Genomic DNA, 134,015 nt, shown 5'->3' on the forward strand with positions numbered 1-134,015 from the left:
CTTTTGTACCTCTGCATGCAGCTGGTCTATTTTAACTCACTGGCTTACCACATTTCGTTTTCCTTTAAAAGAGAAATAATTTGGAAAACACTTTGCTGTGCATTTTTGTTCCAGCCAGAAATGGCAGATCAACCTTTTCATGTAAATAAGAAAAGAATAAGTATGTTATTGACCAAATTTGGAGTAGGCTCCATAGAAATATGTTTACCACTAAGCTGCTGGGCTCAAGCAAGAATTTCTAGTCAAAACAAGAGGCATGAGAAAGAGAGAAAATGATAGAGCAGTTCCAGAACAGGCAGTATCCTTGTGATTACCTTATTCACCTGGAAAGATGTAGTTTAGGATCCTAATTTGGAACTAGAACTAGGTTGGGGCTAGAGATATTTATATGATTTCTGTAATTGATTATATACTTATCTATATTTTTGAATGGAGCCATTAGTTTTGCATACATATGTCAATATACATTGAGTCAAAGACTGCAAATTACTCAGTTATTTTCACAAAAAAAAAAAAAAAAGAAATCTGTGATTCTCGTAGTTGATTTCAATCCGCACTGCAACAAAAGCAAGCATTTAAAGGGGTAGGGGCAAATTACAAAAAGGCAATGGATGGTAGAAAAGCCTTAGAAAATACACTAGCCCCGTGACTGGTGAGCTGACCTCAGATGTGGCACACGTGGGTTTGACTCCCTGCTTTGTACCCTAAATCCTAGGGAGCTTCCTAGCCACAGTATTCCTGGACGTTCTGGAGTCTCTCTCATTCTGGTTTACCATTAAAAATTGTAACCATCTTGGTTTCATCTTGATGTAAATTAAATTAAGTGCCAAACCTTGGTTGGTTGGTTTTATTTAAATTAAATACCAATTTTTCTGACCAAGCCTGCTCCTTCGCATCAGAGTCTTGCCGGGAGTGCCAGAGACGGGGTCTGGTTTTTCTAGTTTTTCCTCTTCTAGAAAATCCCTTACACTTGAAGCACCACAAACCTTTTAATCCTTCTCTTGATGTTTGAAATGTCTTATGTAATCTTTAATAAAAGTATGGTTATAGAAATCTGCATAATACTGACCAGACTTGTGGGTGGTAGCTTGGACTAGGACTTCTTGTGTTTCTCAGCTACCAGTACATTTTATAAGTGAGGAGGAGTATCTCAGACTTTGTGCTCTGGTAGGGTGTTCTTTGCAGTTCTCTAAGCAGAAGGGTTTTGTCCCAGTTGTTTTGGGAACAAGAGGACACAAGAGAAAGTCTATCACTGAGTACTCTGGAGCTGATTCAGGCTCCACACTGCCTTACTGCATGCCAGAGCGTTGGTAAATCCAGCCACTGATGGACACTTACTCCTCTCAGATTTATTCATCATTCACCCCATAACAAACTTGTGTTGTTAATGCATATGAATACTCTTTCACCCTGAAGACATCATAGAATAACATACGGTAACCTGTTTAGAAGGATGATTTTGAGGATTGTTATGTCTGCAGAGATGGGACATTTCACCATGTGTTAGACCATTCTGTAAGTTTTAACGTACAGTGAGTTTTAATGATAAAAGTATGTGCTCACTTTAAAAAGTGTCTATGAGAACAAAGATAAAACAATAAATCTCACCATTATGATTATGCTTAATATTAAAATTTCTTTCCTCTTCCAGCTAACTCACCTTTTCCTTTTTTTAAGCTACAATTTCGGTAGCATCAAGACATCAAAGCCATAATACAAAGCACAATGCTAGTGAACATTATTGAAATCTTTTTAATTAAACTTCTGCTTCTGAGAAGTTCTCCTCAGGAGGAGAAATGCTTTTGAGAGAGGTGTCTCTGGGCACTGCAAGCAACCTGCAGAAAAGGAAGACTTCTCACACCCACTCCACTGGAGTCCCTGTGAGCTTCCTAAGCACTCTCTGACAAGTGTAACATAAATAGGAAGCAAGATTATGTCTTTATGAGATTCCCACCTGGAAAACAGAGGAAAACTCAATGGATAAATAAAATGTGTCTGAATTCAAATATTCTTGCCAATTTGGCAAGATGGTTCATTGATCAGGTTGTGACTAGATTGCATTATAAAACAGGAAAAACTGAATGAGTCTAGATATATATTGTCTCCAGCTGAATGCTGTCATTTAGAAAACCCTTGTGCTCTAAAATCTATGCTGTCCTTTAATAGCATGCATTATCTTTAATGATCCAGGCCTTTAGCTGTGGGGGAATACTACCAGCAATTGGGCAGGCTTAGCTGGCCTCGGATTTTAGTGCTCTGTTTTCCTTGTGTGGCTCAGTGCAAGATCCTTTTTTATTTCTTGCTAAACAGAAATGGCAGGGTGTGAAGAAGAGGTGGTGTGTTTGCACTCCAGAGGACAGGAGCTGGCTGTACTCCTTTTGAACCACCATAAATTACTAGGAGCACAGGAAAGAGATGAAAGCTACTTATAGTCCTCCCTGAATAGTTGAGAGATGGTTTTGTTGTCGTTGGGTTTATTTTATTTTATTTTATTTTATTTTATTTTATTTTATTTTATTTTATTTTATTTTATTTTTGTATTAGGGGTCCCAGATTTTTCATCATAAAACTCATAGCATCTGCATAGAGGGGATAAAGCCTGGATTTCATTAGGATTTCAATATGTAAATTCAGGGTTTCTATATGTCTGTTTGCTAACACAATCTTAGGGATGTTTTCAGGTCCGAGATCCATTCAGGGTTCCAGATCAGTTTATTTGCTGATTTTTTCTCATTTTTATTTTCCTTTGTGTTTTTAAATGAAAGAATTTTACTTGCCTCCTGACTTTCAAGTGTATTTACTCAGTATACAAAGACTATTTAGATATTTTCATAAAGTTTATTTTCTAACCATGTTAGCCAAAAACACACAACATGACAAGTTTGAAAGATAAATCCACATAGATCTTTCTGAAGAATAGAAAACATTAATTTTAATGTACTCTTATATTTCAAGATCATTTTAAAAAGAGATGGAAAACTTTTTTTAAAAGGGTATTTATATCATATTGGTTTATACTGATGAGACTACACAGAGAAATAAGAATTGTCAGATCGTTTAAATAGTCATATAATTTGCCATAGATGGTTACATTGTACTCTGTAGAGTGTTACAGCTAGGATTAGATAAATGTACAACAAGCAGAGCATAAATTCTTCCCTATCTGATGAAAAGGTAAAACTAATTCCCTTGCAGATATCTTTGCCTCGATGGGTATTTTCGTTCCTGTTATGCCCTATTTTTTAATGTAATAAAGCTGAACTACTTGAAGATGAAGGTAATTCTTGGTTGTTGGAAAGCTGCTAGAACAGCTTCTCAGAGGAAGTGATGGAAACTGGCTTGAGGACACTGGGACTGAATGTTGTCATGGCAGCATAAAAGGCTCTAAAATCATAAAAAGTAGAGTTAAAATGCAGACACCAGTCCTGAGGATCTGCCTGTCGGAGGCTTATGTAGCTTAAAAAGCAGGTGTGTTCAATTGGAAATAAACAGTACAAGGCGGAACATGGACTTAGGTCTTCTGAGGAGAACAACTATTTTACCTACTGTCCTGCAAGGAGAAAGGGAACTATGAGTAAAAGTAAGGCTGGTGTTTATGAGCCTTGGAAATACTAGCTCCGGGTAAGACGCCAAAGGTATACCTTGCAACAAGCTTTGTTTTGGAAGTTCGATGGGGCTAAAGAAAGTGCTTACACTGAACTGCAAGCACACCCCTGCTTTATGGTGGGCGAGGTTTGTCTCCTGAGTCACATCTAGCAGCGGGGGGAGATGGGCACAAAATAATTTGTCCTACAGAAAAATGGATAGTATGGGAAGTTGAATTTGGTTTGCTGGAATTGAGCTTACAATGAAGGAAGGAAAGCATGTGATTTGGCATTACTGATGCTTTCTGCTTGCTAGTGACAGTGACATTGGGACCGCTGCTTTGGAGAGCCCAGCTGTCCTACTGTGCTACATGCAGGGGCTAAAAAGAGACAAAAAAAGTGATGCAGAACTCAGCTGCCTTAAAAAGGCACAGTGGTCTCGCACCTGGGGCAGGAAATCCAGTCTCTTGGTATTTCAGAACCATGTCATAACCCCTTTCAGAAATGAACTATCTTCCTTCCAATGGCATGTTTTGGGTTTTTTTGTCTGTTTCAGCTGCAAAGCTTCTTCAGAATCAGATTTCATTAATGGCAGGCAGCTTGCTGATAGTTGCTATTGGATAACTACTGGCTAACCTATATGTACTTGTTGTCCTTCCTCAATCCCCATCATATATTCCCCAGTATATTCAAAGAAAGTAATCCTCTCCTCACCCTTCCTTGTAAGTTAGGCTCTCCCTTCACCTAATCATCTGAGCAGTTTTTCTTCCCATCTGTTACAAATCACTGGTTTTAACATCTTTGATGGGAGCAAGAGACAGGAGAGGTCTTTCTTTTACTAAGGCTGGAGGAATCTATTTTCCTTGCTGTTACATGAACTTGTGTCTCAACTTCTGGTATTAGAATCTGGTTTTGAAGGATTTTCATGCTAGGAATCTTCAAATGGGTGTACCTCAGCAGGCCAGGAATGTCATGCAGAAATATTTTCACTGTATTGCAAGGCTTAAACCTATGGGGCATGCATCACTGAAACCACAGAACAAGTAGGACCTAGGGAACACAATCCCAGTCTGTAAACACCAATGCACCACTCTGATTAAAGTATTTATGTTCAGAGGTGCATAAACTCATATTAAAATGTTTCAGAAGTGCCTAAGATCTCACTGTCTTGCAGTTGGACGTAGGTTCTTCTATCATTTATTTGCTTTTGGTATTACCTGAAGTTCTAAATTTCATGAATTTACAAGCTGCCATGGAAATTCACTTTGTCATAGGCTGAAAATAAGTAGCAGTTCCATGTACTCATAAACCCCTTTTACTGCCTTCCTACACTAATTTAATTTCAGTCCTTCGGCTGAAATGTAAAACACAAGGAAGCACACTAAGAAAAGTAAAATCCCATGTTTCTAAAATGTGCAAATGCAAACACATGAATGTGTTTCAAATTTCATTCTGTACTGATCACTAAAATATAGCTTGACGAATCATATTATGAATTGAATTGCTTCTTTCATTTTTTAGTCAAAAAAATAATTTAAAATGCCAAATCAATTGCAATCCTTTATTCTTTGAGCACAGAGAACACTTTTATCACCAAATTACCAAATATTTTCTCATGTGCAACATGCTCCCCATGTGTAACTACAAAACAGATCAGAAGGAAATAGGAAAAGACAAAATCAGACAAATAAGACGTATTTCTCCATTCAAAATATAATCCTAAATGCAGAATCTAGAATAATTAGCAGCCTTTTACACTCAGAAACAATTTAAATATAAATGATATTGTAACCTGGGGCCCAAGCCTGCAAACATTAAAGAATATGAGGTTATTTTATGCATGTGAGTAATTCCTCTTGAGAATATTTGCAAGATTAGAAACCAGAGTAATGTGATAAAATAGTATGGAAGGAGATTGTATTACATCTGAACAGGCTGTACCAGTTAGATACCACTAATGTAGTCTACTTAATAGTAGTCAACTCACAGGATCATAAAGATGACAAGATCAGATATTTTAATAAAAAAATTAATCTATCCCTAGCACTATCAGGTTGGCACCTTTGATTAGGAGAGGAAAGTCTAGCTAAAGACTCCATTTTGGGAATCGCTATATATTCTTAAATATATAGAAAGTAAGCTCTGAAAATCCTTATTGATGTGAAGAAAATATACCAATGGTATATACTGCACCATACACACAATGAGGCAGCATACCTACTTGTTACCTGATTAGAGTGGTCCAGCCCTACTGCTATTGCAATGAACAGCAAAACTCCTGGGACCATAGGAACCCAGCCCTGCCTATATTGTCATTGCAGCTATAAGATGCCAGTGAGCCAGAGACATAAAGACAGCAGAGTTGCATGCATCTGCATCAGCAAGAGATCTGGCCCTACGCAAGTCTACGGGAAGATAATGTTAATTTTTTATTATTTAAATATATTAAAAGGAAATTTTACGAATACACTTTAAATGCTTTTCCCCGAGTTTTAAATGTGCAGTGACGTGCAACAGAACATTTCCAGACCTCATTAAACTTCAGGGATATTACTAAAAGCACAGTCAATGTCTTTGAAACTTACATTCCTTTCTGTATGAGAGGACCTCGTTATGTGGAGATGGAGAATCTGTTGGGGACCCTAAATGGTGGATGCATTTTTGTAAGCGTAAACCGTTCAACAGTAATTTCACTTTAATGTTACGTTAGCAGTTTGTATCTGTTTTGTTACAATCAGACCTTTGAGAAATGGTATTTACAAATCATTTTTGGCCAAAAACACTAGAGAAGAAAAAGTCTTTTTACAAAGCCAGAAATGTGTTACCCATCATACAGCCAAGTCCATCTGCTCTTCAGTCCTAAATTCTAAATATGTATCTTAATTGTATTTAAATTTTCTCACTTGCACCAGAGGAGAGCAAGAACCACCTCCCTGAACTTGAATGATCTTCTGGGGTTTAGTCCAACTCCTACTTAGGTCAATGGCATACCTTTAATGACTTAAGCAGAGCTTAAACAGAACAATCTTAGGAGTCAAACCAGTGTTTTCTAGAGACTTCTGATCCCAGTGAGCTTTCTTCTGAGATAGGTCATCTAAAGGTACACAGAGAAATGCTTCATTGCAGGAGTAGCCAAGAAACACCAGAGTCAGTGAAAGGCTCAAATGCAGCCTGAGACAGAGGAGAAATTACCACAATGCAGGGAAAAAAGCCAAAAGGTGAAATTAAATTCCAGTGCACTCACAAGATCCTGAACAGCACAGATGCTTATTCTGTACTGTGAGCCTTAGCTGATCATAACAGTTCATATGCTCAGGATAGTTATTCTCAAAAGATGTGAAATAGCAGACTTTGTATTGCCTGATGAAGACATACAATGTAAGATTTTATATAATTCTGATGAGTTTTGGTTCCTGCTCAGTTGTTTTCTTCTGTAAAGAGGAAAACCTCTCATACGTACTGTAGAAAGAATATATTAAGTCTGGCTAACATAAAATATACTCTGTTTTATAAAACACTGAAATCATTACACATAGCCAGTGGTTCTCTAATATGTAGTAAAAGTATTTTCTTATGATTATTTTTGTGTGACTTTTTGTGTGTATTGTGATCAAGATCTGGAAAGATTTCCCTGACTCTATGAAAGGCTTTGTGCATATCTCTATTATATTTTAGGGGGAAACATTCTCTCCTTACAAACTACTCCCTCATAGTACAGTCTAAATTCAATAAAAGCTGATCTTTGAAATTCACTGCTAACTCACGCCTGCATTTGTGCAGGATGCGCTGAATTTGCAACTTTCACCCCTTTCCTACTCAGAAAGCCCTGCCAAGCTAAAGTGGGAAGAAGAGCATACTGCAGAGGCAGAGTTTCTTCTTCTGACCACCCTTCCCCCAGGCTGAGGCCACACATTGCTTCCAGTGATGAAAGCAGAGGAAGACCCAGCGTGTTTATATTCTTCTATCAGAAGGCTGTTCTACCAATTCTATTTTGGGCAGCTTTAGTTCAACACTAGTTCTTTTTTAAAGTAAACTCAAACCTTTAAAGGTTCAAATAACTTTTCATAAAGTAAAATGAGAAATTTTTTTTTAATGTTGCCATCTGTTTACCCAGCTTTGTCTTGTAAGCTACTTTAACAGGACATGAAGCAAAGCACTTGAAAGGCAGGCAAATGTTGCTAATGCAATCTTAACTTTTCTCTATGACTGTATGGAAAGACACAATTTAATAGCAGTCTTTTCAAAAACATTCCTGTCCCATTCAAGGTGAAATTAAACATCCTGTGTTTCTTCTGAAATTCACCAAATAACAAAATTTCATTCCCTAAATGATTTCAGTTGCATACCACAGAAAATGTGCTTATAGGTGAGAACTGTGCCAGATTATTATACTATGACCGCCTGCAGAAGAGAAATGGTAAATTCTGTCAAATTAGTGTTGGAAAGGAGGGTTTGGTTCTGTATAGAGTATTACACTATATAATAATACTATTAATATATAATCACATATTAATATATGATTATATATAATGATACTATTCTGTTTTGTAAACAGAAGTTTCCTGTCCTTCCGAACTTAATGGTGAAGGGGTTCCTGCGGAGCTGTAGTACAGAGTGTATGCTTACTACATCATACAGTAAGTAAGTCATTCTTATCTGCAGGAGGCCTTTCATAGATATTGTACATTTTATTAAAAGGGACCATTTGCAAGATCAAGTATTTTCCTCTGAAAAAACAGCAGATACATTTATTTCTGAGTATTAATTGTAGTTAGCATTTAGATGCATCACTGTCTTTCCAGTTTGACTTTGCTTCCTCTGTCAGCCTCGTCATCAGTAAACAGCATTTTCATCTATAGAAAAGGCCGGGGGGGTTGTGTGGGGTGTGTGATAATGACAAGATTTCAAAAAAAAAAGAGTAACAGGCAGGACTTCCTATACGTCTGCTACATGCTCCCACATTTGCCAAGAGTGACTAGAAAAATTCAGACACAACTCACATCGTAAATTTTTATGTGGAAAAAATAATTGGCATGGAGATTAGGGGACATATATCAAAACACTGGACTCTTTGTACATGTTAATCAACCAGTGTGTGAAAGATTGATTAAAATGCATATTCTGTAACATGTAACAAAGCAAAAATCTCTTCTGTCATATGAAGACAAAAAAAAATGCCAGTATATGCATGACCAAAAAGGTACCAAGTTCTTCAATACGTATGAAAGCCTGAACTTTGACAGAGACAATAGCAATCAATCACAGTGTGTGGCAGACCACGAAACTCACTCTGGGCTAGACCAATGAATCAAAGTATTGCTGAAATTGCAACTACTAATGCAACTGTCAAAGATTTAAAGTGATTAAATTCAGCAGTATTAAAGCAATAAAATTCTACCAACATGGTAGTCCTGAGGCAAAGGGATGTCTTAATAACCTAAAAATTGAATTTGCACTCTCTTCTCTGCCCTGAATCGTAAATAAAAGTCCTATCATGGTTAATTTGGCCTTTCAGGTTTCCCAGGCAGACATTGTTCTTTGTGGACAGCAGAGATTCCTCTGCAATTTTTATAAGCATATATTGTGTCCTGATACCCATTACTAGCCACATTTTTTTTTCTCCACACTGGTGTACTCTGTTACACGATTGCCATTTCCTCCTTAAAGGTAATGGACGCATACATACCTTCTACAGCAATTAGCTAGGTAATTATTTAAGTAAAATTCCTTTCAGTTTGGACTTAACATTTGCCTAATAATGTTAAAAGCACTTCGAGATCATTCTTGACCAGATGCATGTGAAAAGACGTACATAAATAAATGTTGTGGGTGTGTGATTTGTACTATTTGTGCATTAAAATAGTGCACTAATTAGCACTGTTACACTTCTGAAGATGTTATTGGGACGATGAAATTCTAGAAAACTGTTATAATGTTTTCTATAGCATCTAAAGAATCTTATAGTCCCTCCTTGTGACTAAATTTATGTCAGCTGGATGTAAAAGAAAATACTACCTAGCTACAAGACCGCTATGGACTGGTCCTGTTAACACAAGAACACCTATACACACGTACACAGGGAAAGTAATTTTGCAATAGAACTAAGATGTAAGTTTACACATTGATAAACTGTACAGAGACAAAGGTAGCCACACTCCATGTGCATGTTCTTAATCTTCTGATGGCTTTTTGGGTTTTGCACATCCAGTAACAAAGTATTTAAGCTAAACCAAATCAAACTATTCTTCTGGAGACAAAAAGTCCACGTGAGAGAGGTTCATGAGAATGACTGCTTGCACAGTCATAAACAATGTCTCCTTCTCATGAGAAGCTTGAGCCCGAAGCTTGCAACCGAGCAGAAGCCCAAAGGAACGTGAACAAAGTTTCTTGAACCACTATTCTTCCTGCACTTTGTCTAACTGATCATAGAGTATATCCTGTCATATTTGCATTCCCTCTGCCTGTGCCAAATGTCTAGAACTAAAGGGCCCCATGTTTGGCTGCCTGGTAAGACACTATCATAAAAATATTAAGACCTTACTAATCAATTTATAAAGAAAGCTCATCCTCTTACTCAGTTATGGATTAACTTCTTACACACTGAGACCTCTCTCCTAAGACAAACTGTGCTTTCATGTTAAGTTAGCTTACACTAGAGACTGATTTCCACTTTCTCTTGGGCTGGTAACGCAACTATTTTCCTTGATTATTGATAACCTTTCAACAATAACTCTAGAGTGTTACAACACACACAAAAACCTGCAGGATGCGCTTGCTCCCAGAAGTCCTACTGACATATACTGCAGCACACAGCACCAATATTTCATGTGGCATTAAAGTGCAGCTGGTAACACCTAGGCTAATTCATCAATGAAAGTATAAGTAAAATATCTCTGGTAAAAATGTCACAAGCTTGAGTGACACAGACAAACGGGTCTAAATTAATAATTTCATTATAGTTAGCAAAATACAACAATTGAAGTTTAATGCTTAGATCTTTCATGCTTCTCAGCCACAACTGTGCAAATACATTTACTTAGTCATTCAGGATGAGCACCTCCCACTCTTTGGGAATTGCTTCTGGGACCTGTTCTTCCTCCAAACGCTTACCAGGATAAGGATTTCCTGACTAGGATGGTACAAACAGTTTGTCATGTTAATACTGAACCTGTCAGTATCTACCTATGCTTTGATTTTTTCCTAAGAAAAATATAGCATGCTATAGATTCAGTTCATTCCCTTCTAGTGGGACAGGATTAGACATCTGACTTACACAGTGGCTATTGCTTCAATTCAGATACATTTTCTTATTTTTGAAGACCAACAAATGCACTAAAATACCTCTGCCATACCAATGCCTGGGTTTGTAACTTAGGATATCACTGCAAACATCTGGCAGTCCTGCAAAAATATAGCAGTGCGCTTAAATGTCACCTCAGAAAGTAAAAAGCAAATGGGTGTGCATGTTTTTTCTTTTTATATATAACCTGTAGCTTTATTTCCTTTCTCTCTGTTGTGGTCCTGCACTGGAATATGAAGCCTGTCATTCTTCGGACACAGAGAAGGTGTACATGACAACTTTTAGCTTTTTTATTAAAATGGACAGCAATGTCAAATTTTATATGAAGGTTTTCTTTCTCTCAGATATTTTTCACTTGGTTGAGCTCCACAGGTGTTACAAAAAAGCACACACCAAACAGAATAAATGGCCTCTTCAACTGCTTATTTTCCATTATTTTGTAAGATTATAACCCCGCTAGTTTTCCTGCTATCCACAGAACTCCAGTATAAAAAGACCTAGCTTTCCCAAGTAAAAGATAATCAGAGAAAGTAAGTTCCCTTTTAGAAACAAAAAACAAACAAAGTAACTATTACATTATGAACATTCTTCACAGATCACAAATTAGAAACCCAAACTTTGTTGTTTTGGGGGGGTTTTTTCTGCTGGTATAAATCAGTGCAAATTCCTGGAGCAAGATGGTTTAAGCTGGACAGTGCTATGAAGTAGACAGAGGAAGCACTACATAAAATTTGCTTTTCAGATTTTCTTATTCTCATAACATCATTGTCCAGTTTGCTGGGTCTACAGGAAAGTTAAAAACAGCTGTTTTAGCTTCTTAATCTTTAGTCTTTATTGAAGTCAGAATAATGCTAATTTAAAGATATGTTTAAACAGGTTTTCTTATCACACGTCTTTTGGAAAAATCTTAAGATTTATGAAATATTGCTGAACACTCATTTTTCTCCATAGGCTCATCTGTCCAAAATCAGAGCAGGCTATTTAAAATTTCAATCATTTGTAACAGAATGGTAGTTCCTGCACCACTGTGATAGAAACATCTGGATTTTATTCCAGAAATGTTCTACGGTTCCATCTGCAAAAATGCTTTTTCTCGCTGGAAATGAGTCTGTGAGGATTTCATTTTGTTCACCTTCAAAATTCCATTCATATGACCTTTTCATTGCAATGCACACGCAACATCCTTCAAACTGAGAGGAACTGGCATTAAAATGAATCACAGAAAGGAGGGAGTACATCACTGTCACATTAGCAGACACATTTGAGACCTGTTGAGAACTAATCTCTTTCAAAGCAAAAAATACAAAATGCAGACAAAATCAAAGCAAAACATGAAGAGTTAAAAACCCTTAGAATAAATTAAGAGTATATAAATACATGTCCTGAAGTAGTATCCTACACTTTTCCAGAAAAAGCTCATGAGGTATGACATACTTGTACTTACATCGATTTAATACAGAAGGTAGATGCAATACATTAGCCCCCCACATAGATTAAATTGATGCCAAAAAAAACCCGTAAAGCACAGGCTGCACATTTCACACAGGCAGAAAACCACCACTTTTACGTATATTCCATCTCCAGGGGCACTTAGAGTACACAGGAAGATATGCACTCTCTGCGTGGTGTTTTTAGCGTGTAAAGAGTCCACGGTGGGGAAAAAAAAAAAAAAAAAAAAAAGAGTGTGTGCATTTTCTTGTGAACTTGCCATAATTTTGGCTGGCATCTGGGCACACAGAGCCAAGAGGAACCGTGTCCCCTTGCCCTGAGAGGCGGGCAGGCAGCTGCCAGCCCCCACACGGACCTGCTGCCGGGACATCCGAGGTGAACCCCGCAATGGCCCCTCCGCCCCTCCCCGGGAAGCCGGGGGCCGTTACCACGAGCCGAACCCCAGTCGCGACCGGGGCCGCCATTCCGCCCCCGCCGGCGCCAGCCCCGCCCCCCGCGGCCCTTCCGGCAGCGCCGCGTCACTTCCGGTGCGGGCCGCAGCGGCAGAAGATGGCGGCGCTGGGAGAGCCGGTGCGGCTGGAGCGAGGTGAGCGCGGCTGCGACCGGGGGACGGGCGCTGCTGAGAGCTTTCTGCTGCGGGCCAGCTGGGGTGGTGGAGCTGTTGCCGCAGCCCGGCCCTGGACCGCATTGCCGGGGGTCTGGTCCCGGCTCTCGGGACGGCCTCCCCCGTGCCCCCTCCCCCGGGCTGAGGCCTCGGGTAGCGCTGGGCCGCGGGGCGGGCGGGAGCGGGCAGCGGTGGCGGTCCTGCCCTCTCCGGCCCGCCGCAGGGTACCGAGCGGCTCCTCTCCCCCGGAGGCAGCCGAGAGCAGCCCTGCGGTAGCTGCTTTGAAAACGTTTTCTTTGGCTTCTGGTTCTTCCAGTGTGTTGGTGGGACTCGCTGCTTCGGCTTCTCTTTATGCAGCCCCCGAAGATTTTTCTCGCGTTTCAGTTTGTGGCTGGGTTTCCATGGATGCAGTCGCCCCAGACCTTCTGTAGATGTGTCTGTTGTGCCTCCGCTAGTGTCAACACTTCTGCCAGCTCTTTACTCAACCTGTTAACTCCTTGTTTCTGTTTCTCTCCTGGGAAAACTTGCTCTTGAACACAGCTGAATTCTTAGCTCTAAGTTCAATCTGTTAGGCTGTGTCTTAGCAATAATAATTTCCTTGTTTTTATGGAAGACAACTGACACGCGCAGGGGTCCCTCGACACATGTTCGTGGATCAGTTCAACTCGTATTACTCTGTCACGTTTATGTTTTCATCCCCATTTGACAGTTTATAGTCTTAATTTGTATTGTTAGCACTGTGCAGTGTGTAACTACAATTACTAGGGAAACAGATAAAATACAAAACCTAGATGGGATATTTTTTCTGTAGTATGTTTATGTCTTTTCACCAGGGCTTTTAAGAACCAATAATAAATTTCCTCCGGGGTGGTTCTTCAGAAATGTGCAAGGTCCACAATAGCTCAGTGAACACATGCTTGTATAACAATATATATGGTCGGTTTATTAGTGTGTATTTAGGAAAGTAGAGGTCAGAAAAGGGAATTTAAATGGGAAAAGAATACTGAGTATGAGAAATCCTATTTTTGAGAAGGAAAGCAATTAAGTGGAGTGTAGGTGATTGGATGAGCTGACTTTTCCCACTGCTAGTCCCACTGGGACCACTGCCTTTGCTTACACTGCTGGGTGCTTTTTTGTAGATATATAACATGCTGTTTATACCCACTTTATTGTGTTTGGTACTATCACGTGTTACCTACCACAGAATTCAGCTTTCTATTTGCCTAACCCTCCTTCCCATTCCACAAGTGAACCACTTGTGTGAGACAAGGCCTGTAAATAGTGACTTATGTAATGACTTTGCTTCCTACTCCAAAGCTTGTTAATTAGGGCAGCTGCTTTGGCAGTGGATTAGTTGCTCATGGTAGGTCTGTGGAGTTAAACCTCAGACAGCATCCTTCTCCACCTCATTACCCTGCCACTATGCTCTATCCATGAAAACAAACAAATCTGCAGAGTTACTTAGGGATCAGTGGAACAAAGGAGCTATTTAGTCTTCTGGCATGTTGGTCTTTTTAAGAAAAGAAGAAAAAGGGAACACAGTATAATGGACCTACAAAAGCAAGAGCTTTATTTACAGAAATAAATAACCTCCGTTAATTTTATGGGGTTGACTGCAGATAACCTGATGATGAATCATCATCAGCTTGGAAGTGAACATCACTAATGTTGTTGGCATATAGCATAAGAAAAGAGAGAATATTGTAGAAAATGAGCTGATTTTAAATGGTTACCATATGTTTACCATCAGGGCAATTGAAAATTCTCCCCGTCTGTTCTCTCCTCTAAGCTGCATTGCAAACACCACCACCCAAATTCACTGGAGGGCAGGGATGAAACGACATTTAACATTTCTAAGTTATTCTTATGGTTTGGTGGTGATGTGTGATAACTCTACATACACCTTAGGAATCCAGGCTATCTGAACATAAGCAGCGGAGGTGGTTAATCAGGAGTATCTATGAAGATGCTTCATCTTTCCTCTTTCTGTGTTTTGTTCACACATATGCTTGGAGTGGTGGCATCTTGCTGGCTTTTTTTCTACATTCTTTAGGTTTAAATGTATTTTTTTTCAGGACTTCAATCTAGTATCCTGTGATCACAAAATAATTTGTGAAGAACAGGCAACTGACATAAAAAGGATGAAAAGATTAAAAGAAAATTATTTTTTAGTTATGTGTGGATTCTGTTTTATGTTTTTTTAAATCACCTACTTCTGGAGTTATTTCTACATTGATCCTTGCTGAAATCCATCACTGAAACAGTTGTGTAGTGTTCATTTCAGCCTCTGGTGCTGGACAGGTGGCTCAACTGTGATGTTAATACGGTGAGGAAGACAGCTTTCCGCTGATCATATCCTGAGCAGCAGTTCAAGAGGAAACAAACTACATCAGCAGAAAGGTCAACAATATTTTCTTGAAAATGAAAGAAGGTGTGTTTTGCCACTTGTTCCCAGCCAAACTAGTTCCTTTCCCGAGCAGTATTGCTGAGAGTGGTTGAATCTTCAGCTTTTGACTAATAGTCCCCAATGCAGATCAGTAGGAGAAAGTTGTGCTCATTTCACACTCAGACTGGTAGAATGGGGTCCTGTCAACAGGGTGAAACAAAACAACTGTTGGGGAAAAAAGGGTCCTGGCAATGGGATCCCTTGCCTGTATCTACCTGAGTAAGAGATGCAGTGCGATAAAAAGAGATCTGTAGAGTGCTGCGGACCCAACTTTCATGCTGTGTTTGTCTGCTTTGCATTTTTACTTTACAGCAGCAGCTTGATCCTTTGATCTGAAAGCCCTTTTTTTATTAAAGTGCATCTTCTGCTTTAGTTTCATCTCAAACAAATCCAGTTTGGTGTATCCCAGTCACTTTGACAACCTGATTCTGTGCTCTAAGTCTGTGCTTTATGAAAGACCAGCTGGTTCCCAAAGTAGCCAATTTTACCTTGGGGTGTAAAATGTTATGTAGTTATCTGTAAGGAGGTCCAGGTGGGAAATACATCTAGTTTATTGATGAAACAGGGAGGTCCAAAAAAGAGGAGAAATTAGCAAATGGAGTCTTCATTTCTGCAGCTGCTCTAGATCACTAGATTGCTGTCACACTTTAAAATTTCTTGCAGTATCCTAATCAAATTTAGACAACCAGTTCATGCATCTTATGGCTTAACATGGTTCATGGACCACAGACTCAGAACGGCTGCTCAGAACTGTACTCTTTCTGTGCATGAAATAGTCATTTGTCTGCAAACATCTGCAAGTATTTAAATGGTAGCTGTATACTAATTTACATACTTACTAGACTTTTTTCATGAATATATGGAGTGTTGCAGGATTCAAAGTGCTGCTGTTGCCATTGGTTGATCATTTTACTTCAAGCTGTTCAGTGCGAGACTTTGTAAAATTAAGATAATTTGTACTGCTGTTGCTGAATGCAGGGATTACGGAGAATATTGGTGATTTTGCATCGTGAAAAGATTGAAAGATTAATAAACAATCACTTCTAGAATCTATAATTTCACCAACTATTTCGTATGTTAAATGAAATTCAAAATGCGTGTTAGGAAATTAAAAGCTTTAGAAGCATTTTTTTCATTTTGTAACTGTACGAATAGCAAATATTCATGCCTGTGTGAAATGGGCTCTCTGTGGACTTGGGATTAATAATAGCTAAAATTGAGGTTTTGATATTTCTTTGCTTTAGATAAATGATGCTCGTAAAGCTTGAAAATGCTTGCCAAAAAGCGCCAGGTTCTCATGGCACGTAGAAACCTTAACTCTCACCTGAAATAACTTGTGTCTTGTGGCTGTAGTGATAATACTTGGATGTTCTTCCATGAAGGATGTTTCCAGTCCGTGAGGTTAAGTTGTACCTTGTTTAATTGACTGCCCCACCTGATCTCAGTGTAGTGGTTGGTAAGATGTGTCTGACTGATGATTCACAGAAGTGGACAGAACATCACTGTGGGTTGTCTCTTGCCAGTGCGCTTCACCTTAATTTCAGAACATACACCCCACTGTCTTTTCATCCTGTTACGTAAATCCTCTATTCTTATACTTGGCCTTTAGGAGAAGTTCGAGGCTATCGCACGTCTTCTGTGCTGACATGATGCAATTGAGTAAATGCGTATTCACATGAAAAATGATTGCCAAAAGGTTAATTACCGAAAAAAGGAAGTAATGCATTTGGGCTATAGCAGTGTCCCAAACTTCATCCTTTTCTAAAATAATCTGTGCCTTATTTATATAGTAGATTAATCACTGCTTCTTTGCCTTTGTGGTAACGAAGGTAATCCTTTCTATCTGCTTTTCTGAAAGACTGTTCTACTTCTGTTCAAGGACTTGCATGATTCAGAATCATTACTAATGTAACACTTTGGAAATACAAGTGAGGGATGTGAATGTATTCTACTGTTGTAGAGCTGCCAGGAGCATGTCACATAGCGTTTGATGCCTGTCTTGAGTCGTACTGGTCTGGAATCAAATCCTTCACAGGGAGTTTCGTTTCAAAAAGCAGCATCTGCATTTATGAGAATATGAACAACATGAATTCTTAGGAACAAATTTCTAGGAACTGGAACAAAGATGTTCGGGGTTGAAGATTCTAGACTACAGAGTTATTATCTCTCAGCTGAGAATATCAAAAGGAGTTTGGTCATTTTTCTAAGCACTTTGGGGGGGAAAAAAAAGTAGGTCAGATAATTCTCAGCCCTGTTGTAGGGAAAATATTCAGTGTACTCTTGTTGAACTAATTTTTTTAATATAAATGGAATGTTAGCATATTTGACAATATTCTAGCTGGTTTTAACAAAATGTTATTCATACAGTAGGTAAATTAGGAAGTACACATATGAAATATTGGTAGTGTGTATATCAATGAAATATTTCAGTCTGATTTAAACTTCAAGGGAAAAAAAGATTGTCTTTGCAATACACATATAGCAGTGATACCTCCAGATATTTTACAGGGTTGGGTTGCTGTGGTTGAATTAAAAATAGTATGGAAGTACAATGTTTTATTGTAACACTTTGCAGATATATAGTTTTATGGGAGAAATGAAACTAATATATACTTTTAAGGTGTATACAAGTGCACACACACACTGACTGCTCCATTCACTTTATTAAAAAAAAAAAAAAATCAAAACTTGAATTTTCTCATGCATTCCTTATTACTAGTGCTTTATTTTTCTATAGACATCTGCAGAGCAATTGAGTTGCTGGAAAAATTACAGAGAAGTGGAGAAGTGCCACCACAAAAGCTACAGGCATTGCAAAGGGTCCTTCAAAGTGAATTCTGTAATGCTGTAAGGGAGGTAAGTTAACTTGACATAAGCCATTACCTTAAGTTAAAAACCAGTGTGTTTCACCTTTTCCTTTTTGTGCTCAGTGCAGTAATCCAGTTGTTTTTTCTAAAAGCTGAATTTTATTTACAGAGCTTAATAGAACAAGACTTATTTTTTAAAGTTCAAGAGAAAATAATTTTGGGTAGCATAGGTGTATTAAGTAATGGCTTAGGAGCAGATCACTTTTTAAAGGTTATTTTAAGAGTCTGTCCTTACTGGCAGCTAGCAGGCTGCTGTCCTCTTCGAATGTAAAAATGGACAAAGTACCAACTGCCTCTGTTTCTTTTAAGCCAAATCCACATCACCTTGCACACCACGTGGAGGTAGAGCCTTGCACCTCATCTTCATTCCAGATATTCGTGGAGATTCTTAGGTGATTGAATATGCCTTGCTATTGCTGTTGGTGCAACTATTGATACCATCTGGAATGATTTAAAAGATCTGTCTGTACACACAGATGTCATCTTAATGTTTTCAGCCTGTCAAGGACAGTGTGTTTATTGCTTAGCAAGTCCAAATGGTTGGCAGGTAGATGTGAGGATGTGGGCTAGCCCTCAGTGTAAGCACCTCCTTAGCATTAGTATTCTTACTGCCTCTGTGTTTTCAATACTGTTTTTTTCTTAAGGTATTCAATTAGTTGCATCAGGTGAAGGAAAAATTGGGGTTTTGCGGGGAGGGATGGGTTGTCAGGAGAGCTTTGAAGAGCTGTGATTTTGCATGCATCCTTATTGAAGAGTTCCAGCTTGAATCAAACAAGAGAAGATGGTCATCCATGTCTCCAGTCAGGTGTGTTAGACTAGCCATAAGCATTCCTAAGTTCATGGTGAGATCTGAATGCTGTGGAAGGAGAGAAGATGTAGGCTGAGACCTAGATAGGCATGGATTAACTGAGCAGTAAAGATGCGAGAGGGTTGTTTATTCATGGTATGGTAGATTTTCACTTGACACCTTGTAGTGAATCAGGGAAAAACTTTTTATTACAGGTGTGTACATTTTAATTTTCATTTTTGAGTTGTACTTGATATTTTTTAATATTATTTAAGCAGAAAAATATCTGTTTTCCCCATACTTAAACTGTTCTGTCTCTAAAGGTGTATGAACATGTATATGAAACTGTGGATATCAGCAGTAGCCCAGAAGTTAGAGCTAATGCAACAGCAAAGGTAAAAGCCAAACTATAACTTCTATAAAATACAGTAGTTTGTTATTTTAGAAGCAGAAGGTTATTTAAAGTTCAGAAGGATATTATCTAGATGTCTGATAAAATGGATAAGCTTAACAGGTTATTAAAAAGTAATAAAAGACTTGTTATTTTTAAGTTTCTTCCGATTTAATTTTATTCTTGGAGTTATAAATTTTTCATGCTAGTGTTGGTATCCAGGGAATTAATCTCATTTGTCTTAATATTTAAGTACTTTGAGATAAAAATACTTCTTCAGTCTGCGCACTGTGTCTAGCTAAGGGGTCTATATTTCATTTCTTATAAATAGGAAAATCTTGTTTCTTACAGGCCACTGTAGCTGCATTTGCTGCTAGTGAAGGTCATTCCCATCCCAGAGTGGTTGAACTACCTAAAACCGAAGAAGGTCTTGGATTCAACATTATGGGAGGCAAAGAACAAAATTCTCCAATCTATATCTCTCGAATTATCCCTGGCGGTATAGCTGACAGACATGGAGGCCTGAAACGTGGAGACCAGCTGCTTTCTGTAAACGGAGTGGTAGGAATTGGTTTTCACTTTACGTAGCAGTAACTACTTGTTTCCACTTGGGGGCATACAGAGAATATACATGGCACAAGCTCGATGTCGTCTTTTAATCTTGGCCGAATAGTTTCTTTTTGTCCTTGCAAGAACAATTTCCTTAGGTTTCTATAGAGTTGTGTGCATTGAGAGTTCTAGGATTATGCTTTGGTTATCTATCTCAGCCGGGAACTGTACTATTTATGTCAGTGTTTCAGGTTCTGAGGTGTTGTATACATTTAGTCAAAGTATTGTTTTGTGAAATAGTAACTGCTGTTATGGCTTCCTCTTTCATCCAAGTGTCATGATGCAGATTTTAATTAATATAGTTTTCTGCACCTTCTAAGGTAAGTAGTAAATTATGCTATGTTGTGTTTATCCCAGTAAAACTGCTACTGCATAATGAAAGCTGTAATAAGATGGAACTACAAGGTGGTGTTACCTTTAGTTGTGTGGTAGTTTTTTTTCCTTCCACTTAAGTGTACTGGGCTTCAAAACCAGAGGCTTTTTAGCATAGTTTAAGGAGCATATGTCTAAAGTGCTGTTGTGGATATTTATTTTTAATAAGTATCCTCTTTCTGAAGAGTTCCAATACAAAAAGCAAAACACAGGGTGACTGGAAAGAGAAGACTATGGACAGGTTTTGCCTTAAGGCAGCTGCTACTCAAATGTGTGTAAATATCTCTCAAAGCCTTGCTTTTATTTACAGAGAAGCTGTATGCCATCTTAAAATTAATGCTTTCATCGTTACATCCGCAAACCCAATTTTGTTTTTAAGACTGAGGGTTGAACTAAATTCTGTGCTCTTTACCTCGAGTGGGTGTGTTTGACACATGAAAGGAATAGAGACTGGGTGTCTGTCCTCTGGGAGGTCCCTGCTAGCACAGATCTCTGATATAATTGGCTCCTGACTATTACCTGGGAGTCCTGTTGTCCTTTTCAGGAGATGCAAGAGAAGTCCTGGCCATAGTGACGCAGCTGTCCTTGGCCTAGCCTTCTTGTTGTTTTGAAGCATTGAGGGACGAGTGTAGAACTGTCTTCAGATGAGGCTTTCCTCACCCACAGACCCTCTTAAAGAAAGCAGAACCACCACTTCACCCAAACCTGAACTTGGTCATCAGACAGTTGGTACAGCTAACAATGACTGCGTGTGTGTGCATACACACGTATGAATATACATAGCTATTGTAAGCATACAGTGAGTGCATAAAACAGTTGAGAATGCTAACGTGGTCTCAGAAGGATCATCATCTTCTGATGTTTACAGAGGAATCCTGTCATCTTAATACATATGATAGGCATTTTAATTGTAATTTGTAATTTAATAATGATGATTTTTGAAAAAATTGCCACTACCAAGACTGCAGTTAATGTGCCTTAAAACAAGTTTATTTTTTTTCAGCTGGGAGATTTTGAGTGTGCTCCAGAATTTTAGGTGTTTTGGTGTAACTAATCATAGAACTTCATGAACCTTTTATTACCAGTTTGAAACAGAACAGCCTACACATCCACTAGAATAACAAAAATAAAACCATTCAAATATATGTGTTGTGTAAGTCTGATAGAAGAGAAATAACTTGGGTTTTTTTAACTGTTGTCTTTCTTTCTGTAAGTAACTTTATAGTAACGGGGAAACCCTCCAATCAACAGGTACATCACCTGCCTTCTAGCTTCTAATAGCACCAGTGGGAGGTAGGCTTGGGGTAGTCCCATCATTGTGTTTAATAAGTTTGGGAGAAATAAGTTTTGCTGATAAAATGTGTGCTGTCCAGGATTGTATATTTGGATGCAGTTGTTGAGAACTATTGCTTAAAATTTGTAATTAGATGAATCTAACATAACCCTAATAAATCCTGAGAGTTATTTTAGGAAAGTATTTCTATTCTGTTCTTACCGAGTTGGGTTAGGCTATTCTTAATCAGTTCAGAGGAAATTAACTTGCATACCTTGCATTTACTGAGAGACATGTGGAGCACTAAGATAAGCAACACACTGCATGCTAGCTGCTCTGTTGCAGGTGCCCAGTATGCACTGTCTTTCCTTGTTATAACACAGGATAACATCAAGAAGGCAGCTATCTTGCAGCTGTCTGTGGCAACTTATTAGGCAAATTGTGGGTGACTGCTGAATTTAAATTGCATGCCAAAAGAAGAAAAACAATCTTGAATTTTAAATGTGTCCTCCTGAAGTTGTTGATCTTTAAGTGTAATTTCATAATCGCCTCACGTTATCCTTATTTCACTTACTATATGTGAATACAGAATTTAATTGTTCAGCATAAACCTAACCAAAAGTTTTGCACCACTCTGTCATTAACACTAATTAGTATATCTATCATCACCTCTTATTGATTTGCTGAAGAATAAATCCTGAACTTGGGTGACATTGTCCTTGTGCCGTTGTAGAATACTTCAATATTTGATTATATAGAAGTTGTACAAAAAATGAAAAAAATCTGTTTTCAGTGTGTGTCTTTACTAATACTATACTCAATGGCTTATGCTTTGCAGAGTGTCGAAGGTGAACACCATGAAAAAGCAGTAGAACTGCTGAAGGCAGCTCAAGGAAAGGTTAAATTAGTTGTGCGATATACACCAAAGGTCCTGGAAGAAATGGAGTCGAGATTTGAAAAAATGAGATCGGCAAAACGCAGGCAGCAAAATTAACATTGTATGCAATAACTCAAAGAGAAAATATATTCCATTTACATTTTATAGTTTGCTTTCTGACTCAGTTGATCCAGTGCCTGGGCTACAGAAGACACTGTCCTGTTCATAGAATCACAGAATGGTTGAGGTCAGAGGGAGTCATGATGGAGATCTAGTCCAACCCCCCTGCTCAGAGGAGGGTGTGCTAGACCAGGTTGCTCAGGATGCTGACAAGCTGGGCTTTTAAACATCCCCAAGGTTGGAGGCTCCAGAAGATCTCTGGGCAACCTGTTCTAGTGTTTTGATCTCCCTTGCACTATGAAGGTCCATTCTTATGTTGAAATGGAGCTTCTTGTATTTCTGTTTGTGCCCATTGCCTCTTGCCCAGTCACTGGATGCTACTGAGAAGAGTCTGGCTCTTTTTTTACTCCTCCCTATCAGGCATTTAGATACGTTGGTAAGATCAGCCTGGAGCCTTCTCTTCTCCAGGCTAGACAATCCCAGTTCTCTCAGCTTCTCCTTCTCTGTCAGATGCTCCAATCATTTAATTATGTTGGTGGCCCTTCACCCAACTTGCTCTTGTATGCCCATGTCTGTCTGGAACTGGGGAGCCCAAAACTGAGCCCAGTACTTGAGTTGTGTCTCACCAGGGCTGAGCAGAGGGGAAGAATCGCCTCCCTCAACTTCCTGATGCAGACCAGGAGATGTGCAAGGGCACGCAGTGGCTCGCGGTCAGCTTGATATCGTTCTGCCCAAGGCTGCTTTGCAGCTGGTCGGCTCCCCAGCCCGTACTGGCGCGTGGGGTTATTCCTCCCCAGGTGTGGGACTTTGCACTTTCCTTTGCTGAACTTTGGGATTCTTGTTTTCCTGTTTCTCCAGCCTGCTGAGGTCCCCTTGAGTAGCTCGCTGAGAGTGTGCTCTGTCCCCTCGCCCGTGGTGTTAACGTTGAGCAGTACGGACCCAGGACAGGCCCCGGGGGTGCCGCAGTAGTGACTGGTACCCAGCAGGACTTTGTGCCGCTGAGCACAACAACCCTCGGCAGTGCAGACATTTTTAGAATGTTTTCGGTCTCCATGTTTTTCACAGTTTAAGAGGAATGTGTACTTTTAAAATAGTCTAAGATTCCCTGAAAAAGCATGTATTTTGATATTTCTATTGATTTTTTTATAAGTCTCCTTCATGTCAGACCTTTAAGCATGAAAGTGAATTTACAGATTTTTCAAAGGCATTTAATAAGTCATACTTGTACAGTTGGCATCCCTTTTTTCCTGTTTTCTTTTGGCATTACCTTACATGGAATCTGCAGGTTTTTTTGCTAAATGATTTTGGAAAAAAAAAGATTCTTATGTAGCAGTATTTTGGCACTTTTCTTAAGAATATGTTGTATATCAACTACAAAACCTAATCATGATCTACTGTGTAGCTGATGATACCAGATTTTGTAATGTTTTGGTGAGTACATTATTTTTACACTTCTGCTAAATTGTAATTCGTTACTCTGGAAATTGTATTACCTCACCTGTAAATAATTTACAGTTGGCGTTCTCATATAATGATTTTGTAATAGCCGACATTTACAAATTTGCAACGATCATTCCTGTAACTTATATTATTTTGTACTAATTTTAAAGCAGTTAAGGGGAAAAATGTAATTGTGTATGCAGTTCTGGATTGACTCTCTAGATGTATTTTTATATTCAGAAACAGAAGATATATTAATGCAGTGCAAAGGTATTCCAGATGTTTCCCTGACTTTCTGCTGTTTAAAAGAAATATTCATCTTAATTGTCATACCTCTCTTGCATTTTTAGTATGTTCTATTGTACTCTTATCTACAGACTGACTGTATTGATCTTGGAATAGTTGGTACCTAAATTATTGATGATTACTTTTATAAGAGTAAAATGTTCTGAGACTTATATGCCAGGTTACCATGACATGTGAACTTGTCTGGGGGTTTATTACTGACTGCTTCTGTCTTGGAGGATTCTTGTTTGTACTGCAGAAGTACTACATCATCACCATTGCTGTAAAACTTTATGTGGAATGGTGCTCTGGTGGTAATATGGAAATCTCCAGCTATAAGCAGTGATTAATGTCTTATCTCAAGCACGGTTGATGGTGGCATAGTTTTTTCTGTGCCATTTTGAAGAAAATTTCTGGACAGAGGTCCGCTTCTTAGCATCTACCAGGTTTGAGGCCGTACTTGTGTAGTTTAGGTTTCGGGGAGGGGGGGCGGGGGGGGGGGGGTGTTTCGTTGGGGTTTTTTTTAAGCTTCACCTTTTCGTATATATATCTAGAATTAACTTGATTGTCTACTGGGTGTCTGGTCACTTGTATGGCAGCTATGAGTGCATCCTAATTGACTGTTAGTAATTTGATTCGTAGAAGCTTAAACTGAAAAGTGCAGTTCTTACTATGTGGCTAATACCTAATCTTTTCACATGGAGCAGTATGATCCATTGTGAAATAATTGAGTATGTGAAAGAAAGGAAAAGGTTAGTGATCTAAAAATGGCAGCATGAAGTTTGTGCTTTGTCAGTTGATCTGTTGGAAAATTAAAAATGTGATTGCCACAGGCAAGTGAGAAATGTGATTGCTTTCTGCATGTTTGTAAGCATGGTAAGCCTGCAAAGAGAAATTTGGATTTTAAAGATACTGATAGTTTGAAAATGCAGTATCAATATTTATCAGTTAGATGACATTGAGCACTGAATTGCATGGTTGACTGTGTCACAGGCCTCTTTCAAAAGGCCTCATGTTACTGATACAACCATGTTGTTGAATTGTATATTTTTATGGAACAACTAATGTTTAAAGTATTGAGACCAAAATCACTAGTTAGACCAATTGTGGATGTGTTTTAATTTAATTGTAAAATAGTAGAGATTTGTTTTAGAGCTATATATAAATATATATATATTAAAGAAAAGTATGGATACGAGATAGAAATGAGCGTTTTAAAACCTGTATCCCTTGTGTTGCCGAACAAAGAGGTGTGTTTTGTTACTCTCTGGAAATACTTACTCTAGTGCAGCTAGAGTTGCTAAATGCAGTAGCGTTTTCATTCTGAGTTGTAGCATTTGGATACAGTTTGAAAACTACTACAAAATGTGGGGAGGTGTATCTGGGCATATAAATGGTATGTGTAGAATTTAATAAAAAGTGTTTAAGTGGCAACAAAAAAAATCCAATAAACAGACAACTTATTAACAGTCATCTTTAATACTATGAAAGCCCTATAATATTGAGGAAAGGATGGATTAAAATAAGCCAAGAAACTTGATCTCTATTACTACTGAGCAGTGCCTGTACTGTGTTAATATGCAGTCCCTACACACTTGGCATACTTGGGGTATGCAAACAGATTGAGAAGAGGTATCGTTTCCGCAGATAACTTCTGCATCTATTGCTGCTGTGAGGGATCTTTTGGGTTTTATCAACAGAAAAATAAAAGTTAAATTTCATGTGCATTGTGTTTGTGTGTTTTTTCATCTGACTTGCCGTTTTCAGTACTGTTTTTAGATGGCTCTAATGGGGTGTTTATAATCTCCAGGGTGTAACATAAACACCCTGCATGTGTGTGGGCGTCTGAAGAGAAAAACTTTAAATCTGTTATTAGTTTGTTCTCCTGATTGCTTATGGATCTTCCCTTTTCTTCCCTTTTCCATTTGTTGGAGAAGAAAATCAGAATGCTATAAAGTGTCTAGAATACCTTGGACCTCCTGCTTTTTTGAGACCTCCTTAGTCTCAGCTGTGTAAACTCAAATGATGCATATTACTCTGAGTTGGATATTAGCTTTTAATTGTTTGAGACAAGTATCTCAAGTAATGAGATGTTGAATTTCTGTAATTCCTTGTTTAAAGACCTTGTAAGGTTGTCAGCTCCTCAGAAAAATGTGCCTGGAGTTATGAACTGAGATAAGGGTAGGAGAAAATGCTTCAGTTCTGAATTTAAAAAGACTTGTTTTTTTCATGTAGGTAGGCTGGACTGCAGATTGAAAATATATGCAAAAATCTTTATGTGAATATTTTTATTTGATAGCACATGAACTGGAAATAAAAACACATTTTCAATTTTATTTTAAAATCAAGTATTTTCCATGATCTGCCTTACACAGTGGCTATCTGTGTTCTGCTAAATATGGTTCAGATTTATAGAATTAAACTGAATTTCAACATGAGACTTATAACACTGAACCAAAGACTGACTGAAGTTAATGTAATTTCATAACTTAAAAAGCAGTAGTTTATCTACCTCATGTTTTTTGTTGCAATTACAGGCTTAACTGATTTTAAAACAACTGAAAAAGTCAGTGGAACATAGTTTATTTCTGACTGCTGATTTCAACTGTGATATAGCAGTCAATATCCAAACAAGCTGGAAAAGTATTTTGTCCAAGCTCTTACCCACCTTAAACAGGCATGGACTGAGCAGAACCAAACTTCAACTGAATAGAAGAAGCAACTTCAATATTTTACTGCAAAAATATTTTCTTGTCTTCTGATCATCTCTTCTGGAGGCTGATGCTAGATGCAAAAACATGTTTTCATCTTAATTTAAAACCAAAAATGCTAATTTGAAAAAACAATACTTCTGTGTATCTGAGACTGCCCACACACTGGCATAAACTGATGGAACTTGGCACCCTCTTGTCCTCAATTATGAGTACTTGCTTGTGCTGGGATTTGCTGGATTTTGACCACGGATGGAGCCATTCCAGTGCAGTAAGCTAGCAGAAAGCTGTGAACTGTGGTGTCAGGTTTTTTGACTGTATTTCCATTGGTGTAAGTGAACTCAAAAAGCAAAGTACATGGTCAAAGGAATTGCATTGGTGCAAGGAAGGGGTGAGAGCATGGTAGGTAGACAAACTGACTGGAATTACAGGGAAGCCCAAGGTATGGAGCAGGCTGGGTTTCTCTGATTCTTTGTCTCATAAAATCCTGAGTAGAACCTGGTTTTAGAGAAAAGCCAGGGTTGCAGTGCTCACTTCTGTAGGGAAGTTGTCCTTTGCCTGGAGAGTCTGAGGTGAAAACTGCACTCAACAAAAGGCATCTGAAATTCAGAAGTGTGCCTCAGGATAAAATTGGGAGCTAGTTCTAATTGTAACAAAACAAACCAAGAAAACTACAACAAAAGTTCCAGTGAAGCCTTATACAATTGAGTTAGCATTAAATATGAAGTTTTGATGTGCTACTGTTTCTTGTTTTAGAGGCCCATCTTAGATCTAGAGTGACACAATCATGAAAAGTAAAACAAACCCTTTGCATCCCTCACCTTTCTGTGTTCGGTTTTGTTGGGGTCTTCTGTCTGTTTTGGGGTTTTTTTTTAAGTAAATTGGGTATTTTATTTGTAACAAAGGCCTAAAGGGTTTAAAATAAAGTCTTTTGCTCAGACACATACTAATAATTTCTTCCCCACTCCTCAAACTAAAATGAAGGAGCCTCATCACACATTGCGAGACTTAGGAAACTAAATCTATTCATTCCAAACTGAACAATCCTCAGATTTGTATGACTTTGTATCTGTTTAATTGTATAGTGTGATGTATTGATATGTCTTGCCTATATAGAAAGGTTTCTGTTAATATAAACCTGGGTAAGACGGATACATTCCAATATTGCTGGGCATTCATGTTCAGCCTTGTAAAACCTTACTTTGAAATGATGTATTCTCTTGAGAAATGGTGATATTTAAACAGTTGTTTTCTCCCTCTAGATTAAATTTCCCCCTGTCTTTTCACCAGTTTTTTTAAAACGGTGTATTTTCCTGGCTGGTTAATCTGATTTGATAGCATAGAAAACAAACATGGCTATCTAAAAGTTACCCAGGTTTTTGTATGAAGTTACTGGAGTTTTTTTTCCATCATATCATCTGTTTAAGGCACTCGGACATATGTTCTTCCCTGTTTCTTTCTGATTTCTCCTTGGCTGTCTAGAAAATAGATCTGTAGAGGGGAAAACACCACCACCACCAAAAAGTCATCTTCCCAAACAGTGCAACACTGAGTTGTGTACTTCCAAAGGTAAGTAAAACCACCTAACTTGGTTCTTATCTAATCACAGCTCTGCTTCTCTGCCTGAGCAGTACAGTAGCATTGTCTGAATAAAATCTAATCTGTGCTGGAGACTGGAGGGCTAACAACAGGGAAATAAGTCATCAGGTCTTTCACCTACTTCAAGGGGCTGTAAGAAAAAGGCAAAAGTTAGTGATTTATTGTATTACTGGCATTGCAGTAGCGCCTAGAAGTCCCGGGTTTAAATCAGGATCCTATTGTATTTTGCAGTGTACAAACACAGAACAAATAGTTTGGCTCCAGAGAGCCTCAATCTATTGCTAAGAAATTGTAGATTTTGTGGCTGGTATTGTAAGATAAGTGTTTCTGAGAAGTGGGGGAAAAAAATACAGTAGAAAATAAGACTTTTTGCAGTTTCCTCTGTGATTTCATTTGAGGCAAATTTATTCTTTTTTTTTTTTTTTTTTTCTCTGAGGACTACAAAAGTGAGTTTGTCCCTCAGCATGAGCAGACAATATTTCTTACTCTGGTACATGTATCAAAACTTGCTATTTTTTTGGCAAACTCCTGACTAATCTTACTGAAGCTGAGAGCCTGCAGTAGCCATGCTTTTTTTCAGTTGTCTCCATGATAAATGTGGAGTCCATAAGAAATTGTATTGTCTTGTTGTTTCATGGAAGTATTAAATGTGTATAACGTGTCTTTCTGAGCCACTGCTGGCATTGACACAGGTCATGCTGCAATTTAACCATATACAGCAACAGCTTTAGATAAATGTGAGGACATATTCAAATGAAATAGAGTAATTCTAATTAGACAAGCAGAATGCAACTAGTAAAGCAAAAAAAAAAAAAAAGATCATGATGATAAAGGATTGCAGTTACGAAAAGTGATGGTTGTGTCTCTTGAAGTTTCAGTGGTCTATTGAGCATTGCCAAATAAGTTTGTTTGTTGCTTCATCCTAGGTGTCCCCCAAAGTTTTCACACTAATTTCCATGTCCTGTCTGGCAGGCTAGGCATTAATACCATGTTGTTAGGCCATTCTTGGTGTGGTGGCCAGTGGCTATACGTCCCAAGTAGCGATTCATCTGGCTGGTACGTTTGCTGCCCTGCACCAAAAGTATCTTTGAAAAGTGCCTGGCTCCCTTGTTAGCACCAGTGTTAGCGTGTGTCAGTCCTTGAATCGGCACCAGCCCCTCTGCAGTGGAAATACATACTATGACCTTTAGCCTTGGTTGTGATTTCAAAACTTGAAGAATTTCTTTCAGCTTTTATATACCCTTTTCAATATCTAATAAAAGAGAAGACATCATAAAAATATTTCCAGAAATGAGTCGGCTGCCTCCAAACAAGCCAGTCCCCAAGGGCAGAAGCACTCATGGCTTCTAAGTGATTTATTTGTCTGGATTTTGTTCTGCAGCATACACCCTATCTGCAAATACTGAAGGCAAGCTTTGGGTTAAGCGTGGCTTGGCGAGTGGTGCCACCTGGCAGAAGAACCGTAACAACCTGTCTTCTGTGAGTTAAAAGCAGGACTGTTCTCTGGACAAACGATAGTGCTCTGGCATTTGCAGCTTTTGGCTTTGTTTTGCAGGTGCAGTCATTTTTGCATTAACCCCACAGTACGGAACAAACTTGAACCTCTCTGCATGGCAAGCCAGGCAGAAATTATGGGAAATAACTTAGCAGTGAGCAAAATGACAAGGATAAAAAATTGGCAGGGAGGATAAAATAGGATAAAATAGAGCCAAAATGGCTAGTGTATGCTTATGCCCCAAATTTTGAAGATGGCTTAGTATCTGATAGAGCAATGTGATGATAAATCTTAATTACTTAGCAGTTCGCTTCCCTTCCTCCCCCCAAGATACAAACCACTTAAAATAAGGCTGGGATTCCTCAGTTACTCCGGTAATAAGAACTCTGCCGACAATGGTTGAGTCAGTTGCCGTGTAACTGTAAGAGCTTTTCAGAGCAATTTAAACTCAATCCTACAGAAACTAAGCCACCCACAGATTAGTAATGTTTATACTGCTTCCAAATATGAATCAAAACAAATTTTTTGTAACACTGCAGCATTTGAGTGAGAGACAAAGAACAACACAAAGTGTTAGATAGAGATGAGCAATTGTATAACAAAACAAAACCAACACTTCTGTTCATTCTCAAGGCTCCACATACAGGAAGAAATCACTCGTGCAGTCACCTAGTCATTTCAGAGAACATGCCAAAATGAGGTATCAGGCATGTGTGCAACATGATTTAAATCAATACATTGCACCCAGGAATGTTACTGGTTTAATTTATACTGATGGAAAATTCAACTCAAAACCTATGGGGGAGTGTATTCCCTTGGTCTGCATCAGGGATGTTCTCATATCTGTGACTTAAAAGAAATCATTTGTTAGCACTGCACTGAAAATCGTTTGTTACCAAATGATTACATTATGATTAATTGTTCCCTTATAAGACCCCATGTATTTCTTCATGTGTATTTTTTTTTCCCAAAGCATTTGGGTTATTCTGTGGTGATGATAGGTAATGTATCAAATCGAGTTTTCTTTGATAAAGAATTTAAACAAAAGGGTTTTATTCACTCTAACAGAAGAGCTTTAATAATATTTTGCTAAACAGCTTAGGATCATGGGCATGTTCTGGGAATAATTTATCACTGAAGTTAAGTTTGCTCCTTTACATTACTTGGGCTCCACTATAATTCTTCAAAATAGGGTTTAAGGAGGATTTAAAGCTACATAATCCTTAAGATGGTCCTCTGCAAAGGCAAATTTCACCCTTAAAGCATTGCTTTGTTTAGGTTTTTTAATTCCTAGTATAATGTCCTGCCTTAAATTTTATACTGGTCAGCAGTTCAGTGGTTTATAAAAAAAAAAAAAAAGTTAAAAATAGGCTGTGTGACTTAAAAACTAAGATTCTTGCTGTTTCCTATGGAGGATCTCAGGGAAAGGGGTACCAACAGGGCAAGCGCTTGCCCCTGCTAGATGCTGCTGGAGAGTCACAGCCCTGCCCCCCTGCCTGCTCCCTTGCCTGCCTTCTCACCTAAAGTGCTCCTCTCGCTACTTCTCAGTTGGCCACATATTGTGAAATATGCCAAAATGCATAAAATATGTATCAGTGGATATGGAGGTTGCCTTTTCAGCAATTGAATTAATGGGTAGGCTTGGCTCTGAGCTGTTAGGTTTTCATTCTTGCAGGTTGTTTCCCTATTCAGCTTTTAATAACAGTGTCTCTGTCTTCACTGAATAACGTACTTCTTTGTAACCCCTTCCCTGTGAAGTACTTACTCGTCATATATAAACCATCTGGTTGTGAGCTGATTTCACTTTGACTATCATTTGATTTGTCTTAATGGTAAAAGTATTTTGTGCTAGAACGTCTGTAGAAAATCTTGATCACGCTGTGCTTGAAATGAATATTTTATAGAAGAAAATTAACGTGGCTTGTATCAGCAATAGCGTGGCCATCAGGGACAGGGAAGTGATCTTGCCCCTGTACTCGGCCCTGGTGAGGCCACACCTTGATGACTGGGTTCAGTTTTGGGCCCCTCACTAATTGAATTACTCGAGCGTGTCCAGAGAAGGGCAACGAAGCTGGTGCAGGGTCTGGAGCACAGGTCTGATGGGGAGCAGCTGAGGGAACTGGGGGGGTTTAGTCTGGAGAAGAGGAGGCTGAGGGGAGACCTCATCGCCCTCAACAACTGCCTGAGAGGAGGGTGCAGAGAGCTGGGGATGAGTCACTTTATCCAAGTAACAAGTAACAGGACAAGAGGGAATGGCCTCAAGTTGCACTAGGGAAGGTTTAGACTAGATAATAGGAAGTATTTCTTTCCAGAAGGGGTTGTTGGGTGTTGGAATGGGCTGCCCAGGGCAGTGGTGGAGTCCCCATCCCTGGAGGGGTTTAAGAGTAGGGTCACCACAGTGCTGAGGGATCTGGTGGAGTTGGGAACTGTCGGTGTGAGGTTAATGGTTGGACTGGATGATCTTCAAGGTTCTTTCCAACCTAGATGAGTCTGTGATTCTGTGAGCTACATGTTTTATAAAATCTAACCACTTCTTAAAGCAACACAAAGTTTTTAACTATGAGCTTTACATTCTCATTCACCTGCCATCCTCCCATGGCAGAGGTTCAGCCTTGGGGAGTTCTGCTGCTCTAGTCAAACTTCAAATTGTTTTTATTTTTATGTCTCTGCTTCAGGTCTTAATCTGCATGTTCTTTCACATAAAACTCCCATCAGATCCAAATGAATTCATGTCTTTTAAGTGGGATTTTTGTCGGATTTTTGTCAGAAGTGGTTATGTTGCTAGACGGTTTCATGGCAATAGCAGAAAAAATCCAATGTCCAGATTTTTTGTCATTTTTCCCAATGTCTTTCAAGTTTTCCTAATGCCTTTTCAGCAAATGCCTGACAAAAGTTTCATGAATGCTTGCCTATACATCAGGTTCTAAATCCTGAAGATCTTACACAGTGATAGACAGGTTTATGGGGCTTCCCAGTTTCCCTGAAGAAGAGCAGAGCATAGTTTCTTCACAGCTCAACCAAAGTGAATATTTCATTTATTTTTTTGTATTTGGTTGTTAGATCCTCATCTCCTTCACCTGCTTTAAAGAACACCTTGGAATTTTTCTCTTCTTTGAAGTTTGGTTTTGTGTTTTTTTTTTTTTTTAATGAAACACGTTGATTGTTGCCTTATGCTCTATTTTGAAGGATGCTCCTTGGAATTTGTGGCATTGAGGATTGGTTCAGACTAACTTTTTAAACTGTGATAATTTCAAAGTCCATGTGTACAGTTTTTATTTAAATAGGTAATTTAATAAAATGTACCCATTATTTTTTTCAGCTTAAAAATATGTTAGCATGTAGATCTTTGTCACACAAATAAACCAGCTTTGCAATAAACATTAGGGCCTTCCTTATAAAGGAAAATTAAATCAATAAATGCCTGCAAACAGGTTGCTGCATAAAAAAAAGAGAGAAATGTGGGCTGTTGATGGAAAGGAGAAAGAAGTAGTGTTCCAACGGTGCTAGCAGAGGTTGAAAAATTAAGGAAAGTATTGAAGTTAATTTATCAGAATGAGTGTTAGACTAACTGGAAGCAGCAAAGCAGTATCCTCTGAGTAGAAAGGACAAGTGGATTGCTCCTAGGACAGGAGTTTGGAAGATGGAGACTTGAGACAGCTCCATTAAGGAAAAAACACCTGAAGCAAAGCTGGGAAAAGATTGAAACTGGACAAGGATTCAGAGGAAAAGCTAAACTATTCGTGTTTCAAAGGATGAAAAAAACAAGTGCTTCGTTATTCTGCTTTTACTAGAAATCTTTTATCCTTTTTTTTCCAGAAGAGAAGTTCTGCGGGTGTTGCAGGTTGTACTGCAGTACAAGGTATGCTCCACGCTACTATTCATCTTCTGAACGCCGTTCAGGCACTGAGGGCCATTTCTGCTCCCATTATCTTTGGTTAGTGAAGTGAGACTATTTGCAGAGTGAGTATAAGCGCTTTGCTATTTTTCTTTGTCAGTGGGGAGAAAAAAGGTCACTTTTTCTTATCTGGATTGGTTTGGGTCTGTTTTGTAGAAGTATGTCTAGAAAATAATTCCTTTTAATATTTTTTTCCCTGATACTCTGGTTGCTGCTCCTCCATCGTTGTTCCTGAGAGCCGGCACAGAGACAGTGACATGAATGTGCAGTGTCTTTGACCCCGACAGTTGTTAGAAAAACATGGTTTTGACTTGACATGTTTCCCCTGCCAAGATCAACCAGGGAGAAGGACGAGAGATAACCATGTGTGTCTACATATGTATGGCAAAGCTTTATCGTACATTGGTAAATTCAGCTTTGGTGAGAACTTTGTACTGCTCACAAGCACACAGCGAGTTATTAAAATGACCTTATTTTTGCAGTGATGAACGATGATGTTCATACAAAATCAGTGCATCAGGAACAGGATTCCCAGTATGGAGGAGAATAATATTTTTAGTAACTAGGTAAAATAATGTTAACATTTTTAGAAGGGAATTAACAGTTGACGAAATGATGAGGAGAGATGTAGGAGGTGGAGGTGGTGGCTGGAAGGTCTGTATTTCCAGGGTCCTCAGTGTGTACTCTACCTTCCTGAGCACAGATGATTTTAAATCTTCTGCTCTCCACCATTTACATGCCTGATTTTTAAATTCCACCAAATGACCAGTTTTAAGCTGACACTTTTCTTCTTTTCCCCCACCTCAGTCAGCGTGAGGAAGGTGTGATTAGCTCAGACCTCAGCCCAGCGTGGAGAGCGTCCTCTGCAATGTCCGTGTTGGTAAGGGCAGCCCTTGGTAAGGTAGAGGGTAAGGTACGGGCCCCTCCACGCCTGACCCCTGCACCTGCATCAGAGCACTGGTGCCGGGCTGGGGTTGCTGTGAACGCTGCCTCTTCACTGCATGTCTGCTGGGAGCAAGTGTGCCTCATCCCCAACGCATTTGACTCGCCGTGCATGTGGGGTATTTGGGATTTTTTGTATGTGACTGCAGCAACTTGAAGTATGTGCCACCGCGCCGTGTTGAAACGCTTGCAAGGTTGCTCTTGCTTTGGAGCGAGGGTTCAGTGCATGGTTTGCTGGAGATGACTGTGTTCAGTTTTGGGCCCCTCACTCCAAAAAGGCCATTGAATGACTCGAGCGTGTCCAGAGAAGGGCAATGAAGCTGGTGCAGGGTCTGGAGCACAGGTCTGATGGGGAGCGGCTGAGGGAACTGGGGGGGTTTAGTCTGGAGAAGAGGAGGCTGAGGGGAGACCTCATCGCCCTCTACAACTGCCTGAGAGGAGGGTGCAGAGAGCTGGGGATGAGTCACTTTAACCAAGTAATAAGTGATAGGACAAGAGTGAATGGCCTCAAGTTGCACAGGGAAGGTTTAGACTAGATATTAGGAAGCATTTATTTCCAGAAGGGTTTGCTGGGCGTTGGAATGGGCTGCCCAGGGCAGTGGTGGAGTCCCCATCCCTGAAGGGGTTTAAGAGTAGGGTCGACACAGTGCTGAGGGATCTGGTGGAGTTGGGAACTGTCAGTGTTAGGTTAATGGTTGGACTGGATGATCTTCAAGGTCTTTTCCAACCTTGATGATTCTGTGATTCGGTGAAATCTGCTCCTGGCTTCGGGGAGGTCAGCGGAGCTCGGTGTGCGCATAGCGGTGTGGTTTGTCCCATCTCCCTGGAGGCAGGTTGTGAGCCACTTGCATGTTTCTGTGCTCTTCCATCATCTACCCACAAAATGATCAGAACAATACCTCCCTACCTATGTAGGGGCAGAAGGGTTTAGGAAAGCTCAGTTCTGTAGCAGGCTCTCTGGGTAGCTGTGCTGTGTAGGTTGGGCTGCGCAGGCATCTGCCTGGGTTCAGGCTGCAGCTGGGGACTGTGTCGGTGGCAGAGCTGGGCAGGCAACTCCCCACGTGGGTTCAGAGCATCCAAACAAGACATGGGGGGTCGATGGTGTGAGTGTTGGTCGCTGTGGCAGGCTCCAGTGCCTTTAGAGCGCTTGCTTCAGCCAGGTCTGTCGGCTCAGAGCCCGTTACAGGGTCTAGACCAGAGCGAGCCAACAATGAGAGGTCCCAACTGGTGTTACCCGAGTGCTGCTGTGAGATCCCCAGTATGATACGGTGATGGTGTGGGGCACAGTGGGCGGGTGAGCCGAGCTGAACGTGTACCTGGCTCATTCTTGGTGGTGGCTGCAGGTTAGAAGCATCCAAAAGAAAGCATTTAGAAAACCCCACAAGTTGGTTAAGAGAAACGCAGTGCACGCAGAGTGATGGAGGGTCCGAACCACAAGGATAGATGGGTTTTCAAGTTTTGTTTTTGTTGGTTTTCTTTTTTTTTAAGGCAATAAGGAGAAGAGGACACAGACTGGCTGCCGGTACAGGTTTGATTACAATGTATAGGTCTTATAAAAGCCAGATCCCATCGGTGGTGGTGTTTTTGTGTGCCACGGAACCAGTTCTTTAAAAGCAAAACGGTTTTAAGTTTGTGATGCAGTTGCTCCCGCGGGGGCAGGAGGAGGGTCAAATGCTTCAGGCGGGTGAGGAAGAGAGGCGGCATGGCCCCGTGTCCTCGCTCCGGGACGATGGACGGGCACTACCCGTCGGGATTCTGTCGTTCTGGTCCCCGCACGGGGCCCGGCAGCCGGCTGCTGCCTTTGTCGCCTCCCGCCGCGAGCCCGGGGAGCCGTTCATACCGGTGCGGAGCGGGGGGGGTGTATGCGGGTCTGGGAGCGGCCATGGGTCGTGCGGTGGTGCGGCGCTGCTCTCGGCCACAGGCCCCTCCGCTCGTGCCGTCTCGTTTCAGTGGCCAGGAGCGCCCCGACGGGCACCGGGCCGGGGGGGCGGGGGGGGGCCCGGGGAGCGGCCCCGGGGGCGCGGCGGGAGCGCGGGGAGGGGGCGGAGCCCGGCTCCGCCCCCTCCGCCCCCGTTGGCTTGGGCCGAGCTCTGTTTTGCATCTGGCCCGCCCCCGCGCCCGCTCTGCGCCAATAGGGGCGCGGGGGCGGCCGCCTCATTAGCATACGCACCTCGGCGCCGGGCGCAGAGCGGCGGCCGCGGCTCGCAGCGAGCGAGGGCCGGGAGGGGCGGGCGGGCGCCCAGGGCAGCCCCGCCGCAGGCAGCCCCGCCGCAGCAGCCGCAGGGCCCGGGGCGCACGGCCGCCGGCGCTCCCCGGGGACCGCCACCGCCGGCAGCGGCGCGGGCCGGCCGGCCATGGCCGCCCCCGCGCGGTACCTGCTGGGCTGAGATGAGCGGTGGCGACGGGCGCTGCGGGCGTTGGATGGGGCGGGCGGGCGGCGGAGGGCTGGCTTCCCGGGCGCGCCGCTGAGGCAGCCCCAGGGCCGCGCCGCGCCGGCCGGAGGCGCCTTTTTTATTTTTATTTTGTTGTCGTTGTTGCTATTTTTTGGTATATTTTTTTCCGCCAGCCCGTGAAGTAGGGGGGCGGGGGGGCGGTTCGGGACGCGGAGAGCGGCAGGCCGAGCCGAGCCGGGCCGGGGGAGGCTGGCCGGCGGTCGGCGGGGGCCGGCGATGCGGTGCCTCGCTCTGCTCGGCCTCGTCGCCTGGGGCCTGGGGAGCTGGGCCGGGCCCAGCGGCGGGGCGTCCCCCCCGCCCTGCCCGGCCTCCTGCAGCTGCGACGGCGACCGCGGCGTGGACTGCTCCGGGCGGGGGCTGGCCGCCGTGCCCCCGGGACTCAGCGCCTTCACGCACGCCCTGTGAGTCGGGGCGGGGGGCGGGCAGGTAGCCGCGGGGAGGGGGTGGTTGGGGCCGGTGGGCGGGTGCTTTGTCCCCCTTTTATTCAAGAAAAAACCCCGATAATGGCGTGTTTATGTGTTTGTTGTCGCTGCTGCGGGTGTAACGCGGCCGCCCCCGGGGCTGCCGCGCTCCCGGCCCGGTCCGGCCCGCGGGGGGCGGCCTGTGGGCAGCGGCGGGGCCCGCACGCAGGGCCCGGCCCCGCTGGGGCAGGTGAGGGCGGCGGGGGCCCGGGGCGGCGGCACCTGGCCCCGGGCGCCGCCCCGCTCCTCGGCGCCCCGCGGGGGGCCCGGCGTGTGCCCCAGGGCTCCGGCGGACGGAGGTGAGCAGGCCCGGCAGAGCCCTCCGGGACCCCGAAGGCATCGGCCTCGGAGATTTAAAAGGCCAGGAGGGTTAGCGGAGCGAGGCACGGGCGAGCTGCTCGGGTCCTGGGGGAGAGCCCGGTGGGGTTTGGGGGGGGCCGGGTCGTTCCTGGTGCCGTCCTGAGGCGGGGGGGTGACTGCTGCCTGCACATGAATGTCTCTACGCGATATCCTCGCCCCCCGAAGCGCCTTTCTCTTCAGTTTTCTCCAGAAACCAGTTCCCAGGCTGGCCGATCTTCTCCCAAAAGTCAAGGCATTTTCAGTCCGCAGCGTACGTAAATCCAATTAAATAAGGATGCCCTCGCTTTTGCAAAATTTCTCAGTATGGGGTACACAGCTGAACCTTGAAAAAAAACAAACAAGCCTCAGGAGCTTTGTCGAGTTTTGTTTGCGGATGTAGAAAAATACAAATTCTTAAAACGCTTTCTCTGGTATCCTATGATGACGTTATAAAGCAGGCACAAACTGGTGCATCTTGTGTTCAGTTTTGGTAACTTTAATAATAAAATTTTAATTGAAGAATGAACACTCTGTTCTGTAGAGACATGAGCGAAGAGGGATTTGCAGCTTTCAATATGGTAGTTTTGCTAATCCACAAACCTGTTAAGTTTCACAATAAAACCTGTCAGTCTTGCCCTGCTTCTCAGCAAAGATTTCACAGGCTGGAGCGAGGTCTTGTATGGGCCAGTGGTCAGGTCTGCTATTACTGAAGCTTCGCTGCATTTACAACATAGAATACAGAGCGCGCTACTGCAAATGACGGCACGTGGTTTCAGAGCGGTACTGAACTGCTGCGTTGTCAAAATACAGTAGTGGTGTATGCCTTTGAAAATGTCACTTTTTTTCCCACTTTGTTTGCCTACACTTATTTAATATGCAAAGGGAGTCTGATTCTTAGTTACTGAAGGTTTTGTTTACTGAGCAGGTTTCCAGTTTCTCCTACCTGTTTGGATTATTTTTTTCTTTTAATTGTTCAGGCTGGGTGGAGAAAGATTACCGGGCCTTTTGCTTGTGTGGTGCTTGATGAATGGCAAAAGTTACACGTCTCGGTTGTTACCTGCACTTAAACATTTTGTTTTTGTGTTCATACAGTGTTACTGGGAGCTCACTTTGTGGTGGTTTTTCTGTGGCAGAAACGGTGTTTTGTGAGTGTTTGGGGTAGGGAGTCAGGACCTGCCATCGTGAAGCCTTGAACTCGCTTGTAAACTGTCTTCTCTTTGCTCCACACATAAAACAGGGAAGTTACCCAATTTCATAAAGTACTTGAAGCCAATCTAGTAAAAGCTGCATTTAAACGTGAGGTTTTATGGCTTCAGTGTTGTCTGGCTGTCTTGTAAAAAGGGCTTGGTACACCCCTGCATGTCTGCAACATGGCACTGGTTGTCTAATGAGTACAAGTCGTCATAGCCAACACCCATTAGAGATAAGGTTGCCAAAGAGTTTCAGTTTGTAAGTTCCTCCTTACTGTGCAGGTAAATTTCCAGAGGCCGACTCAATGCTTATGACAAAAGTGAGAAGAGACCTGCAAGCACTTCAGCGTGTTTTGGGAGGAGTTTGAGTAGCTGCTGGTTTTATGTTCTTCAAACTTGAGTAGAAACTTCTTGGCTATCTTGTTCTGTGGCAGTAAAGGATACTCTTGGTCCCCATTTGTGTTCAGTTCCTGCTTCCTTAATTACAGAAGGGGAAAAAATGGGTGACTTCTTGGCACTTAGGAGCTTGAATAGTCTCTGTTGTAGCCGAGGCTGCTGGAATTTTAGGGTATGTAGAAAAATTTTGTAGGCAATAGAAAACTCATTTCTGACATGCTTGGGCTGTGTGATGTATAGTTTTGCCAGAGAATTGAGTTGGCTTGTGTGGAGTTAAAAAAAAAAAAAAAAATAAAATCACACCCCTTAGCTGACATGTTTGTGTGATGGCAAAGCATCTTAGGTACGTGAAGAGAAGAAAGCTTTTCTGTGCTTCATCTCAGGCAGCATAGATGCCAGGAAATCCCCTTAGCATTGCCACAGGGCTTTTTTTGATTATAGCTATAGCAGCAGAGAGTCCGTAGTGTAGAGATGGCTGAAAGAGTGTTACAAGTGATATTCTGTGATACTAAAGCAGAGTTGTGCCTACATTTTGGCTTTGGCCAGGAGGGAGCAACTGAAGAAAAGTTAATCACAATTCACCCAAGTTGACAGTGAATGAGTTTTAAGGCAGTTGAGAACCGTGGAAGGGGATTGGTATTTAATTTTTACTACTTCTGTTTTCCTGCAGTCTTAATTTCTTTGCATTAATTGTAATCATTTAACGTAACTTCCAACGAGTATTTTTAAAATACAGCCATGTTTCTTGGGCTGCCACAAATGGTCAGGCAGTGATTTCTGTAGAGTCTCAAAAGCGTATCCTTTCAGATTGTTCTTCTCTTTCCTTATATCTGTTTGTTCAGCTCTTGACTGATCCGCTGCTCATTCCTTGCTTACTGTGGTGGTTAGAAAGCTCCTCCAAACATGGCAGATTTTTTTGTGGAACACGCATTGAATGCTCCACTGCATTCACACCTGGCTAAACGTGTTCCTGCCATAATGCTGGGGTGCAGGGAGAGAAGGACTGGGGTCAGGGCAGGGGGGTTATATGGTCACTGAAGTACGGTGTGGTCATGTGAGGGTAGTTGCATCAGACTGAGCAGCTTGGAAGGACAGAGTATCTACTTATTACTTTTGAGTCATCAGTGTGCTTTGAGAGATGGAATTTGAATAAAGAAAGGTGAGTACGTCGTCCCAACCACAGTCATCTTGGTAAAGAGATCTTTGGGAGATATGTAAGTGCTGGAAAAGAAAGAGGTGGCAGCACTAGATCCAGACTCTCTGAGGGGCTGGAGGGGAGAGAATGGATGGATGGGAAGGAGCTCAGAGGGAGTCAGAAGGACATGACCAGGGATAATTACTTGATACTTTTACTGTAGGCGGCCATTTGTTCTGTATAATTTAGGTAGGTGTTTATGTAACTTTTAATTACCAGCTGCCTGTTTTTCTGTTTATGAAGACTGTGATTTTGCTTTCTTGCAAAATAACTGTTGTCTAGCAAGTTGAGATGCCTATGCAAGAATGTGAAAATGTTGATTGTTTGGGTTTTTAATCAATGTAGTACACTCCTGGTCTTTGCTATGATACTGCACGTGCCATGTGCTAGAAAACATCCATGTTAGTGGAAGAAAGTTATGGTAGGGCATATTTGTACTTGTGTTTCTCATGGGTGTCAGTTTGAGAACTCCAGTTTCAGGGATTTAATACTTGTGTGAGTCTTGTGCAGGTAATTCTAGATAATGGCTTCGTAGACATCTTACATGGGGGCTTGCCTGACAACCATGAGGAATGTAGTCCCTTCTCAGTGCCTGCTATTATATTTTGGGCACTGGCAATACAAAACCAGTGCAGGTAATTTTCCTTTTAGTGCTTCTTGCTTGTATTTTCAGGGAATGGCAAGGTCCCTTGCTTTAATTTTACTTTCTTTGGGTTGTGAAAGGACGCCTTGAGAGTCCCGACTGCCCTAGAGGATAGACCTTCAGGATGAAATGGTCATCTTGGTCTTTTCGTTTTTATTACTCATTTAACTTATTACTGGCTGTCTTTCTGTGTGCTGTGTTATGCACTGGCTTTATAAGATCAAGATGTGGCGGTTGAGAAGAATCCTTTTCTTACTTGTTTCATACCACAGGTTGTTTCAGCAATTGCAGAGTTGATTATCTTTTCAGTATGCGGACTATCTGAAAGTACCTACACTACTTCACGTTTGAGTTACATAAATGGAGCAAATGGCAAAATGATTCAGCAGAGCTTGCACATTTTTTGTCTTTTCATCTGGCACTTTATTTTTTGTAGAATGGTGATGAAACGCAGTAGGTAGATGTGAGGTGTCTTCTTCTAATACATCCGGTACAAACACACAGATATTTAGCATCCTGCTATGGTCAGATAAGCACAGTAAGGACCTGGCTGAGGTTTTCTGAATGCTGTCTAGCAGAGTTATTATGGTGAAAAGTAAAGATGTCCAGACATGACCTTGAGTCTGGAAAATGTAGCATAGTTGCAGTCCTCCTGAGATAGAAAAGCCTTATCTAATTAGAGGTTTGAAGGTTTTACAGTTACACCATTTAGGTTTTCACTTGCCTATACCACATGCTGGTGATGTGATGGTAAGCAATAAAAGGCTTATTCTGTCTTCTTGAAAGCATGCTTTCCATACTTCTTTTGGAAAGACATGGTCATGTCATTTAAAGATGAATATTCCTATTAGTTGGCAGAAACGTTATGTTTGTATGGGCCTGTGAAATCCCTCGGGCGGGAGAGGGTCTTGAGTTTGCTGGTGCAGCATCCAATGCCTGGCGACTGGACCAGAGCCCAGTGGCTCCAGTGGCAGTCTCTGCAGCAGATTTCACCCAAGGATTGGACTCTTTATGATTCATTTTAAACTGGCTGATTTGTCTGTCGGGCTTGTAAAAAAATAGACGCTCTTAGGTAGTGCATAGAAAAGTGAAGTTGTTGTTTCAAAGTTTAAGTATTCGTTATCCTTCTTATGTTCTCTATTGGCAGCAAATTTGGTGTTTTCCTCTTTTATTCCTCCCTCCAGAAAGCCCAGTGCCCTGCCATAGCACGCAATTTGTCAGGTATCTGGCATTTATTTTGTATGTTGAGGTCATTTATATCAGCAATATGTCATTTCTTGTTTGATGCTTAGTGGCAGAGGCTTGTAAGTGTGACTTTGGGGAATAAATACTAAGATAAGTCTGCAGCATGGAAAAAAGTTGGACTTTAGTGTAAGCGAGTTTATGCTAGTAAATAATTACCTTTTCAGTTCTTGAGAGGAATTTACTAGTAACTATCTGCTTGAGATGGAAAATATGGAAGCTGTAATATAAGGCCTGAAAAACAAAACAAAACCCAAAGAAACCTCCTCCGCAAGGATCTTTATTTGTTTTGTATTCTACATCTAAGCCAGCAATTTTTGCAGAACACAAGCTCTTATTTACCCAGAGAAAATTACTGGCCTAGATTTCAGAAGGGCTGAGCACCCATATCTCTCATTTTAGAGAGCGTGGTTGCTGTGGGTCTGTGAGTGTCTCTGAATGTCAGAGACCCTCCTCTCCCTTCCCTCTTCTGGCTACTCTTAGGCTTTTCCTAAAAGCTTGTTCCTAAAGATGGTCCTCTTGTTGGGAATGGGCAGGAGCTGATGATGTGTTTATGTTCTGGAGGATTTGCCAACAACTCAGGTTTGCCTGCTCCTTGTTTTGCAAACAAGCAAGGGAGTGAAGTGGATGGGGCCGGTTAGCTTCTGCATGGCCACATGGGACTTCATGGCCAGCAGTTATTCTCTTAAAGGGATGAATGTGTTTCGGGCAGCAGCACTGTGCTGCCAAGTTGTGGTTTTGGGGTTCTTTACGGAAGGAGCAGAAAGTCAAAAATAGCTTGAGGAAGAATTAGAGAGATCTGAATGATCCTAGAAATAGGAGACAAAGGTGGGAGAGGGTACATAAGAGAGGATAAGAAGCCATGCTTCTTTGAAGAAACCTGTGAATTGAGGCAACAGAGATTTAAATGTTATGAGACCTTTGCTAACAGAGGTGTCAACAGCATTTCATGGGTTAGAGGTCCCTGGCCAACTCACCATCTGCTGCAGTGGTGACCTAGGATTTTGCTACAGGGAAATACTCTTCCATAGTTTTTCATACCTGCCTTTCAGGTATCACTGCAGTTTTCTGATAAGGTGTTCTTAAACTTTGGTCTGAAAGATTTCTGGTCATGTGATGTTGGTTCCTAATGCTCTCCCACCGCCAGCTTGCCCTGCTCCACCCTTTTGGAAATGTGGAGGTAGCAGTTGATATTTCCTTTGCTGATAGACGGGCAGCCGGTTGGGTTGATGTAGGATTGCATGCAGCGATGGGTGTCACAGTGGCTCTCACAGAGGAGAGGAAGATCTTGGTGTTACTATATAAATACTGTCCTCACTATAAACATGTTTGAATGCCTTTGTTCAGAATCAGATTTATTCACTTTTGTGTTCCAAATAAAGCTGGTATGTCCTAATTGGAAGCATCTAGCATTAGATGTATGGGTGCCTGGAAAGCATAATGAAATCATGCAGAAATGGCATGTGATCTACCTGGCAAAACAGTTGACCTTTTTGCCCTTTTTTTTTTTTTTTTAAAGTGCTGAGTTACTGCAGCTGTCAGTGAGTTTCACTGAAGTTGCAAGTTCCCAATATTTTCAAATCATATGTCGTTTATTTTAAAATACATAGTTGAAATAGCAGAATGCATTTTATTTTACTGTTGAATAATTTAACTGTTACAGGATTGTGACAAGGTCAGAACTTTCCACTTCCCAGAAACATATTATTGTTGCTGAAAGATTATGGGAAATCTGTATTTCAGCTTCACCCTGAATTTGAGAGCACATTCTGCATACAGCCAGTCAACTTAGGTTATTAATAGTATAAATCTTTCACAAAACAACAGAGAGGACTGTAGTGATCTCAAAAATAACAGTTTAAAGCAGGTGTCTAAAAACTGTTGTTGAATTTGAATATATAACAGCTAGCTGATGGCATTATACATAATGTCAGTCAATATGATAACATGTTTTAAAAAATGCAGATAGCTATTTTTGAACAGGTGATAGCGATATATATTCCCTGATGGACTGGGGTCTGACATCTGTGAGGGATGTGTTTGTTTTTAGGATGTAAGAATATCAATCACTTCATGAATTTTTTGTTAGCCACGTTTTTCTGGTGTTTGTTTTATATTTGCTGTTTATACTTACTGAGTTCTAGGGAAGTCATAATTTTCTTAGGTGGCCTGTTTCAGTCATACACTGTGTTTTGGAGTTAGTAAACTTTGTTGGCTAAGCTTTGGACATTACTTTTTTTAAACCTATTAAAAAGCATGTTATTCAATATATTTTGTTTAATTTGTTGTCTTTTCAAAGGAAGAACAGTCTTCATAGCATGGCAGAAACAAAAAATAATTCCTTGGCCTTCCTGTGTATGCTTTTTGCATTTCTATTTGACAATTCAGTAAGGAAACCTGTAAAGTAATGAGCATGTGGAAGATAAGAGCAGTACATTTTTTCATTATTGAAAAAGGTATCTCATGATTCTCCAGTGATAGTTTTAAATGTAGTCAGATGTTTGTTGGTATAACATGAGATAACTCTAAAACATATCATCTGTTGCTGAAACCTGATGCTCAGTGTGCACCAGTATTGGGTGGTTTTTTTTGTTCTTTATGTTGTTCAAATCTAACATTGATAAATACACATGTAATTAAAAATCTTGGTTTATGACTTTGTTACCTGTTGATAATTCAGACAATGGTTGGTGATTTTTGACAACTCAATCTCAGGATTTTGGCACAGTGAAGCTACACTTGAGGTAATTTTTGAGTCTGAATTTTTTTTTGGGGGGTATTTTTTCATCTGAAGTTAAGAAAATATTAAAGTTAATTCTTTACTTCAGGGGTAGAAAGGCTATTACAAAGCTTAAGAACTCTATCACTTTTTTAAAAATATAGTAACTAATTCCTGTAAGCTTTGCATTAAAAATGCAGGAGAAACCTCAAACCATCAATGTGGTCTGGAAGAAGGAATAGAAGTTATGCAGAAGATGCTGTCTTTGGGGCAGGAAAAAGGATTTTTTTTTTTTTTTTCCTCTCCCAAGAAAGCAAGTGCTAATTCTTTATCTTGAGGAAAAGATGAAGAAAAATCCAGTCAGGGGAAGTTGTTGAGAGAGCACCCTGAGGAGTCAGGCCCTCAGAGTAAACAGCTGTCTTTGCAACTCTCAGTTGAGCATTTTCTTACTAAAATATAAAGACTTTTTTTTTTTTAAGTGGTGTGCCGCCTCCTCTCTGTCCCCAACCAATCCTGGAGGAATGCTAGGTCTTGCAAGGTCTTTTTTCACCCTAAAATTTATGAGCAAATGTGTTTGGACTTTTAAATGGTATACAATTAGCAATGAATCATAAATGGATGTGCAATTTCAGAGGTATGCAGGGGAGGCCTAAACCTGTTTAATTTAGCTTAATAATGCTGCAAATGCAGTTGTGTATTTTATAACCTTGTTCTGTGAAAATGTGTTTTTGTTTGGGAGTTTTCCCATTACCTTCTTGACATCTGCATGGTTACAGATGAATAGCTTGACCCAGTGCCCCAGCGGGGAGAGCGGCATGGCTGTGCTTTCAATAGGCATGTCACTGACAAAGGAAACATATGGAATATTTCATTCCCGTCTTTGCAAGCGGTGTACGGGGCTGTAAGGGCAGAGGGCTGGAGGCTTCAAACTTCATGGTAGATCGGTAAGCTAGCCACAAGGTTTGCTGTGAGCCATCAAAATGCTCTTGCCGAAGGCATCATTCTTTGTGTGGCCCTGTGTTTTGCCGTGGGACCAGAACCCCAGATGTAGAGCAAAACCATTTTGGCATTGCGTTATTACTAATGTGACCATGCAGTGGAGTTCACCGTGGTTGTGTTTCATTCTTCCCAATATGTGATACTAAGCAAGGTTTTTTCTCAACCATTTGGGCACTGTGGTGGTTGGTATTTGGTGTTCAGTAGGTGTGGAAGATGTGAGCACAGATGCAAGGGTCCCGCTGGAATGTGCCGTGGGGTCTGTCTCCCCCTATGCACATTACTTCCCCTTTCAGAGCACAAAATGGGACCAACTGTTCCCTGGCATCCAGAAAGGACACTGCAGCGTGTTAGCTTGTAAAGTCAGAGTTTGTTTTTCCTGTACTTGTAACCCCAAAGCCCCAGCAGGAAAGCAGGGACAGTTTGGTGCTGTTGCAGCACACCTTGGAGGAGAAGATGGTGTGAGTCAGGAGAGGACATCTGGGGAACCTTGCTGCTCCATGTCTGTTAAAAGGGCTTGGCAGTGTCTAGCTTCAGTCCTTTCTTTGTTACTAAAATTTCTTGTAAGGGGTGTCCTGTCTGTCCTTTTTAAAATTCCAATACATATGTTTTTAAAAAGAATTCTTACTTCAGAAGTTTCCTTGCTGTTTTTCTAAATGCTGATCCAGAACAGTAGTGGATATAGTTGGTTCATCTGGAAAAGTGAAGAGACTCTGAAACCTGTGACTTTGGTGTGCAGGCCTCTCTTTGGGGCAGCAGGTCTTTCAGTGTGGAAACCTGCCTGGTGTTGTTCACTTGGCAAAACTGGTGGATCTGGCCTTCACTCAATTGTTGCATGTAGAAGCTGTGAAGGAGCCGTCTTCTTTTTCAGGTGCTATGGTTGAAAGCCCTAGACATGTGTTGGTTTTTTAACCAAGGGGAACCTTGCCCAGACTGGGAAACATGTGTGTAGCGCGCTCAGCAGTTCTCTGAGCTGCTCCTGCAAATTAGGAGCCCTTGAACCTACTGAATGAAGCCCCATGATGTTTGGAAGATTGATGTCTTTAGGTCCAGACTTACGTGTTCTCAAAGGGAGTTTTGCAAAGCCGCTGCCCGCAGCAATCTACAAACTTCCTTGTTCATCTCTTTTAGTTACAGTTTCGCTCAAGTGGCTGCTCTTGTGGAGCACTAAATGCTCACCCTGCTGTGCTTCCTCTGGATGTCTCCTTGAGATCTTGGTGGTCTTCGTGGCATTAGGAGGGAAAAGCTGAGCTAGGGAAAGAAAACGATGTGGTCCTGTTTAAGAGGCCCTACTCTGAGAATGTAGTTGCTGGTGGTTTGGGCCTGGACAGGCTTCTGCCTTTTGGTACTTTTTTAACTGCTGTTGGTTTTAACACTTGGGGTTTTTTTTTGTAAAAAAAAAAAAAAAAAAAAGAAAAAAAAAAAGTATGTGCTAATATTGACCAAACTGTTAATATTTTACAGAACTAGTGTGAGTCTTGCTAGGTGTAGAAAATCCATGTCTTTTCCAAGGGCAAATCTACTGGCTCTGTGCTAAGTGTTTAGTGGAGGCATTAAATCTCTTCAACATCCAGGTCAATTAATCATTTATTTAAAATTGACTTGCTCTTGCTTGACATCTCCTTTTCAGAAATTTCAACTAGTTTGTTTACATGTTTTTTTTTTTTTAACTTGCTTCCTGCAAAGGCAGGTCTCTAGCTTCCATACCAAAAATGTACAGTATCTTGATGTTTAGGAGTTTCAAGCAGGGTTTTTATTTGTTTTGAGGATAATAAATGGCAGTCATTTATTATTTCGGCAGAGGTCTCTGCAATTGTGCAAGGCCAGTTTTTCCTCCTTAAAAAACTTTTTCAACTCTCCTAAGTAATTGTGTTGGCAAAATAAATCTACAACGCGTTCAAGAGAAGGCTATTGTTTAAACAATAATATATCAGAAATCCTGCGTAAGTGTAGGACCGCTTGCACTGTCATTGTCTCTTCACTCGCATAAGATAATTTTTTTTCCCCTAATAACTAACTGTGCTGATGGGAGAAATTCTGTAACATACATCACATTGATGTGTGTTTCCAGATACCCTGGATATTTTATCTTGTCAAATATATTTCCCATTTTTTTTCAGGCAAGGTGCATCACCTGGTCTCAGCTGATTCTGTGCTGTCAGGAATAGAGAATAGTGGAGTAATAAACATAAAAAAATATTCCTTCTTAATGCCATTTTTCAGTGAACTGGGCTCAGCGAATTTGGTGTCGGGTCGGATTTGTTTTACTATAAAAGGGTCAGATTGATATTGTAGGCCACTTGGCTGTGCAAATTGCTCTGCCCACAGTTTGTCTTTTGCATCTGCAGTGGGAATAGACAACTCCCGTTTCATCTCTGTCCTGTGAGTGCCGGGCAGGAGACACGGCTCGGGGCTTGCTCCTCGCTTGCAGGTTGTATGGAGCTGCTGAGGCCCTTCGGGCTTTTCTGTGTCCGGGATTTGGGAGGGCTGGGGGAGCTTTGTACAGTTTGATCCTTGACTTCTTGCTGTCTTAATGTCTGTGCCAGACTAATAGTTTTTTGCCCATGTAAGCAAATACTTCAAACCATAAGGGATGTGATGTGCAAGTAATCCCCGAGTTGAGAAACTCTGCCATACTGTGGCAATATGAAATCTTCCTCCATGAACTTCAGGTGTGCTAGCGAAGAATATGTAGCTATAAATGTCCCACAGTATGGAAGGGCAATGTTTAGTTCATGTGCTTTGTTTCCTGGTGGTTGAGAGATGTGTATTTGACCACTTGGGACTTGGACATGGTGCCTGCTTGGCCAGAATACACATACTGCCATAGGTTCCCATTGCCCTTCTGGTTTGGGGCTGTTTTATAGAATACCATGCAAACTGGCAAACATTTGTGTATGTCTCTGTTTTGCTAGGTCTGATAAAACCATGTTACACTCACTGCAGTCCCCCCATTTGTTGAGAGTACGGCTGGACTTAGATCTTTTTTTTCTACAATCTTGGAGTAGTAAGTATTAGTCATGGCAAAAATGGGTATGGAGTCACATGTGTGGAGCTGGATCTATTGAATCGCTAAACAATCAACAGGTACTATTCCGAAATTTAGCTCGCTTTTTAAAATAAGAGCTTTTTTTCCTGCCCTGTTTGTGTATTGCAGCATTCAAGACTGACAGCATCACTGCAGAGTTCCTCCTGTTTCAGAGTACTTCTCTTCAACAGGCACTAGTTGAATGTAGCAGTTTCACTGATAACTCCTATGTGACCAGTCCCTGTTTGGCTTTTCACACCTTAGAGGTACTGGGGAAACTGAGGAGTCTACACAGTTTTTATGATATATGTACATTTTTCAAAAGAACCCACTCCTTTCAAAAGATGATACATTAGTTGCATTGTGCTGTTACAGAGAAAAAGCACAAGCAGTATGTAGTGCCTACAGTCATTTGTCCCATGTGCTAAGTTTTAGTTGTTGGTGCCCATCTTAAACTACTGTGTCAAATTGAAAAGTAGCTTCCGATTTTAAGAGAACAGGTGAATCACAGTGTGAATCAACAGTGAAGGAGGTATTTTTATGTATGACCATGTTTTCAGTATTACAAAAGTCCTTTGCATCTCTGATTTAAAGAAAGAAAAAACATTGAGTAATAATAGCACCCTGCTTCAGGATTTGAGCCCTGCCCATATGTTTGCATTGCAGTGCAAGCCTTATGTTTGACAGTGGGAGGGTTCCCTGCCCAGACACCGTTTTGTTTAGCGCTGTGGTACATCAGTGGAGATCTGTTGGTATGTAGAGATACCCAGCTTGGAAAGTTAATCTGAGGGCTTTGCTAGAAGGGCTGAGAGACAAGTTGCAAAGTTTTACAGTTTGGTGAAGGAGTCAGGAAGGTTCTCGCAGCACAACAGTCTTTTGAGGCTGATAGCAGATCTCTTAACAATTCATATCTGCTAAATTATTGGGAAAGCCTTAAAGTCTAAGTTACACACATTGCTTCTCTCCTTTTGGAGCTCAAACACACAAGCATGGCCTTAAATGGGATTGCCTCTTAGCCTGTCATTATGAAGTAGTCCCTTTTTGGTTTAGATCTCCTGAAGTGCATAGGATGTTAGAAATACGGAGTATTGCTCCGTGTTTGCTTTATATTTTAAAAGCAGTTAGCACATAGTATCTTTTCAGAGAGTATATGCAGATCATCCAAGAAGCTTCAGCAAATAACAACCCAGAGCGTGTGTGATTAAAAACACAAACGACCCTTATTCTGCTGCCATCTTGTCAGCCACAACAGTGCATTGCTGATGTCTTAGAAGGGCTCTTTTCCCCAGATATGCAACTCAGAAGCTCAGAAGGAGGAGATTCTGTTACAGCTTTTCTTCACCAGCTTTTCAGGGTTGTGCAAATGACTTTCATTAAGTTTTCACACAATAGCCCAAGGCTTTTGAGGAAGGACTAGACTAGAAACTCATCACACTTATTCCCATATGCTGCATTCATTTAGACAAGGCAGTTTCCAAAACACTGGGGCGGTCGAAGCACAAGAGGCATTTTAAACATTGAAAATCTTGGTCATATTTTAAGCATTTTTAACTGTTGAAAAGATACTATCTGCGGAGAGATTAATGAGCAATAAGTAAACTATGTTGGATCCAGGCTTGCAGAATGCAGTTAAACTACTTTAGGTTTCAGCACACTCATTTAATTACTGGGTTACTGAACGTTTTCTCTGCTGTGGGGGGTGTGTGTGTGTGTAGGGGAAACGTGTACATTTATACAAAGAACTGTGAATGAAGTTTGGGGATATTGCCTTCGTGTTGCCTAAACAATCCTGCTTTAGATTACCCCCTGCCTTAATTTCCTTTCAAGAAGATTGTAGATACGTCTTGCTATTGCTTACACTTGATTACTTCAGTGTTCACTTCCCCTATGTGATTTAACATGCACAAGCTTAATTATTCTTTTCTGGCCTAGGGAGAGATTTCCTTCCAATAATTACCTTCACTGCCCTTTACCCTTCTGCACATTAGTTTGTTTGGAGAAACGTAGTTGCTCAGTAAGCAACTCCAAACAAGGCAGTGCCTGGAGCTGTCTTGGAAACATAGTTTATACCTTTTACATAGCATATTAAGCTTCAGTTTGCTGAAACTCAACTACTAGATGTACTGAATTAGCAAGCTTGAAACATTTCTCCCTGAACTAAAGGCTGCACGAGTTCAGCAGAAAAGCACCAGTTCACAGTGCACTGTAGTGGGGTGATACAGGTAAAAAGGACATTTAAGTTAGCAGATAACATCCATTAATTCAACCATTTCTTTCTACTAGCAGCTGTTGTTTAGTCATACACTATTTAAATGTCAAAAGAGAATGACTCCTTATGAGATAAATGTGATGCAATGCTGCCAGACTGATTGCTCCTGTGATAGCAAAGAATTACATACTTAATCTTGTGAAAATTTCTCAAGATTATATCCTTTTGATTGCTCCTCATGTTGTCCTTTGTAGTATATAGTATGGAGGAGAGAAAAGAAAATACAAGTAGTAAAGAGCAACAGGAACAAAGTGCATAAATTCTTTGTTAAAATCTTTTTTATTTGAAGTTGATGGTAGGTAGAGGAGGTATGACTGATCATTTCTTGGAATGGGTGGTACAGAATTAGTTCTAAAAGCTTTGTCTTCTGCAACTTACATTAACCTGTATGCTATACAAAACGCAATCTGATATGTCAAAGGGATGAGGATGCTTCCTTCTCTACCATGTTTACTGTAAATAGTCCTTACATTATTATAACTATTTTGTGGTAATTATAATGAAAAGTAGCAAAAGGTTCTATTTGAACCTCTGAATATTTTGTGCGCTTATTAAGATGGAATAATTATTTAACTCTACTATTAATTACACAGTAAGTAAATATATTTGTAAAATTGACTGTCGTCTTGTATGTGAAAAATACAAACTTTTGAATATGACAAAGCTATGTAGTTTTTTAAATTACACCGCTTTCTTCATCATATCTGACGTTTGTTTAAACACGGATAAAAAGTGATCATGTTTCTCACCTTTTATTTTAAGGTAGTCTCTTAAAGCTCTAATCTCTGTTCTGTTGTGGGATTACTTCTCCCTCAACTAAAAGCTAAACTAAATTACTACATCTGCTTTATACTTTTCAGATTTGGTAGCAAATATAAGATATACTGGTATTTATTGTGGGATCTATCACCATAATTGCAGAGCACTACTTCATTTCTGGTAGTTTAAATATTGATGTTAATACATGTATTTTTATTAAAAATGAAAAGAATTAAAAATGAAAAGAATGAAAGGTTTGCCAGTTTCTATAAAACCCTTTGTACCCTCTCAACTTTCAGCGGGTTAATTTTTTTTAACAGTATCTTCACAATTTTGCTGGTGATAGGTTGGAACAATTGATGTGTTGATGGTAGTAAATGATGAAATTGTTAATGGGGAGAACAGGGTGTCGGTAGCACTGAGGTGTCCATATTAGGGGCAGGTTTCAAGCTGCATGGCAAGTTTTACTGGTCCCAGTTTACTGATTCAGTAAAACCCATAGTCTTTCAAGGCAGAAGAAACCGGACTTCTTTTGAAACAAGGGAGAACAAGAAAAACCAGATCTTTTTATTAATGGAGTTTGGGAGGGGTATTCTTTGTCCACCTTGCATCCATTATAGTTGTCTTCACTGCAACATAGGTTTATACATCAAAAAGGAATTCACATTGACCAGTGGCCTTTAGGTAAGAGCTAGAGTGTATTTCCTTGTCTATAGGATAGCTACGATGAAGTAAAAATATGCCCATGTTTGTTGTGTGGAGATAGCTGAGGAGACAAGGGTTCACAAGCCCAATTTTCTTCTTGGAGTTCATCTGTAAAATGCATATTGCCTGAGAGATATATGTGCTATTTCTGTTTACAAGCAGGCTAGAAGTACAGGTGGATCATTTGATTGCCTGTTGTGGGTCACTTGCTTTTCCATCACATATGCGTTAGATGTGTTTATATAAAAAATTGATCCTATGTACATGATTAAACTTGACAAGCCTTAATCTCTGTTGCTAAGAGTGTGGGCTGGATAGTTAATGTGGTAGGTCTTTGTTTTTCATGTAAATACTTGCAATGTTCTGTTTGCATTAAGTATGCTGTTTTTTTCTTGACAGTTTAGTGATTAAAATCTACTCAGTTTTAAATAGGTGTAGTCATGTAAATACTGGGAACAGAGTTCAACTGAAGAGAGAACTTAACCTTTTCAAGAAAATTAGTAGTAATAAGTGCTTCTTTGACCTCTTTATTTATAAAGGCAAACAATGGCTATCAGTTCTGTTTGGCTGAGGATTTTTGTGAAAGATTTCATCTGCGTGTATACATTTTCCTTAAAAATTAGAAAATATGCTAATTTTTTATTGGTTTATATTCTTGGGTCAGCAATGGTAAGTATTACTATTTTTATTCATGTTAGGGCAGAATCCAGAAGTCCAGAGCTGTACTAGTAAATTTGGTTAACACAACTATCCAGTTCAGGATGCAATTGGGATGCAACAAAGTCATGCTGGCAAGTGGCTCGGGTGTCCAGGCAGTTTTTTTGGGGGATTGTTTGGCTCTTTGGGTTGGATTTTTTTTTTGTTTGCTTGTTTGTTTGGTATTTTAAGACCATAGCAGTTTAGGTACTGAGATCCCCCTGTTCTGGACGCTGAGCCAGACAACCAGTGCGAGGCAGGCCTTACCCTTCGTGTGTGCTACTTGGAGATGTGTCTGGGGCTTTGGGGGACATGGGCGGGGCTGGGTCTTGTGTTGGTTTTTTTACATTGTATTGCAGTTTTATCAGAGACTTGTGAGATTTTTATCAGCACAATATGAATTTGGATTGTAGCTGATGCATTGGACGCACTTAGGATGATGTTTCATGCTCGTTTTCAGAATTTAAATTACTTTTCTTGCTGTTTGGTGCTGGAGAGAAGTCTCTCCAGTTACCCACTGCTGTGGTAAATAATCACAGAAATTGTCAATAATATAACAGAACTTGAGAGCAAACTCCTGCTTGATCGATGTTGAAGCTCTGTCAAGGTCAGTGATACAACATGTTCTGATAAAGGCTTGTGAACAGGCTTCCTAAAACGTGTGCTTGAAGTTAGGCCTTCAAAACACAGTCATGCAGACATTGTCTTTTTTTTTTCCCCTTTATCTTTTAGTACAGTTACATCATATTTTCTTGTAGTAGTAGGAAACAGAAAAAACATGTAGGACACGTGATAGTCATGTATTATTTGTTGGGACCTTAATTCAGCAATCTGAGACTAGAAGACATTTTGGTGTATAGTACCTGAATAGGCAGTCTGATTTTTGAAAAGCAAAATCGCTGAGTACTGCTGCTGGATTACCATTCCTGAAAGGCAAGTTACTTTCTTGATGTTGTGAACGTAGGTACAAGCAGCTAACTCTGGTATATTTTTTTTTTAAAAAATGAGTAAACAAAAGCCTAAGCTGATATATACCCAGTTGCATTTTGCCTACGCACATGCAGTCTTTATAGCAAGTGGTGCTTGTTGAAGAATGCCTGCTGGATACGTAGGAAGTGTAGAGAGGTGGATTTTAAACCATTGCTTTTTGTGTTAGCTCAGATTGGTGTTAGTAATAAAAACGTCTTTGTTCTGTTCTCAGTGTTGTGTGTGTGGTTTCTGTCAGTCATAAAAAGGCTATTCCCATTTTCTTGCAGGGGAGAGAGCATTTCGGAGATTACCAGAGCCTCAGCCTGCGGTTCTCTAACGTGAAAAATACCCTCTGCTAATGATTTTGGTAGTTTTTGGCTGCACCTTCTATTGCCGGGCTGGTCTCCTGCGAGGAAGCTGCCCATATGCCGCCTTTCACAGGATAAGGGCATTTACAAGACAATGGAGAGAGACGGCAGCACACTGGAGGGGTTGGACCCTCACTGGCCGGGTGATGGCTTTGTTAGGTGGTGGTTGTACATGATGCTCCCCACCCACCCCTGCACCCGTCACCACACACACTGGGTGCCCAACGGAAACCAGCGGCCGCGTTAGCCTGGGCTGGCTTGGAGTGGGAAAGGACTGGATGACTAGGTTCCTCCCAATTAGCTTGCATGTACAAGGATGATATTTCAATGGTGTTTTCTCTAAGACTGTTTTGTTTCCTATTCATGGCTGGGGAAGAAGTCCTTCAAGAAATAAGCTACTGTTGTTTGCTCAGATACTGCAAGTTTCTGTAGCATTTCTGTTAAGCAGAGACCGCCTGTGCTGCTGAAAAGCAGAGGTAGTCACCTCAAATGTCCTGTTTAATATACAAACAGCACTATTACATCAGTTTGGCCATAAATAATGGAGTACAGATTACCTTCACGTATATTAAATGTAAGCAGATATTCAATTGTATGGGAGGCCACTAAACCCGCCAGGGTATGTACCTTAGCCTTCACAAGCTCTGATTTTCAGACAATGCCAGTGCGTCATGTGCAGTCTCAATAAATTAGTTCCCTGCATTACCCGGTCCTTTCTCAGCTGTCTGCTTCAGGATGCCCAGGGATGTTTCATCAACATGCGTTGTTCCACTTGCCTTCGTTTTGGGAGCTGCTGGCATGCGATGGATTTGGGCGAACTGTTGAGGTTATGCCAGATTTATGACTGCCTGTATTGATTTTTTTTTTTTTTTTAATATCTTGACGTAGCAAGGGACATACAGCAAAGAGCCGGCACAGTAAGCTTGAACTTCTTTTTTATTGATGATAATATTTAAAAGCTAAAATGTAACAGTATTTCAGTTGTGAATACATGGAAATTGTGTGTACTGCTTAATGTGTTTGAGAAATCCCTGTTACTTTTCTTCCTTAAATACAAGAAAACAGGCGTGTAATGCCTCATTGAAAGAAGCCTGTAGGGGTGCTTTGTGAGGGTCTTAATTAAGGGCTTTGAAAGACTAAACAAAAGGAAAAAGAAAATGCTACAGGGTTATTGTTATTCCAGCCCATTGGCTCAGCGAGCTGACCATCCATTGGTGCCTTCTGTCCATTTGGGAGCTGAATGACACTTTTGTTCGTGGTTAACAGAGGTGAAAGAAGCCAATTATTGGCTGTCTTTTCCACAGGGCAGCTGCAGACGGATTTCACTGCAGGCAAATATGGACTTTTCTGCCACAAGGATGGTTGTGATGACAGTTATTTTTGTGGAATTGTATGAAAGAAAACAGATTTTTTTTTTCCCCCCTCCAGTGACTTGTGTAGATGTTTATTGAAAACTACTGTGAATATGCTGGCGCGGAATGGGAATGTGTAAAGGGCTGGATTCCCCATGCTCCCAGTGTACTCGGCTTTTTCTCTGAGTGTGTGAGAGTGAGGTTTTTTGGGTTTCTTTTTCTCCTCTTCTTTTTTTTCTTTGCAATTGCAATTAATTTTAACTATAGGTTTTTTCTAATTGGTGTGCAGTGTGCATTAACCCTCTTATGGCTGGCAGCTCAGACGGTGCTGGCTGCTTTGTGTGTTGTAGTGATGGAGGGACAACCTCTGCAGGTTAGCAGGAAGTCTTACAACGGCAGAATAAATGTCTGCATGCCGTTAGGGACCTCAGAAAGTGTCTCTGTGCCTGAAACTTCATACCCCTTCTCCCACATCTCTATTGCTTAGTCCACTACATTATAAAATCTTTTCCAACAACTCTTGCTTTTATAATTCAAAATTTTTTCCTTTCCCCCCAAATTTTCTTTAAGCCTCTAGTTGTAGTTTAAAGGTGTGAAAAGACTTGGCTGGTGAAGAACCTGGTTCACTGACTGTTTTGATTCTGGAGAAGTCTTCTGCAGTTTGGGGCAAATTTTGAGTAAGGTCCCATGTCTCAGTCAGAGCTGATGCATCTTAGTTCATTACGCTGTAAGACTTGTTGGCACGTCAGCAGCTCAGGAGGCCTGTCGGTGGTTGTGGTAGGTTGCTCTTTGTGTAGCCATCTAAAATCTGCATTTAGGCATAGTTCATAATAATAGTATTAAAAAAAAAAAAAGAAAAAAGGTGATGTTCCTCATCTTATGTGGCTATCTGCTGCAGGTGAAATGAGAGTCTGCCTTTTGTCCTCAGACGTTTGGAGGTGGAAGTGTTATGAGGACATTCCTCCTTCATCTTTTGGTGCATAAAGAGGAGGTTTTTTGTGCTTTCAGTCAGTTTCTCTTTATCCAGACTAATTATTTTCCCCTACATTTTTTTATTTTGTTTTACTGGATGGCTTGTTACCTGCAGATGGGCCTGCTCCTGCCAGTTTGCACTACATCGCCAACCCACGTTGACTGCAGTTAGTCGTGCCCCCCATGAGCTTAGCACGGTGCAAGCAGCCTTGCTCGGGGCTCTCGATCCATGGGAGGGATGCAGCTCTGTGGGCACTTGTCATCTGTTGGCGGGTGTCAGCGGTAGAGCCGTACCTCTGCCAAGTTCCCGAGATCACGAGAAGTGCGTCCGTGCACAGTGCTGTGGAGTTGCCTGCACGACGCTGGCAGCGACAGCTGCACACGCAGGCGCATCGGCAATGACAAGGGCGACCGTCTCCTGGGCGCGGGGGCCGGGCTCGCCTGTCGGAGGGAGTGAGCAGCCCGGCTCTTGGGGAAGCAGTGTCCCGCAATCTGAGGCTCCAACAAAGGGAGGTCTCTAGGTGTAAGACCCTGCTCTGGCTGGTGGGAGGCAGGGGGAGAAGGCTTTGTCCAAGCGTTGAGTGCAGAAGTAGCACTAGTCTGTCTGTCTCCTGGGAGAGAGGACCAGTTGGTGGCCAAATTTGGAAAGCAATGGAGTAATGGATTGTCTTTTTTCTCCTTCTTCCCCAAATGCTCATAACACTAGCTAGTTTTTTACTGCAGACTTTGGGGGAGAAAACCCACCGTTATATATATGCACACGGTAGGTGCTGTTGTCAGTGTAGATCCTGAACTTTGATACATAATATATTCCTTTAAGATGACAGAAAATGCAGGTGGTGGGGGGGAATAAAAGTTACACAGACTTGACTACTGAAGAAAGAGTTGTGTTTTTTCACAAAGCAAAGCATACATGAAGCTTTGCTATCTGAAATAATTAGTGATAAGTCAGTTAAGACCTACATAATTTCTGACACTCTCATTATACAAGAAGCAAGAAAATTGGTTTTGAATACTTCCTTGATGTCCCTTGTTGAGTCCTTTACTGTTGAAGTAGAAGCTGAACCTTTAGCTCTTCCCTAAGAGGGTCCTGGCAGAGGTTTTGGGCAGCTTTCATTTCGATTTGTGTCTAAAGTTCACTGGAAGGTAAGGTGGATGCTCAACCCATGTCTTCATATGTGTAAGGGACTTGGCTATCCATCTCAAGTAAATAAAAAAGAGGACCGTAGCTGAAACCAGTATAACTCAAAAGGTCAAGAAGCTCACACAAAGCTAGTGAGGCTGTTTGGATTCTTGTATTTAGCTATATGTCTTGTCAGTAGGCAGCAACCCTTGCTTTACTGTTTGTTGAAGGTGCCATTTCCTGAGTGAAACACCAGGGTTGTATGTTGGCACACATGAACACTGGCCTGCAGGAAACTTCAGAAGACTTCAGGCAGACTTTAATCCTTCAAATGTCGTAAAGTGAAAATTACTGTTCTGTTCAAGTACTGTGCGGTAATTGATGATAAAGAATTTCCAAATCCTAAGTTTTATATTTTATCAAAACTGCTTGTGCTTCGTCATCCACTTTAAGATGCCTTGAAAATTGCTACATAAAAGAATGTTTGGTTCTATAAAGGTCATTCCAGGTGCTGCCATGAAATCTATTTTGACACTAGAAAGCTGTACTGTGTGCTTTTAGTTTTGCCACAGTATATAGGTAATTATAGTGCTGTATTGCAGAAAAGGTTTTTTTTTTCCAGAAATAATTTTTAGTTGCATCCAAGTTATGTGTTACATGTATGTGAAAAAAAATTCTTAAATGCTGAATCTGTTGTATACAGGTTTGGACTGATTGAAATGTTTACATCTTATATTCTAGCTTCATCCTAGCAGTGACTGTGTTTGTACACCATTTTTTTTTTTCTTGCTTTTAGCTTTCTAAAAATGTAGGGCTTACCCAGAATTCTGAGGCTCAGGTTGCTTTCTAAACATTGGGTGGGACAGACTAGGAGACCAAAATAAACCAGAAGAAAATGAATAAAATTTAAAGTACTTAGAGTTACTAAAGTTGGCATTTTTATGAGATTGGATTTGTAGCTGTTCGTCTTCGCTTTTTGCAACAGAGCAAAAACATGGAGTGAAAATGCAACACAAGATTTTTATATGAATATATGTGTGTAATGATAGAACTGCTTTTCTATCAGTGTAAACAGATTTAAGTGCCGGGCTTTGTCTGGACAGCTCAGAAACATCGGTAGTTTGTCATCCCCCTTCCTCACAAAGATGCAGAAAAGATTATTCTCCTTTGAACCTGGTGTTTGAAAAGGGGAAGCAACCTGTCCAAACCCATAAAATGAGTCTTTGCTGGGGCAGGGAACTGAACCTCAGCGGGTCTGCGTCCAGAGTTGTAATGGGGAGCTTTCTGTGTGAAATGTTTGTTGTAGTAAATACTGTGTTGCTAGGTGGAGGGAGATGTGGTGTCCTTGGAGTCCAAAGGGTGAGTGTGGCTCCCTTATGCTCCTGTAGAGCAGTTTAACTTTTATGGAATTGCCCTTGAAGCTGTTAAATGGAATGAAATGTGCCTTGTAGGTGTTTGTGGTTATGCAGCAGGGACCTGAGACTGGAGGGGGGACACGCAGATCTCATTAAACTGGTTAGATTACATAGTTTGGTGATTTTCCTAGTGTTTCATCAGTGGTTGTTCACAGAAGTTTTCGATAAGGAAAAAATGCTTGAGAACTTCCTCAATAGTAATGAAAAAACTTTGGCTTGGTCTTGCATGCAGTGTCCGTGTTGGGTTTAGCAATATGCGCTTTAAATTAAACTCAAATATGTGTGTAACCTGGGGCTGAATTAACTCATTAAAGAAAAATCAAAGTTAGAGTTATTTAAAAATGACGTAGTTACCGTGGTGGTTGATGGTTCAATATGACTCTGCGATGGTAGGGACAATTGTTGTAACGGGCCATGCTGCCCTATTTTAACTTGGTTGCAAACATAATGTTAACCTTTATTTACTTAAAACACGACAAATATCTGTCTGTAAAACTCCTTTAGGGAGTCTCATGTGAATTTCATTGCAGGTGTAGCTACATGTTACATTTTGTTTTAGTGTGAAGTTCTCACTGTCTCCTTCAGTATCTTTTCTCTTTCCTACTGCTGTAGCAGTCTGCTGCTTCATAGTTGTGCTGATACAGCTCTCTGAGTCCATGCTATATAGAAGACAGCTAACCCCATCAGATGTAAAAAAAAGTAGGCCAAAAACCAAAAATGTTTTTATTTAAATCCAGATTATTATTCCGATGATCTGATTACAGAATGCTGCCGCTAAACAGTTCCACTGTGGAGGTGGAAAGCAATGGGAATTATAAGCCAATTTCCTTCGTCAGAAAAACGCATCGTGCAACTACATCCCTGGAGGGTGCAGTAGGTTGAAGCCTTAAGTATGTAACCTGTTGATGCTTTCTCCTTTTCCCTTTATGTGTGGAGACCAATGGATTAAAAAAAAAAAAAAATCTTTCTGTTTACCTGTACTGGCTTTTACAAATAATCTCAAGGCTTGCCAAAAACTATGGTTGTAATTAATGGTTTAGATGCATGGGTTTTGGGCTAAGGTGATCCCAGCTTCAAGCCCCTTACCTGGACAGTTGTTATTACAGCCAGTTTACTGGGACTATTGTTAACTGAGATGAAGGCATTAAAGTATTCCTCATAGTTTCCCATATCTTGAAGACATGTCAGTGAAATGCAAAAGTATCACTAATAGGAGGGCAGCATTTTGAACCCTTTGCACCCAAAGGCTCGTTTACAACTTGCCTTGGCTTCCCATGCAGCCTGAGCCATGCTGTCTGGGGACAGGAGACAAGCTGGAAAAAGTGCAGAAGACATGCAATTGGCATGAAATAATTACACTGCTTAGATTTGATCCCCCTCAAGTCATGCAAGGCATGATGAGTCTGCCTGGCAAAGATGCTCTGCAGTGGTCCTTTGAAAAATGTTCATCCTTACAGATTTCAACTGCTCTGCTGCTCTCCTGAAGTCCCCCTGTATTCTGTGCTACATCAAGTAGCTGTGAATCCAAGGGGATTATCACTGAATACTTACAATGACTTTTCTGACCTTTTAATCTGTAGTTACTCTTGGAGTCTTGGATAACCATGTTATTTATAAACGATTTTTAAAAACTTCCAAGTCAGAGGGTAGCTGTGATGTAACCATGCTGAGAGCCTCCCTACCAGGAGTTTGGGTGGTAGCAGAACATGCGAGGTTGGTTACAGATCAGGCACGTGTATGACCCAAGTTCCCACTCGGTTTTGTCCGTGGACTTCTTCATAGTTTTGCACAGGTTGGTTATTCGCATTTTGTGATGGATACTCATAGGTATAGGAGGAGTATCTCGGCACAGGCATGCCCTCAAGACTGCTTGACTAATGTGCCTGTCACACAGACTGATTTTTTTTTTTTTTTAACTCAATTCCTCGGTGTTGCTGTATTCTGGAGAGTAAATAATTATAAAACCATGAATAATGCATAATTTTACTCTCTGCTATAAATAATCTCTAACTATGTAAGGGAAATACTCTTGCACTGAAAGATACTTTGTTTCCTCCTCCAGTTTACAATAAACCCTTCCTTCAGCCCGTAATCTGCACCAAACGTGTGGCTCTTAAAAATTAACCGAAGAGCATGTTAACTTGCACTATATTCCTGTTCCAGGATACGATCTCTTTCATAATAATGCAGTGGAATTTTTTTCTGGGTTAATTCCCCACCATGTGTCAACATAGGCCATTAGCCGTATGTGTGATTGCTTAATGGCTGGCCTGCAGTGACTCAAATACCAGTTCGAAATAGGACTTTGCATACAAGTATTGTTCTCTCTAAGATCTTGATGATGGCTTGATTGGCACATGAATAGGGTACATTAGAGCTAGTTACTGTGTCTGAAAGAAAGCTAAGACATCATGTTGGAAGAAAAAACCAAAAAACAACAGGTTGATGTGACATGAGAAGGAGGAGGCAGGAGAAATAACTTACAAATATGGTGGGGGAAAGAGGGGGATGTTACTTCTCTTGCAGGAACAGACCTGTCAGAAATTTTTCAGCCTTTCTATGACTGTCACTGAAAATGTTGTAGGTTCTGCCTCAGCAAAATGCTGGAAGCTTACTGGAATCAACAGGATTTATATGCTTTTTTCGTATTTGTGCTGAAAAGGGCCTTCATGTACCCCAATTTCCTAAAACTTCTGAATATCTTCATCCCCTCTAGTAGTCAGGGTTGGTGGGTAGTCTGAAGTTTGAGTGCTTCCATGAGAAGCAGGTTACGTGCTTCACCCCCCAGTGAGCAGTCACACAAATGTTCCAGTTAGTTTGAACCACAGAACAGTGGATGGAAACATTGCATACAAGCTGCTTGCATAGCTGTTAGAGCCTAATTTCTTTCTGCTGCTACCAAATGGAGTGAACCTACACATCTAGTAAATGAGAAACTGTCAGAACAGTGTCCTGTCCTGTTTGCCCACTAAAAAAAAAAGAGGAAAAAAAAAGGAAAAATAAAGGTAATTCATTTGTTTTGAAAAGGACATCGTGGGTTGTAGCTGGGCATAGCACATGAGAGCAACATTGGGCAAGTGGAGGGGACTTGGCTCTGCTGGTGACTTTGGGCAGATGAGTTCACCTCTGCATGCCTGTTTTGCCTCCCACGCTGTTTGTCTTGTCCATTTAAGCAGCAAACTCTTCTAGGTGAGGAGTGTCTCCAACTGTGTGTTTGTTCAGCGCCAATCACGTTGACATGTTGAACTAGGGCCCTTAGCTTCTTGATGCAATGCAAATAACAGAAGATAAGATGTTGTGCTCATTAGAGAGATAGCATGAGTACTTAGGAAATGGCAAGTGTATTTGCTGGGTGGGAATGCAACCTGCGTCTTATGTAGCGAGTCACAGCAGATGTTGACTAAGGCTTTAAGTATTTGGATATTTCCTTTCTTACAGGAATGTTTCCTAGAAGAAGTGGAAAAGGAGCCATACTCATAAATCAAAAAATGGCATGGCTGATAGGCTTTTTGTGACTGCAAAATGGGCTGTGAATATAGAACTTAAGTGTTGGAGGTGTCTGTGATCACGTCAGAGGCAGTTGGAACATACTTAAAATTGTTGGGCAGAGATGGAATCACAAGGAGAAAAATCTACATTAATGCAAAAATTGGTTTCAGATCTTCCATTTTGTTTTATCATTAATGTCTTTGTCCGTGTTAAAAGGAACAGTAGATGAAGATCAGAAGGAGAAAAATGTGTTGGGGCACGGTGTTAAGAATTGGAGGATATGGGATAGTTAAATACTGCAGAGTCCTAGCCGTTGGCATACCCAGAGGTGCCCTTGAGCTGGGCCCTTCCCACTGAGAGATGGGTGCTAGTGGTTGTTCAGACCTTGTCAGAAATAGGGAAAAATGTAAATTTTAAATGCAATACCAGTCTAGCATACTGGGGCATCGGTGTGCTATTACCATATAAACGTTAGTTAATAGTATAGGCTGAGGTAGCCAAACCTGGCAGTAACAGATGTAGGTAGTATATAAAAGGTAAGAAATTAATTACTCGGTGTATTACTTTAACTTTTTTTTTAAACTCAAACATCATTGCAAGCTCAAACACTTTCCAAGTGTAGGCTCCTCTGTAAACATCGTCTTTCCTTTGCCTGATATTTGTTTGCCTCCTGGTCATGATTTCTGGCTGTTGGGTTGGCATGTGTGTAACATATATCCTTGAATTTTAGCTGCACTCATTGGATTCACAGTGCGGGCAATTACTGTTCAAAGTAGTTGTGAGGTGGTGCTTCTGGATGAGAATTATTCACTTCTTGTTATCAAGAAAATACAGTAAAACAAAAAAAAACCCTCCAAACATTTTACTTTTAATTGAATGAATTTAATCAGAATTTCCTTCCTGATCTGCTAGGTTTTCTATGCTTTCATTGCATACTGAATATGATTTAAGACATGGGACAGTATTAATGCGAACTCATTTACTCTGTCCCTTCAGTGGTTTTATGTTCATCCTGAAGGAACTGGCTAAATGGGAAAGTAGGTCTAAACCAGGGATGTAATTCATCTCCCCTGGGACTGGCTGCTGAGGTGTGTGATTTGGTTGAAAATTACGTTGGTTTTCATCATGTGAGCGTGTTCCTACAAGGAGTTCAGCACCGAATGTGTTCCTTCAAGACAATAGCACCGCAGCACAACTTAGATTGGTCTAACCTTGAGTTTCCCTGATTTATTTTCTCTCCCCTGCCCACCCTCTGCTGCCACACCACCAGGCAGTTCTCCTGGTTAATGCAGACGTGACCTGGACCGAAGTCAAACACTGACCATCGCCATACAGCTGCATATACTTCTGTCCCCTTTTTTTTGGATAATTGGCAAAGAATTGATGGTCTGGTATACTAAGAAAAATGTCTTTTGCTTTGTCTTGTTGATCTTCACCAGTGTTAATGTAATCAGGACATTATCCACTTATCAATGGTCCCAGTGGTAATGGGTGTCTAATTGTTGTTGAGTATTTTCCAGCATCATGTTGGCTTCCATTTGCAATAACCTGGCTTATTTAACGTAGTTTCTAAAGACATTAACAGCTTCAGCTTTTCCTAGTACTGCTGAAGCTGGATCAGGGTTACTACCTGGAGAACTTTACATAAGATTAAGACCTTTTACCTAATGGTTCTGTACAAGTAGGTAGGAGGGCTTTATTCAAATATAGATAGCTCTGCCTAAATCGTTTTGTGTTATAATTAAATAACTCAGTGGCAGAGGGCCCAGACCTTGGAAAAGACTGAATGGAGCCTACAGTATTACATGCTATTATCTATCAGCAAACAGGTTAAGCTTGCTCTGAGGGAGTATTTTATAGGATTTTAAAGGTGCCTTGTTGAAACATGATCTTCTTTCCTTCAACAAACACTATCCGCCCCCCCCCTCCCCGCTTCCCTCTTCCCCTTCCCTTCTAAACTTCACAAAAGATAGAGGTTAGGTGGAGAGCCAGAAAGAAGTTAGCTATTAATGAAGTGCAGGGGAACATGGCGGGGGGGTATTTTGATTTTATTTTTCAAGCAGCCAATCTTGATTGGGTTTGGCTGAGATCTAATTTTCCTTTTCTGTAGCTAGATATGTCATGGTTTTCCGGCTTAAGATCTTCTTTACCAAGTGGAGTATATTAGGTTGTTAGCATGCCTTTGGATGCAGTGCACGAATGTGGTGAGAAGGTGCGTGTGCCCCCAGTTCAGTGCAGATCCAAGTGCTGCTAGCCAAGGCTGCAGTGCAGGATAGAAAGCGTAGCCCTGGCATCTCCTGTGAGTTCTAGGAGACATGCCAGCACACCAGAGCCTGGGTAGTGAGGAAGGTTTCTTTGCCTAAAATGTGCTCACCTTTTGGCTGGGGAGATGCAGTGAAGAATGGTAGGTATTGTCAAAAAAAAAAAAAAAAAGGCTGTTACATCTATATTTCCCTCAGTCCAGAGAGACTGGCATCGTTTTCCTTTTCAATGCCTATCAGTTATTGTGGGTCATTAGCTTTCATTCTCTGCCTGTATCTTGAGCTAATTTATTTATCATTTTTGCCTGTCCTTTCTGTAGCCCTCTACAGGAAGTCTGTGTTTCCCATTTTGTGATCTCTCTTTGTTGTTGCAGCTTTTCTTCTTGTGCAAGAATTATTGTCCCCCTCCTCTGTTTCCATCATCTCTAGTTAGCTGTCCTTTCCAGCCAAAATACAGCTCTGGCAATCTGTAAGAAAGGCATTTAGGGATAAATCTAACAAGGGTTGGGCTACTTTATGATAGAGGCAGTACTTTAAAATGAGAGAGAAAGCTATCAGTGCCTTGCAGGAGATGCTGTGACATGCTGTGCATTTTATCTAATTCTCTTTTGCATGATACCACTGATGAAAGCTGTGACTGAAGCCAGTTTCTAAAGATAAGTAAGAGTTTATTTTTTTTTTAAATGTGAGAGAATTAGGTAGTTGCCATCCAAGATTTGAAGTATTTCTGCTTATCCTGAAGCCTGGGTAAGTTTGACTTTGTTTAGTGGTAGAATAAAGAATCCTTAAAAAAAAAAAAAAAAACCAAAAAAAACAACCAAAACGTTCCATCAAGAACTGGAATTCTTGCACAGAAGGAGTATAATAAAAAAGTTTAAGTGCATTATATTGCCTAGTTCCAGTTTCTGACATCTCCACTGCTGGTTGCTTTAAGAGTAGTTTATATCTCCTGCTTTATGTAGAGAGGAGTTGTGGTGCTGTGTGTTTTTTACTGTGTCCAGCAAAGGTGCCTTCCTCTCCCAAGTTAATTTACCTCATTTGATGCCAATTTTCAAGAGGGAGGTTTTCATAGCTTTTAGCATCCTTGCTGGTTAGTATATGTACAAGTATTTTTAAAGACTTCAAAGTGTTTCTGTGTTAGGTGAAAGCAGGGGACTTTGCTAAACTAAGCTGGAAATAAAGATTGAAGTAAAGGTCAGAGTAACCTGAAGGGATCTACTGAAGCAGGTGGAAGACAGCAAATGACTGCTGGAGTACCATGGCTTGATTTTCACCTTTGGCCTGTAAAAATTAGTCTCTGCAGTACCTGGGATGGTGAAATACCATTTTCAGTAGGTTTCTTCAAGCTACTTATTTTACTTGTGTTGTTTTTTGTTTTTTGTTAATCCTTTCTCTAGTACCTTCCCGGAAGAAGGACAAAACTTCTGACTGGCTGTGAGAGCCTTATTTATCGTTCAAAACTGCAGCCACGGCAGCAATAGCACTGTAGGAGGGAGCACGGTTTTGTTTGTATTCTGGTGTTACATCTCTCCTACCTGAAATGGCGAAACTAATTGTAACTGTGAGGCTGTGATTCATGTTATCCCCAAGATGCAGCCTTTTCTTGCTAAAGAGGTTACCACGTTCGGCTGCTCATCATTTTAGTTTCGATGCCAGCTCCTTGCCTGATCATGCCCTGACCTGCCTCGGTTAAAGTTGGTTAGTGAGCGAAGATTTAGCCTCGCTGCTTGGTACAGATAAGCCTGGTTAATGGCTAACTGCTGAAAGGTGCCGGTCTGCCCCTGCCTTCTTCATTTTCCTGATGAATCTAGAGTGTAAAACCACGGCATTGCTGTCCTTTTCCCACTTAAAGCTGTTGTGTCTGTTTTGCACTTCCCAGGGAAAAGGTCCCAAATATAAGCATGAGGCTGAGTTTAATTTCAAGACAGAGCTGTAGGTTGCTGGGGCTGGCAGATCATACTGCAAAGTGATGAAAGAACAAGAAATTGAAGATAAGTCTTCCAGATACTGAGTCTGAACTTCGGTATACCAGTAAAACTTAGGGCAGCTGTGGGGGTTTTGTTGGTGTTTTGTTTTGTTTGTTGTTTTTTGGGGGTTGTTTTTTTGGTGGCAATCAAAAGGTTTGTGGGTGTTGAGCTGTTTTTAGGGGACTTATGTCTGGATGCAATAACCTAGTCCAGAATGGGTCCTTCAGCATAGTCTTGCTGAAATGGGGCATTAGGTAACTGCTGACGTGAGCCTTCTGTGGTGTGATAGCATCATTCCTGTAGACACTGCTAGAGGTTGGGAAAGTATATTAGGTATTCATTTTATTCATTTTTAGAACTTTATATATTAGGACCATAAATGACTTCTGGGCTCCTAGGCCTGAGGTCTTTCTAGTAGAGGTGGAGGAACAGGTGGAGTAGGGTAGCTTCTCAGTGCAGATTTCTTTGACATATCCAAGGCCTGTACTAATATTTTATCTTTATTACATGGACAGCCTCCTTGATTGTGTATAGACTGATTTACTTTTTGAAACTTTAGGAACAGTAAAATGAATATTTTCTAAAATAAAAGCAGTAGAAACTTGGCAAGGGCTATCTTTGTTTTGGACAGTGGTTTTGGGAGAAATATTTGCCATTATTTTGTCATAATATATGGTGCTAGTCCGTTTTTGTTGTAATTCATCTATAAAGCATGTGTTATTAAAAGTATACTCCAAATTTACTAAGCAAACTTATTAGAGAGTAGTTACTAAGTCATCTAATTTTAGTGATATGGATGTTTGCTAATATTGTTTGTAAATTCTTGCACTGAAGCTCATGAACTACATAATATTGTTAGTGCCCATGAACTCCTTCTTTGAGGATATTCTGTAGAGTGAAATGAAAATAAAATAATAATAATAAAAAATTATATGTATATATAAAAGCACAACAAGTGTCTCATTTTGGCTTCTACAATTCATTGTGGCCTTTCACTTCTGTATTGCTTGCTTTTTTGCTGATAGTGCATTTCAGGTAAGATTAATGCGTTTTCACCTTCTCACCTCCTATGTTGAAACTATTTTTTTTAAAGCAGTTTTTCAAAATGTGATCTACCTGTGTCTGTTGATTGGTGAGGCATTAGAAATCAGTTTGTGATTTCTGTAGCAAAACTGCTTTTACATAATGTTTTTAATTATGCAAAAATAGCTTTTAAGCTTATATGGTGATCAGTAAGAAACTTTGAAAGTTGGTGGTTTGATGTTTCCCGAAGACTGTGAATCAGTGCTGTAAGGATTGGCTTATTTACTGAGTAGAAGTTACTATCACATGTAATGAAGGCAAATACAGAAACTTTGTAGTAATTCCAGCTTTTTAGCAAAACAAGATGATGAGCAGTCCTTGAAGTCTTATATGATAATGCATTTTTGTACCTATTTTTGTTACAAAAGCAGTTTTGCTGAAAATAAATTTCAGTAGAATTCATGGATATTTATGGTGCTTCTCAAAACTTTATTATTAAGCTATTCTGTTTCATGCTTACATCCAAAGAATCTACCTCCCATATTAAAATTGTAGATGCTAACACTTGGAGCTACAGGCAAAAAAACATTCTTTGCTAATTTCAGATCCCAAAGAATGCCGAAATTACATAGAATTTGGATGTCAGCCATGCTGTATGTCTACATGGTTTCCATTGACTTTGTTCAGGATTGCATATGACCCTTCTGAAAATCGGGCGTTAATACCTCTGGAAGCTTCAAGACCATTGTTTTCAGATGGATGTGATTTCTTGCTTCTTCTGTCCTAAAGAGCTATCAAGTAGTGCAGCAATGTAATTGCAGTCAAAATCCTCGACAAAGTGATGTATAGCTACGCATAAAGTGCCTTCTGATGATCCTTGCTGTTGACTTATTTTTACTACTACTGTTTAATATGGTATATATGATAATAAGGTTTTATATTCCCTGGACAGTCTTTTGAGAAAGTTTTGATTTTTCTTGCACAGGTTGCTATTTCTTAGGACTCACGTAGGGTCTCCACTCCCTTCTTACCCTTCTGCCCTATTCAGAAATGCTTCCAGTTGATACTGGAAGGGGATGTGTAGTCTTCTGGAAAGGAGTGGACTAGCCTCGATGTGTGAAACGTGTTTCATGACAATTTGAAAAATGTATATGGGGGGGGGTAGGGAGAATAAAAGTTGCAGTCTCCTGTGGAGCAGACAGGTGATGAGTCATGTATCTTATAGTTGTATTTACTTTCTTGCTTGAGAAGAAAAATGTCCCCCTCAGCAACTGCAGCATCTCACGGTACCCAAGCTGCTGCTGAGACACAAAGCACCTCTTAAAGCACGCGGGCTGTAGAGTTCAGAAATAAATCATCTCCAGTTCCTTCTGGAGCTTAGTGAAGGAGTCTATTGTGCTGTAGTGAATTTTCTTGGTCTTCTTTCACAATTGGGTTTGTTTTGTATGTGCTGAACCTTATTTTGATCTCCATTGCTCTGGAGTTATGTTAGTATACTCTTAATAGCTGCCAAAGAATAACTCTTTTGGTTTACACTGGGGTATGAGGAATGAAGTTTTGGCCTGATATTTAATAAACACTAGTTTAAAGGAACAGTTGTATCTAGACTTAGTGTAAGAGCGCAATGTTCACGTTGGTGGCGGCTGGGGGCCTGTGCTGCTCGGGTCGGGGGCGGCAGACCAGTTGCCTGTTACTTGTTGTTCTCAAGATAAATTCACTGACATCAGTTGACGTTGTCAACTGCTGTGGGGATAAAAAGTACTTTTTTTCCCAGTAACTATGGGGTTTTTTTATATAGTGCATTCTGTTGTCAGTATAAATAAGGAAATTTTTTAAAATGAGCTATATTAGACATTATGGTCTGGCAACTGGAGGAATAACATGGGCACTCTTTGCAAAAAGTGGTTTAATTAGCTGCTGCAACGTTTTTGGTAGGTTATGTGGTGCTGACATGGCATTTGGTTTGTCACAGCATGAAAGAAGGTACAAATGTCCTGAGATACCATTTGCTCAGAAGCAGCACCACCCCCTTCTGCATGCCCATTGCTCCCCTTAGGAGTCTGACTGAACCTCCTAAGGTCAGCACCGAGTCTTCTCATAGGTGGGAGCCATGGAAGGTATCCTGAACATGAAACTTCTTAATTTCTCAAGGGGTTGTTTTTCTGCTACAGATAGTTCTTCAGGGATTTATGCCCTTTCAGTATAGAAGGAAGAGTCTAAATTGACCTTTCTTTGCCTCATGACAAGTGGTAATTCCAGTTGGGACAGCTGTTTGAAAAATAGTGATGGCTATGGATGGGCTAAGAATGTCTGCCCCAGCAGTAGGCAAGGGCTGGTGCTTTATTCCACAGTCAAACTTTTTAGGTGGCAAACAATATCTGCTGTCCTGCATGCAGTCACCAGCCCTTCAGATCTTCATGCAGGAGCTTCAGTGGTACTTGTTGACTGTCAGTGAGATGGAAGGGGTGGTTTTGTTTTGTTTGTTTGCTTTTTACCTGAAATAGAAGGGGAGGTGGCACATAGATGCTAGAGAACAATGTGTGGAAGACAGCAAGCAGAAGGAAGCTGGGAGGGCTGTACTAACGAGTCTTACTGATTTGCTTGTTAAACTGCACATTTAAAAAAAAAAAAAAAGTGGTAACCAAGTGGAAATGAAGAACTTGGGTTATGCCATGAATTGTTAGGCAGTTATTAGTTTAATTATCAAACTGAATTGTTTTCGTGCTACTTTTACTCACGTTGAGCAATAACTTGCTTTAGGACTGGATTATCTGTGATGGTTATGTAGGTGTGAACTGAGGTGATGGCACCAAGTTTGCCACTTACTGCTCCTTCAGAAAGAAAAAAGCTGAACAGGTCTGCATACCTATCATGTAAGCACTTGCTGCCGGCCTGTCTCTGCTCATGGATTGAGAATGAAATCTGCTTAAAACTATTACCTCGAGGACTTCTATAGGTTTTGTAGAAAAAAAAAAAATGACTGTGGTAGAGCTAGGACTTGTTTCTGCTATTCTTGTCAGTTGTTCCAGAAGCCATGTTTGCCAGAAGCTCTTTATTAAGTCCCAATGCATGTATTCTTTTTTTAAAAGACATTGTGGGATGAAAATTTGCGTGGTGGGTGGTCACAATCTTTTTTTTTATTTTAAATTTTTTCATATGCTGTGGTTTTAGAGCAGTCTTAATCATCTGTGTTAAAATTGTATGCATGTGTAAGTTGGTAAAAATTAGTACTGGGGATAACAGTACTGTAGAGCCTCTTCCATACATGCATACCCTGCATTTTCATGGTCTTTTTTTTTTTTTGGTGCTTAGAGGTGTCAGAAGACTTGTTTATCAACTTCCCTTTATATAGGTCTTTGCTGTGACTGGATTCTCAAATTACTGTGCTTTGAAAGTTTAGCATGCAGTTTTCTAGAAAGAGATATTGCTGTGTGATGCTAGAGTATTTTTTTCTGTTATCATACCATCTGATCAGGCTTTTTTTTTCTCCTCCTTTTCCTAGAGTGTAAAAATCACTTACTGATTATTAATAAATCTGTATTTCTTCTTCCCCAGAGATATTAGCATGAATAACATCACAAGGCTACCAGAGGATGCGTTCAAGAACTTTCCCTACTTGGAAGAGCTGTAAGTATTTCACACATGTTCAAGTTTTGCTACAACATCAGATGGCTGCATAAAGTGGAAGGTGGGTGGGGAAATAGCGTTGAGTTGAGCTGCGAACAGAGAAAGCAATTACACTTTAAAAAAATAATCCTGTACATGTTTGGAAACCGGAACAGTAAATGCTACTTACAAGGGACTTTTTACGGTAATTATTTTAATCATGGCTAGAGTGATGACACATACTAATTATAGTGTTATCCAAAGATAACACGAGAGGTGTGTAATTACCATTGTTTCCGAAGGAGCTACAGTATAGCTGTTGCATAAGTTCCATAAAATATATGTTGTTTCATTTACTGAGCATCTTGCTCCCATTGCCTCTGTCAGCTGCAGATGCAGTGCTCACAAGCCCATCCTGACCTGCATCAGAAAATCAAGTTCTGTGGTACAGGGCTTCATGTTTTTAGTTACTCTGGCAGAAATTCTCTCTCCAGTTCCCATCTCCCTCTTGTTCTGTTCTCTTTTTTGCCTTTTTTTTTTTTTTTTTAGGTTTTACTTAGGTGATACTTGCGCTTCTGAATCCTCATGCTGTGCTAAGGCTCATGTGCCGTGTTTTGCCAAACTGAAGTCTTAACAGATGCCTTTGCAAAGTTGAAGCACCCATTCACAGCATAGCCCCAAATTAGATTGGATTTCAGAGTCAATAAATAGGGAGAAGGCTTTGCCTTTCAATTACTACTTTAGTAATTATGTGACAACTATTATATGACAAGTGACTTCTGTGTGCCTTAGTTCCCTTATCTATGAAGAGAGGGTAATGGTTCAACCTTTGCCAGAGAACGTTGAGAACTTTCAGTAATAAGTGATAGATAAGACAAAACCACTGCAACTTGCTTTTCTTCTCTTGTATTTTCAGTCCAAGTAGCATTTCTCGTATCAGAGAGCATTTAAAATACAAAGTAAGGCTGTCCTCATTTATGACTTTGGCTAGACTGGAACTATGAATGCTGCGTTGAGAGATTTTTCAGTAAGTGCATCTTAGGGAAAGAACAGCTAATTTCCCCAAAGAGACAAACCCCTATGGTGCAGGGAAGCATTCTTCTGACTTCACGGGTCAGGAAACTGAAGCAAGGAATGAAAGCCAATTGTAGAGGGCAACAGGATAAATTAACCGCATAGCAGAACTGCAGATAAGGCCCAGAACCTTTTGACTCTGGTTATCTGCTATGACCAGTACAACCACCACACCTCACTGGAACAAAGATGTTGAGAAATTGATAAGAGATGGATCACTTTGCTCCTGAAAGAACGGCTTGTGTTCCTGAAAGCTTCTCTGTTTTTCTTCCTTGCATCCCAGCTACACTGGTTGGTCTAATAAGGTGTTCTACCTCTCCGTACAATTTTGGTCTCTTTCATATCCTGATAATGTAGCAGCTACCATTACTAATACACTTAAATAATTCCATTTTCCCTGGTTTTTAAGTAGTTTTGACTCGGGTCAGTACAATTGTAGAGTGCAGTTGAGCTTATTTATGTCAGATGAATTGTGTGTGATATCTTATTTCATGCTTAACAGGTTCTGGTTTATTCCCTCTGATTTTAGATATTGCTTAAATTTGCAATGTTGTCGAGAATACCTCATGAAGGAAAATAGCTTTACCAGGATTTCAGATGGTGCGTGTGTGTATTGGACACAATTTAAGACAGACTCTGTAGCATGAGTAGTCAATTTAAAAATAAAATAGAAGAATTAGCTTGCTTGGCTCAGAATATATACTAGCAACATTATCCATGTGCTTTATAATATGCACTGCTGTATGTCTGTATGTTTTGTTAGACTATATTTGCCATCCATTTTTTTTCCAAATTCTTTATAGTCATATTTCACACCAAAAGTTAAAAAACCCAAACAATTCTGTTTTCACAACTTTAGATGACTGTGGGAGACTTCATTTTTTCCTTATAAGTAATTAAGCAATAAAACCTAACTGGTGGGTGTGCATATTGTGTAACTTCCATAAACCCTGGGGTGTGTCAGGAGGTAAAGAGAAAAGGCAGAGCCTTCAGCCATCATCTGTTGTGCTTATTGCCTAAGAGCCATTTGCTACGTGTACCTTATTGTCCCCTGAATTCCAGCATTTCAGTCTGCAAAAGCATAGTCTAGCATTAAGCTCAGAATTCTATGTGAACACCCAGAAGCTTTAAATCATTCCTGGCACACTTACTTGATATGTTAAAGCAACTTCTGGAAAAAAACCAACAACAAAAACCAAACCAAAGCCCAAAAAACAACTTTACAGGAAAAATGACACTTGCCAAATGTTTGGACATATTTGAATCAACCATAATTCTTCAGTACAATCAATTAAAAAATACAGTTTTCATTTTGTTTGAGTTACCTCCTACAGCTGCAGAGGTCTGCAGAAAGATTAAAAAGAAAAACTCTCTCTAATTAAACAGCTATCAGGGGTACGAAAAGACAGGAAAACGACCGTAAGAGCAGAGCCATAAGTAGACAGTATCTGTGTACAGTGCTTCTCAATTGAAAACCATTAACCAAGACTTGTGAGTGAGGCTCTGGCCATGCCCACCAGCAGTGAAATGAGGAAGGTTTCTTCCTTTTCTCTAAAGACCTTGTTATGGTCATCCATGCACAGGTCAACCTCAGGTTCCCTGGCTTCAGGTCACGTTCTTCCTAGAGGGAACATAATAAAGTAGATTCAAATCAAAGCAGCTTTCCTCCTTAATAGAAATGACCAGCACCAGACAGGACACTTTCGCTTTTCCTCTGTGGGGAAGGGTACAGAAATTTTTTGGTCTTTATTTTTGCTGGTTGTGGACAGAAAAAAAACAAACTTGCACTTCCCACTCTACAACCACAGTTTTCCCTCTCCACTCTAAGATGATTTTCATACTTTCTTCCTGGCTTTTATTTATAGTTGAACAGATCCAAATCCTGACTGCCAGGCACTAGCAAAGTCACTCTTTCAGCACAGAAACCTGAGTGTGAATCTCCATGCCAAAGAAGAAGAAACTGCGTTAAAGCAAAGTGGTTTGTGCTAGAAGCAAGTTTTCCATCTAGAACTTTTCCCAAGAATTACATGTCTAAAGTAAATGAAAATCCCACAAACTAATGGAAATGCAGTAAATACCCACACGACCACGGAGTCTAATAGCTCTTCATCCAGGAGACAGCCCCAGACACCTTTCTCTTCACATCATGCATTAGCCCTGTCGTTCGTCAAATGCTGTGGGAGATTAGCCCCTCACAGAGTTAATTAATATTGCAAAATAGTATCGCAGAATTTAATTGAATGTAAATGGGAGGCAATTAGATGTATTATGTAGGCAACTTAGTCTTACACACTGCACATATGAAGAGGTTTGGATTAAAAAATGCTGTAGAAGCCATTTAAAATGGGGATTGCATTTCCTTAATGCAGTGAATTTTTGGTAGTCTGGAGAGACTTCAGAGGATCATTTTCCAAATCCTAAAATGAACACTAGCAAATAAAAGTGAAGGAAGCAGAGTACTAGACTTGTAAAAGCTGGCTGCTCGATCAACATGTGCCTTCAACGTCACTGAAGGGTGAGCAACCTGGGTGTTCCGATGCGTGCATCCCGTGCTGGTTATCCAAGACACCCGCACAAGACTGGCCGATCTGATGCAGATGGGAGACTGATGGCCACCTGGAATGGCAGTTGGGGCCAGATGGAAGAAGACATCTGAAGTGGCACTAAATGGTCATCCTTAGGGAGCTGACTGCCCTGCAGAGTATCAGATTTGTAGGTATAATCTGAGTTTTTGTACCTTTGAGATAGTGTCCTACCTGAGTATTACTTGCAGGTACAAGCAAAGGGAAAGTATAAGAAGGACATAGACCTGCTCGAGTGGGTCCAGAGGAGGCCACAAATATGATCAGGGGGCTGGAGCACCTCCTGTGTGAGGACAGACTGAGAGAGTTGGGGGTGTTCAGCTGGAGAAGAGAAGGCTCCAGGGAGGCCTTATTAGTGGCCTTCCAGTACTTAAAGGGGGCTACAGGAAAGATGGGGAGGGACTCTGTATCAGCGAGTGTAGGGATAGGATGAGGGGTAATGGTTTTAAGCCGGAAAAGGGTGGATTTAGATTAGATATAAGAAAGCAATTCTTTGCTGTGAGGGTGGTGAGACACTGGCACAGGTTGCCCAGAGAAGCTGTGGCTGCCCCCTCCCTGGAAGGGTTCAAGGCCAGGTTGGACGGGTCTTTGAGCAACCTGGTCTAGAGGAAGGTGTCCCTGCCCATGGCAGGGGGGTTGGGACTAGTGATCTTTAAGGCCCCTTCCATTCTGTGATTCCAGGTTGTCACTGAGCAGAATCTGCCCATTGGGTTATGTGCTCCATGTGCCCTGTTCACAGCCTCGTTGTGCATGTCATTGCATAGCATACTTATCACGTGTCTGTAGGATTCTTGCACTATTTATAAATGTTATAAAAATTCTTCATCTCTGTGTAACTGATACCCATCTGGAAGTAATTTGCAAATGATTGAAACAGCAATGGTCAGAGTCAGCGAGGAGCAGACCACCAAGGGTTTTGCCACAGCAGTTAATGAAGTGTATTCTCCAGAAAACGTTAATGTAAATATGCTGCAGCCCTGAACTTGATATGGAAACTAAAAATCCTTGAAGAACTTGGCCACAGTTTTCTAACCACACCTTAAAGTATTTATAGAAAACTAGAAGAGGGAAATAGAGTTAGATAGGGCAGTGTTTTTTAGAAAGCAGAAGCTGTTTTCCAGTGTGAGTTTTTAACTAGAAAAGCCAGGCTGTGTTATATTTTGATGTTATTCTAAAGGTTTGCATTTCCTTCTGATATTTAAAGTTATCTAAAGTAGTCTGAAGAATTTTAACTATGATTTCCATTCACTATATTTGTGAGTGATCTGCTGGATTAATTAAAAGGTACTCTTATCAAGGAAGGCAAATCAGAATGATTTTTATTCTTGGCCGGTTATCCAGTCTGGCTTCAGAAACTTGAACCATTTGAATAAAGCAAAAGTCTCCTTGACTTTATGACCCTTTAACCTTGTTTTGATTTCCACTCTTAACCCTTTAAAATGTTGTTGTCATACTTGCCCTGCATTGATGGGTAAGGTTTAGATGATAAGGTTTTGGCTGGCTGGCTGCTGGTCCATGTGAGAGGCAGTGGGGAGGCAGAGGACAGCAAGCTGTCCTGCCGTCTGTCTGTAGGTTGCCTGTGGCATGAGCACGTGGTTGTCCAAAGGGGAGTAGTGGTCACCTCCCAGCCAGTCAGCGTCGGGACAGGGCTCTGATCTTCAACAAGGGTTAGGCAGGATGCTCTCTCATCTCTGACTGTTGTGGTTTAGAAGACTGTATCATGCCCAGTAATACTGCGAGGAAAATAATCCCTCCTGAAAACACCAAGAGACAGCAGTGCTCGATTGCGTTCAAGATGTGTGCTGATGCCAAGGTCTGTTGTCTTGGTCTGTTGTGTTTCTGGTTTTTGTTCATATGTGATATGAAGCAGTCTCTCTTCTGTGACACTACCTCCAAATTTTTTTTTTGTCAGTCAAGGGCAGGACTTTATTAAGTTTTTATTTAATGGCTGATAAAATAAAGTGATAAAAGGAAGATTTATATCAATAAAAGTTTTTTTTGTTAAAGACAATGCTAATCTGCTTTTTGAGAGATGAATAAACAGTGAGTGAGAGACTGCATGCATGCAACTTCAGTTTTTTGGGAAAAGAAATACTGTAACTGAGTATTTGCTTAATTATATCCATGCTGATTACAGCACTAAGAGATCTTGCTTAAATGTCTCAGCCCCCCTTGTTCTCCCCCACCCTCAGCCAGAGTCTCTGATAGTGGCTTTTAATTGACCAAGTATATTTTAAGAACATACGAATTAATTAAAATTCATACTGGCAGTAAAAATGAGGTGTTTTTGCCATAAGGTTGTGATCAGGAAGTACCAGCAAGAGAAATGTCTGGAGTTGTTTTTCCTCTTGACTGCAGCTGAAGATGTCCACCTGGCTGAAATGTCACAGCTGCTTGCTTTTGTAGTATCCATTTCAGAGTGTAATTTAGATGGTCCCCTTCCTTCTAATTTCTGTATCAGCACCAAGTTGTATTATCCTTGGGGAGAGAGGGGAGTGTCTGTCTTTTTTATTACTTCCATTTTATGAATAAGACATGTGCTGGAGTTATGCCAAGGCCACCAAGGCTGAGCTGCTAGTTTGGGATGCAGTCTTTCCTCACCTGGCTGTGGAGTATTTGGTGGAAGGAGGTTTTTTGCCTTTCAGTGCTAGGTCTTTTAAAGTAGTATTTTCAAGGTAGTGTGCAAACATTGATGAGATGGTGCAATTCCTCTCCCTTTCATAAGCATGAGCAGTCCCAGGATCTGTAGTGGGGAAACTGGAGATGAAAGGCTTGTTTTGAATAGAAAAGGTGAGGATGATTCTTCATGAGAAAAGTTGTCCTGATGCCTTGTGTTAGCTGATGTGTAGTAACTGAGTCTGTGGTTAAACATCCTCTTGTGAAACTTGCTGGTACAATTGGAGATGTTACCACCCCATATCTGTCCATTCGACCCTACCAGCAGAGACTGAGGAACCAGCTGAGAGCTTTCTTCCTCTGCTTTGTCATAAAGGCAGCCAGTGTAGACATCCTCTGCTGGTATTTCAAAAATAGCCGACTGACGTTGGGTTGGAAGCCGATGAATGCTCTTCATCCATCTGCCAGCTCCAAATATTTGAACAGCTGGAGAAGGTAATTTCCTCAGTTGCTCCAGCCTGAATTCCAAGAGGTAAAGTTCTAATGAAGAAAATGCGAGGTGTAGGTTTCACGTGTGGTAGCAAGTTAGGAGCCTAAGCTTCGACTTGACCAGCTAGCATACATTAGAAATGTTTGCTGCCTTGTGTGCGCTGGAGCTTTACAAAGTGTGTTGGCATGTTGTAACTTGCACCTTCAAATTCTAGTCAAGACAAACCTTTAGGCAAAGACTCCCAAGTAGAATTAACCACAGTCAGCTAAGATATTTTTAAACATCACCTACTTGGTCTGCACTAGATGCTAAATGATGTTGGCCAACCTGTGTTTAATTAATGTTTTCTTATCTGTGCAAGTCTTAAATCAGTTTGATTCTGGGTGAGTATCAGTCCTGCTGATATAAGAATAACATTTCTGTAGCTTAGAAGGTTCTTGCTGTGCTTAACAGGTGCATATTTTTCCTGTTTGTGGGGACACATGCTAATAGGTTGAGTAAATTCCATTTTTTTTAGAAGATGAGGAAGTTTCTTTCCAGTTTCTGTTTCTACATGTTAATTTCAAAAGTTGGCATGGTTGTGTATAAAGATCCCAAGACAGGTTATTCTGCTGCAAGTACTTTTAGAGGGAAACAAAACTTTTTCCTTATCTGTCACCTTCAAGTTTCAGCGTTCAGCATTATTTTCACATGCGCGCACACACACAAGCTGGCTTAGCTGAATGGCCTGGAGGCTGAACTTTGTGGTGTTATGCTTCAAGACCCGTCTTACGAGCCTGAATTTATTATGCTGCCTGAGCTGCCAGGTTGGGGCTGTCTGAACATATAAACCAGATAAGAAACTTCTGGAGGCTGAGTGGTAGCTTCAGAAGCTCTCAGGCTGGATCTCTCCAGGTAGAGTTCCCTAAACAGTGCTTGTACTGTGCAGTCCACCTCCTCCTCTTGGTTTCAGGAATTGGAGGGTGGGACAAAAGATGTACGTGTGCAAGCGAGCAGGTAGCCAGTTCCAGGCTCGAGCCTCAAGAATAGTCACATGTAGCTCTGCAAAAACCTTAAATAGTCAGACAAAAAAGCAGAAAAAACAAATCCTGTATGTTGGAGGTAAATGCATTATCCCCGTACTCTGAGAAAAGTAATTGAGTGCGTTGTCATCATAGTGTTGTGGTATGACACTGTGTGTTACCATAAGAAGACATGGTGTGGAATTAAGTAATTCTTTGGTGTGGAATTAAGTCATTCTTTTACCTCCTTTCCTCCCCTCCTCTTGGGTGGTTGTATTTTGGTATATTTTTTGTGAGTACTGAGGTACTCTTGCCTAATTAGCATTGGCAGATCTTACTCTGGCACAGAAGTAGTAACCACTACTCATGTAAAGTTCTTTTCCTGCCCTTCCTATATAAAAGTAAAATTCTAGATGATTCTGATAAAATATTTGCTTTTTCTTTTTTTTTTCAGATGGGAGAAAGTTAACAGTTGACCTACATCTGAAACAAAGAATCATATTGAAAATTACTCCCATTTCTCTAAGGTCATTCATTGTGAAGGTGTCTATAAAACCTGGGTCTTGTATTTACCCAGTATGTATCTGAAGTGGTTAGGAAAGTGGTAACAGATGTTCAACTGCTAAATATAGGTGGATTTAATCCACTTCCACGTTTGGCAGTGTTACTTGCTAAATGCATGGTCATTCAAAAGATCCCATGCCGGGAAAGCCAATAAATGCCAGGGCAGGAGACAGGCTGTATCAACAGATCGAAGCAACTTTAAGGATTCTCAACAGTCTTTTTTTTTTTTTTTTTTTACCCTCTCACATCCAGCCATCAAAGGATTTCATGATCTTGGTAACCTTCTGAGCATACTAATATAGCACTTTCTGCTAAAAGCACAAATCTGTAGTCGATTCAATTGTTGCATCCCAGTTGATCAAAACTGAGCTTGGTTACTTTCATCTCTGTGTCTCTGCTTTACAGACTGGGTAAGTGAAATGTGTTTATAGCTAGAAAGGAGCAAGTCAATGCTGGAAGAGCTCCTGTCAGTTCAGTGTAGCAGTCTGGGCAGCAGACAGCCCGTCTCCCTTGCATGTTGCTCTCTGTGCTGGCCTGTGATGCAGTTGGTATTGAATCCACAGATCCCTCTCAGAGTGTCAGAGTCCTCTGAACCGGAGCTGTCAACCACAAATCCCCCTCTGCTTTCTGAGCAGCCAGCCCACTGTTATGGAAGCCATTCCCATAGCACAGCTAAGTGACCCCAACCTCTCAGCATCCACAGCAAAAAGGAGAAGTTTAGTATTTGATATGGCTTTTTTTGAGGGGACAGGTAGAAGAAAGAAAATCCTGAGAACCAGCCAGCTCCCCCTATTCTGGCACTGAAGTATTTAAGTTTGGACATCATGGTGAGGAAGGTGGAATATTCGTCTTGGGTAGCTCCTTCTCAACTAAACATGATTGTGCCTGTAATGATTGCTATTTGTGCAGTGATAAATTAGAGGGAACTCGAAATCCAGAGTAGTGGAACCTGGATCAGCATATGCAGACTCACCCAAGTGCCTTGAGAGAGCTATCAAGGGAAACGTCTACCTGGCCTGTGGTAGAGCAGAGAAAAGTTACCACAACACAGTGCAAGATGTGCAAAGGCAATTAGGGAGAAGGCAGTGCATTTTATAAAATGTATTCTGCTTTCTGCTTTGGAGGTAAGAGGAATCAAAGCTGCTCACTGCAACAACTTGTCATTACTGCTGTAGACTAGCCATTACCAATTTCCAAGACAACATGATACTGTTGCTTATGTTTAAGACACGTCCGTGTTAGAAAATGTTTCTGAACTTCTGTTTCTTTGCTGAAGAACACTGGTCGGGACTACAAAGGCAGCTTGCTTCAACAGCTGATATTGTATACTAATGGTTTTAGGTTACATATATTTCCTTCAGTGCATATGTGTTGTAGCCTATGGGCTCTACTTCAAGGAGGTCTTGCCCCAATATAGATACTGCTTGCAAATTGAATGATAGAGCATGTTTTGCACGGGTGGGAATGCTTGCTTTCTTCAAAATCCATTATAATTTATTTTCTTGTTAACAAGAAAAAATATAACTATAAATTTTCTTTAATAGTCCATGAAAAGCAATGTCATAGAGCCATATTTTGTCTTGAAGTGGGTGCTGGTGACTCTTGATGACAATTTAACAGTAGAACTTATGCACAAGCTTTAGACTTCTTTTAATCAATTGGTTTAGTTGGCTTAGACATTTTAAATTTTTAGACCAGGAAATGCATTTTGAAAACAAGCTATTACCTTGAAGTTCAGTATAACTGTGAGAAAGCTGTAAATGTTAGAAAGGGAAAGCTCAGGGTGAGAAGTGCCTACTCAGCTGGAAGGAGGTGGTGCAGTTTCAGTGCTGGTTGTAGTTACAGGCTTCCATTTTCGGTCCTGATGTGTCTTGGCTTACGTACTCATGATTTTATAAATAGCGGTTGAGGTTGTATAATACTGAAACTACTGCAGGAAAAGGAGAAGGGGACAAATGCGTTTTCCATTAGCAGCCGCAGAATAAAGTATCGGTTTAGTTATGCTAAATTGGCGTGGAAGAATTGGGAGTAATCTGTAGGTTATTGATTGACTTCACAGCAGTGCAGCAGGCTGCAGCTGACAAAAGTCCCAGAGGGGCTGTTTGCTAATCACAGATAAGCAAAGCGAAGTTTAGTCCAGTGATACAGCTTCCATTTACCAGCCCCTCCCCTTCTGCAGCTGCCCAGCTTGGGCAGGAGCTGTCTGCTCAGGCGTGTGCCCCGCCGGGCAGGGGATCTCTGCGTGGGGCAAGCAGCGAGCCCCTCGTGTTTTCCTGCAAATGGCTCTACCTCTTGTGTAAAGCTTCAAACCATGATGAATAAATTGTAGCACATAACTATGCATCATTTGTTACGAAAACTGAATTCTGTTCCGAAGTAGCTGTGTTTCTGGAGTAAGTGGAACCTGAAGGTCTTAAGTTTGAGAAAATGTAATCTGTGATACCCAGCAAGTGTGTCTATAAGGCATTTTCAGAGGTTACTTCTGTGGCAAGAGAACATGAAGTAACATTCAAATTTGTGTGGGGAGCACAAAGAACCCTAAAAAATTGATCTTAGGGACAGGCACGTAAGGACAGCAGAATAGTTTAATGTAGGACAGCAAAAAAGTAAAGAAACTGCAAAAGTGTAAGTGGGGAAGCAATGGAATATTTTCCAATGGGATGAAAATAGGTAGGTCAAAGTTGGAGAGCTAAAAGGAGATGTCGTGTGGGCAGAGGGGCAGTGAAGGATAGTCTGTGTAAGGAATGTGGAAGGTCAGCCTTGACTAGATGTTGAATTAGGAGTCTTGGGTCTTACCAGACAGCAGCTAATGTAGAAATAAAAATAATAAATCAGGTGATTTATTATGATGTGTCAGGATTGCAGCCTGTGTTACTATTTGAGTTTTCAGTGAGGAAGTAAGATTACACTTGATCCATGGAAAAAATAGCCAATGTATCGTTATCAGGAACCAGATGAATAGATAGGGTTACGACAATACTGGAATACCACCAAAGGGGAAAAAAAACCCCCACAGCAAAAACAGTTTGCGTATGTGCACGAGATCTTTGGAAGGACAGGAGATCTAATTCTTTGCTCAAGTAACCTGAGGTTCATCACCATCTGGGATGCAAGACAAACAGAGAGGTTTCCAAGAAGTTTGTATTGTATCCTGTCAAAATGAGAGTGATGGTTTTAATTGTTACAGACAAAAATGTATCCCTGGGACATCCTCCCTGATTTTGGAGTGACACCAGTGATTAACTTGGCTCAGTTAATGTGCAGCCGGGTTGCCAGACTCGTAAGTGCAGAAGTTTTAATTTCCCAAAAGAGAGAAAACAGTCTTTGCTGCTTTTCTGTAGAGTTTCAGTGCAAAAAGCTATGCTTGCTGTGTACTCTTGGAATGAGATACCATGGAAGATTATTCCCCAGCCAGACTGTATCCTGATTTCTGTAATAACAAGGTGTCCTCTACATCTGGAGATCATTTCCTGTGTCACTTAAAATAATGATTAAAGAGTATTGCTCACCTATATATGACAGGATAGCAGAAGTATTTTGTCCTCTGTGTGTCCTACTTTATTATCCTGCTATGCTGAAATTGATTTTGTCTATTTGAATTTGTCCAAATTTGCAGAAATTTTGTCCCATTGAAACACTCAATTTTTATTTTTTAAAGAAAGAATAGAGGACTACAATTTTCAATACCAAGCAATTACAAGGATATTGCCAACCTAGAAGTAAGGTGCTAATGTGGTCACACATTACGACTGTTACTCCACTGCAGAAGCCTCCAAGGTGTAACTCGGCTGGGCTAGTTCAGGATATCTGCAGTCCTGGGCAGAGTTTCCAAATGAGGGGAGTCATGGTCGGGTTAACAGGAAAACTCTTGGTCAGTGTGATATACTTTTACACCCCACTTGAGATGATGCCTGCTCCTGTGTCTGTGTACCTTGAGAAGTAAAAAACGGTTAATTAAGTTTTTGTGGCCTATAGCATAGCAGGGCACTTTACAATTGTCTATTAAATTAAGTCTGTAGTGTCTTTGTGGATGGATCTGTTCTGCAGTTCTCTGCCTTTTGGAGAAAGAGCTGGTGATTCACCTTGGCTCAGTAACTTCAGATGGACTTTCAGACCAGGTCTCTCAGACTCCTTCCACTAGAAGGAGAGGATGAGTACTCAGCCCTCGGCAGTGTAAATGTAGGGCTGCCTTCAGGTAGCTTCATAGCAGCGTGGAGTTGTCCCAGCATGGGCTGGTCCCAAGCAGATCAGTGAGTCTCATTGCAAGGAGATGAAGTTTCCTTCCTTTCTGTTGTGCTGGAGTTTGGGGCTTGATAAAGCTGTGATTTTCCTTGGCCCATTTACTGTGTGAGTGAGAGACAGAAAGAGAGAAACAGAGGTACTTTTTAGTTTTTAAATACTTAACTGTTTTAAACATTATATTTGAAAATCTGAATGTGACTATTTTTGAGACAGCTGAAAGGAGGTAACGTGGAAAACCTGACTGGATGGTTTCAGTGACATCTTAATTTATATGCTGTACATGGACTATATTCTATGCTACCGATTTTCTGTTTCTCTTTTAAAATGAACCTGGTTATGTAAAAAGAAATCTTTCCATCCTCCCAGCTGCTGCATGCTGCAGCAGAGGGAAGCGTGTTGAGAGCAGTGTGTGATATGTTGGTCTTTGCCTGCTGGAGAGCTGCAGTTGAAACCTCCTAACGAGCAGCCACGCTCCCCAAGGCTAGGACGTGAATGATAAATGTATATTTGGCAATCTGATTAGTAAAGCCTTTGCACACTTGGCTAGTTGTATCCTGTTTCCTGGAAGGTTGCCAGATGGAGAAGAAACGGAAATGTAATGGATTGCAAGGGTTTTTTTTTTTTTCTGTTGGTTGGTTGCAAAAAGGCTGAATAAACAGGAGTTGCCTTGAGGTAGGCGAAGTCTTGCTGTTTGAAGTCACGCAAGCCTTGCTCTGGCTCAGCTGTATTTTGTTTCCAGTGCTCTGTAGGTTGTGTTAGTGACACGAAGTGAGATTGGGGGAGGGTATTCAAGTGGATTTAGTTTAGCTTTTTTAAAACAAATCATAATCCCCAGCCTCTTTGGAGGGGGAGGGAGAAGTTACAGCAGATGCCTGACGAGCCGCACACCAGCCTGATTAACAGGGAACCTGGGCAGAGCTGCCTCACAGACATAGACCAGGGCTGCTGCTTCTTGATGCGTGTGGTAGGTAATCAACATCAACTAGTAGTGTTTGAGTGCCAAAATAATTCAGTGCTACAGCCTCAGTTAAATTTTGCTTGATTTAAGGATTTCTGTTTTGATGTTTTGAACACTTCTTAAAATAAACATGTGTTCTGCAGATCAATGGCCCACTGGTGTAGAGACCCAGCGTGTTTCATCAGTATTTCTGTACAGTGAACTTCTTATGGAATTGTTAAAAAGAAAGCTATGAAATACTGCAAACCTCCCTCCACGTCCCCCCAGATCAAGTTAATACAGTTGAATTGGACAGCTACTGACAAGAAAATGAATTTTAGGGGAGTGTTTAGTTGCCATCTGGAATTTTTCATTCATAATAAAAATTCAAAGTATTTGAAAAATCATGTCACAGTTCTGAAATCCTGAGGTTGTTTGCAGATATGAAATTTCAAGAACAAGTATACATTGATTCTTTTTATTTTGCTTGTGGTTTCAGAGCTGCTTGGTTATACACAAGCCACGCAGCAAACTTTTCTCAGCAGTCAGGAGATACCTTTTTTTTCTTTTTTAAGACAGAGAAATCTGAGATTTAAGCATGCTTGTAATGATGTCAGAGCTATAGCTGTGATGATTGGGGTGTGCATGAGAATACAAGGAGTAAATACCAAGGTTGTCTTTAACAAATGATAGTAACACAGTTTTCTGAAATCGAGTAGTATCTGCTGCTGCTGTCACCTTCCTGTTCATAAGAAGCTGTCCTCTTCTCCTTTGGTTTATAAATAAAACCATCTACCTTTGACAAAAACATAACTAGCATCCTCTCTATCAGGCAGCATTTTATTAAGTCATTAATTCTGTTATTCTGTTGCAAGCAGATTTATGTAGGCATCAAATGCTTTAGGTGATCTCTTTTATGTAGTTGGAAATAGACTAAGATAAAAATGTAATAATGTTGCTATGTCCTGGCAGGCTGATACTTTAGATGATGCTCTTGTTACTGCCTTCACTTGCCTCTTTGAAATAATGCTTTCCCCTTAGTGGGACTAGCTGGCTTCACAGTGCCTGGTAACAGCAGAGGTGGGTTTTGGTATTCTGTAACATTTGTTAAAGCACATTGATTTTTTTTTTTTTTTAATTATTAACACTTACTGCATTGTACATAGTATTTCCACTGGACGATTTTATTGTACAGCCTTCTCCAACATTGGTTTTGCTTAGCTTGGATATGAAACCAAGTCTGAAAGCAAATACTTTGGCTGAAATGAGGGGCAGCTTTTGGCAGCTATGGATTACCAGGTGTTCTGCATTATTGTCTTTTACCCTTAATAAAATACCTTCTGTCACAACTATTAGCAGCTCAACAAAGGTTGGACCACACAGGGTCTGCTGGTCAGGATAGAGGTAAACAGGTTGAAGAAAAAAAGGAGTGGGGGAAGGGGGAATGAGCTATTTGAAAGCAGCTGTTTTGGCTGCTGTTTCTACTTTCCTGCTTTGTGTTCTGCAGTGTCTCCTGTATTTATTGCTTTTAATATCATGGTGGTTTTCACAATTTACTGGGACTGCTAGACACTAACACAAAGTTTGAAACCAGTCACATCTTGAGAGAGAGTGAGTATGGCTGAGGATCCTGTTCCCTTTCTCCCTCCCCCAAAACAGTTTTCTTTCCTGAAAAGCTTGTCCAGATAGCTCAACAAAAAGATGAAATATTACCAAGATTATGTCTTGGTAGTGTCAGCAGGCATCCTGTCGATCGTCAGCACTGTGAACATCACTGCCTGCTTGCAAATATCATCTTCATATTTGGGATTCTCATAGAAACTTTTCCCCCTGTCACGCTAGCATCTAACAATTTTTTACTTAACTGCATAGTTTCTTTAGAAACTGCCATAGAGATTAAAAACACATGGGTAGCAGAGCAATGCTGAAAGCCAGAAGATCATGTTAAGAGTTGGTAAATGCACTTTTCAAACCTAGTACCATAAGAAAATTCTTTATCATTCTGGGGTGTGTTTTTTCTAGCATGTTTGCAAAAGTGTATCCACGAGGCTGAGTAATGCATTCTTGTTGTTAAAAATGTTCAATTACTAAAATAACTGTTGCAAATTGGAAGATCATAAATGTGGCATAATTGAATGCAAAATGCATAATTACTTGCAAGATTCGATGATTTTCCTTGTTAGTTGTAGAAGTACTGTATTTTCTGACTGAAATTATTATTGCAATTTTTTTCCAGGCGACTGGCTGGCAATGACCTTTCTTTTATCCATCCAAAGGCCTTGTCTGGGTTGAAAGAACTCAAAGTTCTGTAAGTAATTGGGTTTTAGAACTTCATAGCTAGCTGTATGCTTTCTTAGTGCACAGCCAGCCTGTTTACTGGTAGGCTGGAGGAAATTTTTTTTGTGCCCACCCCCCTGCTCCCATTACAGCTCTCCTAACTTTTTTTTTTTTTTGCAAAGCCTGCACTAAGTGGTGATGAGCAGGGGTGAACTTGACTGAAATGTAATTACTGCATTTAATTAGAACACTTACTTGCTTCTGAAGTATATCTTGTACCAGAACAATCCTAAGAAGTAAAATCCTAAAAAAGGACATGTAAAGCTTTTTGTTGTTCACTCCCTCAGCTTACTCCATCAGGTGCGCTGACATTATCAGGTAGTACCAGTACTTAACGGAGATTTAAAACACTATTTGACTTTTGAATTGTCCCCTATCGGTGACAGAAATAATTTCTATAGTTTGATGCTTCTTTAGGTGAAAATCACTTACTATTAGGAAAAAAAGTTTTAATTAAAAAAAATGCAAATTTTGTGCCCAGTTTCCCATATCCCATTTTCCTTTGAGAGAATATTTCTTTCAACTGGTTTTCCATAGCTAAGGATAAAAAGAGCTTTCTGTTGTTTGGGGTTTTAAAAACCTGTATCCAGAAATTGTAGCATTTATTCTGATGTAAATAGTTCCAATTGCTAGTAGGGTAATATATAGTTAATTAAACATGTATTTTACAATATAGTGGAAAATGACCCTGATGTTGTAAAGAAAGAAGCATAAACAGACAGTGTAAGGAGGGTACAGGATAGGAAACTGCCCATCTGCAATACTACTTAATATGATATTTTGTAAATTGAATGCAGAGTGTCAAGACTGTTGAAGGTATGTTCCATTGAGATGCTCAATGCTGAAGGTGCCTGAAATTCTAGCAGTTCGTGAAAAATTTGGGACTTGGATATTGATGAACAGTGAACTTGTCCGCTTGAATTTTACCCCAGTATGCACCAAAATCTAACAAGGTTTTATGAAGTGTGAGAGATCTCAGTTATTTACATCCTCTTTGTAAAAGAACTCATCATGCAATATGTTGTCCCATAGAGACGTTCTTAAAAAAACCCTAGTATAACTTCATTCAGCTTGGCTCTAGCTTCATTCTATGTCTTTTTAATGTTGTGCCCAGAGGTGCTTTGTTGTGAACACACTTTGTAAATTAGATTGTTAATGCATTGTGTATTGATGCGGCTTTGAGAAAAATTAGAGGTTTGTGTATTTTGTAGCATGTGTAGGACGATTTCACAAGAAAATAATAAAATATCATTCACTGTAACAAAGTTGTACTAGTTTTAAGTTGTTCAACCTCTTCAGTGAGTTCCCAGGGGAATTTCAGTGTATTATGTCAGAGGCTTGTTCTCTGCAAATGAATGCAGTTAACTAATGGGTTGTAAATAAAACTGTAGTCAACTATTTTCTTGTTTCATCATTGCCTTTGGGTATCTGGTCTCAATAATTCTACATGCTTTTATGTACACTAGAAATCTGTGAAACCATAACAGGACCATAGGCTCTTCTGTCACCTCTACTGTTGATAAAGATTATTGTCAAATGCTGCTTTACTGACACAGTGGATTTTTACAGAACCCTACAGAACAATCAGCTGAAGACTGTACCTAATGAGGCCATCCGAGGATTAAGCGGTTTACAGTCCTTGTAAGTTTTCTTATTTTGCTTTTCTTCTTGTATTGTTCTCCAAGTTCCACTTTAAGTCACATTGTACACATTTGCTTCATTCTGTAGAGTATTGAAGTATAATCATGTACGCGTAATAACGTACCTGGACTTTATGATGTTGCAATTTCAACTGGAACAAAGTTTCCCAAGTAAAGTTTCTAGGGAATTTTATTTGTTGTCTTTGGTGGGGTGACCCAAATCCAAGGTCTTTCAAAACCCAAATGCCGGTACAAGATTGCTGTATAAATGCAGTGGTAGTGGAGTTTAAACATTTATCATCCTTCTTGCATGTCCTAAGGTGTTTAAGCAATTTTAAAATGTTGTGCAAAAATGAATCATGCCTGAGTCTTTTGTATCCGGAGGAGGAAAAATGGTTTCTGGGAAGGAGTATTGCTTGAGACGTGCATAGTATTGGTTTTACTGGAAGGTGTTGAAATCACACAGACAGTTATGAACACCTCAGCCATTATTGCTAGTTGCTCATAAGATATTTCGTATGTGCTTATACTATCTCATGGCTTATTATGTTTTATAAAGCATCTTAATCAGACCTTAATAGTTAGTTACAGCTCTCTAGGTGGTAGATGCTTATCACTGTAATGAGGAGGTGGAGGGGGGAAGGGCTTCAAAATTTTTCCTCCTTTCTGCTTACCTACATAGAGTGAGAGGGCATATTGTCTATTTCCTCTGTGCCAAAATCCAGGTTTCTGGCCTAAGATCCTGTTTCTTTCAGTGTTGCATCAGATTATGGAATAGTTTTGCAAAAAAATAATTAGTTTTGCAAAAGAGCTTTGCAAACTATTGTGCAACTTTTGCAAAGGTGCTTTCTGCGTTCCCTAAACTTGGATCTTGGCCACTACCTTCTCAGTTGCTTGGGTATTCCCGCCTTTTCCATCTGAGGAAAGCCCAGTAAGCACCATGGGGCAGAATAAGGTTGGCTGCAGAGGATCACGCTGGGGAGCCGGGAGCCTGCACAGCGCAGGGACGTGCCACCTCCCAGCACAGCCCCAGAGCTGCTCCCGCTGGGCTGCTTACCAGTAAGGATCTCCTCCCTGTGCCGGTGAGCATGGGGAGCACACAGCTCGTAGCAGGAGAGAGCAGCGAGGTTTGGGGCCACGAGTTGGCACAGACTCTTCCAGGTTTCTGGACCCAAGAGTAGGACAGATGCAGGTTTCCATTTGCAGCCATTTTGCAAATTCAGTGTCCACATTTCCCTCGTGTTTTAGTGTGTGTGTGTAGAAGAGAGAATACCTTGGTCTGAGGGCCACAGTCTGCTTTGTGCAAATACTGTGTAATAAAAATCCTTCAAATTACATGATGTGAATAACCCTTTAGTAATTATTTAAAAAACCAAAACAAAACTCCTTCCTGGCTTCCAGCATTTCTGTGATGCCAAAAAAAGAAACTACTTTAGTACTACTTTAGTAAATACCTTTGTTGTCTGCAAATCATCCATTTCATTTTCAATGAACGTGCTTTTTCCTGTACTTATTTACAGTAATGTTTGTTCTCTAATTAAAGCTTAAAATATTAAATCTCCAGTTGCTGGTTTGATGATAATTTTATGTGCAAAAAGGGAAGGGACAAAATTAAGGGAAAAATAATGAAGGCATAAATTAAGCCAGCATCTCCCTTTTTTTTAAAGTAATATATTTTTAATATGAATGGAAAGAAGGTGATGTTAGAGCCATTTTAAAAAAGCAGACATTTTAGTTGTTGGAAAAAAATCATGAAATGACTATGTAATTTTGTATGAGGTAACCAGTATAATCAGTTGACATCAATTCATAGAATCTTTTAGTTTGGAAAAGACCTTTAAGATCATTGAGTCCAACCGTTAACCTAGCACTGCCAAGTCCACCACTAAACCATGTCCCTGAGCACAGCATCACATCATTGTAAATAAAATGTAATAGTAACAGTTTAAAATGTGATGACCTTTACCTTTCTGGGAGCTTCAGTGTTCATAGGCAAATGATAAACTGTATCGATTTTAGGAAGGTGAAAAGGGAGGAAATTGGGTTAATAAACAGAAAGCGACATGTTACTTCTTTTTCTGAGAAAAACCAAATTGAGATTACAGAATACCTGTTAGAAATACGGTGGGCAAAGCCAGCCTGGAAGTCCATCACTGTCAGAAGCTCAGAAAGGCTTTTTTTTTACTTCCACTGATGTGGTTGTCCCCTTGACATTCTGGAGAAGGATATCTGTCTGCATTGCAAGATCACCATTGTTTGTTAGAATTGGCAGCAATTTGAGAATAAATTGGTTTTTGAGACAAATGTAGTGAGAAATGTAAAGCATTTTCCCTATGCAATTAGTTTATTTCACCAGAAGTTGTTTCTATCATTTTAACAAATTTCAGGAAAACATTTAGTTTATTGCATCACTCATAAAATTACAGTGTAATTATGCATATCCCCTACTAATTTAGGGAACACCTTCTGGCAAAGGAATGTAGGACTGGTCCTCTGAATTTTGTGTGGGAGCATGGAAATGTAAGTGTCAGCATGCTGCTTTATTAATATAAAAAATAAAAGGGGGGGGAAAAAGGAAAAAAAATATTCCCCCCTCCAAAGGAATTTGTGTCAAAAATGGATGTAAAGCTCCTGAGCTGCTGTGACCTTCTAAAACAAATAACTCGTTGCAGAATATATGTTAGAAAACCTGCGTCTACCTTTTTAATATATAATCTCCATCCAAAACCTGCAAGTTTAAACATCACTTAACTGACTCTCTTTTGGCAGTTTCCCAGTTTGCTCTGAAGTAGGCTTTAGGGGGATTTTTTTCTTGGTGAGGACACAAATTACTTGCTCGTAAAACTTTATAGTATATTGATAATCATTTGGTTTGGAACTCCTGTAGAACTATCCAATTTCTCTCTTAATGTGCTCCAATTTCTAGCTGTGTAGGAAGACAGTTCCCACACTGTATGTATTAACAAGCCCAGTAAACATACCTGAGTGGAAATAAAGAAGACGGTTACAGGAGCTTCATGATCTCTAACGTTTATATTATAGCTGGCAAGTAGCCAACCTGGTTCAGAATACTAAATGACAGCTCTATTTTCTGTTTACATTGGATATTTTCCCAGCTCTGGCCTCCAAAAGAGAGTTAGAGTCGAGTCCTTATTTATGGAGGTGAAACTTAGCAAAATGAATTACTGAGTGGTAACTCTCTGTCTAGCACCCCAGAAAAGTTTATCTGGCAAGATACACTAGTCTCACAGTGCAAGAGCCGTGATACCTGGCACTGTGGGACTGCACTACTGAGACAGAAGGCAGTAGTTGCCCAGCTTGTGCCTGCGGCTTTTGGTAGCAGGAAAACCTGACAAATAAGGAGCTTCACAAATGTAAACAATAATCGTGATGCATTTAAATTACCGCAAAGCATCAGCAGTGTATTTTTGCTATCGCAAGGTAATGAAGTGGCGTACTTTGTCCTTCAGCTCTGGCAGTGGTGTCGTTGAGGTTTATTGGTGACCCAAGGGTCACCCGGAGAGCCAGAGGCAGTGAAGTGGTGCGCTGCTCCCGCAGCGTGTGCGGAGCCTGAAAGGACCAGGAAGCCATTTCAGAGGATTGTTTCTTTAAGTGCCTTTCCATATTTGACTGCAGTGGCTTTTTTTGGTAACACTGCTTATTCTGAGCTTTGACCCACAATGTGGGGATAGTAAATGGTTCTTTAAACTACAGCAACTTCTAGGGTTGCTCTAAGTCTCCCCAGAAACCCATCTACATATGAATTTTAAGTCATAGCACAGAATATTTTAGTGTAATCCTCAGTGTGTGACGAATACTGGAACTATGTTATTTAAACAAAGACTTTCAGATGCTTTGGAAATGAGAACTGTGTTCCATTTAAACTCAAGAAAAACCTAATTGTTGATAATTTTAGTGGACGTTTGCCATCAAATCCAGGAGACATTTGTGATAGCTTGTCAATAGCTGCTAACATATTGGGAGATGATTTATTCTAATTGTAGTTCAGGAACCAGCAAGTTACTGTCCCTGCACATGTGCACACATGCCCACATGCAGGGAATATTAGAGTGTTCTGCAGCGATAGTTCAAAGCACTGCAGCTACACTGTTACGCCAGATTCCCAGATTGTAGGTATTGGGATCGTTCCAATGTGGTACTTGACTGTGATAGCTCCTGCCTTTCTCTTTGTGTGGGTGTTCACCTGAGCTGCAGGGTAAGTGTATTCATGCATGTGGTCAGCAGTAATTTTCTGCAGTACCCGGTAGCAGTTCTGGCTCCCTGGCCCGGTTTGCCGGCAGCCTCCGCTGCAGGATCATAACCAGTTTTGCAGTCTGGTTTCCTACCTCAGAATGCTGGAGCAGGCTTGAGGCAGGGTGAGGCAGGAGGAGTGAATGTGCTGAACTGGGATGTGATCATATTTTCTGGGAGAGGGAATCAGCTTGGCCCAAGCAGGAGAGACTGGGGTCCTAGTGTGGGATTGAAAGAAATAAGAGAAGGATCTTGCTTTGCAGGGTAAAGATGTATGGTAGAAGGGTGTGGACAGAGGATGGAGGCATACTTCAGTCAGTTAGGACACATTTAAAATATATCTGCTACAGCCTTGCATTTCTGGCTTTTTCTTATTTTAGGAAGGATTTCTGATACAGATCGAGTTACATCTGTGTTTATAAAAAAACCAAAACCCAAATCAAATCTAGAAATGTTCTGCTGGTACCATAATGAAACCATACGGCTTTAAGCAGTGGTTTGTGTTGGTGACAATTTTAGTAATGTAAACCGTAAATGCAAATGTTGAAAGGTGTTAGAAGGGAAGATCCCTGAATTTGAAGAGGACAATGCAAACAGTGTCTTGTATCAAAAAATACACAGTTCAGTTATAATTCTGCTACTTTTTTCTTAAAGAGTGTTTTATGGCTTCTGCTGACAATTTTGTGATTCTGGTTTACAGTTTTGAAGGACAGGGGTATCTGTAAGGATAGTCTTGTCTGGGAGGCTGTGGAAGGTATTCATTAACGGCAGTGACTAGATGAAGTTGAGAAGCATTGCATAGTCTTACATGTAATATGCACCTTTAACAGTGGCAGGTGGTTTTTCAACTAACTAACTTTTAATGGGTTGTCTTCAGAGGTTTTTTAGTTCCCTGCTTTGCTGTTATTGAAGGGTTAAAGGGGATCAGCCCTCAAGTGAGTCTGTGTTAAGCTATACAATTAAACTATCAGCACCAGAATGAGAAGGGAAGAAATTCGTGTGCATTTTCTTTTTAACCTGCAGAACCAATACAAACTTAAATATGCTGAATATGCTTTTCTCCCTTTCATTTTTTTAGAGTAAAGAATGTATAAGAGCTCTCCTGAGCATGTTTGATTGTGCTGAAAAATCTTTAAATATGCAGCAGTTTAAATATACTGCTTCGTGAACCTTACAAACTTGCTGAATGACAAGAGTCCCATTTTTCTGTGCCATGTTCACCTTTAGAAGCTGTTCTGATTTTTCTTGAAAATGAGGTGTGGGTATTTGTTGTGAGCTTTAGGAATCTTTGGGATTTTTGTAGCCTTTTTTTTTTTTTTAACTGTCTGGACTTGCTTAAGGAATTGCTAATGTGTGAATTAAAATCAGGAAATTATTTAGAAATGGCATGATGAGAAACTTGAGTGAGATGGTGGAAGTTACACAGCATGTAGGTAAAGATTAGCTGTTTATGGGTAATTTGCAGCAAACTTTGTATGATCTCTGACTGGTACCATCTTAAACGTTTAAATGGAAGAAATAAATGTGCTGGCACATCAGTAGAGGTGGCTGAAATAGCTTTGGCATGTATCATTAGTTTCTGAGAGCTGCTGTAAATTTGTCTTCAAATAAAACAATTACTGATGTTCTCAACACGTAAGGTACAGAGAGCTGCTGCTTGATACAGTGAGCAAACGCGCTGAGTATTTTAAAGTACCTCTGTTAACATGGTGGGTTTATTGCCTTGCATTGTAGCAGAATTTCCTAGGTACCAGGCTTATCAGTACTCAACTTCAAAACCTAAAAATCTACTCCAGTGTTATTTGAGTGATTTCTTTGTGGTTTTTGAAGGAGCACTTTAAAGAGCAAAGTTCTTTAACAATTGCCATTGAGCAGAAGTGGTTTAACACAGGAGTTGGGAGTGATTTTCCTTTTATTAACATCAACATTAAACTCCTGCTATTAGTATAAGGCTGTTAAAATTTCCCAGTCACTGACGCCTGGAAGGCCGAGTGTGGCTGGGATAGTAGCTGCAAACAAGTCTGCGATGGCCTCCTCTTCCCAGGCAAATAGTGTTAACAAAATGTGTGGCAGTACATTCACAATGAGTATTATGACTAAGATGACATTTATGAGATGTCTGACATCTGCATCAGTCCAGAGGGACTGGGCAGCTGGAGGAGATGTGGGAGTGTGGCCCTGGAGGCCCACGGCCACTGCCCACGAGGGATGCAGGCTGTGGGATGCCTGCCCTAGGCAGTGCTGCTGGCCAGCCCAAGCGGGGCCCTGAGGCTCCATTCCTCGATGGTAACCTGGCCTTTTAGCCTTTTTAGCCCTGTCAGTAGGCGCTGTGCCCCGTAACAGTGCTGCCTTGCCCGCTGCACTGGCAAGTACCTGCTTTCGTGCAAGCGTCTGGCACGGCAATTCCTGCTGCGGGTTGGAGTGGTGCAGGGCTGCCTCCGAGACCAGGGGAGGATGGGGCTTGGCTGGCTTCTGGGGCATCCCGAGGAAACACTGAGGAGATTTGGTGATTTTATTTTATTTTCTTTTCCTTAAGCTCCCAATGCTCCAGAAATGAATAAGTTTATCTGTATTTTTTCATGCCTTTTTTTTTTTTCTCCTCCCCCCCCACTCTAATGTATCAAAAAAGCTGAATGCCATGCCGTGCCACCTCCCAGATATCTGCTCTCCATACAGTAGCATACTCCTGGCAAGCATAGCCTAAGATCTGAAGTGAAAAGTTTAATGAAAATTTCAAATATACTGGAGTCGGAATTTTTGTGTGTGTGTGTGTTTATATTACTGTGTAAATAATAAAATGTGTATGTATGTTTTTTTGAGACTTTGGAACTTCTATTTGTTTTAATTGAGGTAGGAGTTCATATTAGTTTTACAGTTTCCTTAAAGCTGAGTTAAGACCTTTAAGTTGCTATGTTCTTTCCTTGTTTTAACAATATGTCGAATAGTGACATAAGAGCTGCTGAATATGTAGGTTTCTATCATCCTCCTGCTCTTCTTGTGGAGGTGGAGTTTGTGTGAGGAGGGAACCTGACAGGTAATAAAACTGAAGATGACAGCTCTGCAAGTGAACTCTGAATTTATAGACTAAAATGTAAAGGTCTCTCACAAGCCAATGCCTATAGGGAAGCTGGAACTGGAATAGCTTCTGAAAGATTAAGGAATTTAAGTACATGCTGCAAGCTCTAATTTAAAGAACATAGTCTTATCTTTAACACTTTAATGGAATAGGACAGTCTTTAAAAGTTCAGTCCAAGTGAAAAATATTACTTGTACTTTGCTAGTTATTGGAGCTAGTGAATACTCCCTTATCCCATCTTAAAGAAAAGGTGTGGTCCTTAGTTGTAATATTTTGTGGAAGTTGTCAAATATTTAGGTTTGCTTTTCAGTTGTTTCATAAAGTACTCCATTATGTGCATTTCACACTAAATAGAAGCATTTCAGCTGTGTTTTGTGCATTGAACATAATGTGGATAAGCTTTGACTGTTTGGAAGAGGGAATAAAAGAAAAGAAACAATAACTGTGGCACATCAGGTTTACACTAAGAGGCCTGAAGGAACACAAAATATTGTGGATGAGAGAAATGGCTGAATTGGTTAAAAACAAGTCTTGAGGTAGACAACTAATAACAGAAATCCAGCACCAATAAATATTTTTTGTGTAATTGTAACGATACCCCTTTTGGTTCTTTTGATGCTGGGCTTGTTGCAATAACATCTGTAAATCACAGGTTTTCCCTTTAAAACTGTAACTGCAGGTCAATGAATACTCTGAGTAAACCATCCATTTTCAACTATTTTATTGATGTATCTGTTGGCCTCTGGGAAAACCTTGGGCTAGCACAGTGATCTTCAGACTCGGAGATCGGGAAGCCACTATGTAAATGGGGAGTGAGAGACACACAAATAATCACAGCAAGATGTCCTGTGTTTCTGCTTGACTTGGGCTTTATAATTTGGCATCACTAATTTCTTTCAGCTCTATTCAGACACTGCATTTGTTAAGATGATGCCAAATATTTGCAAAGAAGTGACAGAGAGCCAGAAAAGTGCCCTTTCTCCTTTCTCCTTCCAAACCTCCCTGCTCACTGGCAGCGGTGGGTGGTGGTCTTCTTCCCCCTCCTCCGTTTCACTGCTGTGGGCAGAAGATGAACACAGCAGACTGGATGGCTGTGGAGAGCCATCAGTTTAAGATGCAGAGTTACTTGGGTACTCGATTTGCTCGCGCTGGGGGACAGAGGTCTTGGCAAAGCAAGGGGTCCCTCATCTTCTCCACGACCCTCTTTGTTTTCCCTGGCTGAGAGTTTGACTCTGTCATTGCACGTGTCCATCCTTCCTCTGGCCATCTTCTGCTTTAGCAGTGGGAGAGGAGGAGCACGGCTTGCAGCTTCATTGTATGTTTTTGTTTTCCAAAGTCTGCTACAGTAAATGGAATTTAGCACAGAACACAGTGAAAGTACAAACATAGGCATAGACAAGTAGTCATAAGGACTGAAGCCTGCCTCTTGAGTGTGCTGCTTCTCAAAAAAAAAACCAAACCCCAACCGAAAACCAACCTCCAAAAAACAACACAAAACGAGGGGGGAGGGGCAGGGAGAAATTAGTTGGAGAAGACTCGGATATGTTTATTCCACTGGAAAATAATTCTTTTGATCTTCAGGGAGGTGTGTGAATTTAGGAGAGAGAAGAAAGACAGGTAATTTCTAGTTTTGTTTTTTTTTTTCTGAAGCAGAGCCGCAGGCTTTTTTCCTCTTCCCACCCCCCCATTTTTTTCTTTATTATCATCAGACATTTAATTTCTCTGCAACATTCCAGTCTCAGTGCAGCCTGAAAGCATTCAAACAGAATAACGTACACACCTGTCAGACCATGGGGCAAATGATAAGGGGATGCCAGTATATGAACCATAGGAATTAGCTCTTTGATGTATAGCTTTAGAGCTAATGGCACCTCACTCATCTTAGGAGAGAGCCTTTGACTGCAGACAGTTTTGTAAGTTCCCACTTGTATTGGTGTATTTGTTGCTTAATTTGGTGTATTTTTTGACTTATTATTGCGTGGAAATTCAGCTGCTGTTTTTTTTCTAATAATTTGAAATATGTAAAGCATGTACATCACAACACCACCACTCTCTTACGGAAATAGATTAAGTGCATTAATTCTTGATCAAGCTTACCTTCTCCCTTTGGATTCAGGCACATCCTTTAAAGGCTGGGGTCCAGAAGCACTTTCGCTACAATTTAAGTTGCTGTGACTGTGCCCAGGGACAAATGCAGTGCAGTCACTTGGTCTGCTCTGCCAGCCCAGGGAGGGATGGGATGAATGGCTGGATGTGATGGCTTCTTAAACTAACTCGGCTAGACTTTCAAGAGCATGTCTGATCATGGCTTTAGAAACACAGTGAATGCTTAATATAACTTAAAACCTGTGCTGATTTGTATTGTAATGAACATGGATGCTAATGGAGGAGAGTATATGTGTGTTGTCTCCCTGGAGAGCAGCGTACATACCGTGAGTGGTACACCAGTTCTTTCAAAGCAGTTACGCAAGGTGTTTTCTTCCACATATGCAGCAAAGTCACCGCGGTTTAGCTGTGTGTTGACCTAGAGAAGACAGCCTCTAGGTCAGAGGACAGTCAAACATTGCCTGTTGCTCTCAGCCATACACTGGCTCAGATTGGTTACAGTCCTTTTTTTTCATCTCATGGGCAATCACTGCTGACCTTTCCTCTCATCCTCTTATGAAGAATAGCACTTTATTAATGTTTTGCTTCTTCCTGGGTCATGCCTTGCTGCTGCTCATTCCTGGGGCTTCCATCTGTGTAAATCCAAGCTTAAGCTTTTAGAATGGGTGGTTTTTCTCTTTTTGTCCTTGACACATCTGGTTACATGGTGTAGCCTAGACAAACCTGAACCGGTCCCTGTCTGTGTCTTTTGCCTGCCCTGGTTGCCAGTGATGCTATCCAAGTAACTACGCTGCTAGTGCAGGAAGATTGGCTCAGAGCACATTGCATGAGGAAAAAGCACATGTCATTTTGTCTGAGAGTTTCTGTTGTCGCTGCCAAAGCTGTCAGACAGCGGGTTGTGGTATCAGGTTTGTCAGTTGTCACGGATCAGGATTCTGGATGAGACTCTGACAGTAACACCTGCACCTCCCATCATGAGGGATTCACATCTGGAGCCGGAGCTGAGGATGTGCATTTTAGCCTAGGTTTCCAGATATGGAGTGCTTTCTTTTGATGCTTTGAAACCTGAAGAAGTGGCGAAACCCTGTAGCTTAGGTGAGCCAGTAACTGTAGCAGAATTAATTGTTGCACGTGGTTTGACTTTCTGTATGAAAGATTGGTTAAGTTGCTTTCCATGTGTGTCACTACCACTAATATTTGCAGTCGGAGTTCATTTGGGGAAAAAATGTGATGGCAAATCCAATAATGTACAATAGTCAACAGTGCTAATGTGCTATTTTACATTTTGTTGTGGAGGATGTTAGAAGGGATCAGGTGCAAGAGTGAAAGAAACTTACTCGTTTTAGTTGATATAATGTTTTATTTGTCAGGATAATTCATATCTCTGTTCAAGAACCTCTTCTAATAATCTTGTTCTCTAAAGTAGTCTCTTCAGGTGTATAGCAGTACCACAAAACAAAGCGTATAACTGTATACGATACTATTGATAATGTAGCTATAGGGATAATCAGTTCAAATGAGTAAATGCCTCTGCAACCTTTGATACGCTGTCAAGCTCCCATTTTGAAGACTTGTTTCTGTATTAGCAGCTGGGGGTTTTGTGGCGGGAAGATGTTTGTAGAATTACCAATTCACTTTATTAACATGATTATAAGCATAGGAATTTGTTAAAATTTTTTATTAAAAAGGTCTGAGAAGAAGTTTTTTGTGAAGTTTTGTTTTATGGACTCTTCATTTGCCTTGAAAGAGTGTTCGTGCATCATTCAGTAAACCTCCAAACTTTCCAATATTAAATTATTTCAGTAAAGCATATTTAAACTTAAAAAATAAATCAGAAGTAATAGGACTTTGATATTTTTACTTACCTGTAGTTTGAGTTTACTATGTGAGTTCTTTCTGTGTTAACGTAGGCGTTTAGATGCTAACCATATTACCGCCATACCAGAAGACAGTTTTGAGGGTCTGGTGCAGTTGCGTCACCTTTGGTTGGATGACAACAGTTTGACGGAAGTTCCCATCTATCCGCTCAGCAATCTGCCCTCTCTGCAGGCATTAACGCTGGCTCTCAACAAAATAACGCACATTCCTGACTATGCATTTACAAACCTTTCAAGTCTTGTTGTTCTGTGAGTATTTGTAATTGTATTTCATAGGTCACTTTGATTCTCTCCTCAGTTACTGTTTTGATTAAACTAGGATGGCACTGAAAATGGTATTTTGCTATGTTTCAGCTCACTTGTTTAGTAACAGCCTATACCACCAACACGAGATGATACCATGTGTACTAGACAACCTACTGAAGGTTTGCTAAAGACTTTCTCCTAATCAGAAAGTCAAATGGGCTATGGGTATATAGTGACGTATATTTTCCTGACGTCTCATTTTACTAATGAATATTTCAAACCAGTGGTTGTCAGAGAAAGCTTTCAGAAATATTAAAAGAAGACAGTAATATCTGCCACAGACCTGTTTCTGTGTAGTCTTAAATATCTCCAAGGATGAATATGAAAAATTAGTTTGAGTTACATGTTTAAGTCATATTTTTGTCATGCTTCTGGATAGTGAGTAAAGGTTTAAAGTAGGCTGTCTTGACTGCAGACAATCTATTCTGTTCCCATATGAGGATGAAATATTTTTGTCTAGAAGTTAAAGATATTCTTATGCATAATCCACCCCATGCAATGTTTTTTCTAAACAGTTGAACTGTCTTGATTTCATGGAAATACCTGCTAGTTTGTTAACTTATGTGAAATCATTCACTTGTTTTCATACTTGTTTTGTTTTTGCTTTTTAGACATCTTCATAATAATAAAATAAAAACTATAGGAAAACACTGTTTTGATGGGTTAGACAACCTTGAAACCTTGTAAGTATGCTTCTTAAAGTAATTTGTTATTCAGCGTTTGTCTCATTCTGAGATTAATGGAGGTTACTTTACTGTTATGGTGAAAATTTTACAAACCAGGCATGTATGCACTGCGCAACACATACCAGCGACACTTAGGTCCAGCACAGGGTTCGGAGCCGAAGGCTAGTATCGGTGCAGTGCTCCACCAAAACTAATTAATTATGTTGAGAAGCAGGTAAATATTAGCCTGGGTGAAATGTCACACTGGATGGTGTGGCTCTAATGTTCCTAGCCCTTATGTAGCTGCTGTGTCTTTGCATAGCACTCCACTGAGCCAGGTGGATCTATCAGAAGTGTTTGAATGGCCCTGTGGGTGATAAGGGACAAATATTTGTTTCTCAGATTTACTGTAGGATTAAACATATTTAAGATATGCTGCCAAAACTGTCGTGTGACGATTGGAGGCTTCTCAGAGGGCCCCAGCGGGCTGTTTCTCCACTGCTCCTCCATTACTGGATGAGCACCAGTGCCTGCCAAGGAGACTGTCGCTAGTGCATCCCCACAGCTCCTGAACCGATCATCTGCAGGCTGGTAGAAAACAGCCCAGCTCCTCATTCCCAGCCTCTTGTACAAAAGGTTCACCTGAGTTGACTTCAAATATTGGCAAATATTAAGGCAATGGACTGGTTTATCTGAAACAGTGAGCCTTATGTTCGTTTGAACAGAAACTGAAACATTCCTCCTTGGTGAGGAATGGCTTTCAGCCACTTGGATTACATTCCCTGTTTCCCTTCGGCTCACTCAGTGCATGTCTAATAAGCTGTATCTCCTTCAGTGCTGCATCTGATAGAATCACAGAATCATTTAGGTTGGAAAAGACCCTTAAGATGATTGAGTCCAGCTGTTAACCTAACACTGCCAAGCCCACCACTAAACCATGTCCCTAAGCACCACATCTGCACACCTTTTAAACACCTCCAGGGATGGTGACTCCACCACTTCCCTGGGCAGCCTGTTCCAGTGCTTGATAACCCTCTCAGTGAAGAAACCTTCCCTAATGTCCAATCTAAACCTCCCCTGGTGCAACTTGAGGCTTTTTCTTCTCATCCTATCACTTGTTATTTGGGACTGACACCCACCTCGCCACAACCTCCTTTCAGGGAGTTGTAGAGGGCGATGAGGTCTCCCCTCAACCTCCTTTCCTCCAGACAAAACAACCCAGTTCCCTCAGCCGCTCCTTGTAAAACTTGTTCTCTAGACACTTCACCAGCTTTGTTGCTCTTCTCTGGACACGCTCCAGCACCTCAGTGTCTTTGTTGTAGTGAGGGGCCCAAAACCGAGCACAGTATTCGAGGTGCAGCCTCAGCAGGGCTGAGTACAAGGGCAAGATCACTTCCCTAGTCCTGCTGGCCACACTAGTTCTGATACAAGCCAGGATGCTGTTGGCTGCCTTGTTATGCTTAGGAGAATGCTAAATAAATAAAACAGATGAAGGAGGCCAGGGTCAAACTAGTGACAACCTCTGTTAACATGAGGAGTTTGGATGAGTCCAAGAATGCTGCTTACTCCAACTATCTTGTTATTCCTTAATTGAAGTTCTAAGAGAATGACAAGATGCTGTGTAAATGTGTACAGCTGATATAAGACTCAGAATGTTTTTGCTGCTCACAAGGAGTCCCTTTTGCAGAAAAAAGACTGTAGCAGGTTCTGACATTACTGCTAGAATGGTGACAGGTTGACTGAGATTTCAGCAGATCCTTATCACTGCTGTGTACTGATTCAGTGTGATGAGATTTCCCTCTGCTTCTGTTCAATATTTACACTTTTTCCTACAAGGTCTGCTATTGCCTAATAGCTTATTTACTGATTGTTTTATAAAACCTGAAAGAAAAGTTTTCTTGGTAAGCTAATAAAGAGTAGTCATTTGTATCTACTTTTTTTTTTTTCTTTCTTAGAACTTTGAAATCTTAGTTCATTTCCATGTAAACTCTGTCGAAGAAAAATCTGTGAGGTGTTGAAAAATACTGAGCTTCGCTGTAAAGAAATGTTATTTGACTTAATGTGAATGATCCTCTGGATAATATTTAATATCTTACCTAAGTTATTAGCAGGTTATAAAGCATGTAAAACATCAGAAGACTAAATCTAAGTTAAAGTTATTTTATGGTCAAGTTAAAGATGTTCTGAGAACTTTTTACTTTCATTGCATTGCCTTAAAAACTATTTTGACAATTCATGACCACTATTAAGAATTTTATAATTTTCCTGCTTTGTTTCTTCTAGGGATTTAAATTATAATAACATGGTAGAGTTCCCTGAAGCCATAAAAGCACTCCCAAGTCTAAAGGAGTTGTGAGTATTACTGATTCTTCTTTTTTACCAGTTCTCTTTCTCCTTTCCATAAATAAAAAGAGAAAAGAAATTCCTGGATTTAAGAATGCTTGTCTCATTATGCAGCAACCTAAATCAGATTAAGCTATGCTAAGTGAAGCTATAATTAAAAGAAAATATAATCATCAGCTAGAGAGGGAACTTATTGAAAATTATTTTGGAGTTATATAAGCAAGCAATTTATTCAGGAGAACCATTAGCATAGATCTTAATCATGAGCTGGTTTTGGCCTCCAGTAGCAGAATAAAGTATTCACTGATCACACGTTTTCCTTGTCCCCTCCTTAAGAGAGGAGCAAGAAGAGAGAAAGCACAAGATCATATTTTGGTCAGAATAGTTTCTTTCCAATTAAATATTTCCAGTTTAGCTGATGTGCAGTAGACAGAAATCATACCTTCAAAGTTATTCCTACAGTTTGACTTATTCCTGTTTAACTACAATCCTATTTTTATCAGGATTGGGAATTGAGTAGGTGTGAAGAAAATGACTATTGGTTGACTCTACTGACAGTATATTTTTAAATGCTGGTTTTCTTCTTTGCTAATATCTTTAGGGGATTTCACAGTAACTACATTTCCATAATTCCTGATGGTGCATTTGCAGGAAACCCCCTTCTAAGAACAATGTAAGTTATTTTCATGCATCTATTTTTAGTCTTTAGCAGACACTGACTGTAAGAACAATGATTGAAACATGTTTTTCATTTCCCAGACATTTGTATGATAATCCTTTGTCTTTTGTGGGGAACTCAGCATTTCAGAATCTGTCAGATCTGCATTCACTGTAAGTATCCTCTCAACTATATAGTACAATAAATGGATATGAAACGTTGTGGCTAAGAACTCAAAATAACTACATTTGCTGACTGCCTCTTACCTTAGAATTTTTTTGCAGTAAGCTTTAATAAACATTGCTATTGTTGGAAATATCCAGTTTCTCTAAGAAGCTGTAGTAAATGTGCTCCTCAACCTTTTTTTTTTTTTTTTTAAGTCTTCATTACCTTGCGTAAGACACATAACCTCAGGCCAAATGCTCAGGTTCTTACTTAAACAAACTGCAGTATGTCCTAGGTGGTTTTTGAACAGGGATGTACATTGTGAGAATGTTTTGCAGGTTAGTGCATGCATGCTCTCAAAAGATACCAGTTCTGGGGGTGACGAGTAAGCAAAATGGTGTGAGACTTGAAACTTTGAACTACAAACTACCTATGAGTTTATTCCGTTTTCATATGTGTATTGATACGACTTTTCCAGCTTGATGAATTCCAGTTGTTTGCTAATGGAGGAGTAACTTATTAAGCAAATTACTAGTATAAGAGGCAGTGAAAAGTTTTATCTTTTACACACTATTTTCATATTAAAAAATTCTTAAAAAAGCAGTAAGAATGTTAGAATATCTCCTTAGTGAAAATACCTACCTGATAGCAGGATTGAATGTCACAATTCATTTGCGTGCTAGTTTACAGCTAACTTTCGTGGGGATTTTTTTAGGGTCATTCGGGGTGCCAGCATGGTGCAGTGGTTTCCTAATTTGACAGGAACCGTTAATCTGGAGAGCTTGTAAGTATCTCTTACAGAAAAAATTTTCAATAATTTCCTGGTTTTGCATCTTGTGGAGTGAATAAATATGACTGGTGGACCTGAAGAGCAACTAGATATATGTTATCTTCCTATCAATAAATGTAATTACATAGCATCCTTACTGTGATACCTCGGTGTCTCTTAAATAATTCTTTTAATAGGGTACACTGACAGCAGCCTATGAAAAGGCCATTGATACTAACACCCCTCTCACAGAACTGAAAAACAGAAAAGTTGGCCTCTTACAAAAACCAAACCAAAAAAAACTTTGGTGGGTGAATCTAGCACCCCAGGTGCTTGAGACAGCATCCTTATTCTGCTCTCACCTATGCTTGTTATGCCATCTACCATCAGCAATGCAAACATACATATATGGGCTTTTTTTTCCACAGGACTCTAACAGGGACCAAGATAAACAGTATTCCTGTTAATTTATGCCAAGAGCAAAAGGTGCTACGAACTTTGTAAGTATACACATTGTGCTTCTATCTTCATCTGCATCAAAATGTTTTAAAAGAAACTTCAATCTGATTTAAAGCAAAAGTATTGCTTAGAATTGCTCATCCTAGTAGTTCTATCAAAGCTGGAAATCTGATTCTAGTTTGTTGATTTTTCAAGTTAAGACTCATAGCAAAGTTGATGTAATGCCTTGTATTCCTAAAACAGGGGGTCCCCTTTATAGAGATGCACTGTATTTCTTTCATATGTTATGAAAGATATGCAAGGTGGTGCTGCAGAACAGTCTTGGCATCTTCAAATTCACTCTGCCACCATTAATTCTTAACACAACAGTAGTCATCTACATTCGGAGGTTAAGGGAGAGTTTAATTATAGTGCTTTGACTTTTTTGGGAACACAGGGAGCATCAGGAACTATGAGAAATGCAGATGAGGATTAGGAAGAGAATAGTAACACAAAGGCAAGACAGAAAAAGCAGTAAGGATGTGTTAAAATAAATGCAAAAACCCCCAAACTGATAAATGAAACCACTGGGAGGGGAGAGGCAAAGCCATGTTTACAAAGGATACATGCAGGAAAAGTTGGAACAAAAGAAAGTGCTGAAAAATGGAGGAGAAAAATATGTTCTGTTTTATAGAAGAAAAACTGGGGAAAAAGAATGACGAGGTAGGATTTATTTTCAAATGTCAGTTTATTTTTTGAACAGAAATTTTTAGGTTTGTTTGCAAGTCTCTTGTCTCCTTTTTTGCTGCATAGTTTCACAGAATATTCTGAATAACTCTGCTTAGGGAGGTACCAGCACACTAAATCAAAATTAGCACCAAATTCCTGCATTGCATACTCTCTATCCAGTTTATTCTAAAAAAGCAGATTATCAATAAACCTTTTTAGATTACTACTCTCAGAATTCAGGGAATACGTACCCTATGGTTTTAGGGTATGCATGTATCCAGATGCAGAGCTGAAAGCAGGGAAATAGAATATAGAGTATACATAGAAATAGAATCAAAATACTGGTTGGGAGGGATCTCATGAGCTGTTGAAGCCACTGTAAAGCTATAGCCTGTTTCTCCATTACTTCTCAGTTACAGAGCACTAGTTTTAGTTGTTAAGATTTGTCAGAATTTTGGGATGAAATTTTTTTAATGTTTGCTTGCTTTACATCACTGGTTGAATATTTCAGGAAAGTAAAAAACCCACTTCACTGAATTCAGAGGCAAACATGGGGAGAGAGAAATGTAGCTTTTAAAAAGATTACATGAATAGAGTGAATGTAAGGCAACGAATGAACATTTTACAGAGTTGTATAGGCAGCCTTATTTCTGCTGTTTGCTGACTGTTGCAAGCTTGACAGAGCAGTTACGTCTTTCTACACCTTTAGGTGTATATATGTATAATCAAAGTATATCGTGGGGCTAGTTAGGACAACTATGGAGACATCACACTTGTGATTCCCCTCATGATTTTTCTCTAAACTGCCCTTAGTTTTTCCACAGAATGTTACTAATGGGAAGATTTTTCTGCCAATCCATTTAATGGTTACAGGTGATGAGATGTTTCAAGTAGCAAAGAGTTGAACTAAACACCTTTCTCCCATTTTCTGTTTTGAAGGGACTTGTCTTATAACAATATAAAGGACCTCCCAAGTTTTAAGGGCTGCCACTCCTTGGAGGAAATGTAAGTAGAAATACATGTTGTTTATTTTTATTATCTCCTTAGTATGCTGAGTCCAAGTCTCTAGAAATTTTTTTCCTTCATGTTTGATCATAAGTTTCTAAGATTAAGAACAGAGAGAAATAATGGGACCATCTCATGTGAGGAGTGTGCTGGACGGAGAATTCAACCACTTTGTTATCCTCAATTAGCTAAGGTTTAGTTGTTCCTATGGCACAAAAAAGGATGAAGGACACCTTAATCCTGCATTTCATAGAAGTATTGCTATATGCATAAATGGAAGGGGCTTTATGTGTTTTCCTTCCTCTTGTCTCTTCCACTCTTCTTCAGTTCCCTCCAACCATCACCCTATAGTTGCGTAAAATGATTTTTCCTCTGGTCCCTGTAAGACACATTCAAAACCCATCTTTGCTTTTCCTTACTTCATTGTTTTAAAGCTTCTTAAGCTTAATTTCCAGACTCTACACAATTTTTCCACCTGCTTATGTTCCAAATGCTCCTTCTACCTCTACTGCACTCAAGCTTCTTTCCTCTTAACCGATTTTGCTCTTGGCATCTTTGGGCTTGTTGTACACGTGGTTCATTGTAAAGGGAGCTAGGGAACTGAAAGTATAATTTGACCATTAGCTCTAGAGGCATTTCTCAACATTTTCCTTTCCTAAATCTGTATTTTGAGAAATGAAAGTGCACCCAGGGTTAGAATATTCCTAAAGATTCCGTGCAAAATGAAGTAGATTTGTTTTAAATCTGTGTGACTCTTCAAAGTTCACAAAGTGTTACTTTTAGCTTGGAAGTAATTCAGTCCACGCTTAACAGTCTCTTCGAAATTTAAATGAGTTGAGAATTGAGATTGAGCAGAGGTACCATGAAAGAACCTCATGGTTGTATTAACATGGCTAATGCAAAATACTTGAACAGTTTGCCTACAAGGGGCAACAAGAAAAATCTTGCCATTGGTAAGGCTAAATCTGTGTATTAGCAGGCACCAAGCTATCCCTTGTTTGAAGTCAGCCCAGTTAGCCAATAAAGTTCTGTTTCTACTTCTTCACTTTGCAGTTCCTTACAGCATAATCAAATCCATGAAATCACAGAGGATACCTTTCAAGGACTGTCCTCCCTTCGTATCCTGTAAGTGTACATAACTGCATGCTGAGAAAAACAAGATAATGTTTTTGATTCCCATGTAAACTGATACCAGGGTTTGGGGTTACAAATCTGACTGATGACAAAAGGCCAGGTATGCTGGATCCTGAGGTGGAGCAAACCATGTGCAAAAGATACTAGCAGCAGCTGGTTTAGTCCCTTTATTTCTAGTCTCCTTTTTGTTTTTCTAGTCTATAAAGGTATTTTTTTATATATATGAATAGAGGAGATTTTTTTTTTTTGGTAGTCCACTCTTTTGCATTATATTATTGCTATGTTACTCCATGATGCAGTATTTATTGGAGAGATCCTATCTGTTTTTCTCAGGAGGAACAGATCAGTAAACAAAATTATCCCCTCACCTTACATCTCTAGGTATATGAAGATTATATAGGAACACTGAAATTATCAGAAAAAAAAAAATCCACAAACTGACAGGTGTTTTAAAAAGAATGTCATAATATAAGTCATGGTCCAGCAGCAACTGGATCTGGATTTTGAAATCCAGCAAAGCAGATGCCCTTCTGCTTGTTCTTTTGTTGTCTTCCCCCACCCCTGCCACATGTGCATTTGTCACCAAAGGGATTGTCCTGGCACCTTCAGCCCGGGAATGGGTGGTGCCGGAGCCAGCTTCTGCCTTTGGGAGCGCAGGCCCAGCTGCTAGCACCAGGGAGGAAGGGAAGGGGGGAGGAATGGGAGATGGATCCTATTCTGAGAATGAGGTGAAGCAGGATACAGCTGCCTTACCAAGGGATTTGGCTGCTACTGCACCTGGCTGACTGGGGAGAGAGGGGAAATGGGAGGGTTGTTCAGCTTTCCTGAAAAAGACATAATGTATTTGTCACCTTAGCTTTTTTCTCAGTACAGTCGCTGTTACAAAGTTTTGATGAAACTGCTAAAATAATCTCATTCGGCATTCATTGCAGCGACCTCAGTAGAAACCGTATCCATCAGATCCACAAGGAAGCTTTCACCACCATTGGAGCTATTGTTAACCTGTAAGTGGGCTATTCTGTGCAGCGACCTCCTGTCTCTATCGTTAAACTGCTGAGATAGTAAATATTTTTAGTTTAAAATTGATATGTGCCTATTGTGTGTTTCATCTGTGTGAATCACAAAACCTCTCGCTAGCTGAACGTATGCAGGGCATGCATCTTTAAAGTGCCTGCTGCACTGACAGGCATTCGTCAGACCACAGCCTCGGTACGAGACCTTAAAAAGCCTTCCTACTTCAATGAAATGTATGCTATAGGATTCTCAAACTTACTTTGTTATAACACCGTCTTAATATTCACATTTCAGAGACCTGAGTTTCAATGAACTCACTTCAGTTCCAACTGAAGGATTGAGTGGACTCAACCAGCTTAAACTTGCAGGCAATTCTGAGTTGAAAGAAGCTTTGGCAGCAAAGAACTTTGCAAAGCTCCGGTACGTTGGTAACAGCACCGCAGAGTGCCTCACTTACTTTGACAGTAGCAAGCAATGTGACAATAAATGAAGGCCGTTTAAATAATACTCACAACAAATGATCAGGCCCTTTGAGTCCTGCAGTGCCTTAATGTTGGCATATATGAAGGGGCATCTGACTATTCTGGTATAGAAGCCATTTGCAGACAAATTTCTTGGAACCTTTTATATTTTTCCTCCACCGCTTTTCAGGCAGATACCATCTGACTTTGGAGTAGTGGTTTGGGTGGTTTCCATTTGTGAACTGAGCACATCTCTCTTTCACAGTGTGGAAAGTGGGAGCAGACACGCAGGTGTTTGAATCCATATCACCATGCTTTATACATACACTGTTTATTCTTGGAGGCAAACGATAAGAGTAACAGTAATCATTCAAATGGGAACCTGGTACTGAGTTCAGTGGGAGGTGCATCAGACAGTGATTAACAGCTTTGCATTTTCAAAGATCTTTCTGCACGTTGAGAAGAAGCAGTTAAAAATTGTTTCCCATACTGTCCGAAGGAAAAAATGGAGGTGAAGATACTGTGAATTTGTCTAATTTTGCCAGCAAAAGAATCCATGTCAGTTTTAGAATCAGGCCTCAGCAGTCCTGTGGAAACAGCAGATTGGTTTTTAGGTTTTGGTCTGTGCTTGAGAACTAATGCATTGTGGGATCCTTTAGACTGATGTTCCTCCTAAATATTTACAAGAACAGAATTCAGGAACAATACTGCAGACAGTTGATATTGTAGCCTTGAGTCAGGAAGATTACCTTCTGGTCTGCTATTATCTCCTTGTTTATGTGGACTTCTTAAAACTCTGTATGTGCAGCTGTAGTTCTTCTCTACCAGGATTAATAGTATGTACTATTTCTGTCAAACACACACAAAAAAAATAGAAGAAAAAAAAAAATCTTATTTTGGGGCCACAAAATGAAGAGTGAGAAGTAAAGATATAATTTTAAACATAGTGGTCATCTGGGAATTAACTTTCTTACAAAAGAGTTATTCTTTAACTTGCTTAATTAGTTTTAAGTTTCATTTGTACAGCAACGCCACAAACACTGATCAGAATTTTGTTTGTGTTTGGAGTAGAATGACTGATAAAGAGAGCTAAACGTCACAGGATTTTCTTTGTACTCCTTGCAGCAGACAAGACTTGGATGTATCACCTATCCTTTATCTCAGTGCAAAAGTTCATCAGAAATTATTAAACTGATCCAATTTGAAATAGGTTTTTTATTAGCAACCATGACAAAAACAAGCTTCAGTTTTAGCACTGAAGTGTGTCACTTAAATATTTTCAATAGATGGTAATCTTAACTTCAGTTACAGTGGGTAACACTCCTTGTTGTTCTGCCTGTATTTCAGGTCACTCTCTGTGCCATACGCTTACCAGTGCTGTGCATTTTGGGGTTGTGATTCTTATCTAAACTCTAACGCTGAAGATTCCAGTCACCAAGATCAAGGTGCCTTGATGGATCGTGAGAAGGGTAAGGGTTAAACCATTGTACTAAACTGGCAGTATTATTTTGGGCCAGACTAGACCAAATAACAATGTATGTTGTCTTTGTATAAGAAAATTTAGAAGATGTAAATGTTTATAGGGGTACAAAAGCTGTCTCTGAAAGTGCTTAGCAGTTGCTTACAGATCGGCAGTGCCATGTTCCTTCTAAATGTGTGAAATGGATTTATCTGACAGTGTAAGATTTGCCTGTTTTTTTAAAAAAAACATATTTCTAAACTGCCAGTATTGTTTCTGTCACTTTCTGCCAAAGCAGAAAATGTTTTATGGTTCTCAGCATTTCGACCTTCCTGTTCAGAAAGGCCTTGTCTTTCCACTATCAAGGCCAGTAGATCTTTCCCCCACGATGAAGGATATTGCTGTTTTGTTACAAAGCATTGTGAGTAGCTGGGACAGGCAGCAGTAACTCAAACTGTTGCAGCAATTTCTGCACTCAGCGTTCGACCTTATGTGGCAAACCAGAACAGCTCCACTTGTTAAAGGCTTGAATGTTGGTGAAGTGTTAGGTCTTTGATCTTTCAGAGGACTACTTCCATCCTAGGCAGCTTCACTGCATTTCACTTCTTTTTTCTTTCTACAACTAACCTGTTTTTCATTTTTACTTGGATACAGCTGATGCAGATGTTCTAAGAAATGAGGAAAATGAGGAACTGGGACAGACTATTATTCACTGTACACCAGCAACAGGTAAATCCTATAATGTGCTTTAGCCACATTGTGAACTTCAGGCATGGTGTTATGCAAATTGCTGTCTGCAGAATTACATGTTTCATTCCTTGTAGCTGTTCTGTACACCAAAGATTAAATTCTACAATGCTTGGGTGAAACTTCATTTGATGACAGTGTTGTTTTGGATGAGTGGTCACAAAGATTTGGCTCAGCTTTAGACATGTAACGCTGTATTGGAGAACTAGGAGAAAAATAGAAGTTTGTTTCCATAAGCAAAACAATGAAGATTGTCATACTTCTATCTGGAGCCGGCTGTGTTTAATGCACTGCCCTCTAATTCTGCATTACTCTTGCCAAAGAGATGAATGCTCATCTATTTCAGTGAGAAGTCGGCCTGTGCTTTAAAAGCTTAACTCAAACTGCTCTCATTGGTGGTTTTAACTAAGCTTGATGTCTTTGCAGGAGAGAGGATGAGGAATGCTCAGGTTATGTGTTCCCCAGCCCTGCTATAGACTCGTAAACTGACAGCAGAGGGCTGTGACAAGTAGCTTGGGCAGGCGTCTTAAACTGCTGCAGATAATTGAGAAATGGGTAGCCTCGCTGGCATAGCAGAATTGCTCCAATTCAGGCTTGAACAGTCCAGGAGGGTTAAAAGTCTTTGATCTTGCGAACAAACATTTTCATTCTAAGCAGCCTAGTTGCTGCCCTTCTGCTTATCTTCCTCGAACTGCAAATTTCCACACATGGTTCCACTTGGCTCCTAAAGCGCTTGCTGTGGTGCCTCCTATTTCCTTGCCGTTGCCACGGGCTCTCCAGAGGATTCCTTCTGTACATTTTGTACCCTCCTGCTTGCAGAAACAGAAACACATAGATGGGGGGGAACACTTTTCTGTGTATGCTTCCAGTGAAGTTACTTCTGGATGAGCAGGGGTTTTCCAAGTCTTGGTTCATTCTCTTCTCCTAAACTGGTATTTTACATCCATTATGAAAATCTGTTCACTCTTCATCTTTTGGGCTAGCTCCAGCTTTAGTATACAGACTATCACAAGGATTTCTTGATCATAGCCCCAAAAAATTGTGGTCAGAAAGTCAAATATATTATAAATCTAACTGTAAATGATCTGAGAATTAATTTGACCAGTGTTGCTTATTTGCTTTTGATCTCCTGTTCACAGAATGAGAATTCAGATGGTGTATTACATGGGTTCAGTCTTTAAAGCTATTAGCTCTCTCTTTTTGCCCACGCCAGAGATGCTATAGCTCTAAAAGGAATGAAGAGCTTGTTTTACAAGTTCACAATTTGCCTTGTTTTTCACCAGTCCCTCCCATACTAACAACTTGTTTTCTATGCCATGCTGTCGTCTGGTCTTAAGTAGGACACTCCACCCACCATGTAAGTTCTGAATCATTGCTCATCTCGTAGATCCACTTTCTGCTTTGCCTAATGGCAGGAATGGATTGTGAACAGTGGCACTCAAGTAGCGCAGCACTGAAAGCCGTGAAATTCATCCCTCTGAGTGTGAATTTCCCCCGGTGGGCTGGGAATATTAGTAAGAGAGGAGGGTAACTTCTAACTCTGAGGATAGTTAGACCTTGGGAGAAAGACAGGAAAGCGTGGTGGGTTTTGTTTGTCCAAAGATGCCTCACTGTACAGCTACTAGAAAACAAGACTTGAAACTGATTTTGGGAGCACAGCGTTTCCTAACTAGGAAGTCGTTTTTATTTTTAAGTAGACTCAGCTTAGCAGGTATTGTTGCATCATGTGAATGTACTGTAAAAATTATTCTGGCAAGGATGTCTTACTCTGGAATATCTGCAAAAAAAGGGATTTTACTGCTGATTTTACTGGTCTGATAATCCAGTTAGCACCATTATTTCTTGCCCAGAAATGAAGCTTGCTTGTTTAAACAAACAAAAAGATTATTTGACTTGTCAGTTCAGTAATTTCTGGAAGTTGCTTTAAGCCTTGGGAGATTTTTACACTGACATTTAATGGTTCTCCGCAGTTGCTCAGCCCATGTTAGGGATGGGTTGTACTTACCTTTCACCTGCCTAAAGGGAGGGCATGAGCTGCACAGGCTGAGTCTGGCCTAGAAGCTCCAGCCTGAGGTGCAGCACAGTTTGGCATTTTTCTGCTCTACCTTCAGCTCCCAGAGTGACTGACTGCAGGGAGAGATCCCCAGCTATTGTGCTTCGGACAATTAGCAGTGCCTAATGGGGATGTAGGAGAGGTTAAACTCTTCTAATTGTTACTTAAAATCAGTAGGATTTCCCTATGGAATAAATAGCAATTAGAAGGATTAGAAGGGTAAGCAGTGGTAGTGACCTTTTTTCCTTGCCTTTCCTCCTATTATTTTCCTTGTTGGACTTTTTTTTTTATTGTTTAAGCTTTTTTAAGTGGCAAAAGAAGGAAAAAAAAAATCATTTTCCCTATATGACTTTCCGAGCTCACAGTGCCTTTCAGTGATGAGGGTGGGGGAAAGGGCTTGTGATGAATAATCTTGTCCTTGTTAAAGCTGATGAAATTGAATTTGTCGTCTGTTTTACAGATGTTTCTTGTGACAAAAAGTTACTCCAGAAGGCATGTTTGTGGATCATTTTTTGAGAGAACATGTTACTTCTAAAAAATTCTTTTCCCCTTACAAGTCAGTTGTGAACATGTGCTTTTATTATTAACTTTTTTTATGAAGTATGAAATCTAAAGAAAATAAAAAGTATTTAGGTGGCACCAATAAAAACTACTTTGAGTAGCTAAAAGTTAATTAAGCTTGTTTAGCTTGTTTATACAAAGTATTCTCAAGTGACCATTCATCTCAGTAATTATTATTTCAGGCATAATTAGTAAATAGCTTCAACAGAATAGTTTATTTTCAACTGACCTATTTAGCAGTTCAGTTGTGTACTCTATTCATGAATTAATGAGGAGTGCTCTTGTAATACCTTTTGAAAATCTTGCTTATTAAGGCATGATTTTTTTCCTAAATTGGTTGTCCTTCTGTTTTGTTTTCTTCTAGGTGCTTTTAAGCCTTGTGAATATTTATTGGGCAGCTGGATGATTCGACTTACTGTCTGGTTTATTTTTTTGGTTGCTTTATTCTTCAACCTGCTTGTCATGTTAACAATATTTGCATCCTGTACTCCGTTGCCATCTTCCAAACTGTTTATAGGCCTGATTTCTGTCTCTAACTTATTTATGGGAGTCTATACTGGTATTTTAACTTTCTTGGATGCTGTCTCTTGGGGAAGATTTGCTGAATTTGGCATATGGTGGGAGACTGGCAGTGGTTGCAGAGTTGCTGGGTTTCTTGCAGTCTTTTCATCAGAAAGTGCCATTTTTTTCCTGATGTTGGCAGCTGTTGAACGGAGCTTCTCTGCAAAGGAGATCATTAAAAAGGGGAAAAGCAATCGCCAAAAACAATTTCAAATTGCAGCAGTTTTTGCTTTCCTGTGTGCTGTGGTAGCGGGATGCTTACCACTTTTTTATAAAGCGGAGTACTCAGCATCACCCCTTTGCTTGCCCTTCCCCACTGGAGAAACACCTTCGTTAGGTTTCACAGTAACTTTAGTGCTCCTGAATTCATTAGCATTTTTGCTAATGGCTGTTATCTACACTAAACTGTATTGCAACTTGGAAAAAGAGGACCTCTCCGAAAACTCACAGTCCAGCATGATTAAGCATGTCGCTTGGCTAATCTTCACGAACTGCATCTTTTTCTGCCCTGTTGCGTTTTTCTCATTTGCACCATTGATCACTGCGATTTCTATCAGCCCTGAAATCATGAAGTCTGTTACTTTGATATTTTTCCCGTTGCCTGCTTGCCTGAACCCAGTCCTGTACGTCTTTTTCAACCCAAAGTTCAAGGAAGACTGGAAGTTGCTCAGGCGCCATATGACCAGGAAGAACGGAGCGGTAGCAATTGCTGTCAACGCCCAAGGGGGCTGCGTGACGCAGGATTTTTACTACGACTGTGGCGTGTACACCCATTTGCAGGGTAACGTCGCCGTGTGTGAATGTTGTGAATCGCTCCTTTTATCCAAGCCCGTGCCCTGTAAACATTTAATAAAATCACACAGCTGCCCTGCGCTGGCAGTGGTGCCTTGCCAAAGGCCGGACGGCTACTGGTCGGACTGCGGCACCCAGTCAGCTCACTCCGACTACGCGGACGAGGACGACTCCTTCGTGTCGGACAGCTCAGACCAAGTGCAGGCCTGCGGCCGCGCGTGTTTCTACCAAAGCCGAGGATTCCCTTTGGTTCGTTACGCCTACAACATACCGAGAATGAAAGACTGAAAAGGCTTTTTGCCATCAGCTGTTCTAATAAAGAGGTATAATGCTTCGTAGACTGTTGCCTGTTTTGACCTTTCGAGCAGGAAGCACTTTTGTAATCATCGTTTAGTGTCGTTTGTAAAGAAGGGAAGCGGGCGGTAACTTCTTGAGCCATACATTTAAAAATAATTAAACAAATAAATCAATTGCCCTGACTGTAAATAATTGGTAAACCAAATTTGTTACCCAATATTTTTACTCTTTCCACACAATAGTGGTTTCTTTTATACAGTTTTTTACATGCTGATGGTGTGTTTCCACTTTGTACTCCAGTTGTACTTTGCTTCTGCTGTTGGCGAGGTAAGTTCTGTTGATTTTTTTTTTTTTTCTGCCAAAGCACAATATAAAGGACAGCTGTTAAATATTAAAGAAACTATTTTTAAATGTGACTTTTCTATAATTAAGCAAAAACTCTCTTGCTAGCTTTGTATAGTGTATTCAGCATTGAATCTCAGGATGAATTTTACTGCAGGGCCAAAAAAGGGATTAATTCTCCCATACGTAACTGTGACAGCAATATAGGAATATCATGTTTGCTTTGTATTTCAAGCCAACGTTCAATTTTTAAATAAGGTTTTGTTACAATGAAGCACTTGCAATCCACAATATCTGTAGACTATGAAATAAGGATATTAACAGCTGTCAGGAATAATAGGGTTGAAAACATTTTTCCAGTGATGATGCATTACTTCAGGTGAACCACAGCAACTTTCTTCAGTATTATGCAGTGGGGTCACACTGTTGGAAGGAATATCAGTGCATCGGGTGGCGTTAGCAGTGTTGTCAATGTATACAGCTCACGTCTTGGCAGGAAGACTGGCTAATACTCTGCAGCCTGTTGAATGTTACAGCACCCCAATACTATCTATGAATAGACTGAGATTTTAGCAAATGGAGGGAAAGCAGAAAGCGATTTTGCAATAAAGAAAAGCATTTTTCCAATTCTTTTACTGAGGGTGAAGTACACTGTGCAAAGTCACTGATTTTCATGTAAATCAGTGCAGTATTTTTAAACCATTCAAGTCCTGAGACCCAGATGATTTAAGTACAATCGGTGATCCATTTATCTATATTTAGTTTGAAATTTGATCGATATAAAGTTATGAATGCGTGATTAAATAATTATGTATGTTTCTTGAACAATATGCTAAATCAAGAGCAAATCCACTGCCATCCCAGTTACTCTGGAGACATTCTCATTAAGATTTAAAGCTAGATTGCTGTTTTGAGAATTAAACTGTATATACTGTTCATACAATGAATTTTTATCTTTGTATTGTAAATTATTTGATAGAACACATGATGGGAAATGTGGCTTCAGTTCATTTTGTTAATTAAAGCTACCTCCTAAACAATAGTGGCTGCCAGTAGCAGAATGTTTAAAATGTGGTTTATATACTTTTTGCATTGTAAATAGACGTGGTTGTATATTGTCACTGTAATAAAAACAGAATCCTTGTATATCAAAATCATGTAGTTTGTACAAAATATGGGAGGATTATTTACTGTATGCTGTTAATTTTGTAAGCCAAAATATTCACACGTAAAAAGAACAGAGAGGACAACCAACTGAGTTGTTAATCTTATATTTACACTCATGAATATTACATCTGCAATTAGCATGGAATGTTACACTGAAAGCAAATAAAGGGTACATGAATATTGACTGTTATTTATCTCTGTTTTTAAAAATTTAAGGCTGAAAGTGGTGCACATGTGAAATAATTGAGCATAAATAACATGTCATCTGCTCCCTGCTACATGTGGTGAGAGTTTTGGAAAAGAATTACCTGAAAAATAAGGAAGTTGTCAGTTTACAAGTGGATTTATGATCTTGGGCTAATGCTGACTCTTGGCATGCAAAAGGTTAAAACCCTTCAGAGAAGTGTTTGCCCTCTTACAAAGCAATCTCTTTATTAAAGACGTTATCATGTATTGTGTTTGAGTTAGAAATGTTTTTAGTATGGATTGGAAAATCACACAGATAATGATTTTCGGTTTGATACTATTTCTATGCTGAGAGTTGTGGGGTTTTTTTAAAGACGTATTTTTGTAAGAGTCCTAGTCTGTTCCACGTTCCCTCTGTTTGCCAACCAGTCGCAGGTAACGAGAATACTTCTAAGAAGAATACTTTGCAAAATAGACAATAAATGTCAGCTGCCGTTTCATAATCAGTAGGGAAGGAAATCCAGCCATCAAGCTTCCGGAAAGCCTGTTGTGTTCTCAATGTTCTCGAGTATGGATTTATTTCTTGTTTTACAAATGAGTCTTCGCTTGAAATGCTATTAAAATGATCAGACGTGTGATCTATTTGGAGTTCTGGTATTTCATTGTACATCAGAATTTTTGGAGTTGCAGTTATGCTAATGGTTAACTCTTAATGCAGTCAGCCCAGTGTCTTCCAACACACGGAGGTTCTAGCTGCTGGTAGAGGTGAAAGAATACAGAGAGTAGCTACTAAAATCAACCCGTCAAGATGCAGGGATGCTAAACTTGCCTGTCTGATCACCACGTGCCCAACACCTACGGACGATCACACGAGGAGAGCCCAGAGAAACCCAGCCACCAGGTACTTAATGTTTCCTTTGTTGTGTCTTTGCTGGACAAGCTGATCTCAGTAGCAGGGCATGATGCCATGTTCAGATGTTCACAGCCACAGCAGGAAAGTCATCCCCTGAGAACTCCCTTCCTCTCCTCCCCGCTCCAAAAGCCGTGTCAGATAGATGGGCACAACTTGCTGTAAAGCTGCGCTGTGTAAGGTTTTTTAGTGATCTCTGTACAAGGGGCTTTCAGAGCTGTCACTCAGGTAGCCACCTCCTCAGCTAGGCAAAGCTTCCTAATTTCAGTTTTGAGACTCAGGCAACTCAAACTTGACAAGTTACACCCTTCTGGGGTGTCCACAGGAAGTAAATACTCTGATTTTCTAGAGTCTAAAGCTAGCTGAAGCTGTTCTTACAGTGACAATGTCACATACCTTGCTTCTAAACCCCTCTAAACAACTGTTGTACTGAGCTCCAATGTTGGACTTAGCAGACAAAAAGAATTTGCTGTTGACTTTAAAGGAAAACTTATGGCAAGGAGAGCATTTTGTTCTTCCTCATCTGCTGTTCTGAGGAAGCAGCTTTCTGCAGGGGGACAGAGTCAAAAGTAAAATTGCCGAGGTTGTTGCTAAGGTATTCCCTACCTTCCCCCCCATTAAGAGTGATTTCTTACAGACAGCTATTAGCCTGCGCTGTGGCAGTATGCTGGTGAGATCTTTTAATTTGAAATGGAGCCTTTTTATTCTCTTACAAAAATAATGCATCTACTTAGCAACTTTTTGGCCTAGATCCCTTTTGCCCTTTTTAATTTCTTTCCAGTATAATTTCCTGTGTTTAATCATAAATTTAGTCAGAAATTTTAAAGTTATACAAAGATACTTTTCTCCAGTAATTCTTTTCACCCTGATTACTATTTTTAAGCCTTCAGTTTTAATTTACAGGGTAATATTTTTAATTAAAAGCACAATGCAAAGTTTGTTTCATACATACTCTCAATTTAATAATTTTTAATTGCTTAGATCGTTTGATCTTTAGCTGCTAGCATGTTTATTTTTAGCGAGAGACTTTTTTTAATATTACCTTTCACATATTGTACAGTAGAATCTGACCAATTTACTCTTAGCACTAGGGTTCAGCTGAAGATGATTCAGTAAATAAGGAAGTGAAATCTGAAATGGGATAATACATCACAAATTACTGTTTTCTTTGCTGTTGTATACTGTAAGAACTTGGAGACCAAATGGGTACATACGTTGCATTCATGGTGCTACACTGCTATAAAATATCATCGTTTAGGCTTTAACTAAGAAATACTAGTTAATGGTCACTGTGGCATTTACTATAGGGAAATTATTTAGATTTTAGGATAACAAAATATGAAGTGTCTCACTGGTTTCCAGGAACAAAAGCATAACTAGTAAGTGTCTTGAAAATTTCAGTCCAAAAAAGAGCAAATAAATCTGTTACTGACACTTTAAAAGAGAGGAAGACTTTGTGCAGAAGCATAAACTAGCTAAAGAAGCAAAGACTTCAAAAACAGGAGTGCTGTGATCTCCAACTAACATAAACCATGTTGAGTGGGAATTCTGCTATTGATTCAAAATGATGGGATTTTAATATAAATGTGTTTCGTAGAGTTCTTGCTCATCTTAAGGCTGCACTCCATGAAAGCAGATGGCTCCACATCTGCAATCAACAGAATCTGGACAGGGACTAGCAGTGGGTACAGTGTATTGCAAAGATGAAAATACACCGTACCATGAAGGAAAACTGAAGCAATCCAAGACCTCTCAGATTTCACAACCTCTAGTCAAGCAGAAATACAAATGCAGGCACAAAAATAGCCAGTAGACGTGTGTAGGCAGTGCTTGCTCAGCTCTGACACCGACTGTGGAGCCAAGTACCTTTCTTCCTCACTCTCATGCTTGCCACACCATTTTTCCCCAAGCTGGAAAATCTGAAGACTTGGGAAGACTTCATAAATTTGACTGTATTTGATTCAAATTTTTGATTTTTTTTTTTCACAGGTCGCAAGTAAAATTAAGATACACATTCTTTTCTTCAAGCTTAAGGCATGTTGTCTAAGCCTTAGTTTGTGCCTAAACTTACTAAGTTTTTTTTTTGGTAGGATTATTTTTATGTTTTTTCTGTGGTCCTGAATGAAAGTATGGAACTAGACGTTACATCTGAAAGCAATCTTATCTGATGCTTTTCATTAAATCTGACTAGTATTAACGAAGTTGAAGTGAGGTTTCCTTCTGATGGCTCATGTTTTCAGAGACTGAGCTAATCGGATTACAGTTGAATTTCTAAAATTTGACTATTTCATAAAGAAGAGTTGGCAAATTCAAATATTTCATAGAGTTGTCAAGTTGGGGTAGGTAGTGATTTAGGGTAGTTGATTTATGTCTAGAAATTAATTAATTTATGTTTGTTACCTGTAAAATTGCTTTCTTGACATCATTTTCTACAAAAAAATGTTTTTTTTAAATACTGTAGGTGGCAATTAGGGATTACTTGTGAGCAGGTTGTCAGGAGCATTTGGATGTTCAGACACGCTGATTGGCATGACTGAACAGAAAGTATAGGTCTGTGAGTATATCACTCTATGTTTATTCAGAATTTAACTCCCTGTTGCTAGATAGCTTAGTTATTCCATAGTCTATGATGGTGTTGGTTCACTTAGCACTGAAAGACTGAGTGTAGTTTTTGTCATTTCTTTGGTGAGAAATCAGGCTGATTTTTCACAGTGGTAAGAACCATTGGGGTGTGTGTTTATGTATTTATTCACTATGCTCAGTCGTTTGTGGCAAGGTCTGTGCTTCATTGTGTCAGTTTGAGTTTGCCCGTAGGCTTTAGCAGTGTTGGTGTTTACTTCCCGCCAGGGCAGGTGATCCTTAGAGGCAGTCTCCTATTATGGTACTAAGTTCACAGAATTAAGGTTTTGCCATGAAGTGTGTCCTTGTAATGTGCCATTAGTCTACTTGTCAGTCCTTCTGTGGCCATAGGAATTGGGTTCCTGAACCTGCAGGACTGTTATTTGAATCCTTAGTATTTTACAAAATGACATGTTTGGGCTCCTACCTTGCCTGTATTAACTGGGGCACAGTGGCTGTGGAGCTGGCTTGACAAGTTGGGCAGAACAGTAAGAGGAGGGATAACAATGGTGGTATTTTATACTTTCACTTCTCTTCAAAGTTGGATGCTTTTGCCATTCCAGTAACGATGCTTTAATTCCCCCAAAGGTGAACTGGCTTTTGCCGCCCTCTGTATAGGCTCGATGTCTCGATGAATAAATTCTGGGAGCTTATCACAATAGTAAGGTTTGTTAATATAAGCTATTTGCGCAGTTCTGGTTTTTGAATCCCCGATGAATTATCTTATTCTGTATAATAATATAGGGAGGGAAGATAAAGACTCAAATGTTGTGTCTTTGGCAAGATAGCAGCTGACTGCTGCCTTGTGTAGAGACATCCATTTCATAGTTTCTGCCTGTCCCAGAGGAGCAGCTGTGGGGCTTCATCAGAAGCGTGAGATGCCCAGTGCAGTGAGCTCCAGAATTCCTCAGTTCAGTGTGACAGGACGTCTTTTTTCCTTTTTTTTTTTTTTTCTTTTCCCTATTCTTTTAAGACAGTTGACAGTCTTCACTACAAGATGGGCTTTAAGATCGGGCGAGGTTTTTAAGCCTTCCCAAGATGTTTTGGAATGCCCTTGATTTGCAGCCTGTTGAAATACTTGGAAGTTTTCATGCTGGCCGTGACGTGGAGCTTTGCTCACAGTGCTTGTTTAGCTGCCTAGTAAACAACTTATATACGTCTTTTCCTGCTTAGCTGCATGCAGCATATATACACAGATGTTCATGACAAACCATAGGTGGTTTGTGTTTTACAAAGCTGAGGCATTGCCTTGTGCACCTTGTATCCTAAGAATTCAGTCTGATTTGAAATTTTCTTCTCGTACTTGGCACAAAATTTAGGTTCTAGTGATATTCTGTTGTCTAATACTTGAATCATCAGTTCAAATTAACAGGTGTATTTTTTTGTCTGTTAAGACACTGTAGCTAGTAATATTTGAATCTTTATTTGATGATGATCAGCTCAACAATCTACTGCATGTGGCTAGAGTTATTTTAACATCATGAATATCAATTTGCTGCATAGTGATGTAGTCAATATTACAGGAGTGCTTAAATGAGAGATGAAGTCAGGCTTTTTTTGTATTTTTCAGCTTGCTGGAAAACTGTTCCAAATGATCAGCTGGTTATCAGCACATATTATCAACTATAGGATAACATTAGGTTTTTTTCTTACCGAAACCATAACGATACTTCTCCAAGCTGCCAAAACTGCAGTTCCCATGAGAAGGTAAGCCAAATTAAGAAGCTCCACCACTGAAAGGGGGAAATCTCCTCACAGCTCACCTCTGCCTCTCCCTTCCTTGGGCTCTGTGGCCGCGCACTCCTGGTGCTTGTCTTGTTGTGTCCTCGGTGCTTGTCAGAAATCTCCCTGAGCTTTAACTTGCTCAGACCACAAGTTGCTTGGCCAAAGAATTGGATATTTTTCTACTACATTAGTGATGTGGCTCGGTGAAGGGTCCGATGAGCAAGGGGGAGGGAGAGGTATATGCTCCTGAGAGACAGGAGGGATGCAGTCCTTCCAGTAGAGAAACGATGGGCTCAGGTGCCTGTGATTCCACAGCCCAAGTGCCCAACTGCCCCTCTTAAAATTCCTGAGTATGATCATTTGGGCATTCTTTAGGACCGTTAATGATGTCACTGAAATGTCTCCCACTTCATGGCACTCATTTTTGGTGGTGTCTAGGCACACATAATGGTTGTGTAGGTTTGATGGCTTTTTTTATATTGAGCCATTGAAATTCAATGTTTACAGCAAGTCAATTGCCTCAAATGTCACAAATTACTTTCCCATTTCAGACAAACCATTTTTAATATACTTGCTTATTTTTTAACTTGCGTATCCAACTAAACATATATTTCTTGTTAAACTCACCTACCTGGAGAATCTTGGCAAGAACAATTATATCAATATAGCAACCAAATTTACAATCAAACTTTGGTATCTTGTGTTACTATCAGTAACATTTCTGCTTAGTCAGCCACAGCAGAATGACTCAGTGAAGTTAGAAAAAGCTACCTGCTGATAGTCAGTGGTTCTGTCCTTGGCAGATGAGAGTTGAAGGCAATGAAAAGCTTTGGTGATATATCTGATAGTTGCTGATCCTGTTTAAGGTTTTGGCTAAAAAGGTGGTCATGGTGGCCCAACATCAGCAGTGAAGAGGGTCTGTGATCCCAGGATTTGGGACCATGATGGAATATTGACAGAGTATCTAGTGGCAAACAAGGACAGGAATGTATTAAAAAAAAAAAGTTGAAATCTTGTTTTATTTATAACAGAGAGTTGTAGACTCAGTGGAGAATTAACTGATAAGAGGGAAGGGAAAGGACACCACTTGCCTAGCAGAGGTGTATGAAAAACAAAAGTCTTTAGAACTTTAAATCAGAAACAAGATTCTAATTGTAGGGACTGAAATGGGATGTTGCAGTTTAATATAAGGAAAGATTAAAAACCTTGACTTGGCTGATAGGAGGTAGCTTAATATTTTCTGATGTACTGGAATCATCATCTGCACAGGAGGTTGCTGGTACCTGTGTATTGAACTGGTAGATGTGCAAAAGTGTTATTAAGAAAGAACAGCTGTAAAGAGTTCATATAAATTAGACGACGAGTGTGTCAGTGATTAGGGTGAAGATGACCAGGGCCCGGCAGGCAGGCGGTTGCAGGGCCTGCTGCCTTCCCTGGGCCGGGGTTCCTCCCGCATCCTGGGATGGGTGTGCTGGAGGACTTCCCTGCGCGACGCAAAACGCCCGTATTTCCCCGGAGTCTCTTCCCAGGCGTTGCCTCGGCCGTCGCGGCCCAGGCAGGCGGCTGCAGACACGGCGGGGAGCGGGGGTCTGGCAGGTGAGGGGGGCTGGGGCTGGGGCTGGGGCGGGGGCCGGGCCGGGGCCGCCCGCTCCTCCCTCAGGCGAGGCGGGGGCAGGCGGGGCGCGCGCTGCGGGCGGGCGAGGCGATTGGCTGCGCGGCGTCCCGGTTGCCATGGCGGCGGCGGCGGAGCCGCGGGGGCCGCCGGGAGCGCGAGCCGGGCCGTTGGCGCCTGCCGGCGGCCGCCGCTCTGGTCACGGGCGGGCGGGGGCCGGGCCGTGACGCCGTTAACCGCCGCCCTCCCCCTCAGGTGCTCCCCGCCGGCATGAGCAGCGGCGCCCGCACCCGCGGCAGGAGGAGGAGGGCCTCCCGCCTCAGCCCGCCGTCCTCCACTAGCTCCGAGGGCGAGGAGCCCCTCAGTCCTTCCGGCGGCTCCCCGCTCTCCCCCGCGTCCCGCCCCAGCTCCCCGAGCGGCGAGGAGGAGGAGGAGCGGGCGGCGGCCTCCCGGAGCCGGCGAGGCGATAGGTAACTCCTAAGACTGGGCCCAGGTTCGAGCAGGGAGCACGGGGCCGCCCCTTGCGTGAGGAGCCCCGCTCCCCTACTCGCCTCCCTCCGCTTGAGGCCTTTGTTGGGGACGGAAGATTATTTTATATAAATATAGATCTGTTGGCATAGATAAGCGCTTTAGGCACCTCGTTCCCTTTTTATGCTATTTTGGGAAGTCACAGGTTACGGCAGTCTTTTCTATGGGCAGTTGAGTATTTTCATGGGTTTGTAAAATAACTATGAGCTGTTGACCTGAGCCTGAGGGACTTTGCAAGTTAAAAAAGTACAGCCATTCCTGTCGTCCTTTTAAATGTTCTTAAAGACTAAAGGCCTATTTTGCCTATTGTATATAGCTATATTCAGTCAGTTTCATGACTATGCAGTGACAGCTCTTGTTCCTGTGACTTAGCTTCATTCCTTTTTAATTATATGCAAACTTAATATGTCATGTTTTCCTTGGGATTTCCTCTGTTTCACAGCAGAATCAATAATCCTTATTCCTCCCTTTAAAATAAAAGGGGGAAGAGCAGGGAGTGCCTGGAATATGACCTTCGCAATGGAAACTTTGCAGATCTGTGCAGTAACTGATGGTGGATGTAACTAGCAAGACTGAACTGAGCTAAAAGTACCAGTGGGAAAGGGAAGGACAGCTGAGTTTCACGGGAGTGCAGGGTTCCAGTGTGCCTCTCAAAATTCCTGTGGAGAGCAGTGCACACCTCCCAGGCAGGCTGAAGCAGTATGGACCACACTAAAATTTTCTTACAAGTGTTTCTTGAAAAAGGTGCTAGAAGTCCAGGGAAAGTGTTGAAATGTAGTCAGAAGCTTCAGAGTGAGAAGGATATTAGCCTGTTTATGGTCCTTCCTGTTTCAGATTTTCTGTTCCCTCTCCTTTTACTCCTTCCCAATAACCAGTTTTGTTCTTGTACCTTGAAATTCTGTAGCACTCAGGTCAAACTACTACATGTCTTTGCAGCTTGAGGCGCTACTTGACACAGGTCTCCATTTTTGGGCCTGTTGCTGCAGCATTCTCTGGCAGTGGTAAGATGAAACTGAAGACAATCTCTGTTAGGGCCTGAGTTGGAACAATCTCATGGAACTCTGTAGGCACAATATATACTTTGCTCATGCAGACACTGCATCTGAATAATACTGCTGCTGCGCTGTAATAAGTGTCTACCAAATGTTCATATAGCAGCTTCCGTGTATAACTGCCAAGATCTCCAAAGTATAGTAATAAAAACCACTTCTTTTTACACAGCCACTACCCCCCCACCCATATGCACACGTTTTCTCAAAGAGTCTTTTTGTTGTTGTTGTCCTCCTAAAACTGCACAAAAATTAGCCGGAGGCAGACATTTAATGTGGGAAATGCAATATTTGCAAAGGAGAAAGGCTGAAAACAAGGTCTTGTGAAATGGTGTTAGGCATTTTCATACTTTCATTATGGATCAGTGTTATGTTTAGTGGTGTGACTTAAGTGAATATATGGTAAATGATAATCACAGTGTTTTCTATTAATCAGACTTCAGTTCTAATGCCAAATGTATCTAATTTGATTTAAGATACTTATTTAAAAACAAATGTGCACTTGAGAATGCAGTACTTTAAGAAGTCTATTATTTTAATTATTCTGAGGAAGGTCATAGCTGTGAACATGCCTAGCATTTCAGCAGATGGTCCCATGAAATTCGAGGTCTGCGTGGCTCAAAGTACATAATCAGTGTGCCCGGGAAAGTGCAGCCGGTGACTGGGATGCACACTGACAAGGATTGGGTTCCAGGCTGTGCTCCGGTGCAATCTGAGAGCTTTAGACACATTACTGCAGAAGAGGAGAAATGTTTCTCCTAACAGCTCTTCATATTGAGCTTGTGTTTTCCTCTGTTCAAACTTAATTTTCTGTTATTTCTTACTTGTATACGATAAGTTTATAATCTACTTCTGTGAATTTTTTTTGAGAAGTTAACAGCTTGAACTTTATAATTACTGATACAAACAAATACATAGTAAATGTTATTTTTCTTAATTCTTTCCTTCTACTACTACTTTTTCTCAGGTTGGTCTAATACGTCAGCATTATTCTAGTTCAAGGTGCCATAATGCAAATCGTGCACAGCAAAAGAATGTATTGAGGAAGTATCCCTGCCCAAAATGTCAAGTCTGGGCAAAGTGGCGTTGGTTTCCTGAATTTGAATGCATAATACTTTTATCCTTATCTTTAATAAACTTTCAGAGAGTTATTTTCTAACAAAATGTGTTATTATGCATTCTTATGTTGCATCCCTTATTATATGTACCTATTTAAAAACTGTCTCTGTTAAATAGTTGGTTTTTGTTAATGCTGTAGCATAAAAGCCCTAGGGTGCAGCAGAGTGTGTTGGACAGCATTGCTCTTGGGAGTGCTTGGCCTGTGCTGATTCTGCCCATGAGTTGTCTGGCTGTCAGGGAGCCCTGACAGTTCTGTTGTGCTACATTTCTGTGGCAGCACAGTATGAAGAGGCTTGGGGGCTGATCCTGTGTGGGGAAAACAACCCTTTTCCAGGTTCATTTCAGCATGAATCGGTTCACCTGGACACGTCTTGACTTGACCAGCAAATGGTCATGTTCACACATGCACATGTGGGTAACAATCCTGGAGAAGAGAAGGACAAAACTCCTTAGCACTGTCCCCAAATGCAGAAATGTATTCCAAAGAATACTGGGACATAAAATGTTTGGCAGCAGAGTATTGCTGTTCCCTGTGACTACGTAATACTTTTATATTGATGAAAAACAAATATCTTATGTTTAAAAGATTTATTTCAGGAGCATTAACTTAATATGTTTGTTTGGATGCCTCTCCTGTAGTTTGAATTCAGCAAGCGGAATTACTCACTGTAGTGAAGTATGTATGTAGGGTAGGTATTTCCAGAGCCTATATGTCTATATAGAATACTAAAGTGAAGTCTAGTTTCACTGTTTTGTTGTTAAGAAAAAATTCTGTATAGGATAGAAGAAATCTTACAAAGAAATCTATTGGCATATTTTCAATTTTCATTGGCTTAGAGCCTAATATATTGTCTTACTTATGAGATAGTACATGTATAGAATATTATGAAAGGTATTTCTGGCCTGGGGCTAGGATTGCTGCATTATTTATTAGTAAGAAGTTGTGAGTTATGCAAGGTATCATATTAAAAGTCTAATAGAACCTTGTATAATATCATTAAGTCTTGTATGCAAGCCATATTTCTTGTTTCCTGTAAAAGCTTTTTAGGGTGGAAAATGCTACCTATTAGAGTGAATGCTGAGGTTGCTTGATATACCATGAATCCAATTCTATAGGACTTAAGAAAAATATTCTTGATTATCCTTTGCTCATGGTAAAGGTGACTTGATACATGGAGCCTCTCTGTGTCCAAGGACAGGATGTTAATGTTAAATCTCTGATTTCCCTTGGGTTTCCATATGTGAGAAGGAAGGTGACACTTTGATGTTTCTGGTGTTTGTTTTTGTTTAGTTTATAAAAGGCAATGCTTGAATCTCGTCCACAGTTTGGAAAAAAAAAATCACTAACAAGCTAGAATTTAATAAGCAGAATGTAAGGGGGATAGTCAGAGATGCACTATAAATGTCAGTTATCCATTCTGGAGATTACTAAGCAAGTAAATAAAAGAAATGTCAGTTTTGAAGGCAGTAGCACTGCTTAACTTTTCAATCAAAAATATTACAGATAATATTCTTTTACATTTCTTGTTTTTAATTCAGGAAGGCTGAAGACTCTGAAATAGCAGTGGGGGGAAAAGAGTCACCTTTGAAAGATAATCTTTCACCATGGGAAGAATGGTTCATTGGCAAAGAAAAGGAGCTACGTGCCCGCTTACAAGCTAGAGCTGCAGAGGTGAATACATCCAATCGGCTTGATGTTAAGCCTAGTAGAAAATTGCAAGCACAAGATTTTTTTTTTTTCCTTTTGGTTGTGGAAACACAAGTAGTTTTTTCCATTATTTTTTAGTGTCTTGGGCCTCCATAGTGTTTGACAATGCTGACATGATTCATGCTACTTGCATTCTCTTTCGCTAAATGTTATGCTGCATTGAAGTGGTGCCGTATAATATTTTGCTTATCCAACTGGCAGGTAATGGTTCAAGTTTAAAGGATTAAAACATATAATTGGTACCTTGATTTTCATCATGGGTGCATACGCCTGCATGTAGGTAGTAAAGCACGGCAGGGTGTGTGCTGGGTGTAAGTGTGCCAAGCTACTTGGTTAGATATGAGGCACAGTGTTGTTACCCACTTAGGGTGTAATTATACAACTGTTTGGTGTCCTTTCCCAGGTTAGGTTCCCTGTCCCAGCATTTTTTTCCCTCCTGTCTTTTGCCACCTTGCAAATGAACAGTTTGCGAATACTGGGTCAGAATTAAGTGAGAGCACTATATCTTTTCATGATTAATATGTTTGTAGTTGCAGTTGATTAAATGATACTGTTGTTTAAAATCAAATTGGAAGTATTGGGTAGTGGTTAGAACAATCACATCAAAGTTAGATCATTTCTCACTTTAGTTACTGATTTACTATTTGACCTTGAGCAATGTCATAACTTTTCTGTGATTCACTTTATCTGTAAAGTGACTGTAACATACAGCTGTTTTATTTGGGCTGCCTCATGTTGTTTATAAAACACACACTGCTGGAAGGTTCTGGAACGGTCTTTTAGGGGTCAGCATAACACCAAAATAGTTTCTTAAATTTGAGGAGTATGTTCTGATCGGTTAATATTAACTATGCATTTCATGACTTTCCCTTCAGATTCCAGTCTGGTAATCATCTCTCCCTATTTTGATTTTTAAGCATAAAAAATGAGCCAAAGTAATTTCTGGTGTCATGTAGAAAACGTGGTTTGTGTATGGACTTCTCGTGTGGCCTTGATGAGGAACCAAAGCAATTTATTCTTGTGTGTTACACAATAGCATTTATACAGTACTAAATGTAATCTAGAAGATGTCTCTCAACTATATATTAAGAGCAGTCATAGGACAAGCATTACTTAAAACAATGTAGAAAGCAGTGGAATAGGTAAATGTTTTATTTTTAATTTGTGAGATTTCGAAAACATTAGATGTTAAACTTCAACGTAGGCAACTCAAATAGCTTATATCAGGGTCAAAAATACAGTCAACCTTTTTGTAAGATGCCAGAAGAGAACAAAGTATGTGATCGTGATATAAAAATGTATTACTACATTTGCATATAAAAAATATTCTAAATTGATATCCTAATAAACAACTGTGAAGTCCCAGATCTTTTGCTGACAGCAGCGCCAAGTCTGCCCTGAACATCAGAAGTGTGGATGAATGTTTGGACTGGATAGTGGATGGGGTCTTCTAAGGTACTTAGAGTGTCATGACCTTTTACAGAAACCAGGATCCCTGTAATACAGATGTCTCAGAACTCAAAGGAGGTATTAGTTGCTGTAACTTTGCTTCAGTACGGCAGCAACTATATTTTCAAACTATATCTGTATTGTGAGTGTTTCCTCTGAGCTCTCTGTAGGCTCCTGGTTTTTTTTGATGTCTTACTAAATTCAAATTCAGTGTCGTAGGAAAAAGGATTTCTCTCTGAAACTGACTGCAGTGCAGGGACCATAAAATCAGTTTCATGGAAATAATTCCATCTATGTTTTAAAGTATGAATTTTCATTGAAAAAACAGTACTTTGTGCTGATGCTTCTATTAGAGAAGCTAGGCATCTCAAATTGTCATCTTAGTCATGTCTTTTCTTTATAGATTCATTTCCTTGGAGAGATATATGTGATTGCATATATACTGTGTGTCCTATAAAGATAAAATACTTCAGAATTTCTTCTCTCATCTTCAAAATAAAGCTCCTGTTTCAAAGTTTGCTAAAAGCTGCAATAATTTTGGCTTTAATAAGCTTTGGAATAAGCCCTAGGGTTCCTCTAGTTCTGGTACTAAACATCACAAGGGAGTAATATTTCACTTCGCTTTTGATGCCTTTCTGAGTGCAGAACAGTACACCATGTAAATTTTAAGTAATGTAGAAAAGTACTGCTGCAAATTAAGATTCTACTGACTGAAAGGGCATTTAAATAAGCTGAGGACTGATTTGTTATGTTGAATTGTTTCCAAAGCCTAATTAAAATAGGTGTTTTGAGTTCATATTCTAGAAATTATACATTTCCATTGACTGCATTGCATAATATTTCTGTGCTGGCTGTCATCCATCTTTTCCAAAATCTTAATAAAGGAAGAATTTCAATATCTAACGCTTACATTGTTTTAACTGAGCATTGTTTCCAGTATTGAGCATACTGATGTAGATGGTCACCACAGATTTAAGATGCATGCTTTTTCTTTAATTAGGAAATGAATATACAGCTAGAGAAGATGAAGCAAAAGCAAGAATATGAAAGGAGGAAAAGGATAGCTGAAGAGAAGCACAAGGAATGGGTCCAAAAAAAAAGAGAAGAGGTAAATACTGCTTTGGCTGCATATATTCTAGCACATACCATGCTTAAGTAAACCTATGTAAAATTTACTTAGACTGTTTGGACAACCACGTTTTTAGTTTGCTGAATGAATGGCTGTTTTAATTGAAAATTATAAAACTAGGCCAACACGGTTAAACATTTTTCCAAGACTGATTTCTCTTTTTTTTCATAAGGTATGAAGAGATTTGTTTTCTGAGTAGTCAGATAACTGACAATTGGCTTACATCTTGTGCAGTAGCCTTCTACTAATTATAGCTGGGGTTCTGGTCTTCAGTATACCCTACTCTTTCTGACTTCCTAGGTTCAATGCCCAAACATTTTGGGTAAAGTGTACATCTTAACTGTCTGCAATGCCTTGTACACCAAGTAGAGCCAGAAGGAGGATTTAGTTAAGTACCATTGTGGACAGGCAAATAGTATGGTAGAGTTTAGAGGAATAATTGAGGTGTGAGGCCAGCTTCAGGAAATTCTCAGTAGACCACAGTTAGCAATTGGGAATTCCTTCATCCAAAAAGTAATTTCTGAGTGGGATCAAAAATTTTTTTAAATTCTCTTGAGGGGGATGCCTAAGTCCAGGGTCAGAAGCAGACAGAATCCTGACCTCAGTGGCACACTTGTACAGCTCCGTGTCACACAAAGCAAGCATGTGTACAGGTGGCAAAAATGGGAACGTTTGGGAGGCTTGGGCATGATCAGCCCCTGGTAGTTGCTTATCGTTCTGTACTTCTGGTTCTGAATAAAATCAGATAAAAATTGATTAAAAATATCCCAATGGCACTAGATGGGCTAGATATCCAGACCTCATAGATTTGTCTTCACCATTTCAGAACTCCTTCAGATT

At 40.4% G+C, this 134,015-nt stretch overlaps 3 protein-coding genes across 6 annotated transcripts in view; all 3 read left to right on the top strand.

The window, feature by feature from the left end:
* Window positions 1–12,840: 12,840 nt before the first annotated feature.
* LIN7C (lin-7 homolog C, crumbs cell polarity complex component) lies at window positions 12,841–26,125 on the top strand. Of its 4 annotated transcripts, none has more exons than XM_074841651.1 (6): window positions 12,850–12,919; window positions 15,210–15,368; window positions 18,121–18,239; window positions 19,361–19,432; window positions 19,780–19,989; window positions 22,521–26,125. In XM_074841651.1, exons 2-6 carry the CDS (start codon window positions 15,359–15,361, stop codon window positions 22,674–22,676), a joined length of 567 nt encoding a protein of 188 aa, XP_074697752.1. In that variant the 5' UTR covers window positions 12,850–12,919; window positions 15,210–15,358; the 3' UTR covers window positions 22,677–26,125. The 4 variants fall into 4 exon arrangements, with proteins under 4 accessions (XP_074697751.1, XP_074697752.1, XP_074697753.1 ...); XM_074841652.1 differs by having other exon boundaries at window positions 12,867–12,919; window positions 15,202–15,368; XM_074841653.1 differs by having other exon boundaries at window positions 12,871–12,919; window positions 15,222–15,368.
* An 11,311-nt stretch (window positions 26,126–37,436) lies between these two features.
* LGR4 (leucine rich repeat containing G protein-coupled receptor 4) lies at window positions 37,437–119,969 on the top strand. The gene is made up of 18 exons (XM_074841956.1): window positions 37,437–37,900; window positions 72,632–72,703; window positions 88,425–88,496; window positions 90,095–90,166; window positions 101,509–101,724; window positions 102,393–102,464; window positions 104,730–104,798; window positions 105,391–105,462; window positions 105,549–105,620; window positions 106,328–106,396; window positions 106,810–106,881; window positions 108,488–108,553; window positions 109,607–109,678; window positions 110,620–110,691; window positions 110,996–111,121; window positions 112,510–112,631; window positions 113,276–113,350; window positions 116,347–119,969. The coding sequence occupies exons 1-18, from the start codon at window positions 37,716–37,718 to the stop codon at window positions 117,621–117,623; spliced, it is 2,853 nt and encodes a 950-aa protein (XP_074698057.1). The 5' UTR covers window positions 37,437–37,715; the 3' UTR covers window positions 117,624–119,969.
* Window positions 119,970–126,380: 6,411 nt separating this feature from the next.
* CCDC34 (coiled-coil domain containing 34) overlaps window positions 126,381–134,015 on the top strand; it is a 20,976-nt gene continuing 13,341 nt past the window's right edge. Inside the window, exons 1-3 of the mRNA XM_074841840.1 lie at window positions 126,381–126,663; window positions 130,429–130,561; window positions 133,047–133,154. Coding sequence (XP_074697941.1) covers window positions 126,464–126,663; window positions 130,429–130,561; window positions 133,047–133,154 — 441 coding nt within the window. The 5' untranslated portion in view covers window positions 126,381–126,463. The remainder of the gene's footprint in view (window positions 126,664–130,428; window positions 130,562–133,046; window positions 133,155–134,015) is intronic.

The sequence above is a fragment of the Strix aluco genome, chromosome 16 (assembly GCF_031877795.1).
Source record: "Strix aluco isolate bStrAlu1 chromosome 16, bStrAlu1.hap1, whole genome shotgun sequence".
Classification (NCBI taxonomy): domain Eukaryota; kingdom Metazoa; phylum Chordata; class Aves; order Strigiformes; family Strigidae; genus Strix; species Strix aluco.

What these genes read in the sequence shown, in the direction of transcription:
- LIN7C (XM_074841650.1), top strand. Translation starts at nt 12,883, where the DNA reads ATGGCGGCGCTGGGAGAGCCGGTGCGGCTGGAGCGAG. An exon ending in TCTGTAATGCTGTAAGGGAG is followed by an intron (nt 18,240 to 19,360) that starts GTAAGTTAACTT and finishes CTGTCTCTAAAG; the next exon opens with GTGTATGAACATGTATATGA. An exon ending in TGCTTTCTGTAAACGGAGTG is followed by an intron (nt 19,990 to 22,520) that starts GTAGGAATTGGT and finishes TATGCTTTGCAG; the next exon opens with AGTGTCGAAGGTGAACACCA.
- LGR4 (XM_074841956.1), top strand. Translation starts at nt 37,716, where the DNA reads ATGCGGTGCCTCGCTCTGCTCGGCCTCGTCGCCTGGGGCCTGGGGAGC. An exon ending in AGCGCCTTCACGCACGCCCT is followed by an intron (nt 37,901 to 72,631) that starts GTGAGTCGGGGC and finishes CTTCTTCCCCAG; the next exon opens with AGATATTAGCATGAATAACA. An exon ending in AAGAACTTTGCAAAGCTCCG is followed by an intron (nt 111,122 to 112,509) that starts GTACGTTGGTAA and finishes CCTGTATTTCAG; the next exon opens with GTCACTCTCTGTGCCATACG.